This window comes from Periplaneta americana, chromosome 13 (genome assembly GCF_040183065.1).
Source record: "Periplaneta americana isolate PAMFEO1 chromosome 13, P.americana_PAMFEO1_priV1, whole genome shotgun sequence".
Taxonomy (NCBI): Eukaryota; Metazoa; Arthropoda; class Insecta; order Blattodea; family Blattidae; genus Periplaneta; species Periplaneta americana.
This window is the reverse complement of record NC_091129.1, coordinates 59,407,020-59,528,915: the sequence shown is the minus strand read 5'-3', so window position 1 is coordinate 59,528,915 and position 121,896 is coordinate 59,407,020. Positions and strand designations below refer to the sequence as shown.

Sequence of the window (121,896 nt, the reverse complement as noted above, 5' to 3'; positions counted from 1 at the left end):
TCAACTCAAGTAGGCCTACAACAGACTTTGAAAAGCAAAAAGAAAAGAACTTGTCTACTGAGGAGTATGAGCTCATACAATTCTTCAATGGCAATGCACTCTAGAGAATTACCCAACAGTGAAACAAGCTTTTATAAAGTATAATATAAGTTTGTATTTCTCTGCGCCTGTAGAAAGACTGTTCTGTTTTGCAGGATTTATTCATTCACCAGCAAGGGGATCCGTATCTGATGAACTTTTTGAGAAACTGTTTTATTTTTTAAAGGGAGCAGTAATTATTCAGATGTAGCATAATTTCAGGAAGAATGTTCAGTTACAGTGTTTATATAAAACTTCGAGATAAAAATACTTTTAATGTTAATATAATATTTTAAATTTTCAATATTATTCTTATTTCTTTATATATTGTATCGAGTATTTGAAATACAAATGTATTTTGAGTATTTGAAATACTATTCTTTCAAGTACTGTATTTTGAATTTGTATTTGAAACATTTGGATGTCAGTATTTTTCCCAGCCCTGCACAAAGATATTGTTTTCTAAAAGTCTCAAGTCTGCAAATCGATTCTCTGTAAATTCGACTTTCAGATTTTTCAGAATTTCACTGTAGCTATTGAGTTTGTGTGGAGGAACACATGAGAAAGAGTTCAAACAGGAAAAGTAGTGAAATTGGGATTCCTGGAAATGTTCAATCCAAACTTCAAGTTTCTTAACAAATGTATTAATCGAGCAGTACATATTGACAACATTTTGTTTTCGGCTTGCAAAGAAATATTGAGTGTGTTTAAGTGTTCACAAATGTCACACAAAAGCGCTAAATCACATATCCACTCGTCATTACTCAATTCTGCTATTGCTCTTCCTTGCTGCTTCATATATTCATCAATAACGTTCTGAAGATAAAAAAATCTACGAAGCATCTGACCTCTACTCAGCCACCTTACGTCACAAAAGTATTAGATCTTCAAATTTATGTTTGGAAGATTCGATTAAACATCTGAATTGGCAGTGCTTCAATGCACTGTTCTTTATTATATAAAAATTTGAATCACAACTTTCATAACAGAAAAGGCTTCTTGGTGTAGAATGCAATGCAAAGTACAAATATTTTCTACACCCTTTTCCTTAAGAAAGGCTTTGAGCCTGACAATTAACCCTTTTGTATCTCCAATCATCGAGCGAGCTCCATCTGTTGCAATTGACGCTATCTTGGACCAATCTAAAATTGTGTTTATTTACACACATATAAACGGCATTAAATATTTTTTTTCTCCTCTAGTAGTGTCTTCCAAAGGAATCAATTCTAGCACATACTCTCCCACATTTAACTCGTCATCAACTCATCTTACAAATATTGTCAATAAAATCTGTACTTTCATCAAGAGGTAGAGAAAAGTACACAAATTTACGGGTTTTTCGCCTCCATATGCCTACTTGTATCAGTGGACAACAACTCAATTCTTCGGGAGATACTTTGTCGTGAAAGATGCAAGTTTATAAAATTAGTCAATTCCTGGGGGCACAAAATTTTTACTAGGTTCACCATACATGATTTAACAAACTCCCTCTCTTGAAAAGATTTAAGTGCTTTACCTATTTTTCATTCCACAACGTAACTAGCTTGTACCGGTAGTCGTTTTTCTCTCATATTGTGTGTTTTAGTAGCAGGAACAGTGTGCTTCTCCTTCAGCTCGTTAATTTCTTGGCTCATTTCTATTCTGAAATAATGAATCAGTAAATGCCATGCAAGTAATCTACAGTTCTACGGTAATAATAATAATAATAATAATAATAATAATAATAATAATAATAATAATAATAATAATAATAATAATAATACAGTACCTTTCAGTTCTGAAAATTCAGCATGGCATGTAAAATAGTGCTGCTGTATATTACTCGGCTGTGTATGTTCAAGTAAATGGCTTGGTCGTGCACAAAGGGAAGAAAGACACTGGTGATTACCAGCGATTATGGAGATGTGATTGTGAAGCACGATGTAACCAAGAATCCTACTTTGGACGCCTTTGATCTACATCATGGGATACCCCACTTTATTTTTGTTCTAAAGTGAGCCAAAGTACGGCATTTATAGCTCTTAAAACTTCTCCTTCGCCGATTAAAATTTTACCTTTTATTATTCCATATTTTCACAGGAGTCCATGCAGTGGGAAGGCATCGATGCCGAGAATGACATGCAGCCCACGGAGTGGGACCCTACAACTAACCCAGCCGAAAATCTGGCTACATCAGGATACCAGACAATGGAATGGAATACCCAACGGAATTAATTATGGTGGACTGAACAAGGTAAGAATTTGTGGCTTTCATATTCTTTATAAGGTCAAGTAATTGAATTAACATGAATTATTACTCCAGCAGTATTCCTGGTCCTCATTGCAGTAGCAGGAAACTGAGGGTTTAAGATTATTTACCTCTAGAAATATAAGGCTTTTGCTTTGAGAAATATTCATGTTAATTATTTCATTTTCATAACGTCTTGAATGGGAAATTCTCCTTAATTCTTGAAATTAGTTTGTACAGATTTTTTGATAGCTTGCACGTTCAAAAGTGTGGAAATAAATGGATTTTAACTACGATAAAACAGTATGTTCTTCCAAATAGGATTTTGTGTCTTTTGGTGTTTAGACAACACATCTGTTACAAACCGCGTACAAAAGTATCAACCATAGATCTATGAGTAAGTACCTACTGATACGAAAACAATTTGGAGCTCCCTAACTGTATGTTTCGCTTATAACACACTGCTCATGTGCAGTAAACAAGAGTCCCTATATATATATATATATATATATATATATATATATATATATATATATATATGTTGTTGTTGTTTTCTAATGCCAGGCGTTTGACAATAAAGTCATTTAACCTCTTGCACTCCAATATTTTTCAAAGATATTATCATGGCCAGCCACTGAAGAACTGATTTTGAGGTGTTCCGAATCCATTTCTTGGTTTGAGTTGCACAATGGGCAGTTAGGGGACTGATATATTCCAATTTTATGCAGGTGTTTGGCCAAACAATCATGGCCTGTTGCCAATCTAAATGCAGCTACAGACGATTTTCGTGGTAAATCGGGAATTAACTGTGGATTTTGATGCAGAGAGTTCCATTTTTTCCCTTGGGATTGTGTTATCAAATTTTGTTTGTTGAAGTCTAAGTATGTAGATTTAATAAATCTTTTCACAGAGTAATACGTAGATTTAGTAACAGGTCTGTAAGTAGCAGTGCTGCCCTTCTTTGCTAAAGCATCCGCATTCTCGTTTCCCAGGATTCCACAATGGGATGGTATCCATTGGAATACAATTCTTTTATTGAGTGATATTAATTGAGAGAGCATTTTAGTTATTTCTGCTGTTTGAGATGAAAGTGTGTGTTTAGAGACTATTGATAGAATAGCTGCTTTGGAGTCTGACAATATAACTGGATTTTTAAATTTATTGATGTGGCATAGAAGATTCCTGAGACTTTCACTTATTGCAATGATTTCTCCATCAAAACTTGATGATATATATGCTACTTGTGAACAGTCATGCGAAATTGTTGCATACATATAAGTAAACTCCCATCAAAACTCGCTCCATGAAAGAATTTTGAGAAGAATAAGTACTCCGTATGTATGAGAATGCGTAGTGTTACTTTTTATTACGATATTGTCAAGACGGACTGTTCGCTCTTTGTAGCACCTGTTCAGCCTGCTTAGCATTTTCGTGTAACTGTAATGGATCAGTCCTGGAAATGAAAAGTGCTGTAATTTTAACTATGCTTTTTCTGGTCTGCACAATACATACAGAAATACGAGAGTAAGATTATTCCAGTATTCATGTTAAATCCATGCATTGTGGGCCCCTATCACCATGGCATGACACGTCCTCAGGTTGCGGATAGAGCAGATGGCCTCCAGATATGGAGGGTAGCTGCGAATATATTGAATAAGCAGTCGTGGACAGCCAATAAGGGGTAGTCCTCCAGCTTGGGGGTTAGGCGAAGGGCTAACAACCCATCATCGTAAAAAAACAGCCTCGGAATGGGACTGATTCTCTGGCACGACCACAGCAAAAGAATAAAGTTATGAGATTTGGTACTTGGAACGTAACTAGTCTTTATAGAACAGGAGGGGTAACATTAGTACCAGAAGAACTAGCTAGATATAGAATAGACTTTGTGGGAATACAAGAGGTTAGGTTAGATAGGAATGGGATATTACAAATAGGATTTTACTTGTATTATGGGGAAGGAATTAGTAATCACCAATTAGGAACAGAATTTTTGTTCATAAAGGAACAAAATCAGCAGTAAAAAAAGTCGAATTTATCAGTGACAAGTTATTGTATTTAGTACTTAAGGGTAGATGGTGCGATATAATAGTTATAAATGCTCACGGCCCTACAGAAGAGAAATACGACCATATAAAAGATAACTTCTATGAGGAACTGGAACACATTTTCGATCAGTTATTTAGATATCACATGAAAATTTTATTGGAAGATTTCAATGCTAAGGTAGGACGGGAGGATATTTTTAAACCGACTACTGGAAAAGAGAGCCTACACATAACTAGTCATGACAATGGAGTTAGGTTAGTCAACTTTGCCACATGAATATTCATTGATTCAAAAAATTTTGTTGTCAAAAGTAAAACATTTTCCCATAAGGATTATATACATAAATATACTTGAACTTCTCCAGATGGATTGACACACAACGAAATAGATCACATCTTGATAGATAAACGAAGACATACTAGTACAGTAGACATTTGAACCTTCAGGGGGCAGACTGTAATTCTGACCATTATTTGGTAATTGCAGAATTAAGAGAAAGGCTGATAAGTACCCAAGCTAGTAGAGCAGCAAGTTAATATTAGTAGATTCAATATTCAGAAATTAAAAGACGAGAAAACTAAGCAACATTATCAAGTCGAAATTTCAAATAGGTTTGCTGCTTTAGAAAGTTCCGACGAAGTTGAGAAAGAGTTAGATGTTAATAGTATATGGGAAAATATCAGAGCTAGTATCAAAATTGCAGCTGAGCAGAGCATAGGTTATTATGAAAGTAAGAAAAAGATGGGAAATACCTGTTATTATTAGGTTGAGAAGCTTTTGTCATCAAGTTTGCTGTCAAAAAATCTGAAAGTTAGAATTTATGAAACAGCTATATTATCAGTTTTTCTGTATGGTTGTGAAACTTGAACTCTCACCTTGAGAGAGGAACAGAGATTAAGGGTGTTTGAGAATAAGGTTCTTAGGAAAATATTTGGGACTAAGAGGGATGAAGTTACAGGAAAATGGAGAAAGTTACACAATGCAGACATTGTATTCTTCACCTGGCATAGGCCCTAATTAGGAACATTAAATCAGACATTAGAGATGGGCAGGGCACATATGGGCGAATCCAGAAATGCATATAGTGTGTTGGTTGAGAGGCCGGAGGGAAAAAGACATTTGTGGAGGCCGATATGTAGATGAGAGAATAATATTAAAATGAATTTAAGGCAGGTGGGATATGATGATAGGGGCTGGATTAATCTTGCACAGTCTAGGGAGCGATGACAGGCTTATGTGTGGCAATTAAAAGCCATAAGTAAGTAAGTATTCATGTTAAATAGTGTAACATACACAAATTTACAATATGAGTAATAATTAATACCATACCAACATTGGGCAATTTTGCAAAGCATAGTCTATGGAAAGTGTTGTCTGAGCGGTAGTTGTGTGTTGTGCTGACCATCATGGAGACTTGCAATGTGTAGGTCTATCTGTCTTTAGTGTCAGTCCAAAGATAAGTGCACAGCACATAAAATAATCTTCGCACATAATTTCTCGTCCACGTCAAATGTGAGCTCTGCTAGATATATTTTCACTCAGGGACACCAAGACTCAAGGGACTTTCGTAGCACAATAGAAATTATCCCATATCTACATGTGTGTCCCCCCATTCACACGAATATAAAAATTGAAGTTAAAACTTTTTTTTTTTTTTCAGAATTCTATTAATCCTATAATTATTACTTTAATAATTTATATTCAGTTAACGATTTCTCCTTAGCATTTGTTTCATAACCTCTCTTATTACTACAAAAATTAATAAAGTGTTAGTTTGCTTAATCTTCATAGAAGTTTAACTTCATCTTGTTCCTGTTTCACATCTAGGTATTGCACAAAATGAAAATTAATTAATGGTATTTGTGAAAAAAAAAAAATAGTGTCGTTCTAATAATCTTATTCTTAATGTATACAGAACATCATGTTTATTTCTTAGTAATAATGTTAATTTTACATATCTAATATTTCAATGACATAACTTTAATCTTAAATCTTGGAAGGCTAACTTTCTTGATGTCATGTTCGATAAGTATCTTACGGTAGTTATCTTTTCACATTGATGACCTTTATAATGCTTTAAACTCAATAAGGGGGGCAAAGGCTAATTGGGATTTCCCAGTCTCTGATTGGGTCAAAAACACTGATGGAACTGATATTTAACCCTTGTGGTGAATTTCGGTGAAGTCTGGAGGGCCTAATTAGTCAAATCCACTCTCCTCACCTCCACGCTGGGGCCCCCTGGGATCTTTTAAGATGCGAAAGAGAGAGTGGTGTGCGGACAGCAATGGGAAGCTACCGCATTTATTTATCCCAAGAAGAATATTTGATAAATTGCATGATGAGTCTTTCCCTGGTAAAAAATTCCGGACGTAAACTATCCCCCCAATCGGATGTCCGGGTGGGGGATACTGGGGAAAGACATATCATGACAGAATTCAATGGACAGCAGAAAAGAAGATCGACGACTACAACGTGGGATATGAAGACTCCAATTCTAACAGGTTAGTTGGAAAACTTGAAGGAATTAATGAGAGGAATCAGAATGGATGTGATGGGAATATCAAAAGTGAGGTAGGAAAATAGTGATGAGTTGATGTGTGATGAATAGGGCTCGCATCAGCTGTGTTTCGATGGCTGGCCGGCTGTCATGGGGTCAGTTAGCAGACAACATGTTAGGATTACTGCTCGGAAAATAAGTTTTATTTCAATTAGAATCGTAAATAAATATTTCAGTTTCACTCTCAAAATGTTGCGATAGATTATGATTTGAGTTCATAATCGGTAAAAATGGGCCTAGGGACTTTAATAAATGTTGTTACATAACCTCATGTAAACCCTTATATCCAACCTTGGGTATTTAATCAATAAAGCTATATATTATAGACCGTTTAGTCTTCGTACACAATACGTCTGCATAGATATTATATACATACCATACGAGGTCTAAATATCTCAATTTAGATTGAATTCAAGGCGATACTAATTAAGTTATAGCTACTGTATGTATCATGGTTCTACAGTTGATAAGAAATTGACAGAAAATTTTGAAGCATTTGAGGCCTTCAAGCCAAGAATGTAAATTTGACTGATGAAGCATCCTTTTAACTCCATGAAGTTTTAAATATATTGATATTATTATGTGCCTATCCTCATTTAGTAACAGTCCGATTTATTAAAAATATACTACTACTAGCATGTAGTCTATCGCTGTAGAGTAACAGTTGGCATGCTTGATCGTTAGATCGGGCCCGGGTTCAAAACCTGGTTGGGACAAATTACTTGGTTGAGGTTTTCTCTTCGGTTTGCCCTCAACCCATATAGAGCAAATGTTATCTTCCTTTCTTGCTTGTTCCTGGACATTATCACCTACATTTCATTCAGATGCTAGATAATAATAGCAGTTGATAAAGTAACGTAAATTAGCCCATGAGAAAAGATTACTAGCATATAGATTCAAAAGTGAAAAATTACTTCATTATTATTGATTTACTGCATTTGTTAAAAGATTTCAGTATTCTATTAATGTATAAAATTGACAGTTTCTAATAACACTATAGGAGGAAGATGACTGTTTGTACAACAAAAATGCACATCACAATGCACAAAAAATACATCACATAAGTATTTTGACATTTTACTCAATGTGTTTGAAATTTGTTCCAATAAACATAACAAGCGTCTTTTGAATACTTCCTCCAATAAAGCATTACACTTAAGTAAACACACAAACGTGACTAACATGCTTTCAATGTTAGCAATAAACATCATTACACTGTAAAAATTATTATGGAATAGTTTATATACTTCAGAAGAATGCTCTCCAATTGGGACACATTTCTAATTTCATGTTTGCACTTTCCAACTCCGTGATGCAGTGAATATCATTTTGATTACTTACACACAATTGCACTGATAAATTCTCATATATTTTAATATCTACTCACATCAATTTGTGACACACCCTCAAAATTAACTAGCAAAAAGTACACAAACATTGCATTGACATTAATGATCCACCTGCCATCTTTTTTAAAGTATCTATGTTACACAGTTCTCAAACGAATTAATTTTGTCCATTTGCAAGCACTTAATTTCTTGCTGCTCAAATCTCTGAATGTATTTCTGCCACCTATTAGCAGAGTCCATTCTTATTGAGGAATAAAATTATCTAATCATTCTGGTAAACCTGGAAATATCCTTGTTTTAAGAGACATCTATTTCGCGGGGCTATTCTTGCACATTTCCTTCTTTGTCTCTAGAAACATGTACCGGCACTAGTTACAAATCGTTTACTTCAAAGTGTTTAATACACAAAACTGAATGCTTTGTTGGCGTGAAGACATTTCGTGGTATAAAAGTAGCTTCTAGCCACATAACTTATCCTTTTCAATTGGAAATTTGAGAACTGTAACATAATACTCTCACTTAAAGCACTCTGGTAATTGTTGGTACACACAGGCACACAACATTTAGGAGTCATCTGTAAATAAAAGAAAATGGATAATTAATTTCATTTTTTAATAAAAGTCTAAACTTCTTTATTTCAGTTCCCTGAATTCATTTTTCTTCGAGATTATACCTATATATTAGAAGTAACTGTTACTACATGCTTCATCTTTTGATTCCTTTTCAGACTTTACTTTTAGGATTCATTTATTGTTAATAGTCTGGTGACGTACATGTTGTCATGCTACTGTCTGTCCGAGTGGTTATGTCACACTGCAGTTAAAGGGGGGAAAACAACATGACAGTTATTTAATTAACGGTGCTCTTTTCTTTAAATTATTTTAAACAGTTGTATAATATTACGTAAACTTCCAATTCCGTACAGCAAATATTTGCAGAGAAGAGCCTAACAGCTGAGTAACTAGTCCTTACAGAGAGGACAGGAGAAACAAGTGGGGCAAACCAGGATGCGACATAACTATTCGGCCAGACAGTACCTATTTATCCTCTTCACAGTTAGCAATCAGTGTATTACGAAGATTTCAACTCAGAATTACCACTACTTTTTAGCTCCACATGATACAACTGGCAGGCTGGCAAAGCCGATGATGGTAAACCCTGCCACCCAGACCTCGAGCAGCGACCACTTGGTGGAATCCAGCAGCCAGTATGCCGAGTGGGAGGAGAACGTCAGGCGAGAGGGGCTGCGGAAGCTGTTGATGCTGGAGAAGGAACTCCTTTTCTTCAAATCAACTTGCTACGAAGGTGTAGTAACTGTTTACCATCCTGAAGTAGAGGCACTTTCAGCTATGCACAAGTAGAATCCCAGAGTAGCACAATCAGCTAGTCGGCCACTATTGTTGTTCCATTTCAACATGCTTGGGATGATAATAATAATAATAATAATAATAATAATAATAATAATAATAATAATTTATTTATTTAATCTGGCAGAGCTAAGGCCAGTAGGCCTTCTCTTCCGCCCAGCCAGCCAGACTGGGATAGGAACATGTAAAGTAAAACTCAATTTAGGCCAGTGTCTGTGACCCTTAAAATTAAAAATATTTAATTCTGATTTAGGCTACATTCATGTATAAAAACAAGCGCAAAAAAATTTACTAAAAATATTACCATTTACAGGTCGCTTCAGAGCTGAGAGGTTTATAATTTGTAATACAGTAAAAGAAAAAAAAGTCACAGCAGGTTTTGAAGAAGTAGGGAACTCTTGTCGGTGTTTGGGTAAAAGTTGAAGAAGATGCTGTTTCTATTCATCTTCGTCAATGTCTCATTGTACTTTTGGATCAGGTTGATAGTGCGTTCTGCCTGTATTTACTGCTTTTGTCTAAGAGAAGCGATCACAAAGTTCCTTGAAACCCACTCTATAGGAGGTCTCTGCAGGGAAGATTGAGATTTGACTCTTCCTCTTTGAATTTGTCACAGGATTCTCCAATTTCAGCTCTTCTGATTTATCCATAATCTGTAGTCATACAAGATTTCTGTGGACGCTGCAAGTTTGTCAACATACTTTCCTTTTTTTACCAGCTAAACGATGAATTGAGTCCGCAAGAGACCACATTATCTAAAGCCTGTTTAGTAAATAATGATGATGTTGATCATGATGATTTTTCTTTTTCTCTATGGTCGCTTGGTCGTCAAAAACGGGCACAACACAACATGTCTTAGTAGTCTACTGTAGTGTAATGTTTATTGTTATAATTTGTTAGTGTAACGTTTATTGTTATAATTGCAACTAACAAACAATAAAATTACAAGAAATGGATACACAATAAAGAAAACCAAGCGACTTGGCTCAAACGATAGTGTTTGAGACTCGTATTCGAAAGGTCCCGGGTTCAAATCCCATGTCAGTCAATTGGATTGAGGTTTCTCATGGTTGTTCCCTCAATCACAAATGCATATGCCGGACTAGAAATTTGCATACCATGATTCACCAATATCATAAACATTAAAACAAAATCTAAATCAGTTACATGAACATAAGCCATCTATAACACACGACAATAAAAACAGAGTCAGAACAAAAGTCCACGACCTACTGATATACCCAAAGATCCTACACACGTGATATGACCACAGATGTTAAAGTGTGTATAAATAAACTTCCCAAAAAATTGCCAACTGAGAATAAGTCATCATCATCATCATCTGCATTACGGTATGGACCATAAGATCCGTTCCACTCCAATCAAATCAAAACTGGTCCCGCCATCTTTTTGTGGGTCTTCCTGGGTTTCTTCTCCCACGGGGGTCGTGACTGTATATTGTTCTGGTAATTGACGTTTCTGGCATGCGCTGTATATGCTCCCTCCAATTGTTTTGATGTCTTCTTATTATATCTATAATATTGTGCATTTTTAATTCGGATCTAATGTCTTCACTTCTCTTTTTATCAAATAGTGTATAGCCAGCCACAAACCTCAAAAATTTCATTTCAACAGCCTCAATTCTTCTCTCGTCTTTCTTCCTTAAAACCCAGTTCTCACATCCATACAGTAAAGCTGGTAAAGCCATCACTTTGTAAAACTTTAGTAATGTTTCTTTCCGAACTTTCCTACCTAAAGTTCGACGTATTGTTCCACAAAAATAATTAAAAGCATTTAGCTTATCATCTATTTCTCGGCTCTTGTTATAAGTGACGTTGCAGCCTAGATATTTGAACGTGTTCACTTGTTCTATGGTTTTATTGTTTAGTACAATTTTTGTTCTGATTGGATAAGATCCTAAGAATGCCATTACTTTTGTTTTATCTGTGGAGATAATCATATTATATTTACTGGCAACTTCATTCAATTTAATAATTGCTATTTGCAGATCATTTTCGTTACGGCTGACAATTACTTGATCGTCTGCAAATAAAAGTGCTGTAAAATTTACATTGTCAATATTAAAATGTTTAATCTTCTCAAACCAAAGTCTTGTTATTTCATCTATATATATATATTAAAAAGAGTGGGTGAGAGAGGGCACCCTTGTCGAACTCCTTGGTTTATTTCGGCCATTTTTTTTGTGCTATCTTGTATTTTAATCTGTATGACATTATTTCTGTATAAACTTTGTATCGTTTTGATAAGGTGTGGAGGTACTCCTCTATTAAATAGTATGTCCCATAATAATTCTCGGTCTACTCTGTCGAAAGCCTTCTCGTAGTCTATAAAAGCGAAATATGTTGGCAAATTAAATTCGCGACGTTTTTCTATGAGTTGGGTGATAATAAATAAACAGTCTACACATGACTTGCCTTTTCTAAAACCATGTTGTGCATCCAGTATCATGCTATCAGTTATTGGATAGAGTCGTTTTTCTATTATTCGTGCATATAATTTGTAACAAGTATTTAAAAGACTGATGCCACGATAGTTTTCGCATTTATTTCTATCTCCTTTTTTATACAAAGGACATATTTGGCCTACGTGCCATTCATCTGGTATATAATAACTCTGCCAGCATACATTAATGAAATCCAAAATTCTTCTTTTCATTGTATCAGGTGCATACTTAATTAATTCTATATTAATTCCGTCGCTTCCTGGAGATTTCTTATTTTTGCTTGAAGCGATTGCTTCTTGTAGTTCTTCTAAAGTGATAGGATCTACATTATCATCCGTTTCTTGTACTATTATGCATCTATCTTCTACACTGGTCCAGAGATGTTTGTAGTATTGTAGCCATTCGTCTTCAGTTACTGAGTTCAGTTTTAACGTATCTTTATCTATAAGTAAAACAGCAAAAAGGTGGTTATGGGATTTTTAAGTCAGGTGGGATAAATTTGATCTAAATGAGGGGTTGGAAAGCAATGGTGGATTGTTAATGTTTAGGTGAGGGGTTTGGACTTTTTCCATTGCTGGTTGTCACAATCAAAAATTAAGACACAACGTTTCGAAGGGTGGTTCTCCCTTCGTCTTCAGGTGGAAGGAAGGATGTCATCAGTCATACAGAATAGCTGTACGTAACGATCCCAACAGTAGGTTTTTTCTCTTCTCTCCTTCCTTCCACCTGAAGATGAAGGGAGAACCACCCTTCGAAACGTTGTGTCTTAATTTTTGATTGTGACAACCAGCAATGGAAAAAATCCAAACCCCTCACCTAAACATTAGGATAAATTTAATTTCAGTTAAAATTAATAATAGGATCTCAGAATGGCTCGAAATTAACACAGGAGTAAAACAAGATTATGATCTCTCCCTCCTTTTGTTTATAATGCACGTGAATAAAATTCTTCAGAATGGAGACAAATGCGACATGATCAGTTACAGATAAACAGAAATAAAAAAATATGTTCATTGATATTTGTAGATGACTTAGTTTTAATAGCACCTATAGAAAATTATTTACAATACTCAGTACATAATTTAAATATCGTTGCAAAAAAATATAACATGAAAAAAAAAGACAAATTTATGGCCTTCTGGGGAAAATATCCTGTCCCTAGTAAAATATATTTAGATGCAAAATTTTAGAATGAGTTAATGATTTTACATATCTTGGCTACAAATTAATATTTGATAATGATTTGGATATAATGAGCAAAATCGTAAAATACTCCAAAACTGTGGGAATAATCAACAGGGTAATGAAATCTTCCCTGGTACAGAAAAGCACTAGAATACACCTTTAACAAACCTTGTACCCTGTTATGGTAGTGAGGCATGGACATTAAAGCAGAATAACAGCTAACAAAATGAGGTTTATGTGAAGAACAGCATGATATACAAAATGGGACCATAACCACGACGAAATAATGGAAGAACTAGGTCTGGAATCAGTATTCCACTTCATACAGAAATATCAGAACAACTGAATGATCCATTTGCGATGTATGAGATCTCACAGAATCCCAAAAGCTATACTTTACTATCAACCCCATGAGAAAAGATCTCTGGGACGTCCCAAAAAAGAGTTGAGGGAGAAAATTCCTCTTTATTATGAGATCGTAATAGGCCACATGGCCTATACTTGTATGGATGATGATGATGATGATGATGATGATGATGATGAAGAAGAAGAAGAAGAAATCAGGTAGGTAGAGGTGTTTGGGAATGCTTCTTGTTGTGCAGTAGCAAAATAGAACGAAAGCATAGTGTAGTTGTTTTGGTTTTTCCACACCCACACTGCAGATGCAAGGAATTTCCCACTATCAAGTACAGTTAAGAGAAAAATATTATGTGCTGACAAACAATTCAGAATATTACTGTTTTTATAAAATATGCTAATTTGGGGCTCTGTGCCATAAAATACTAAAAATATCTTACATTGCATGCTCAGTAGTCTATTATATACAGGAATGCCTGAAATATGCAAAAATTATGTACAATTAATTTTGAATATTCGTCATTACAGTTGTTCAAAACATATATAAAACGATTTTGTATGACTTGCAAATGGACAGTAAAAATGTGCAGTTCCACACGAATCCTCACCCTATTAATATGCCATTCATTGAAAGCCAATGAATGCAATGACACATGCTTAACAATCAAGTTTATTTTGTTTCTTGCAGACCTCGCGGAAATCATGGCTGACGCCTCTGATTATCTCATGTCAGCTGACTTGCCAGATACCATGCCAGATCCCATGCTAACTGCATCATTAGAGGACCTACCAGCAGAAGAAGAAAATGAGGAAAGAAGAACGAGGAGTGGCTGCTTGTCCCGTTTAAGGTATGTATTTTGTAGGCTTTGTCGTTTTTTTAGGCGTAAGTAGTTACAAATTTTATATCTAAGAGCCATTTTCAGATAGATCGCCCTCGGCGTGTTCCTATGTTTCCCTCACCACTTGTTCACAGTTAAGCAATTCTGTTACAGTCAATGGCACACCCAGGAATTTCTCTTAGGGAGGGTCCAATAAAATGTTCGTGCATGCACGTACGCATGCACACATATAGGCAACTAGTCCAATCTTCTTGGCTTTTTCTTTAGTTTGTTAACAACATCTCAACGTCTTGTGAAGAAACCGTGATGTATGATGGATGTCAAATCAAAAGTGTTATATACTGTACATGTACGTGAATCATTTCGATGAAATTATAGATCACAGAATTATATGCTACCAATGCTTAAAAACTCAGTAAAAATGTTACAACTTATCACTTTGGGGAGGGGAGTCCGGACCCGATGGACCTCCCCCATTGGTGCACCCTTGGTTGGAGTAATAGTATATTATGTGCATTCCTTAATTTACCAACCATTAAAACTTTCATTTTGTTTGGCGGCCTTTTTCTTTATGTGCTGAAAATATGTCTGAATCTCACGCTCCTTCCCTTGGTTCCACTCAATGTGGCGATAATTAAGTATGTGTGGACGTTTCCCGATAGATACATCATGCTTAGAAATATTTGGAGCCGTATATTATGAATTAATCATATTTTTATGGCCAAGCAACAGGAAAGGGATGTACATTTTTTCTTGGTTCTTATTTCTTTCACACTTCCATCCCAAGAAATCTCTTTTTCTTTTGCTGCCACTAGAATGCACTGAAATTAATGTGTGAATGGCAACAGACTTACTGCAAGCTAACTCATACATTTGCTTTATTTTCTTGAATGTAGTTAGTAATTACGGTTGTTCTAGAATTTTTAAGATTATGTGGTACTTTGTCTGAAAAACTACATTAACAATTCCATTCTAGCTTGCCATTTAATAAGGAAACATGATAAAAAATTTGAAATATTTTTTTCTAAACTCAATGTTTGGCGGTAAAATCATGACCACTTAACCAAGCCGAACAATCGATAAGAATTAGGATTAGTTTTATGCGGGATAGAGGACCGTGGTCTGTTGGTAATGCAACCAAACATTTCGTCCACTACTCTGGTGAACATCTTCAGTGGCATGGTACAGTATACGTGAGCAGAAAGATCTGCTGTATGTATCAAGGACGACTGGTACTGGAACTGAATGAATGAATGGATGAATGAAGAGGGAAATGGAAGGAGAAACTTTAAATGTATGTGAAAACACGTCCTTGCAAGAGAGTTGGGAATGTGAAAAATTTAACATGTGAGCTCCAAACCTGTTGGCCACTACTCTCACTTCGGGTTTTGCTGCTCCACTGAAGGAGCTATAGAAAATTTCGAGGGGGGAAAAGCCGAAAAATGGACGTAACTCGTTAGCTCCAATATACGGGGAGAAAAGGGGGAGGGGAGAAGCATAGCGAGCTGACCAAGAGGGTTAGAAATGCAATGAACTGAGTAAGAGGTGAAGTGATCGAAATCTAGGGAACGAAACAGTAATAGCCAATTTGGCTGTTTGGTGATTCGAATGCGTAGGATTTAATTATCGGAACAGTAATAGCTAATTGGCTCTTTGATGATTTTTCTCAGATCAGGAGACCAGCCAATTGGCTCTTTGATGACTCTATCTATCTGTAAAAGGGGACGATTAGATTCTATTATAGTTTGCATTAGATGAATAATTATTAATTTTGAGCCATTACCAGGGACTGGGGAAGTGAATGCAGCTCTGTGGCCCATTTCTTTTAGGGCTCTCCCGACATTTGTCTTAGCGCCTTAGGAAAACCACGGAAAAACCTTAGGCAGGATGCGTTGTGTCAATTTCAGAGACTAGCCAATTGGCTCCATGATTAGATGGATGTAGACTAGCCAATTGGCTCTATTACAGTTCCATCGATCAGCAAAATTGTACTATTGGGGACAATGATATTTTAGCCCAAGTTATTTAATCATCGAAGTGATAATAGTCAGTTGGCTCTTTGATGATTTCTGTCAGATCAGGAGACTAACCAACTGGCTCTTTACTCTGCTGATCTGTAAGTGGGAAAGATCTATAGCCCGAGTTAAAGCAAGATCATTTCACAGCGGTTGCTTATTCGAGTAAATATATTAAGGCATGCGTGATTCATCTACCTAAATTTGGAAGTGACACCTGCCTCCCTATTTTCCTGTCTTAAGAAAATAGCTAGTGGATCTGTCTGATGTCTTCGCCGTAACCTAGGATTGTACCGGCCGAGGTCAGATATGAGCGGGTTGGGGCTGGCACGGGTAAGGTAGCATGTCAATATTTAAGGTGTGGGAGTGTTGTATTGCTGCGGTCCACACCAGTGGCTTCGGTGTTCTGATTTGCTATCGTACTGTTCAATTGTCAGAGAAAGGTTTTGGTGTGTGTGTTTCTCAGGGCCAAGTACCAAGCTTTGTTGACCTTGAGCCCTTCTTCCTTACGATTAAAGTTGTTTTTGTGTTGGTGTATTTCAATAGCCTCCTGATGTAACCTGGCATAGAAGTATGGCGTACCGCTTGAGATGTCGGTGTCTCCAAACCTGATGTTGTGATCCCTCTCTTTAAAAGCATGCTGGGCTACGGCTGACTTGTCCACGTGACCTAGATGACAGTTCCTTCTATGCCTGGTGATTCAGGTCTTAAAGCTACGCTGTGTTGTACCTAAGTACAAAACAAAAATTGGACTTAAATAAAAAACTAAAGATTATATACAATGAAAAAAAAAGTAAAAGCCACAGACCCACAGGAACACGAATCACCGAGCATAGAAGGAGCTGCCATCTAGTCACGTGGACAAGTCAGCCATAGCCGAGCATGCTTTTAAAGAGGGGGATCACAACATCAGGTTCGAGGACACCGACATTCTAAGGGGTATGCCACACTTCTATGCCAGGTTACATAGGGAGGCTATTGAAATACACAAACACAAAAACAACTTTAATCGTAAGGAAGGCCTCAAGGTCAACAAAGCTTGGTACTTGGCCCTGAGAAATACACACACCAAACTCTTTCTCCGACAATTGAACACTATGATAGCCAATCAAAACACCGAAGCCACTGGTGTGGACCACGGTGACGATAAGCCACAACACTCCCACACCTTAAATATTGTCGTACTACTTTTGTTCGAACAACAAACGAACGAGTCTTCCTGACTCTATCTGCACTGCGAAATGACATGTTTCTTTCAATGTGCAGGGTTACACCATCTGCCATTTCTTCTTCGTCTTGTCCTGTGATCAGTTTGATCACATTCCCCTCCCCCCGCGTATGTGGTACCTAAGAGGTTATGTCCATTTTCGACTTTCCCCTTAAAAATTTTCTAGAGCTCCTTCAGTGGAGCAGTGTAATCCGGAGTGAGACAAGTGGCCAACAGGCTTGGAGCTCACATATTCAGTTTCTTTCAGCCCCGAACCCTTTGCGAAGACACGTTTTGCGTACCTTTTAAATTTCCCCTCCTTCAATTCAATTCAATTCAATTCAATTCAATTCAAAAGTCCCAGTACCAGTCGTCCTTGATACACACAGCAGATCTAAAATTTTACAGGAGAGCATTTTTAAAGTTTGTTCAGAAATAAAATGAGTATGGAAAACATTTTTAATGACCACGCTGATCTGTTAGCTTCGTAAATGAGTTGTTTATCATTTCGTGAACATAAAATGTTCGGAATATTGTTTTATGTTATACTGAGTTGAAATAAAATTGTTGTACTCAAATAGAACCTTGTGTTTCCAAATTGTTGTGTTTGCAGTTTCAATCTTATTTTTATTAACACATGAAACAAAAGGAATCAGTTTCTTTTTTTTTTTTTTTTTTTTGAAGACATGATAAAATTCCTCATTTATATCTTTTAACCTGAAATTTTTATAAATGTACGAAAGGGGTAAGGTAATAAAATATAAGAAATCATAATTTCTCACTTGGTTTCTATAAAGATTAACAAAACTCATCTTTGCAAATAATTTTGTTGGTCTGATTAAGATATCACTTGTACATATACAGTATTGTTCGAAAAATATACAGAATTGAGTAACGTGCTCACTTCTAAATATTATTTCTAAGGAGTTGACCTCTTTCAGTGAATTATTAGCCTGCATCCATGATAAACAGCTCATTTACGAAGCTGCTGATTTGAACATTAAGATGATGTATGATTTGCATCAAGAAGAATGTCATGCAGAAGGGAGGCTAGCAGAGAAATTATGGTTGTACCGACAAATATTCAAAACAAAATTTAATCTGAAATTTCATAGAACTCGAAAGGATATGTGTGATAAGTGTTCAAAATTTGCAAATCTCTCTCCAGAAGGGGGGGGGGGGAAAACCCCGAAGTTTTGGAAAGGGAACGGGGAAATCACATTAAAAGAAAAGAACTGGCAAGGGACTTCAAAAAATGTTCAAAAGGAAAAAGCAAAAAAAGTGAAAGTGTGTTAGCCGAATTCGACTTGGAAGTTTGCTTTCCTGTCCAAATATAAATTCAAAAGGAGACTATCTGTTTATAATCTTACTGTTCTTAATGTAGGGGTAAACAAAACATATTGCTACAAGTGGTACGAAACGACAGAAAAAAGAGGGTCTATGATGTGGCTTCATGTGTATGGAATTTCCTAAAAAAAAAAATCAAGATGATAAAGAAGTAACCTTGTTTTCCGACATATATAGGGGCCAGAATAGGAATGTCAACTTCAGTACTACGGTATATGTTTATATGCAGTGAATGTATTGGATATTTCTATAGTTAACCAGTGTTTCTTCGAGCCCGGACATTCACATATGGAGGTGGACTCTGTCCATGCTAACACAGAAAGAAGAAGCAAGCATGTGGATGTATTCGATTCTATTGGATGTTATACTGATGTGAGAATGACATCAGGCAAGCATATTGTAATAGAAATGGATAAAACTCAATTTTTAGATTTCAACCAATTCCAGAAGAAGATGATAAACAACAAGAAAACTGCAGAATAGTGCTGCTTATGATTAGGGTTTCTCTGGAGCGGTTGTTTGCGCGCTTTCAATCGGAGACCTCCGGTTATCTCCGACTGATGCCGCGCAGGTTTTATATGTGCTGTGGCACAGACATACACTTTCTGCTGAGCATTCCTTTAATCAGATCAGGTAGTGATTCGAGTCCACTGACGTTCGCGTATCTTTTAAAATAAGTTCTAATTTATTGTTGTTTAATCTCTCTTTTATGTTAATCTCTCTCTTTTTCTTCGGCTCTTTTTTTTTTTTTTTGTTGCTTAAAGTGCTACGTTAGCTGACAGATTTTTTTTTATAGTTTTGAAATTCATAGTATAATATGTGGAAAGCCATATTAGTTTTATGTCATTGATCAAATTAATAACATTCAATCTAATTGCAAAACTAACGCAGAAGTAAAGCTTTTCAGTGTAAACATTTAGGGCAGTATTCATAGACATTCTTAGCGCTGGCTTTCGGTGGATGATCAGCGAACTAACGTTTTTCGTATTCATAAAACAGTGTTAGCTATATGATATGAATCCTGTTTAGCACGCTCGTAGCGTGGGCTAGCGAAATGTCTATGAATACCACCCCTAATACTTTAATTCTCCTAGAAACTCTGGTTTAATCGCAAACAGGGTTTGTCAATTATTATTCTAATCGGTTTAGTTAACGTAAAATATATTAAGGGAGCTTCAGAATGAAACAAAAGAAACGTGGGCTATCAATGGGATAAAGTTTACTGTCCAACATAATTTATTCAGATTCTTCACCGGACAGGATTGTGATTATTGTGTTAAAGGGTGTCAGTATTTGAACTGCCTCTTCTAAAACGCACCACTCTTGCTCTGTAATAAAAATATAAGTGGGTATCAACTTAAGGATAATTGTAATTATAGGCTATTATTACCAGATGTTTCTTTATTTTCATTCAGAAATATTTTAAACAAAACAGTAAAATATAACTCAAGTTGTCTAAACAGTAAAATATAACTCAAGTCGTCTTGCAAATATTTCATTTGTTTTTTTATTGCCTCGAAAGTTACGTTTTAGAGAAATTTCAAGACTTTTTCGTAGACTGTGAGCCTTTGGGAACAATAGCACTAAAACAATTTAAAAAGAAATCGTACCAAATGTTTTGCGTAATTGATTTCATCAAGTTCGTGATTGTGCGATCGCTTCAAATGGTCTAACAAATTCGAAGTTCCACCACTCTTAGAGTAAATTCGCACACAAAGTTTACAGTGTGCGACTTTATTATTACCTTCAACTAAATTAAAGAATTTCCATGCGACGGACATCCGATTTGGTGCCATTTTATTCCACTCACAACTACAGTCAGTCCGTACGCGCCGGTCATCCTTGAGCTAACTGTCGCTTCTCTCCGAACCCCCGCATCCCTCCGTATGTCCCCTGTTCCACCTACGGTAGTATCGGAGATCACCGGTGGAAAGCTTTATTCGTAATCTCCGATTCCTCCGCAGTTGTATTCACTCCGATGAGCAGCACTGCTGCAGAAAATGGTGATACTGTAAGCTGGTTGAAGATGGTTTGGATATAATACAGGAGAACAAGATGTTCTATAAATATTCCTACGATGATGCATTCCAGGTTCTATAACCAAGAAAAAAACTGGTCTACAAAAGTCATCAGAGATTGAAGACAATATTATTATTTGCCCTACTTATGATGGCCCCCCTCTGCATAAGCAGAGAAAAAAAAAAGATCTAGATTTGTGTCATAAGGGTATGTTACCCCTTAGGTGCCATGCATTTTACCAGGGTCATAATACTTCTGACCACGTGGGAGATGAGGCTGAGGAAGAAAACTAGGAGTAAAATACACAACCAGTTTTATTTAAGTTTTATTACAGATTTAGAATATTAATTAACTGGAAGTATTATTATTCTGATATTAATTTATTAGTTTTTCAGTAAAGTGTGTAGTGTTCATTTAACTATATTCTGTACTTTATTAATGCTTATTTTTTTTAAGTTTAAAAGTGGTAGGGCTATCAATGAATGAACAATGTATGAATGTATATACGAGGGGGATCCAGGAAATAACGACCGTTTTGTTGTAATAATTAAAAAAATATATATTTATTTGAAAAAACAAAGTCTGTTACATAATTGAAGCTTCCTTTACTTCTCTACATAATCACCACCTACATTTAAACATTTGTCGTATCTGTTCACTAGCTTTAGAATTCCCGTGTTATACTCCTCTGCCACCAGTTCATTAAGCCAGGTGTTCACTGTCTTCTTCAACTCTTCATCACTTCCAAAACGCGTACCACCCAGAAAGTCTTTCAACTTAGTGAAAAGGTGAAAATCGCTAGGAGCAAGGTCTGGACTATAGGGCGGATGATCAAAGATTTCCCAACCGAATTGATCCAGCAATTCTCGAGTTGAAGCAGCAATGTGCGGGCGGGCGTTGTCGTGAAGAAGCACAACTCCTCTCGAAAGCATTCCTCGCCTCTTGTTTTGGATGGCTCGCTGTAGTTTTCGTAAAGTCTCACAATAATGATTTGCATTGATCGTAGTGCCTTTTGGCATGGAATCCAGCAAAAGAACACCTTTGCGATCCCAAAAGACAGTAGCCATGACTTTTTGTGTTGAGAGAGTCTGTTTGAATTTTCTCTGTTTCTTGGGTGATGAGGGATGATGCCACTGACGTGATTGGCGCTTGGTCTCTGGGGTGTTGTGAGACACCCAGGTCTCATCACAAGTCACAATTTGATCAAGAAAGGCGTCTCTATCTGTGTGATATCGCATCAAGGATGTCAATGCTGAGGCCATTCTCTGAGTTTTGTGTTGGTCACTCAGTTGCCGTGGAACCCATCGTGCACAGATTTTGTGGTAGCCAAGATATTGCGACACAATTTCACCAAACAAAGAACGAGAAATGTCAGGAAAGGCAATATGCAATTCGTCGAGTGATGTGCGCCTGTCTTGCAAGATTCTGTCGTTCACTTTAGTCTTCAGGTCTTCTGTGATGAGTGATGGGCATCCGGGTCGAGTTTCATTGTGGACATTTGTTCGCTCATTGTTGAACATTTCACACCATTTTCTCACATTTCTTTCATTCATTACAGTATCACCATACACTTCTTTCAATTGCCGGTAAATTTCTGCAGGTTTCAAATGTCGGGCATTCAAAAATCGAATCACACTCCTCACCTCACAGTCGGTGGGATTATCAATCACGTCGTTCATTTTGAAGTAACACAAAATGCACAATGGCGACTTGTTGCAACCAGTACTCACAACATTATGAGAACACATGTTAAGGAAGCCAGTTGACCTTCAAACAAGGAAGGGGAATCAGCTGCACGGCGGGTATGCGCGAACGGTCATTATTTCCTGGATCCCCCTCGTATTTGTCTTCAAGCAATATACCTTTTGGTGAGGCGGCACTTCACATTATTAGTATACAGTGCCATCTCCCCATTTTACAATGCCTCTCGTACAAGTCATTTAGGTAATTACTTATTTTTAATTTATTATTGCAATTATTCCACTAGTCTTTTCTTGTCTGTCATCAATTCTTCCACTACTTTATTCCTCACCCATTATTATACCAAAAATACTATCCTTCTAATTCTTGACCCACCTCCTGTATGACACATTTCCCCTCACTTCACATCTCTAACTATTTGCACTTTTCACTGCTAGCTTTTCCACATTGCTACTTTATTTAAGTCTTAGTTTTCTTTTTTCCCGATTTATTTCCCCTCCACACCATTTCCTTAAGTTATACTGCTTTTTCACCTTGTTTTCCCCTCTTCCTTCATCACTGTTCCCTGAACTATCACCTACTTGCATTGCGAATGAACAATGTAGTAAATAATATTAACAAATAATTTTGTATAGCTGAACATTCTGTACTATGTTTGATAGCTAAGGAACCTGTAATGTGATTTAATTCACAATTTATTATCTCAAGTTCAAGGTCAAAAGTAGATCATTAATGTTTAGGAAAACAATTCAAGGACTTTCGTTATTGTATTGTACTGGTCTATGTGAAAATAAATTGTACTGGTACTGGAAATCATTATTTCAGTCTATGAATCCCACCGACTCATTTTATACAATTCATGACTAGCAGCTACAGTGAAATTAGATCTCTATGTTACGTAATACTGTAATGTCCTTGTTTGATTGCCGTAAGTTGAACTGCAATTTTGAATTCATTTCATTCATTAAGAATCAGACAAATGTATCTACATACATACATTAAAAGAATAGTTTATTAAAACTTGTTAAGTGACATATGAATAAGGGCCGGTTTGTCCAAGTATTGTTAGAACACTTAACGACTGTTAAACCTTCAACAGTTTGTTAAATACAGTTTTTCCATTTGTTCAACACCAGTTTGGCTTAACAGATTCTTAACCGTTTGTTAACTTTAAATGTAGGATTTCAGGCCGTTAACTCATTTAACAAACAGTTAAACATGGCGGATAACACCACAGCTGTTCAGGCAAAAGTTGTGAAAATAACATTTTATGTTTCTCTTTGAGGAATGTTTAGAGTAAGGGCCGGTTTCACCAAGCTTCAGTAAATCAGTCCAAATGAAACATTAACTAGTAATGAACATTAAAATATTTACACGAGTACGTTTATATGTGCGCTGTCTCCGTAGTCTTCAAGCTGAGCGGCTATATGTGCCTCGTCGTGCTAGTTACGTCATGACTCTTCGATGGAGTAGTCTGTAGCGAGTTGGATTGCCATCCCAGGGACCCGTGTTCGATTCTCGGCGATAACTTTTTTTTTTATTAACGTAACTAATTTTTATACATGTTACTTTTCTTCACTTTTTTAATTTTGTGTACTGGAATGAATTATTTTTCAACTCTGGCTCCACTACGAGAATTTAAAAAACTCTTGGGAGATCAATTTTCTTCCCGAAATAAAACAAAGATAAACAAACAAATTAAAGAAGAATAAAATAAATACACATGCGGATCTAATACTTCATCCACATGCCACCGGCGTCTATCACTGCCTGGCATTTTCGGGGCATTGAATCCACCAGATCGCGGAAATAGTTCTGGTCCTTAGCGAAATCTTTCCAGGTAGCCAGAACTTGATCCCAGAACTGATCTGGATTTTGAGGTGGGATGTCTCGATATTTGTCAATCCTCCTCTTTTTCATGCTTTTCCGGGAACCATCTTTGAACGTTTATGGCGGTGTGCGCGGGGTGATTATCCTGCTGGAAAATTAAATTTCTATCGAAAAGAAAATGATTATAAATTCCAAGAATCCAGCTCATTCGCTTCTGTTTTAAAGCCAGTGCTATCTTACCGCTAGCTATAATATAATTCTAATAAATGAAAGTTAATATACCAATTAAGTTTTGTTATGTTTGAATGCATATTATATATTAATTTACTAATATTTCTTTGGTACCGGTATGTAGTTATAATAATCACTTTCATGTCTTAAAATAAAACTCAGTTGTATGCTACTTAGTTGACTAGTTTCAGCTTTGTCTCAGCCGTTTTTATGATATTCTAACCTATGATCAGTTTCTTTTAAAATTTTGAGTACCGGTACCACGATCTTCGTGACGCGGTATCTTTTGTGAATTTTTGTGTCATTCAAATTTTCAAAATGATCGGTTTTTAAATGGTTAACATTATCTCCATTGGACTCTTAATTTTCGAGCAGTTCCAGATATAACAATTCTGCGTCGAAACGTTCCGCCATTTTATATTGCAACTAATGAATAATTAAAAATTTAAAGACGGAAATTTCTATCACTAAAATTAATGATAGTTTTACTGGTTTGTTAGGCTAAAGATGCTTGGTGAGATATAAAAATGATTTAATGAACCAGTAAATACATTAATGAATCATTAAAACCTTAATGAAGCTTTGTGAAACCGGCCATAAGACTGGTAATATATAATTTCAAAAATATTTTGGAATATTAATATAGGGAAGATAATCTTTATAAGTCAACTGATTATCATACTGACACTTATTTCGATGCTGAGCTATTATCCATTTAATATTGAGGAAATGTGCGATCTCAACGTGGCAAGAAATTGAAGTCAGATTTGAATATCCTATAAACAGAAATAGGCCACTTGTTCCAATTCACCAGCTACTATTAACTCTAGATTCTATGTTACTGGCTCTTCAACTATAGCCGATGTCAATAGTGCTTCAAAATACGCAGTGAGTAAATAATAAAATGTTTCAGCAGCAATTGCTTCTTTAGGACTAAATTACATATAATTTATACATGGACCTGAATTAGAGAATTTTATATGATACGGAATTCTCCTCGGGGTTTTGTGTACAGTTGACTACACACACATTCGTGTAATTATTGTCACCTGGTGGTAATAATGCTGAGTTTTTCTAAACAGAAATTCATATTTAGCATTATAAAATATAACCATACTTATAATAATTATTATTATTCAATAGTAGTCAATGCAGCTTTCATTTATCAACTCTCTGTACTGTATGAATCATGGCTACTGTAACAGTTTACGATTTTACACATGTTTCATGACATACTCTACAGTACAGAATTTAAATAATAATATCAGCCAATAAGAAGTTGTCTTATATATGCAAAATCATTACCAACTGCTGTTGAGTAGTTAGAATAGTATTAACGACAGTTAAAGTTAAGTGTTGGTTATTTTAAACAAAATTATGTTGGAAAAATGAAAAAAAATCTTAACAAAACGTTAAAAATAAACCAGCTGTTAATTTAACATTTGTTAAGCCAAATTAAACATTACTTGGACAAACCGGCCATAAGACTATTAAGTTATAACATCGTAACATTAAGTATAATTAAGATTTATAGCAGAATACTCTATGGAAAAGTATTACAAAGTGTCCAATTTCTAAAAGCAATTCTTTAAGTCCGTTTATCTCAAAACAATGATTTTGTAGATAGCCTATGTCTCTCTGATCCTAAGTAGGCGATATTTTCTTGTGATTTTGTTAAGCCATTCACTAGATCTACTTCATTCTCATGGTTAAATGCAAAAACTAATAAAGGATGGTAACAGAGTATATGTTATAAGTGCGTAGAATGGTCTTAATGGTTACCCAAAACAGTTACATAAATTAAAAATAGGGCACACAGTGTATAATATAAATATTCTGAGTATTTTCATCAATATGCAATCATTTGAGATGTAATCTGGTTGTACATGCTGTGTTACATAACTTGATAGTGTTATTGCATGTTGGATGATAAATTTGTGGAGAAATCCTGCAACCACCATAAGAGAAGATATTAGAAAAATATAAGTATGAATAGATGAACCGTGAAAGGTGATATATGAATAATACTGTTTGATGGAATACTTACATGGAAGTTGTTGTGGGGGAGGGGGGTGGTCACCAACCTTAAAGTAACATTGCAGCAACACGACTGAGCTTTACGAAAAGTGATTGGTATGAAGAAAACTATGTACCTGGCAGAAGTACTGGATCAATCTGAGAATTTACGATTTTGTGTAGGGGATTATTTAAGTTGGGTACTGGTAACTGTTCGTTAATTAAATACATATGTATTATTATTGAAATGTTTTGCAATGCAGTACCAGTACTCTTCTGCTATGTTTATGTATTTATTATTATGAATTGTTCTAAGGACTTGGTAAGGTATTTGTTTTGTTCGTGAGTTCGTGATTGTTATTAATTAATTGTGTCGCAAACTTGGATTTATTCCTGTTATGTTTGAAATCTGCTTTATGCTTACTGTAATACGTTCTGAAATTCCTTTTGGTTAGACCTATGTATTTGCCACAACAGTTTTTACAATTTAATAAATATATTCCACTATTGTCTAGATTGTTTCGACTTTGTATTTTATTAGGAATAATATTGTTATGTATGACTTGAGGCTTTCCCGGCGTTTGATGTAGAATAACTCTTCTCGGGTTCTCAGCCAGGTGAGTTGGAGATTAGCTTCCAAGCTTTCGACGACTAGTTCTGCCATCTTCTTCAGGGACGAAGTTGGCTAGACGTGGTCCCACATCACTTCGTCCCTGAAGAAGATGGCAGAGCTAGCCGTCGAAAGCTTGGAAGCTAATCTCCAACTCACCTGGCTGAGAATATTGTTATGTTTATTATTTGTCTTGAAAGCAATATTGATTTTTTTCTTTTTCAAAGAAATTACGTAGCTTGTATGAGATATTGCCGAAAAAAGGTAATTGGTTTCCAGTTTTTCTTTTCGTTTTTTTGTTCAATTTGGGTTAATGTGATATGTATGTTGGTTTCTTTTCCGTTTGCGAATCATGTTAACAATAGTTATTTTGTCGAAGCCATTATCTTGTGCTAATCTTAAAATATGATTGTATTTTATTTTGTAATCCCGGTTATTTAATGGTGTATTAAGTAGGCGGTCAATTACATAGCGAAAATTACTCATTCAAATTATACAACCACCTCCCCTTAAAATAAGATTTACATCTATCACAAATAGTCTATGCAGGTCACTGAAAGCCTGTGCCTGCAGTGTGTATGGGTGGAGGAGAGTGTGTATCACTTTATGTGGAGATTATAAAGAAATTCCGTTCCATAAGTGAATTAAAATATTAAATATTTAGGCCATTGTAACTGATTCCGTGAGAATATCAATTCCATTCCGGAGGGAGATAAAGATGAGAGTCATTACTCAAAAGTGGAAATTAAAAAAAATATATTATTAAATACACAGTCGTGAATACCTGTGTAAATTTTTTCGGAAATCACAGCGCACTTAAACTTTAAGATGAGTATAGAAAAATGTATTATTTTAATAAAAATTATTTTGTTTTTATTTTGGGAAATTGAAAAGGGTGAACTATCTGATTATGGCTTCTAAGTCGTTTCATTGCAAAAACCAATAGAAAGCAACAAGAATTTATAGTAGTGGTAATAGTGGCAGCAGCAACAGCAGTAGTAGTAGTAGTAGTGGTAGTGGTAGTGGTAGTTTGTCTTCCCTTTATCCTATTCCTAATAACTATGCAATATTTGTCTACATTACTCTTGTTTAGAAACACTCTCGGCTACAATCTTAACTAATCCTCCTTTTCTATCATTGCTATCTTTCATATCTGTTATCCCTAATTTTCTGTTTATCTTCAATTATTTTTATATCTGATTAATGTTCACTAATTATTATCTATATTCCACTCTTTAATCTACATTACAATATTATACATTATATCTGGGCGTCACTCTTGATAATAAGCTCACATGGAAAGATCATTGCTCCGAGATAGCTTCAAGAACCCGTGGTAGACTCTCCATACTAAAGTGGCTTGCTGGAACCAAATGGGGATGTGCTACATCTATGCTAAACTGTACTTACAAGATATATGTGAAACCAATCATGATATATAGCTATGGTGCCCTTATAACTGCATCTGATCAGACAATCAGTAAGCTAGACTGTGTCCAAAATCAAGCCATGAGACTGATTACTGGTGCTGTCAAATCAACATCAATAAACTCACTATTGCTACATACCATTAAAATGGACATCTAATCAGAAATAAGACAATCAGCGTTGAAACTTCATAAAAAACTCACTGGTTGTCTGATATTGAATACTCCCTTGCTCCTCACACACCAACCGCAGATTAAAAACCCAAGAGGGTTTTCTGCAAAAAGTAATCACTGAAAGGCATAATCTGGATCTCTCCTGAAAACCCCAGCAATTGATACTACCAATCAACCCACTTGCGTTATATCATATTGACTATGCACTAGATCTTATTGCAATAGAAAATAAACAGGACGAATGTAGTGAAGTACTCCGTCTTTCTGCCTTAGAAACATTACAGATCCGCTACCCACAAGACAAATGGCTGCCTGTGTACACTGACGGCTCACAAATAGAAAAACACGGGCCCACTGGAGCCGGAATTCATTGCCAACTGTTCTCTACGTATCTCACTCTAGGCAACAACCATACACCTTTTGATGGAGCAGTAAGAGCCATATATACTGCTGTGAAACAACTGTTGTGCAGGTCCTTTCCATTTTCAAACATTGTCCTACTCAGTGACTCCAAAGCAGCGATATCTGCAATTGGAAACTACTTATTACAACCAGCTAATGATGACATTCAATAATGTAGAGAAGACATCAAGAAACTAAATAAAATTGTACATCTGCAATGGATACCTTCTCACTGTGGTATTGCCGGGAATGAAGCAGCAGACTTTCTGGCAAAGAAAGGAACAACTGTCCCCCTTTCATATCCTAACATGTTGCCATTCCATAGAGCATCTACAAATATAAGAAGTCGAGTGAGACAATGTTTTCATAAGAGTTTGGAGGAACAAATTAAGGATAAACACTGAAAGGACGCACTAAACTCCACTCTCCCCGAATGGTTCAGAAGAGAAGCTGTTGCGACATTCCGCACCGCAATAGGTTATGACTATCTGGCTAATCATCTCTACCACCTGGGTGTATCCAGCCCCATTGTATGCTCTGTGGATGTTCAGACAACATGGACTCAAGCCACATTAAGACTTGTTCAGCACTTCCATCTGTCAGCTTTGTGGATAGAAACTTGGAGGCCAGGGAAAGAATGCAACAGTGCTGACATCCTTTCCTTTGTAGTTTCGCTTGCACATTGTTCACTTTATTTTGCTTTTTATCTTTCATTTTAATTTTAATCGCCATTGTACGGCCAATGACTCCAGTCAAGTGCCACTGCATTGAATAAAAAAAAGATATATATATATATATATATATATATATATATATATATATAATACATTATTTGCCCTATTTTTCACTGACTTTTTCTCAGAATTTTACTCTTGCATTCATTCATTGTTCCAATATTCGAATGTTTGTAGTACTTCCTTACCATCACTTCTTCAATTTTCTTACCACTTTTTCTCTTTCATTGGTATAGTTTTTATGGTTCACTCTCTCTACTTGCACTCACTTTCACTTTTCTTTACTGCACTTCCCATATTCTTTCTCTCCCTAATACATAAATCACTCAATATTCTTTACTTACTATTTCTAACTTTTTGAACTCTCTTTACTACTTTCCTTTTTAATGGTTTATTCTATTCATCTTCCCCTTAACACATGACTAATTACTACTCGATCTTTTCCTCAGTTCCACTTTAGTTACGCTTAACGATCAAATCCTCACATTTTTTGTTTAGATTAGGTCGCTCAAATTACAGAACTGAAATTTACAATAGAGCAAAGGATTTTCATGGAAGACTTATCTAAAAAAGAGGGATTTTGGAAAGGTAAAAGAAAATTTCTTAATGTTACTGTTCCACATAGCAACAGATAATAAATACCTTCGAAATTCGTGATACCAAGGCAAAACACAATTTAGGCTCTTTTCCAACTTCGCACTATCTGTATCGATGTATTTAGAACCAACTAAAATTAATAATAATAATAATAATAATAATAATAATAATAATAATAATAATAATAATAATAATAATAATAATAATAATATTTTATTGCCAGAACAAAGATACATATTTATTTTTTATATAAAACACTCTAGTTGTACAATTCTGTCCCATGCTATAACAAAACGCCTTTCAAAATAAAAGTTGAGTAACTGTATCAGGTGTAGTAAAACCGTCGAAAGCATATAGTTTTGTACAGTTTACTTTTACAAATTAAATTAATTATGAAGAATAAAGAAAAGAAAATCCATTGATTAAAGTTCACGTTAACACTTTGTTTGTTAAAAACATAAAATTACTTAGTCACACTTTAAAAAGTGTTAACATTAAAAAAAAAAAAAAAAAAGGTATATACCTTCGACAGACCGTTTCGACATGATGTTACGTCTTCATCAGTGTCTCTTGAATTCTGCGATGTGCATTTGTCGATTGTAGGAGTGGGAGTATGTTGCTCTTATGGTGGGGGCTCGTTGTTTGTGTGTTAAGACATAATGACGTCGAATAATGTGTGGGTATTGAACTGTAATTGTGTATTAAATATATGTTGTGGGTATGTTATTGTATGTTTATATATTTCGTATTGTTCTAAGATGTTTAACTGTGAACTTTTTAGTGTGATGTGTAAAATTTCCATATCTCTTTCTATATTATTGTAGTCATGATTATTGTTAATAATGTGGTCTGCATAATTTGATGTGATGTAGGGTTTTGTTATAGCTTTAATATGTTCATTATATCTTGTGTGAAAGGATCTTCCTGTCTGTCCTATGTAAAAATGTGGGCAACTATTGCATTTTAGTTTGTAAACTCCAGTTGAATTATATTTATTTGAATGTTTAATGTGATTATTTAGATATTTCTGTGTTGTGTTATTTGTTTTGTATGCTATCTTGTATTTTAGTTTTCTGAATGAAGTTGCAATTTTGTGAATATTGGTATTGTGATATGTTAATGTTATGTATTTATTCTCACGTGGTGTTTGTGTTGGTTTGTTCTGTTTTTGTTTTGCCTTTTTTTATTAGTGTGTCTATTATGTTAGGGTTACCGGTATATCCACGAAAATAACATCACAGAAATAAAAACAGATCCAACAACAAAATATCAAACTATAGTCAAAAATACAATAAATCGAAACACTCACATCATACCTCACAACAAAAAACAACAATTGAAACAAATTAAACCTCACGCACCTAAATTAAATGCATTACCAAAAATTCACAAACAAAATATACCAATCAGGCCTCTTATTAACTACAAGAATGCATTAGCATACAAATCAGCGAAATAGATAGACAACATTATAAGAAATAGTATACAATTTGAAAACCAAACAACAATAATCAACACCATAGACCTAGTTAACAAAATAAAACACAAACACATTCCACACAACACAACATTAGCATCATTTGACATCGAAAACCTATATACAAACATACCAGTAACAGAAACACTTGAAATACTTCGAAAAATGCTTATCAAAAATAACATGCCACAGACTCACATTGAAGATATTATACACATTACAGAGATTATTACAAAACAAAATTATTTCACACATAACAATAAATATTATACACAAACTGAAGGATTACCAATGGGTTCACCTATATCAAGTATATTAGCTGAAAACTTTATTCACAACATAGAACAAACACACATACTAAACACCGACAACAAACACGCAGAGAAAATAATGTACTGGCATCAATATGTAGATGACATAATAGTCGTATATAATGGAAACAAAAGACAAATAGAAAACCTATATCAACTCAACAAAATACATCCCAAATTAAAGTATACAATAGAAACAGAACATAACCAAGCTATAAACTTCTTAGACATCACCATAACCAAAAAAAAATAACAGATAACGAATTTTAAATATACAGGAAACCCACTACAACCACAACACACATACACAATTCATCAAATCATCCCATACAACATAAACATGCAGCTTTCCGTACAATGACACACAGATTAATTAATATACCAATGAACAATGACAACTACACTGAAGAATTAAATACAATAAAATATATAGCACAAGACAATGGATATAACCCTAACATAATAGACACACTAATAAAAAAGGCAAAACAAAAACAGAACAAACTAACACAAACACCACGTGAGAATAAATACATAACATTAACATATCACAATACCAATACTCACAAAATTGCAACTTCATTCAGAAAACTAAAATACAAGATAGCATACAAAACAAATAACACAACACAGAAATATCTAAATAATCACATTAAACATTCAAATAAATATAATTCAACTGGAGTTTACAAACTAAAATGCAATAGTTGCCCACATTTTTACATAGGACAGACAGGAAGATCCTTTCACACAAGATATAATGAACATATTAAAGCTATAACAAAACCCTACATCACATCAAATTATGCAGACCACATTATTAACAATAATCATGACTACAATAATATAGAAAGAGATATGGAAATTTTACACATCACACTAAAAAGTTCACAGTTAAACATCTTAGAACAATACGAAATATATAAACATACAATAACATACCCACAACATATACTTAATACACAATACCCACACATTATTAGACGTCATGATACGTCTTAACACACAAACAACGAGCCCCCACCATAAGAGCAACATACTCCCACCCCTACAATCGACAAATGCACATCGCAGAATTCAAGATCAAGAGGCCTATATATATTATAAGTCCTCTTGTTCAAGTTCACCAGTAGTTCAAGAGACACTGATGAAGACGTAACATCATGTCGAAACGGGCCATCTGTCGAAGGTATATAACTTTTTTTTTTATTTTAACACTTTTTAACGTGTGACTAAGTAATTTTATGGTTTTAAAAGAAAGTCTGTCAACTTTCCCATTACTTTCATAATTAGTTTCATAAAACGTACAAATCATTTATTCAACATGAGGTCCGTATAGTAGCCTATTTTATAATTTACGACATATCATGCAATACCTGCAAATCAATGCAGTGGTTAAAAAAAATATTATCCATCCATGGAGTACTGCAGCGAACTCACTGGGAAGCCATTACGAAAACAATTATATAGTTAAAAATAAATTATTTACATAATTATGAGAAGAAAACAGAGTCCAGAGTTTTCTTTGAATTAATAGATCCTTACTTGAAATTAAAACACATAATGGCTATCCATTGTGAGACACTTCAGACCATTTTGTCATGCAAAACCATCATGACATTTCATGTTATTCTTATGCATCTACCACTTTTTGCGGGTTAAAAGGAGTTTCTTGCAGTGTAAGTAACTTAACTACTGGTACTACTACTTCACTTAACTTCAAATTCGGCTATTTTCGTATGTACAGCATTGTTCACTGCAACATTAGTGTGGCATAGTTACCTGGTGGCCCATCTGTGCCGTCTTTTGTTTCACTAGACTTCCCTTTGTGCACAAAATGCTAAACAGTTGCCTAGTCCAGAGGCTTAGGGAATGGATACCAATACAAATGCAAGCATTTGATTCGAGTGTCCTATGGTTGCAACGTCAAATACAACTAGTAACAGGATTATGAATCCGCTCCATTCATGGTTTGTTACTAATTATGATAACAGTGGTGTTTCTGGTGCGTTTACGAATTCGGAGCAGGCTACAGAGTTTTTTAAGCGATTTTTATTACTACACAAATCAGCACCAAAAATACCGGAATGAAATTATTAGACGCAGTCGTCTTATTCATATTGGGAAATGGTGAGAACTGTGTGGAATGACATCTTCATCGCCTCAATATAACAGACTCTGAAAATAACTTCTGATATTATTATGGATGAGCACCATCTTGTGCAGTACAACGACCTGGATCAGTAATAACAACGGTGGTGTGAAAAGGGACAATAGAATGTATTACGACAATGCCAGAGAACATTAAATACCGGTAATGTAAAGCTTACTTTAAAGGAAACGAGGATATCATGTTTGAAATGTAACAAAAATGATTAGTAAAAATGTATATCTCTAGGGCAGACAGAAAAACCTGTAAAGTGATTTATTGTATAAATGTAATAACTGCCAGCATATTAAGGGAAGAATAATTTTGGAAAATCTCCGAAATTCAGATGGTCAAGAATCATACTGAGAAAAGAATTGGCACAAAAAGTAGCAGAAAATATGGAATTGGAAGTGGTTTGTGCAATAACTGAACGGAATATAATCTTCTTCTAAATGGCCCCTTGTGCACCCCAAAAACGGAGATCAACCCACAAGACCGCAATGCATTACCAACTTTACTGTGCTACTGAGATTAATATCCTCAGAAGATACAAGGTTTATTTCCCAAGATTATGATACCTGATTGGCTTAGATCTGGGTAATCCAGCAAAATGTGAATTGATAACTCGGTCTCTATCCCGCATTTCCTACAAGTTGAGCTATCATTAAGGCCCAACATATGTAGGTGCTTATTCAGATGAGAGTGTCCGGTCAAAATTCCAGTTAACCATCTTAAAAATTCTTCTTTTCAATGCCAGAAATTGTTCAGTTGAGTCAGGTTTTGATTCTCAGCAGGAGTTTAGCCTGTTATATGGCTGGTGTAGATCTCCAGGCTCGTAGTAAACCTTTCATCAGGTTCTCCTTTAGGACGTATTTGATTACACACTTAGAGATGCCAATACAGGTTTCCGGGCAATAGCATTGGATGAAAGTTTCTTCCTTGGCCAATAGGCCGGCTTGTTATTGTCATATATTCCACTGTGTCCTGGGACATTTGGATAGGGTTTCCAGGCTAGTTCTGCATTCTTCAACCAGCCTGCAGTCGACTCTGTGCGCACTTAACACACCCTGTGTAGCCTGGCTATCAGAACAAATAAAGATATTCAGGCCTCGACATGATCTATTTAGATTTTCTTGAGCGCAAGCTAACATCATAAACACTTCAGCTAACAAAACCGTAGTATATTGATCAACGAGGATAGATATTCTAACCCTGGGTCTTACACCATAAATTTTTTTTTTTATTTTATTGGGTTATTTTACGACGCTGTATCAACATCTCAGGTTATTTAGCGTCTGAATGAAATGAAGGTGATAATGCCGGTGGAATGAGTCCGGGGTCCAGCACCGAAAGTTACCGAGCATTTGCTCGTATTAGGTTGAGGGAAAACCCCGGAAAAAACCTCAACCAGGTAACTTGCCCCGACCGGGATTCGAACCCGGGCCACCTGGTTTCGCGGCCAGACGTGCTGACCGTTACTCCACAGGTGTGGACTACACCATAAATCCCTGCTCCAGTACCGCTGTCAGTTCTGGAGCCATCCGTGAACTACATGAGACTATGACGTGGAAATTGGTTAAGGTGATCTCCCTTCCATTCTCCCCTATCAGGACTAATAAAAAAATGGATTTACATGTTGAACAGGAGTCATACTGTCCTGACTCATAACAATAACGAGATTGATATCCGTTGCCAATTTCCAAATACGTGTATAGCTAAGTGCTCCATTCCTCCTATCCATTGCCAAGGCCATGGAGTTGAGATGCAGCTTGTATGACTGCATTTTAGATTGCGAGATCCAGAGGAGGCAAACCAGCAGGGCCTCGAGACCTAATATCAGTCAAGTCCTCATGGCTCCTGCAATATTTAAACATGCAAGCCATTGTACGGATACAACAAGGTCGTTGCCTGGGAAATCAAAGTCAGGAACCACCATACCATTTCTGCGTACATAACCATGGATTCGATAAACGATTTTCGATCTTCCTGTAGTCCCCAAGTACATACAAAGATTTGTCTGCAGCCCTAAAAGGCAGCAGTCGCCTTTTTTGTATGATATCCGACGGGAGTTTTCCAAATCAGCTGTGCATCAAGGATAATTATGAATGAATGAAATGAAATGCGCACAATGTGCATAGGATTTGTAGGTTAGTCTTTGCAGAAGTTTGTGAACGAGGTTTTCCTTTCTCGGCAGTTTTCAACGTGATATCGTCCACACAGCTTCTGACACAGTTCACACACACATTCGTCGTTGGGTTCGTGGTATCTCTTGGTGGTACAGATCTTATGGTGAAAACCATGTACTGCGTAACGGGTCACTATGTGTCTCAGTTCGTAGTTTGTGTTTGCCCAGTCTCTGGTTGTCATGGCGTCTGTTATGTAGAACTCGCTCCAGATGGCGTTCTTCTTTCCTCTGAGTACTTCCAGGGCTTGCTCGTATGCTGGGGTGTTCGGCATGCAGAGTTGTGTTCTAATATCTTCGATGAAGAAGCGTTCCTTCATTAGTTCGTATGTTAGTCTCGAGAGAGTTGTTCTTCCTACTCCTAGTACTCTTTTCATGAATATGATTTGACTCGTTCAATTTTTCCCATGTCGCTGACTGTTAAGTTTCCCCATATGATATTTAGGCCGTAGGTTGCTATTAGTGCTATAGCTGACCTAAATAAGGTCATTGCCGTTTTTGTTTCTAGTTGTTGCAGATTCTTAATATTGTACATAGCTTTTATTGCAGCGGCTGCTCTTTCTTGAATGTGGATTCTGTATGATTTTAGTGTTGTTTGAAGTGTTACTCCTAAATATTTAAATTTTTGCACTACCTCAAATGGCTCGTTCTGCAGTGTCAGGGTGTCTTTTTTTCTTTGTTTGCCGCCGTTTCTGAAGTTCATTTGTTTTGTTTTCTGGTGGTTTATCTGTAGGCTGTTTTCCTCGGCCCATCTCACGAGTTTATTTAGGACCTGTTGTAGTTCTTCTATGTTGGACGAGCCTATCGCCATGTCGTCTGCGTACATAATCATCGATACTGTGGTGTCCTCTGTGATTTTTGTTATGTCTGTGGTCATGATATTGAAGAGGACCGGGCTGATAGGATCTCCTTGTAGTACCCCATTTGTCTGTATTATTTTGTTAGATAGTGTAATTTCGTCTGATATTTGAATGCAGTTGCAGCTTAGAATGCCTGCAATTATTGTTGTTAAGGCATGTGATTCGCCGATCATGTTGCTTAGTTTTCTAATTAGTGTTTCCCTGTTTATTAGGTCGAAAGCTTTGCAATAGTCGACGAACACTACATGGTATTTCTTCCTAGGGTGTCTTAGGGTATTCTCTATTTGTTCTATAAGGTAGCTTATGGCATGAAGGGTGCTTCTGCCTTTCCTGAATCCGAACTGGCATTCCGGGATATGGTTGTCTACTTCCACTACTAGTCTGTTAGTTAGTATTTTTGTGAGTACTTTGAAAGTGACATTCTCGAGGACAATACCTCGGAAGGAGTGAGGATTGTTGGTTTCTCCTTTTCCTTTGCAGAGAATTTTCATTGTCGATGTTCTCCATGCTTCTGGGATTGTTCCTAGGTGTAGGCATTTGTTGAGTAGCTCCAACCAGAAGTCACCCGTCAGATGTAAGGAGTCCTTTATGTGTTCCATGTATATGCCATCAGGTCCTGCTGCTTTCTTGTTCTTGGCTGCTGTAATTGTTTCTTCTATTTCTTTCCTGGTTATAGGAAATGGTTGTTGCGTCGTTTCTCTCTTGGGTGGCTGATGTGACTTTTCTTTATGCTGGTAATTCAGGATTTCTTTGAAGTGGAGTTCCCATGTGTCCATGGTGATTTCCTTTCCTACTGTTGGTCTTGAATTTCTGAGTGCGATGAAGGGGTTTTGGTTGGCTTCCACGGCTAGTTTTCTTGCTTCTTCCTCTATGTATTGTGCTTTTTTCGTTTTTATTAGTTGTTTGTACTGTTTTCTCTGTGTAGCATATTGTGATAGGATATCTTTTTGATTTGCGGTTCTTGCTTGGTGGAGTGCTGTTAAAGTTTCCTGCCGCTTATCGAAACACTATTTGTCAAACCAGGGTTGGGCTCTTCTTTCCTTTGTTGGGATGCTGCACTCTTGGAGGATTGATGTGTGTAGTTTAGCGGCTTTCCCGAGTTCGTTCTGCTTTGCTAGTTGTGATGCTGTTCTGATTTTGGCCTGCATTTCCTTTAGTTTTCTGGTGTCTATCTTTCTGGAGGCTCTGTGTACTTTTATATTCGAGATTTGTTGAGACTGTTGAATTCTGATTGTAGTTTCAATCGGTATGTGCTTTCTTATAGGAGCCATTCCTGTTGCCCAAAGTCCATCTTGTTTAATTGCTTGCATTCCTTCTCCTTTGAGGAGTACAAGGTCTATAGCACTGGTTCCGTTAGGAGCTATGTAAGTCTTTAGTTCTGGCTTGTTTATGAGGGTAAACCTTTCTTCTGTTAACGTGTCCAGAACCACTTCGGACTTGGTGTTTTGCTTATCTATTCTACAGTTCAAGTCTCCTGCAAGGATGATCCTCTCTTCTTCGGTTGTTTGTGTGATGACCTCTGCTATCCTTTCTACTGCATCTTCTGCTGTTGATTGTGGGTTGATGTACATGCCTATTATGGTCACATCTTCGGTTTTTACCAAGACTGTATTTTCGGTTTTTAAGCTTTCTCTGATTTTTCCTAGTTTTGGCTTGAGGAAGATCGATACTCCACCAGCTGGCCTTCCTGCTGTGGGTTGGGCAAAAGTATGTATTCCATAGTGTCCTTGAATGTTGTATTCTTCTGTTAAGAAGGTTTCTGTAAGGATGATTGCATCATATGCTGCTATTGATTCTATTGGTGTGAGTGACATTGCGTTGCGTAGGCCTTCGATGTTCCACGATCTTTGTGTCTAGATGAGTTCAACTCCTTCGTCTTGATTGTTTTTTGGAAATCGAAATCGTCTATCACTCCCTGTAGCCAGAAGTCTGACCGTTCTGTCTCCTCGATGTGGTTAAAAGGGAAGCCTACTTTGAAGGCTTTCTTGCCTCCTAAATTATCCAATTCTTCACATATGATGTTTCCTTGGATACCATTTCTTTCCAAGTATTTAGCCACCGTTTCTGGGGTCGTACTTTTCTTCAGTCTCCCAATGTATAGCCACGCCATCTTCTCGGCTGCTTGGAGGTCGTCACTATCATTTCTTCAAGGATATATTATATATATATATATATATATATATATATATATATATATATATATATATATATACTGTTCTGCTAGATGGCACGTCTTTCACTGGAAACCCAGCATTCTTCAGTCTTTCCTATTTTATGTCTTTCTCTTAGTCTCCGTATATGATCCATATATCTTCATCTGATGTCTTCTTCTGCCCTCGAAATCTTCTCTTATTTACCATTCCTTCACGTGCATCCTTCAGTAGGCAGTTTCTTCTCAGCCAGTGACCCAACCAATTCCTTTTCCTCTTCCTGATCAGTTTCAATATCATTCTTTCTTTACCCACTCTTTCCAACACAGCTTCATTTCTTATTCTGCCTGTCCATTTCACATGCTCCATCCTTCTCCATATCCACATTTCAAATGCTTCTATTCGCGTCTCTTCACTTCGTCGTAATGTCATGTTTCTGCTCGATAAAATTCCATACTTCACACAAAGTATTTCACTGATCTCTTAGTTCTTCATCCCAAGGTCCGCATGAGAAAAAAAAAAAATGTTATGTTTTATTTAACGACGCTCGCAACTGCAGAGGTTATATCAGCGTCGCCGGATGTGCCGGAATTTTGTCCCGCAGTAGTTCTTTTACATGCCAGTAAATCTACTGACATGAGCCTGTCGCATTTAAGCACACTTAAATGCCATCGATCTGGCCCGGAATCGAACCCGCAACCTTGGGCATAGAAGGCCAGCGCTATACCAACTCGCCAACCAGGTCGACTCCGCATGAGATGCTCCTTTTTCTATTAAGAGCTTCCTTTGCCATAGCTATCGTTTTGGTTTCCTGCAGCAGCTCATGTTACTGCATTTATGTACACCCCAAATATTTGCGGCTGTTCACCTGCTATACTGTCTCATTTAGTATTCACATTTCGCACATTTACCTTCTTTATTTTTCTTCTTCCTCTTGTTTGCTTTTATTTTCATCCCATACTCCTTACAGCTGTCATTTAGGTCCACTAGCATTTCCCTTAGTATTGTCTCTTCTTCTGCTAACAACACCATATCATCAGCAAATCTTATACACTTTATTCTTCTTCCGCCTACTATCACCCCTCCTATGTTCTTCACTAAATCCTTCAAGCAGATCTTGAACAGGATAGGTAATAAAGGGCATCCTTTCGTACTTCTTTCCCTATTGCACTTCCTTCAGACATTTCTTCTTCTATCCCAACTTTGACTCATTGTTTCATATAAAGACTACTTAACTGCCTCCTCTCTTTCCAATCCACATCTACTTTCTTCAGGATTCCCATCAGTTTGCATCAAGGATTGTTGCTCCTAAATATTTAAACGATTTAATACTAGATTCTTATAAAATATGGAAACTCGTGGTCATTTCCTAGTTTTCTTTTCTTCGTATAGAAAATCATTTCGGATTTATTAGGATTTACACCTAATTTTCCCCTCATGCACTAAGCCTGCATCTGCTCAAAGCCTCCATTTGAAGCTCAAACAGCATGCTGACATGACACCCAAATCATCAGCATAGGCCTGAGTGTAAAACTCCGCCCTATTAAGATTATCTATAAGGTCGTCTATCACTAGACACCACAGTAAGGATGATAATATTCCCCCTTGTGACAGATATAGTTATTATGCTGTCATTAAGACATGCTTTAACAATTTCCTGAGAGTAAGCTGTATTCGATACCTCTTCTCTCTATAGCCTGACATACGGAGTGAAAGGATATATTATCAAATTCTACTTCGATATTCAGGGAAACCACCAAAGCAATGTGACCCTGTTTACTGCTCCTTCATTCCTTGAAGCAAGGTGATGAAGGGCAGTGTCAGTGGATTTCACAGGCTGAAAGGCATATTGTCTATCATGGAGTGGATGCACTTTCAAGGCACTTCTTCTTTTGTATCTGTCGACCAATTTTTTACACTGACTTTAACATAAAATACTATAGATTAGTTGGTCGATAAGTTTTATCTTAGGTAAAGTCGCTTTTCCCTGCCTTTTATATGAATATGATCCTCACATTCCTTCAGGATTTTGGAATGTATTCAGTTACAGTGCAGGATTTAAATATTCTTAAAATCGGTTTGATGATAATATCCAGCCCTTATTGTAGAAGGGCCGGATATATACCATTCTCCCCTAGCCATTTGAAGGGTGAAATCTACGAATACCCCATTTAATCCTTCATAGGATACAACTTTAGAAGCTGTTTTGAAATTCACATGACGTATTCCTCTTCTGTTCTCTGTTTCTGATACATTTTGCTGTATATCATGACCAGAGAAATGCTCTTTCATCAGGTGCTTCAACGTCTCTTCAGGTGTGGTGGCAAATTCACCATTTCGAAATTATACTTTACTTTACTTTTAACAGCGTTCCACTTTCATCAGTTGCCTTTGATGGAAAAGCTGTAGGTCCTAGTCTAATAGATGGATTCTTGGAAAGAAATTTGAGAGTCTTACTGCTGGACCCAATGCATTAATCTCCTCTGTCTTTGTTGAACAGTCTTCTTAATGAGCCTCGGTGATTCTCCAAATTCTTGGTTCACTAGGGAATTTTACAGTTGCAATTTCTCTGATGACGAAGGCAGTTTTTCTCATAAGCTAGAATGATATTAGTAGTCAGAATCTGTGCAGGTGCTTCTAACTCCAATTTATTCCATCTTGAATCTTGCGTACACTACTTTTAACACTTAAATATAAATGACTGGTTGATTGGCAAACTTACTCGTGTTAAATTACATGAGCAACTGTGGCTTACAGCTGTTTCGGTGCATCTTCACACCATCCTCAGAGCCTACTAGATCTCGGCGCCATCTCGAACTTCGCTGCCTATTGTGAGGGTGCGTTTGCGTGTTGAAAAGTGGAGTCAACACTAGTCTAGTAGGCTCTGAGGATGGTGTGAAGAAGCACCGAAACAGCTCTAAGCACACAGTTGCTTATGTAATTTAACACGAGTAAGTTTGCCAATTAACCAACCATCCAACTTATTAGTGTAGTTGAAAGCTGGAAAAATTACCATACTGCTACTCAGTTTCTTTCGAAAGAGGTTCCAATTCGCATATCTGGAGCTTGGAGCCTGCATTAAAGCTAGCAGCAAATTTTAGTTCAAGTAGTATGTGTTGATGATCACACAATGAATCAATACGGACACATACCATTCATGAATTTTATCTCTAAAATCCTGAGAGTAGAGGATAAGATCAATAACTTTTTGTCTTCTGTTTGTATTGAAAGTTAGTACTGAGTCTCTATTAACAATTTCGAGTCCAGTTGATCCAAGGAATTCAAGTAAAGTCATCCTCCAGGGATTAGTGTCCCCATTCTCCCACATGGTGTGGTGGGAGTTGGCATCACAACCCACTAGTAATGGCAGCCCTCCTTCAAAATATCACACCAGACTTGCAAATAGCTCTGGTGATAGTTTTTCTGTGTGGAAAGTATGCACAACAAACTGCCGGTTTCCTGACAGAACCTTCATACAGAAGATCAGTGCTAACAGCCACCATATCTTTTCTACAAAAGTTGGCTAGCAACATTGCATTGATTCTCCTTATATATAGCCTACCACACTACGAGAAACGGGATCAATTACACAACTATATACTGTGCCACCCGAATTTTCCATATATTTAACTTGTCCCCTATACACCCAGGGTTCCTATATGAGGGCCACTTTAATATCTAACTCTTGGAGTCTTTTACACAATAATCCTGTAAATAGAGCGGTGCTAGAGAATGGACTGTGAAAATTCTTTTCCCCTGGTGACATCCTTGGCCCCTTCCCTCCTATACGATCGCTGGGCATCCCCCTCTACATTTGCATTTTCATCTCTTGTGCCAGGAAGGAGAGTTACCCAGCATCACCCACGGTCCTGGTTGTGATGCTACACAGGTCCCACCTGGTGCTACACCTGTTTGAATGCAACTATTGATCTTCTCCTTCCCAGATAGACATTGAATGCAACTATTGATCCTCTCCTTTCCGGATAGACACTTGACATTCTATCGGAATATAATCATTATTGAAATGGAAAAAATGGGTAGAAATACTAACAGTGGATACTGACATGTTTATTTCCATATTTTCTTCACAATTTCCAATTCAAATATTGTTTATTAGAGTATTTCAAGAGTATAAAGAGAGAAACTTCAATACATATAAAAAAGATACAGACAAAATGGAAGAAGAGAGAAAACCATAACATAGAAAAACAAGGAAAAAAGTTACTAAATTCATGTCAAAAATATTATCTATCGTACTGAAAGTTATCTTACACTTTAGCTATCATATTTACATTTATATGCACAGTTCTACAAAAAAGACACGAAAAGAATGACATCAAGCATTTATTCATATATTTCGTCACTGACATGCAGTGATTGATTATATTGTACTGCAGTATCTTAATAATGTGACGTTTATAAATTGAGACAAAAAGATATGAAATGGAAACTTAAATATTGATTCAAGTCGAAGATTATGAACATTAACTGAAAATGATGAAGAATGAACATTGGAATGCACTTGCCCACATGGTAGGGAGGTTGGGATGGGCAGGGCGGAACTCGACATGCAGCCACCTCCACGTGGTGAGTTCTGGGTTGTTTCAGTTCAAGAGAATGAAACAAGCAAAGAGCTGCATCTCTTCTGTGAATGGTGATACGAAAATTCATACAGGGTAGAAAGTGTTCAATAACAGTGACTTCACACATTAAATCAGTGGTCGTCAGCACTCGCTGAAATGTGCAAAGGGTACGCGGTGCTGTCCCATGTGCACTGTCATGCAACAGGGAGAGATAGAGAGCATACCCACTAGCAGCTACGGAGTGCACCCTAGTGCACTGCGTTTTCCGCGGGTAAGAGAGACTAGCTCCAGCGTGCTCTGTGCTGACGACCCCTGCACTAAATCCTTAAGATAAAAGGAATAGAATCCTCCTTCGCCATTATGTGTCCTTTTTTTTATTTTGTGAGGAATCGATTTTGTTTCTAGAAAAAATTGCTACATGGCAGTGAATTCAGTAGCACTTGCCAACATACGAAAACATACTTCCCTGCAGTACTGACGGCAGTCACGAGAAGATTGCCATTACACCTGTCCCCGCGGTGCTTAGGCTTAGGGTGAAACAGAGTATTGCAGAATAATCCACAGTACAGCACTACCAGTACTCATGCTTCAGCTGCCCAGCTCATTCAAGATCAACACTGCCTGATGCGGCTGCTTTCTAGCCCATCACACTAGGCTTCAAAGCCCACTGCACTGAATTCAACCCACCAGTTCATTGCATTCTACTGCTTTTCCACTTGCGCGCATTGATTGTGCTTTCGCTTGGTGTATGGCCAGTGGATCAGAGATCAACTAAACGTACCTACCTTCGTGTTGTATTTTCTGTAGCCTTCACTGATTCATTCACATCTATTGTACGTGGGCCGTCCAGAAAGTAAGTTTCCCTCGGGCCGTTTACAGAAAGATAACACAATTTCATGGAAGGATTTATTGGAACAGATACAGCAATTGTTGAGTTATTTTTCAATATATTTCCCACCAGAACTGAGAACTTTGCCATACTATAGGATCAACTTTTGTATCACTGTGTCGTAGAACCTGGGATCAGAACCAGTGTGTGACAGCCGTCTGCACCTCTTTGTTGTTCCCATAGTACGAAAATTTAATGTCTCATTTCGGTGGGGAATATGTTGAAAAATAGCTCAACAATTGCTGTATCTGTTCCTATAAATCTTTTCATGAAATTTTCTTTCTGTAAACGACCCCAGGGAAACTTATTTTCTGGACGGCCCTCATAATATCCATTGAAAACCCCTGCTAGGGCTGAGTAGTAAGACCTTCAGCCTGTCACGCAGGGTGTCCAGATTCGAGTTTCAGACAGACGTAGGATTTTTCGTTGAAAAATGACACTTGTGGCGGACAAAGTCGCAGTTGGGGTTTTTCCCGGAGTTCTCTCGTTTTCCCATATGTGTATCTACATTCCATCAACTTTTCTTCATTCTGTCAACATTCCATAACATTCCCCGAATGCCAGCTGGCGATGCACGGTGGAAGTTGGCCTAGGGATAAGTGAGGTTGTCTGTTCGAAATTTGGGTACGCAGTGAAACTGAGTGCAGTCAGCCGGTGGGTTTGGAATGCTCCTAGCTTTAGGGTTAGTGCAATAGATCTTGAAAGGTCGCAGTGCTGGGTCATAGTGCCTCCCTCCCGAAAGTTCATTTCATTCCAATATTTATTGGAAATGTGGCAACAAGAGTTAAATCAAATTTGAACACTATTTGAGTTCTCCAATAAAAATTTGACAAATAACTTTTATTTCCAGAAAGTATAAATAATTAAATCGACATCTTGCGCCATGTGTCGGGACACTGTTTTCGAATAGAGGATGGCATGTTTGGCACTCACTTTTCCATATGTAGCACCACTTTTTTAATGTCTGTGTGCAGAACCAGGAAGCATTTGCTGTTAACTAACCCAAATGACCTCAAATCTTCCACACATGGGCACAAATTTCTCGGTTATCAACTCCTGCTACAGTATGGATATAAATTTCCCATAGTCACTTCGAGTTTAGTGATTTGCAATGCATAGATGACGGGAAAATACGAGGTACCAGTCAAACCCATTGCATGAGCATACAGTTCGCCGCAAACCTGACAACATAGAAAAAAAAATTATTATTTTCCACTGCTGTCGAACACAGATTTATAAACTCTCCCAATGATACTTTTTAAATTTCCATCCGACTCTGTTGTTTTAAGCTCTCTAGAAGCAATTTTCTCCTTCACTAGTTTTTCTCTAGAGAGACTGTATTTTAGCATGCAAGCCTTCACAGCCGATGTCTGTGATCGTTTCCTGAGCTGAGATGTCATGATCTACCAGTCTAGCAGCAGACCAGCATCTCAGCCCAAAAACCTTCATCACAGAGACTTCATTTTCTTTATGATGCACCATTATTTGGAAATAATGTTTCAATCAGTGGTGGTCCATGTCAGTGCCTTCATTCTCCTACTCCTCCTCCTTCCGGTCTTCACTTTTGTTACCAGATCTTCCAGATGGGGGGAGTGTGAATGACAAAACAAATTGTAGGTGCAGCTTGCATTCATGCAATCTTTGTGTAAAAAATACTGTCTCTTCTCTTTGAAAAACAGAAATAAAAAACTGGAATAAAAATGTTTGAAACAGTAGCTGATCACTGATCGAACTGCACACGCAAGCACAAACCCACACAACCTATGGGCTGGGCCGTTGTGCAGGTCTCTGAAGTGAAGTACACGTCTTGTAACAGCACTGTAAAATATCAGTTACTTAAACTGATTTATTATTAATTAAAGTATTAACTACTTACTCTGAAACCATAAATGTAACAAAAACTTCGGAATATGCAGTTTACTGTTTTCGCATGTTAATGTTGTTGACTAGTTTCAGCCTGTTGTGGGCTATCCTCAGAACTGGTGGGAACATGCTCAAACTAGTCAACAAGGTAACTGTATCTAATATTTACAGTAACACGCGAAAGCAATAAACTGCATATTCTGAAGTGATATAGTGTTAAAAGTTGTGTAATCAAGATGTGTAACAAAAACATTATGCAAAATTATTTGTTGCAATTGAAAAGTGTAATGTAGACATGTTTACAAAATCTGTGTTTGTAAATGTTTAAAAGATGAAGGGATCAAAAATAATCATAATTACAATAGCTATTTATGCAACAAGTTGCGAAATGATAGTTCTTTTCAGGTCGGTGGATAACACGGCGAGTGCTAAAAATGCTAGTTTTGAACATGTTTAATACAAGATATTTTAGACAGTCACTCGAGAATCCTAAATGTATTATTTTAAAGAGAATAAAATTGTTGATTTGTTCTCTCACAATGGCGAACTTCTGATGTTAAAGACGAAAGAGTATTCCATTCGTATGAAAAGAGATATATTTCATGACCTTCGGATATGTAATAGACTATGGTGATTGTTTTTTGTTTTGCTGGTTGTTATGAAGTTCTTTTCTGCTTGTTATGTAATTTGGAATATACAATTATTACAACGAAAGTCATGAATATAATTAGAAAAATGAGTGATTCGAAGTTAATAATTTATGTATCAAACCTCCAAATGAGTAATTACTAGGGGGCGGATGTTGATGACCTAAAAATCTACTTAAAATGATCATTAAAATACCTTTAAACTAATAGAAAAATGACATGAAATTACAAGAAAATGACATTTAAATATTATTCAAAGTACTCGCACCACAACTTCTTAAAACTTAGTCACCTTGTTTCAATGAGTGCCCTGCAAATCTCGGAGAGAGGAGGCAACTTCCTGGAATTTGGCTAAGATAAAGAAAAAGAGCATGCAAAAAAATTAGGGTTTTAAGGAAAAACTATAGATTTTAATGAGGGTTTACAATATGTTTCAATCAGTGGTGGTCCATGTCAGTGCCTTCATTCTCCTACTCCTCCTCCTTCCGGTCTTCACTTTTGTTACCAGATCTTCCAGATGGGGGGAGTGTGAATGACAAAACAAATTGTAGGTGCAGCTTGCATTCATGCAATCTTTGTGTAAAAAATACTGTCTCTTCTCTTCGATGGGGACACAACATCCTGTTCAGGACATGGTAAAAGTTTCTCCCTTTCCAAACATAAATTCTAAAGACACTCTTGTACCGACAAACAAAAGAACAGCAGCAGTCAAAGCCTTCACTTAAACTAAACTGTTACACATTTTATATTACTTCCGTTGTGTGAGGCGAAGCCTTCAGTGGAATGAGGGATGGTATTTACAGTTTGTTTCTAACTATAAAACTCAAACTTCACTGTTATTCACTTATTCAGTAGGTAATTACTACTGACCTATTTGATTAAAAAAAGATCTAACAGACCTATCGTTAAAGAAGAAAGTAAAATGCATTCCAAATGATCTAAAAGTTCTTCAAAGTATTAAAAATGACCAAAAAATGCCGAAAAAATATATAAATGACCTATTAGTTCAAAAACGTCAAAAAATGCAATATAAGACATACATTTTTAAGCTGATATTAACGTAGAAAGAATTTCTATATTAATAGGCATCGTTCTAATGCGAAAAATAAGAAGATGACTTTTCATTAACATCCGTCCCCCTAGTAATTACCAACTTAAATAATTTTGTTGTGAATATTTATAATAGACCAATAGTTGGAATTTATGTTTGCTTAAAAGTACTCTTAGCCACGGAAATTTACTTTTAAGCACGCTAATTTATGGGTGCAGAATTCAATGACTTTTTTATATTAAAATGAGAATCAAAAAGTCATCATGAAACGACTGTCCAAAAAATAATTATTTCTGAAAAATGTAAGCCCAAAGGAATGATATGGTCAAGAACATTTCCAGTTACATTACACTCAGGATTCGTCTCTCAAAGGACTATCACCGAAATCCTTCCACTCTGTATAACCTTACTCATTTTTACATTCAGATAAAATCTCAGTAATAATTTTAGTGTTTAAACTTTACAAAATTTAACAAGGATAAAAGAAGCAGAAACGCACACTAATTAACAGACTCCATTAAAACAAGGGAATAAAAAATATTACAGTTTCTCCAGAAAAAATTACATTGAAGTATGATTAGGGTGACCCAACAAGATAAAAAAAACCTTCAAAATTGCTCCTTGGCTCCTCAGCATAACAAGTCAGCATATATACTTTACATATTTAAAAGAATTCGGACTTCCAATCATGTAATCAGAATTAATTTATTAATATTGTTTAAGAACTAATTGCTGTATATTTTACATTTATAGGGTCCCTTCAGATGAGGCCACTTTTAGTGGTGCGTTAGTGGTGCTGCTAAATCTTTGTAGAGAATTTTTCAGTCTTCCAGTGAATAAGGACGTAGAAGGAGATACACTTTTGGCAAATTTGCTCATATGGAGAAAGAATAGACGTGAAAATAGAAGAGTCTGAGTTCATCCATTAGTTTGGAAAGACTGAATCGAGGACTATTCCATACCTTGTTTGATGATTTACACCAGGACAATAAAAAATATTACTTCGGAATATGTATTATATGACTTTCTTGTGTTAAATTCTATCATACCTGGTTTACATGTTTCGACCTATTATGGTTCATCCTCAGAACTGGTCGTTGTCGGTCGTGGCGCCTCTTGTTTTGTTTCCTGTGAGGGTGTGTTCGTGTGGTGTAATGTGAATTCAAAGAGTGTGTGTGTTCTGAAATTGAGTTGTGTGTTGAGAATTCCATTGACTCTTTGACTCCACATTACACCACACGAACACACCCTCACAGGAAACAAAACAAGAGGCGCCAAGACCAACAACGACCAGTTTTGAGGATGACCCATAAATAGGTCGAAACATGTAAATCAGGTACGATAGAATTTTACACAAGAAAGTCATATAATACATATTCCGAAGTGACAGTGTTAAAAGTTGTGCAATCAAGATGTATAAAAAATATTAATTTAAAATTACGCAAATGAGGAACAATATGGCATAAAACATATTTTTGTTTACTTTTTAAGAATTCAAAATTAAATATAACAGGCACCAAACATGAAATCAATCATAGCATGTACGAGTAATTCAACTAGTATACCAGAAATAGGTGTCTGTAGGGTAATGGCAAAGTCAAAGGCCATGGTGTAATTGAACCCAGGTTCTAAACTGAGATCAGCTAATTTTTCATCTCTTTGTTAATATTTTATATAGACCTTTTTTAAACGTGAGAACCAAAATCGTCTTCTAAACATCACACATTGGATTTCCCTCTACATCTGGGACATTAGAAACAGGTACATTAATCAAGAGCTTTCAGACTGCAGATCTGCTTCATTGTGGCAATTCTCTCGAAAAAGTTTGACTAGAATTTTCCTCACATCTTCTATCTTCTCAACATCTATGTTCAACCGGTGCACCATACTGTACTTCCTTATTTTATTAGCTTCTCTTCCATTCAAACACTCACCCTTCTTTCTGGTCTCTTGATTAGCATCCCTTACCTCCCCAGAATAAAGTTTTAAACAACAAAACTATAATTAATGTTTTAAGAGAAAATAAAATAATTTCAGGGGCATTTTTCATTAGACCTATAATAATCACTAGCACTATAATAATCACTTGACTAATCAAGGACACAAGTTTATTCAGGTACTGAATACAATAATTTTTGTTATACATGAATGCTTCAATATTATTTTTCCCACCAAAGTCTCTCATTTTAATAATTTGATATTACATCCTATTTCCGGGGAGGTTTTATTACAATTTACTTGAATATTGCAAATATCACCTCACCATAATGCATGACTCAGGTCTAATGGAGTTCATGCAATGCAATGCATTCTGGAATGTTGGTTTCCATGGTAACCCGACTATGATTCAATGGAAGTGATAGAGTCGTGTTTGATTGTATTTGGTTTGTGAACATAGTTGTTTTTTAAAAATACGTCAATTTTTACATTGTGTTATACACGGAACATACATCTTTTTTTTATCGATATGATTGTACTGACCATGTATTGTGGGTCCCTATCACCACAGCATGGCGCGTCCTCAGGTTGCGGATAGAGGAGACGGCCTCCAGATATGGAGGGTAGCTGCGAATATATTGAATAAGCAGTCGTGGACAGCCGATAAGGGGTGGTCCTCCAGCTTGGGGGCTGGGCGAAGGGCTAACAACCCATCACCGTAAAAAACAGCTTGTTACGTATCCCTATAATAAGCCTCGGAATAGGATTGATTCTCTGGCACGACCACAGCAAAGGAATAAGGATTTGAGATTTGGCACTTGGAACGTAACTAGTCTTTATAGAACAGGAGGGGTAACATTAGTAGCAAAATAACTAGCTAGATATAGAATAGACTTCGTAGGAGTACAAGAGGTTAGGTTAGATGGGAATGGCATATCACAAATAGGAGATTACTTGTTGTATTATGGGGAAGGAAACAATAATCACCAATTAGGAACAGGATTCTTTGTTCATAAAAGAATAAAATCAGCAGTAAAAAAGGTCGAATTTATCAGTGACAGGTTATCATATTTAGTACTTAAGGGTAGATGGTGCGACATCATAGTTATAAATGCTCACGCCCCTACAGAAGAGAAAGACGACCATATAAAGAATAGCTTCTATGAGGAATTGGAACATGCTTTTGATCAGTTCCCTAGATATCACATGAAAATTTTATTGGGGGATTTCAATGCTAAAGTAGGACGGGAGGATATTTTTAGACCAACTATTGGAAAAGAGAGCCTAAACGCAATTAGTAGTGACAATGGAGTTAGATTAGTCAACTTTGCCACATCGAAACACTTAATTGTCAAAAGTACAACATTCCCCCATAAGGATATACATAAATATACTTGGACTTCTCCAGATGGATTGACACACAACCAAATAGATCACATCTTGATAGATAAACGGAGACATACTAGTATAGTAGATATTCGAACTTTCAGGGGTGCAGACTGTAATTCTGACCATTATTTGGTGATTGGAGAATTAAGAGAAAGATTATCAGTAGCCAAGCGAGTAGAGCAACAAGTTAATATTACTAAATTCAATATTTTGAAATTAAAGGACGAGGAAGCTAAGCAAAATTATCAGGTCGAAATTTCGAATAGGTTTGCCACTTTAGAAAGTTCCGACGAACTTGAGAAAGAATTAGATGTTAATAGCGTGTGGGAAAATATCAGAGATAGTATCAAAATTGCAGCTGAGCAGAGCATAGGTTATTATGAAACTAAGAAAAAGAAACCGTGGTTTGATGAAGATTGTTGCATGGTAGTAGAAAGAAGGAAACAGGCAAAATTGAAATTCTTACAGGATCCAGTTGAGGAGAAGAGAGATAATTATTTCAATGAAAGACGGGAAGCAAGTCGTACACTTAGGACTAAAAAGAGAGGTTACTTGAAGGAAAAGCTGAATGAGGTAGAAACAAATAGTAAGAATAAAAACATTCGAGATTTATATAAGGGTATAAAGGAATTTAAGAACGGATATCAGCCAAGGGTAAACGTGATCAAGGATGAGAATGGTGACTTGCTTGCAGACTCTCCATCAATCCTAAACAGATGGAAAAACTATTTTGCGCAACTACTAAATGTACATAGGCCAAATAGAAATGATCGGGACGAAATTGAAATACAAACTGCTGAGCCATTTATACCCGAACCCACGCTTTCAGAAGTCGAAATTGCGATAGAAAATCTGAAAAAGTACAAGTCTCCAGGTATCGATCAAATTCCAGCAGAATTAATACAAGAGGGTGGGAGTGCATTATATAGCGAAATTTATAAACTTGTACTTGCTATTTGGGAAAAGGAAATTGTACCAGAACAATGGAAGGAATCCATAATTGTACCTATTTTTAAAAAGGGGGACAAAACCAACTGTGGTAACTTTCGAGGAATATCACTTTTGTTGACGTCGTACAAAATTTTGTCCAATATTCTTTTGAGAAGATTAACTCCGTACGTAGATGAAATTATTGGGGATCATCAGTGCGGTTTTCGGCGTAATAGATCGACTATTGATCAGATTTTTTGTATTCGACAGATAATGGAGAAAAAATGGGAGTATAAGGGTACAGTACATCAGTTATTCATAGATTTCAAAAAGGCTTATGACTCGGTTAAGAGGGAAGTATTATATGATATTCTTATTGAATTTGGTATTCCCAAGAAACTAGTTCGATTAATTAAAATGTGTCTCAGTGAAACATACAGCAGAGTCCGTATAGGTCATTTTCTATCTGATGCTTTTCCAATTCACTGCGGGCTAAAGCAGGGAGATGCACTATCACCTTTACTTTTTAACTTTGCGCTAGAATATGCCATTAGGAAAGTTCAGGATAACAGGCAGGGTTTGGAATTGAACGGGTTACATCAGCTTCTTGTCTATGCAGATGACGTGAATATGTTAGGAGAAAATACACAAATGATTAGGGAAAACACGGAAATTTTACTTGAAGCAAGTAGAGCGATCGGTTTGGAAGTAAATCCCGAAAAGACAAAGTATATGATTATGTCTCGTGACCAGAATATTGTACGAAATGGAAATATAAAAATTGGAGATTTATCCTTCGAAGAGGTGGAAAAATTCAAATATCTTGGAGCAACAGTAACAAATATAAATGACACTCGGGAGGAAATTAAACGCAGAATAAATATGTGAAATGCATGTTATTATTCGGTTGAGAAGCTCTTATCATCCAGTCTGCTGTCGAAAAATCTGAAAGTTAGAATTTATAAAACAGTTATATTACCGGTTCTTCTGTAAGGTTGTGAAACTTGGACTCTCACTCTGAGAGAGGAACATAGGTTCAGGGTGTTTGAGAATAAGGTGCTAAGGAAAATATTTGGGGCTAAGCGGGATGAAGTTACAGGAGAATGGAGAAAGTTACACAACACAGAACTGCACGCATTGTATTCTTCACCTGACATAATTAGGAACATTAAATCCAGACGTTTGAGATGGGCAGGGCATGTAGCACGTATGGGCGAATCCAGAAATGCATATAGAGTGTTAGTTGGGAGACCGGAGGGAAAAAGACCTTTAGGGAGGCCGAGACGTAGATGGGAGGATAATATTAAAATGGATTTGAGGGAGGTGGGATATGATGATAGAGACTGGATTAATCTTGCACAGGATAGGGACCGCTGGCGGGCTTATGTGAGGGCGGCAATGAACCTTCGGGTTCCCTAAAAGCCATTTGTAAGTAAGTAAGTAAGTATGATTGTACTGAACTGTGCAGATGATCCTTCTAATGGGAAAACAAAGTTATATTAATTTTTTTTGTTTTGTGGACAAAGTCTCTTTTGAAAGTTTGCTCCTCATAATTATGTTCTTTACCTCTGATGACGTTCTGGCTGATATGTGCATCTATTATCAGGTAGTACATCTCACTTGACTATATGTGTCAGAGGAAGAACAATTGAATTGGTCGGAGCTAAAAGGAATTAAGTCACTTTTGACAACCTTTCAGGAGAAGCAAAAAATATTCCTCTAATAACACAAATATTATATTTTTATGTTATAGAAAACAAAAGAATATTTAAAAGTCTTAGTTCCTTCTTCCACCATTCGATGCGCATGACATCAGTTGTTCAAATTGTTGCATAACCCTAAACTTCATATTTTGACTTAATTCCCTTTAGCTCCGATCAATTCAATTGTTTATATACATCTCAAGTCTGATTAGTGTCATATGTATCTAGTCAGTGATGTATGTAATGGAGGGAGAAAGGAACTGGTCATTCTACCCCATTATCTCCTGGTCTAGTTGCCTCATGAGTGATGCCTTGTTGGTGTCATTTTTGGGGTTCAGACTTGTCTTCGGACAGTTTACTAAATAACAACAACATAATAATATGTTCTTATTGAATAAGGTAGCTTAGACTGTATGAAAATATATTTTCAACATTAATTTCAAATTTTACCCCTCGGTGTGGAATTTTTGTGAAATTACTCATTTATTATTATGGATATCAACATGTTTAGTATTGGAAACATTTATGGTCAATTTGAGCTGACTAGAATATGAATTTTATTTTGCAAAAATATACCTTCTCATATGGTCACGTCACTAATAAAGCAACGTAATACACAGAGTGTTCAGCTGCGCCCCTGGCTGGAAACAAGCACATCAGACATGCTTGCATCGTCAACATAGATTGCATCATTATCGATCTATAACTTCCCATGTATTTTTACTCATATAATTTTGATTAGGTAATAATAATGTGCACAAATTATATTCTTATTTCACCCTATGTTATATGAGTTCTTCACAGTGGTTTCCATGTGCAATCACATATTCGCAACATGATTTGATGAAATTGTCATTCACACGCGAAAGTTCTATGTATTTCTGTAATGCTCACAACGTTTCTCCTTATAATGTCTCTTTAAGTTCGTCTACATTGCGGGGGTTATTCCTGTATAGGTTTACTCTCATTTGTTGTGTAAGATTTTATGGTATGAATAACAATTTCATTAAAAGGTGTCAGGAATGTGTGAATGCCAATAAACACTTTGAACAACTCTTATAACATAAGTTAGTAAGCCATATAACATAGGTTAGTAAACATTATGAAAAAACATAAATAGAAAGTTACAACTCGATAATGACACAGTCTAGGCCAGCCATGCAATCATGTCTCATGCGTGTGTTCCTGGCTTAAGAGCTGAGCTGAACATGCTGAACTGTCCAGAATAAGGTTCCAACATTTAGATATTAAAAATAATGAATGCAGAATTAAACAAGAAAGAAATTGCAAAAGATCATTTCTTGAGTGATATTTTTGCAACAAATAGTCTTAATGAATCTGGTTGGAATTCACTTCAATAAAGTCTCACTGGATAGGGATGGGAAAATAGAAAAAGTAAAAATATGTCTGAAACATGGTAGTATTCTGGTAGTCCACAAAAATATTTACTCTCAATATTATTCAGTAAGTATAAAAATTAAATCTCTGTGCATCTTCCGAAACCATTCAACATTATATTAAGGAGACGATGATGGAAAATGTCTCTTTCTTTTGCAGTTTCAGCAATTTCGGTTATGCACACAGTAAAATAAATTAACAAATGATCACACTAAAGCAGTCAGTAAAAAATCTCAGTACCAATAAAATTACATTCTTAAGTACTAAAAAAAACTGACAACACTGTAAAATATAATAATACTTACTTATTGGCTTTTAAGGAACCTGGAGGTTCATTGCCGCCCTCACATAACCCTGCCATTGGTCCCTATCCTGAGCAAGATTAATCCATTCTCTATCATCATATCCCACCTCCCTCAAATCCATTTTAATATTATCTTCCCATCTACGTCTCGGCCTCCCTAAAGGTCTTTTTCCCTCCAGCCTCACAACTTACACTCTATATGCATTTCTGGATTCGTTCAAATGTCCTACATGCCCTGCCCATCTCAAACGTCTGGATTTAATGTTCCTAATTATGTCAGGTGAAGAATACAATGCATGCAGTTCTGTGTTGTGTAACTTTCTCCATTCTCCTGTAACTTCATCCCTCTTAGCCCCAAATATTTTCCTAAGCACCTTATTCTCAAACACCCTTAATCTATGTTCCTCTCTCAAAGTGAGAGTCGAAGTTTCACAACCATAAAGAACAACAGGTTATTTAACTGTTTTATAAATTCTAACTTCAGATTTTTTGACAGCAGACTGGATGATAAAAGTTTCTCAACCAAATAATAACAGGCATTTCCCATATTTATTCTGTGTTTAATTTCCTCCCGAGTATCATTTATATTTGTTACTGTTGCTCCAAGATATTTGAACTTCTCCACCTCTTCAAAAGATAAATTTCCAATTTTTATATTTCCATTTCGTACAATATTCTCGTCACGACACATAATCATATACTGTTCGCGCAACTTATCTGGGCAGCTATAAGAGCGAGGCGTGGGGTGTAGCAGGGTCGCTTCTAGCGTAGCGGGGCAGGAGAGGGGAGGATGTTCTACGAGGCGGGTAAAATACATTTCCTTGCTTAGTGTGATCTGTACTTACAGTAATTTTGCGTTTTGTGAAGACATATTTATGCAATGGCCGGTAGTAATACGAGATGCAACAAGATTATATGCGCCTTCTATACTCCAGATTGCCGGTTCGATCCCAGCCGAGGTCGATGGCATTTAAGTGTGTATAAATGCGACAAGTTCATGTTGTAGATTTACTGGCATGTAAAAGGACTCCTGTGGGACAAAATTCCGGCACACCGGCGATGCTGATATAACCTCTGCAGTTGCGAGCGTCGTTAAATAAATCATAATTTAATTTTAATACAGCGTACACAGTAAGGAGAGCCCACGTGCCTAGATAAGTTGCGCGGACAATACTTTGTCTTTTCGAGATTTACTTCCAAACCTATCTCTTTACTTGCTTCAAGTAAAATTCCCGTCATCCGCATAGACAAGCAGCTGATGTAACCCGTTCAATTCCAAACCCTCTCTGTTATCCTGGACTTTCCTAATGGCATACTCTAGAGCAAAGTTAAAAAGTAAAGGTGATAGTGCATCTCCTTGCTTTAGCCCTCAGTGAATTGGAAACGCATCTGACAGATACTGATTTATACGAACTCTGCTGTACGTTTCACTGGGACACATTTTAATAATAATAATAATAATAATAATAATAATAATAATAATAATAATAATAATAATAATAATAATAATGTTAAGACAATATGAAGATGTCACCTCAGTAAATAAAAGAATTCCAAATTATTAATAATAATCTCTCATATTATGTACTTCCTACCAAAATATATTGCTTTAATACAAAAGCACGGTATTTCTGCATTATAGCATTACCACAACAATTTCACATCCAAAATAACGGTCGAAAGTTGTTGTGAAAGTAGTGGCCGACAGAGAGTTGTGGGCAGGCAGGATCGCTTGTGTGAGGCAGAAGGGATAGGCAGCAGATAGGGAAGTGGAGGTCAAGGTAGCACGGAGGAAGGAGCGAAACTTATATCTCGTTATACACAGCACATATATCTCAATTCTGAGAGTTTCCTTACTGCTCATCAACCTAAGGCGAGTTTCCATATGATCGAGTTAATAACAGTTTAAGTCAGGCTAGTGTAGGCTTTTGGTAATATGCCTTGCATATACGAATCAGTGACAGATTAGGTTAGTTTAGGCTTTTGGTTTTTATTTTTATTTTAGTAGGTTATTTTACAACACTCTATCAACATCTTAGGTTATTTAGCGTCTGAATGAGATGAAGGTGATAAAGCTGGTGAAATGAGTCCAGTACCGAAAGTAGGCTTTTAGTATGCCTTGCATTTACGCAATTTAAGTTTCACATTTTTCTTCTGTTTGTCATGCATAATGGGATACCACACTCACCTCAATACTGACTTCACTGCAGCTCTGTTCAGTTTGTGTATGTACTTTCCACACTGAAATCTCACTGAATCCCTATTCCATATCAGCGGACACTCATACCTGCCACACAGAGTTGAGTCCATCATCACCTTGTGTGCTATGAGAAAATCCACCACTTCCACCTTCTTTATACCATTGCACAAACTGACAATGCATGATGTATACGCCACATTGTTGTTGTTACCTTATTTTGAGATGTTGCATCTAGAATGACTAGATTTAAATGTCTATGTTCACCACAACCGTATTTAGTTTCCATATACCTGTGAATGTGAGACCAGAAATGAGTATCAAAATTTCATTTTACATTTTCTCAGATGTCTATTTTATGTTCCTATTGCGCGACTTATGATTTAGCTGACCAAGGTCCTTATCCTTTAATAGAACACGAAGGTAATAAAGTATGAGATGTTCTGGCGTTGGTATATACAGCCAAATAGGACATGATTAATGTCGCCAAATTCACACATTCATGAAGAGGTCTGCCTCGGTAGCGTAGTTGGTATAGCGCTGACCTTCTATGTTCGAGGTTGCGGGTTCAATCCTGGCCCAGGTCGATGACATTTAAGTGTATTTAAATGCGACAGGTTCATGTTAGTAGATTTACTGGCATGTAAAAGAACTCCAGCGGGACAAAATTCCAACACACCGGCGACGCTGATATAACCTCTGCAGTTGCGAGTGTTAAATAAACCATAATTTGATTTTTTTCATAAAGAGCAGTCTTTTATGCCTATTTTGTAACAATAAGGAGTTAAAGCAACACTGAGTTTTAATTTCATAATACAGGATATTTCCATTCTAGAAAAAGGATATTTAATAAACCAAAGGATCTTCTTTCAATTATCTAATCTAAGTGTCTGTAATATATTGTTTTGAATTAATCTTCTAGACAAATATCAGTAGCTTGGGAATTAGTAGCTTGTAATCGTTTTTTTTTTTAGCCATTTCATCAACCACTTCCTTTTCCTTAATTCCTTGATGGTTAGGTATCCAAACAAGACAGATATCATTGTGATTTTGTTGTAAGTTATGTATGATTTGTTTACAGTGGACAAAGTCCAATGGTAATTTAGTCGTGACCTCAGTCAATTTAAGCCTTTCTAGTGCACTTAATGAATCCATAAATATATAAATTTTAATATGTTGAGTTTCTGTTGGATTTCAAAGCAGATTTAACTGCAAGAATTTCATGTGAAAAAACTGAGCTAATCCTTGTAGAGTGAAATCTTTTCCGAAGTTGTCACTGTGTTGTAAATACGCTGCTCCTGTACTAGCTGTCATTTCTGATCCATCTGTATAATTTTCAATATTATCTTGAGACTGTCGAATGGAGTGGATGAATTCAGTAAATATTTTCGTGGGTACATCCTGATTGCTGAAGGTCACAATATCAAATCCAATCTAATATGATTTTTAATGATGTTATAGTCAGTACAATAGCACGAATATCTTCGAATCAAGAGAATGGAGGTGTCTACACAATATGATCCAAATAGTTAAAAAAAAAAAACTCAGCCGTGAAGAATTTGGCCTATAGACTTTCTTCTTGCTCAGTTTATGTAATAACTTTAGTTTTCGGAAAATGGAATTTTATGTATTAGAGAAGATGGGATATCAAAAGAATAGATGATATTGCACTGAAAGAAGACGCTGCGCAACTTCCATGGCACATGATCTGGACATTACGAACTGTAGACGAGAAAGTAGACTTATTCAATACGTTAATACTTCAACTTTATGACAAACACGCACCATTAAAGACCAAACGTACCAGAAAGACCCCAGCCCCTTGGATGACGACTGAAATACGTAGCCTGATGTCCGAACGCGACTTAGCCTATAGGAAATACACCCGCAATAAAAACGACGAATATTTTAACTCATATAAACACCTAAGAAACAGAACGACTCAACTAATAAGAAACGCTAAACTCAAATACTCCTACAAACTTATAGAGCCCAACACAACCCCTTCCGAGTTATGGAAAAATCTGAAGGTCATTGGACTTGGAAGGGCTAGTGAACAAGCAGACATACCCATCCCACTTGACCGATTGAACGAACACTTTGTAAAGGACCCGACCTTAAACAACACAACGAAACAAGACACAGTTTTGCCTGACTCAGCTCCCCCAACTCGAGACAAATTCTATTTTACTGACGTCACTCCTATTGACGTAATGAAAGCCATCCGACGCATCAAGACGAAAGCTCAAGGGCCAGACAACATTAGCATATTACTCATACAGAAAATACAAGACATAGTAATACCTACAATTGCACACATATTCAATAGTTCCTTAATCACTTCAACTTTCCCTAAAATATGGAAGCAAGCTTTCGTTCTTCCTCTTCCAAAAGTCAAAGTTCCCACCGACCCGAACGACTATAGACCAATCAGTATCCTGCCAGCCATATCAAAAGCACTGGAAAGAATCGTACACAGACAAATTACTAACTACATGAACGAACACAAACTATTCGACAAGTATCAGTCAGGTTTCAGAGCTGGACACAACACAAGCACTGCTCTACTTAAAGTGACAGAAGACATTCGTGAAGCAATCGACTCTAATAAAGTAACAATACTAACACTTCTTGACCTTAGCAAAGCTTTCAACTCTGTAAATTTCGACCTGCTCACCCATAAATTGAGAAATCTGCATTTGTCAGAGACTGCTGTGAGTTGGTTCGAATCCTACTTACGGGAAAGACAACAATGTGTTGTATCCGGGAATCGAAGCTCTTCCTGGTTTAACATAACATCAGGTATACCACAGGGTTCGGTACTCGGACCATTGTTGTTCACGATATATGTCAGTGATATTACATCTCATGTAAGGCATTGTAACTATCACTTGTATGCTGACGACCTTCAATGCTACATCTCTTCCCGCTTAGATCGAATAAATGACGCTATAGATAAATTGAACAAAGACATTGACTCGATTGTGACATGGACAAAGAAATTCCATCTTAATATCAATTCTGGAAAGACACAAGCAATCATATTAGGACACAAACGGCAAACCGACGCTGTAAAGCACCTCGACATTTCCCCCGTTAAAGTAAGTACAGTGCATATCCCTTTCAGTTCTTCGGTAAAAAATCTTGGCATTCACATGGATAATAATCTCAACTGGGACATGCAAATCACAGAAACCTGCAGAAAAGTATATTCTATTATTCATGTGCTAAAAAGGATAAATGTTCATCTTCCCTCTTGCTTAAAAAAGTCCCTTGTGCAGACCCTTGTATTTCCCCATTTTGACTATGCTGACATTTTACTGACTGACCTTTCCAACGACAACAAAATGAAACTTCAACGTGCTCATAATTTGTGTGTACGTTTTGTAAGCAATGTTCGTAAATATGATCATATTACCCCATCCCTGGAAGCAATAGGTTGGCTTAAACTAGATAAGAAAAGAAATTTACATTCACTTCTCTTTCTCTTCGAAATCTTGAACTCTTCTATTCCTTCGTACCTGTCGTCTCGCTTCACTTACCTTTCTTCCCACCACAATCTGAACACACGCTCTCGCCATGAAACAATACTAACAATACCATCCCATCGCACCTCCTCATACTCATCCTCTTTCACAATAGCCCTGCCAAGACTCTGGAATTCGTTACCTGCTAGCATCAGGGACTGTCGAAATAAAATTCAATTCAAACGCAAACTTACTAGGCACTTGGTCAGTAATTGAGACTCGTTCAGACATGGTTTCTTGTAAATAGTTCTTTTAATCTACCACAAAATATCTCAATATCCGGTAATTTCATCACTATAGAATTTTGTTATTGTAGGTTTAATTTGTAATTTAATAAATACAAAAATATTCTTTGTTCTTAACTTCTATGATAAAATGTCTAGCTTTCATTAATCAGGTATTCTTGTCGTACTTTAATTTTTATTGTAATTGTAATTGTAAATTTAATATTAATTGTAATCTTATTGTTCATGTTATAGTTGTAATCCCCTGGTAGAGGGGCAGAGAAGGCCTGACGGCCTTATCTCTACCAGGTTAAATAAATAAATCTAATCTAAAAAAAAAAAAAAAAAAAAGATGCTCATCAATTTGTGACAAACAACATATTGTCTTGTGAGGAAATTATGTAATTACTAACTGAATTATTCAAATATATTGCCTCGTTACCGCTTTAAAGCACTGTCAACATTTGACATATATAAGACGGTTGTCAGGATAATAGTTCCAGAACGTTTCATGCTTTTCTTCCATTACCTCTTTCGTTCTTTCTAACATATTTCACTCAAAATTTCGTCCTGGACCTTTAAAACATTCTTATAATTCCCGTGCACTTTTCCTCTTTACAAAACACGTTAGCAACACTGTTCATTGCTCTTGAGAAACATTACAAGTAGGTTTTGCAAAGCAACGTAGCTCAGGTAGTTGGCACAAATGAATTCCGTTCATCAAAGACTGTTGTCGCAGGTTCAGATCTCCAGAAATCAATAATACATAAAATTGTATGCAATATGGAGTGGATACAGAGGTAAAACAAAATAGGAGTAGAAGCAAGAGAAGACATAGAATATAGAAAGAAGAGATGGAGAAAAGTAGAAAGAGGGAGAGGGAGTAAGGAGGAGACAGTAATGCCATCTGTGAGCTATTATCTTTTCTCTTCCATTACCTCTCCTAGATCTCATTACCTCACCCTTATCCCCTCTGCCCCACATTATCCCATAGTGTTTTTCGTGGGAGGGTCATTGCCAGGGGGCGATTTCTCAGGGCATGCTATGCTTGCTGCGCAAGCCCAATATTTTCGTAGAATGTGTATTTCTCAAAATGGCATTACGCACATTAAAATTTATTTTGATTTTTGGAATACTGTATAACCGTAATACCATCCGCAGGTTGCACATCGCAAGTATTGTAACGCTTGCTCATTTATCGGAGCTACAGGAAAGACGTAGAAATAGCAAGAATATGATGCGCGCGCAAGTGCCTTCCTCCTTAGTCCGTCCTAGGCGCACTATAATATGTGTTGTTTGAAGCTCTCGTCCGAGAGCTACACCAACGAATATTTAACATAACACCTAGAGCAGTATTGACAGCGGGAATGTGCTGTGATTTGCGAGTACAATGTAATTGTATGAGCGGAATGCATAATATGTTAGCTGCTGCATGTATTATTAATTCTTAAACATTAATTTGAAGTATTGCAATGAGTTCGGAATTGTGTGTCATTGAAACCTTATTATGAAATCCATTTTCCCGAAGGACTATTCAAGAGAAAACAGACATTATAGAGAATATGTGCGCTCGTTCAGTGCAGCTCAATACAACAATGTGCATTGGTTGGCAGGGTCGAAAAAATTAAATAAACTATTTTGTTAGCCATGTTTGTTATATTATAGCGAACTTCTACATCTGATAAGCGAATATGATCCATGACTCATAATGATTTCATAATTATAAAATAAATTATTTATGTGGGTCTGATTATTTTTATTAATTATGAATTATTATATCCTCCCATCTTCCCCTATGAATAAAAGAGCAAGCCTAACTTTCGTGACTAGCATTCGCCCCTGGTCATTGCTATTGGCCATTTTTTGTAACACTACTGTAAAGATTTAATGAAACCATTATTAAATCACAGTGCTGATTTAAATATATGCAAATATTGTACACAATATGCCAGATATCTTACCAAAGCATTCAAATAATTCACTTTATTTCGAGTCTACTTGTCTATTCACGTATAACTTAGAAAAACTGATACTTCATACTGTTGCATGTAGTGGCTAATGGCGATGTTTAAAACTGGAAAGAACATGCTAAATTTATAGTAACTCTAGGAAGACAGGAGAAACTAGCACACAGGTGGTTCTGGTGATTTTGGAGGTGGAAATTGTAAGGGATATTTTGTGGATTGATTTGAATACAGTATTACATATTTTATAGCGATATGATTTCAAAAATAGAACTGTTCCAAAATGTAGTAAATTACGTTTGAAATCACAAGTACGTCATAATGGAGATAAATAAGTAGTGGCTTCTATTTAAAAAAAAAAAAAAAAAGGAAACGTAGGAATATAAAACATACTATATGTTATGTGAAATATGCATAATATGTATCAATGAAATAAGCGCTTGTAACTTCGTTTGTATATCCGCCATTACAGTAGCATGTGACGGACCAGCACTGACACTACTATACAAAAAAAAAATCACCAGCCTTTCCCAGCGCTTGAAAATCCTCCAATCTTCTTCTAGACCACCAAAATAGAGGGCCTCGACATCTTCTATGCTAAGTTCAGCTAATGTAACCTAACGTACCCACACCTGTACAGTAACGGCTAGCGCATCTGGCTGCAAAACCAGGTGGCCAGGGTTCGATTCCCAGTCGAGGCAAGTTACCTGGCTGAGGTTTTTTCCGGGATTTTCCCTCAACCCAATATGAGCAAATGCTGGGTAACTTTCGGTGCTCGACCCCAGACTCATTTCACCGGCATTATTACCTTCATCTCATTCAGATGCTAAATAACCTAAGATGCTGATAAAGCGTCGTGGAATAACCTACTAAAAAAATAACCTAACGTAAGCTTTTAATAAAGGTTTACAATAGCGCTGCAAAAGGAGGATGGACAGCAAAATAGGGACTATTCTTAAAACAATTTTGAATATGTGCAAGACATACCAAAAACAAAAAATAAACTAAACTAACCTAACCTGTCTCTGACTCGTATAAGCAAGACATAACAAAAGTCTCTCTGCTGACCTCCACTTTCAGAACAACTTTCAAACCTTATTTTCTGTGTGAAATTGTCGTCAACACTTGTTTTTATGTTTATGATACGTATCACTCGACAAGAAGCCAAGGACTTATATATAGGGGGAAGTCTTCCAGCGCCGGTCAGCATACAGTACCGGTCAGTGTGTGTTTTTAAATACCGACAACAATTAGCAGGACGCGAAATGTAGTGGACGTTACTTCTAACAGTCAGTAATCACTGGTAAATAATTCAAACTTAAATCTACATTCATTTTTTAACAAAGTCCGTTGAAAGACTTTTCTGTTTGCTGTGGCGCGAATCGACTAAATCTAAATTGACTGACACCAAGGCAATTCGGTACGTATCGTTATAAATCTTGTTTCATTCGATTCAGTCATGATTTATGAATTACTTTTGTGCATGATCCATGTTACATATCATAATGATGCTATAGAAAAAAATATTATATGTTTCGCTGCGTGTCAGCCAGTACCGGTCACTTCTTGATCTTGCAGTACCGGTCATATTCTTCCATGTTAGTTATGTTCGTTTAATATTTTTATAGGACGTTTGTGATTCCTCCAGTGATAAGTAGACCTTCCAAAGGAAAATGGCATCCAGATTCTATGAAACAGGCTGTAGAGAAAGTGTTAACAGGCCAACTTGCTAACCGCAAAGCTGCTGAAATATACAATATCCCCCAAAGTACGTTGATTGATCATATTTCTGCCGTAAAACGAGGTAAGGAAATTACATTCACTCATGCACTTGGCCGTTTTAAACCCACGTTCAATGCCGAATTCGAAGATGTTCTATTGGTTCATGTGAAAGATCTATCTGATAGATTATTACCACTCACAAGGAAAGAGTTTTTGAATCTAGCTTTTCAACTTGCTGAGGCCTTAAAAATTCCTCATAAATTCAACCGTGACAAAAAGACTGCTTGTAAGCAATTTTATTATGATTTCATGAAACGGCACCCGAATTTGTCTCTCCGTACTCCTGAATGACAAGCCTTAATAGATCAATTGGGTTTAACACGCCACAAGTCAATCGATTCTTTAAGAGTCTTACAAATCTAATGGAAAAACATGTATTCACCCCTATAAAATTTATAACTGTGACGAAACTAGTGCCACTACTGTACAAAGACATATCTAGAAGAAAAAATAATGAAAAGTTGAAGAGAGAAGTCAAGAGCCCAGTGCGTGGGAAACACCCCCTATCAGGAAAATTCTTCCCAAAAAGCTCAAGAAAGAAACTAAGAAAAATGACGAAAAGGAGGAAACTACATGTATTTTTTGCGGGGAATCTCATGACAAAGATTGATCCAATGTTCTTTCATGCCAAATGTGGGCTCATGAAGCCTGTGCCAGCATTCCTGAGACATCTGACACGTATGAATGTGATTCTTGTCAAAAGTAATATGTGACCGGTACTGCCTGCCAATTTTCTGATTGTATCGATTTTATGGACATTTAATTTGTTTATGTTTTGTATTAATATTAATTTCTGAATTTTTTTTGTAATTACCATTGAGTTCAATAATATATGTACTTACATTATATCAAAAAAGTGTGTCAAAAAGTTGAATGGTTTCTTATTTATAACCCAAAAACCTTAAGGGGTCGGTACTGCAAGACTTCCCCCTATTTGTACTTTAACGGGGTAACGCAATAGTAGAGGAATATTTTAAGCTAACTAGCACGAAACTTTGCTAATGTCACGCTAAGTTATGTTGGTAATACTGAAGAAATAGTTGAAGGTGTATCAACGAAGTACGAAGGGAACTACCTCTGCGTTAATTTTGGTGGGAGACAATTACAGGTGTTACAGTAAACATAATATTAACAAATCTTACTACATGACACATCCTTTCGTGTGTATTTCATACACATTATGTGTGAAGACTACGGTGCTTCTTCAGATACCCACTGCTTGAGAAAGATTTCAGGCATATATCGCAATTAAATTTTTCTCCTGTGTGGATAATTTGATGTTTTCTAAGACTTTCTCTATTAATAAAACGTTTCTGGCACACATCACAGCTGAACGGCTTTTCCCCATTGTGAAGAAGGATATGTTCCTTAAGTTTTGAACTGCTTTGATATCTTTTTGAGCACATATGACAACTGTATGGTTTATCCCCTGAGTGAACAAGGCCATGCCTCTTCAGAACAGCTCTGCTTCTGAACTTCTTCTCACATACTTCACAGGAATATGGTTTATCCCCTGTATGAGTACGAATATGAATTTTTAGATTAGCTTTACTTCTAAAACTTTGTGCACACACTTCACAAGCAAAGGGTTTCTCATTCCTGTGAATAAGATAATGCCTATCCAATACAGATTTGTTATAAAAACTCTTATCGCACACGAGGCAAGTGTGTGGGTTTCTTTCTCCAGGATTAGAGGTATCATTTTCTGTGTGACTGTACGAATGTGCTTTCAAACTCCAGCTATTAGCAAATTTTTTGCTACATATTTCGCAAGAGAAAGGTTTCTCCCCAGTGTGTGTACGCATGTGTCTTTTAAGATCTGAACTATTCCCCAACTTCTTATTACATATATGACAACTGTACGGTGTATCTCCAGTGTGGCCGCGATAATGTTGCGTAAGATTTGAACTATATGCAAATTTTTTATTACACACGTCACAAGAGTATGGCTTCTCGCCAGTGTGTACTCTGTTATGGGACTTCAGCGAAACACTAGTTGCAAACTGGTGTCCACACACATCACAACAATATGGTTTTTCTCCAGTATGAACACGTATGTGTTTCTTAAGATCAGAACTTCTAAAAAACTTTAAACTACAAGTCTCACACGAATACGGTTTCACTCCTTCGTGAAATCTAACATGTTCCCGAAGATTACTACTTCTAGAAAACGTCTTTTCACATATATCACAACTGTAAGGTCTCTCGCCAGAATGGATACGGAAATGCGAAGTTAAACTGCTTTTACACAAAAACTCTTCATTGCACACATAACATACAAACTGCTTCCCTTCTGTATGTTTACGCATATGGAATTTGAATTTGTTGTTTTCTGTGAACTCTTTAGTACACACCTCACACTTGAATTTTTTTTTCTGCTCTAGTTTACATAGTTCTTTAGCAGATTCATCAGTTTTAAGAACTCTACCACTCTCGCGTTCATTATATTGACCTTCATTGAGAAATGTATCACTTGCCAAGCCTAGCACCATTTCTTCTTGTTTCGAACTGGAATGAGAGAACATTTTTGCTAACTGCGTAAATTAACTCTGAAAGATTAGATAAAAGTGAACTAATGGTACTTATCCAAAATGCTTTTCTGTTTGTGTGTGTGTCTACAAAATAACTAGTGATTTACACGCTATTATTTTTCTACAAAAGTGCCACAATTAAACAGATCTGAAAAAAATTATATGTCTATGGCTTTAGTTGGACCGGTACACAGTACCTATTGCTATTGAATTATCCATATGTGAGTACTGAAAATTTCAAAACATGCAAATCTATGGCAGTACATGTTGGCTCATAAAAGACCAATGCTGTTCCACTTCTTTGGATAAAATTCTACAAATTTACTGAATAGAAAATAATCCCATATACCTAATGACAGGGAGACGATAATATTGAATAAAGAGATTTATTTTTGCCGCACACTACAAAAGAAGAGAAAGAAAAATGTGTTTCAACCATGAGTTGGTAGTTGGTTTGACCTGTCTGACTAACGACTGTAGACTAATTGCACCAAACCAAGTTAAATGTTATGTTGGTAATAGTCAGTACAATATCTTACTGTTTAGCATTGAAATAAAACAAGATTTAATTTCCGTTTTATAGCTAACTAAATTCCTTATATCTAAGAGTTAGGAAACTATGAATTACCAAAGCATATTTCAACATATTTCTGACTACTTCACTACAAGTCACACGACGCAAGAATGTTTAATTCTGTTCACATTTAGAACAAAATCCCGATCGCAGTTGGTGTTATGATTTGTTAGAAATTAGTTCATACGAATGTGGTTGTGAGATAACAAGTAAAGTGAGGTTACTGAAGTGGCTAGGCTAAAACAAAAAAAAAAAGTGTGGTGAAGGTGAAAGTAATAGCACAGTTTGGTATATACAGTTTCGGAGCTCAATACTTAATAAATATGCATACATAGATAGTTGCTGACCACCAGGATGGTTACTATCGCCTCAGCACAGACCCTTTCTTGAGCAGATGATAATGTATGTTCGGGTTTTCTATTTCAGTGTATGGAGCTTAGTGAAATATTATAACTTTATTGCGTATCATTGCTAAGTTTTATTTAGTGTAATGTGTCCATAAGTTCCGTTTACTTTTTAATGTATAATTTGTTGCAGAAATAATTACAAAACTGTGTTATTTTAATGTGAAGAGAATTTTACATGTTAACATAATCTATTCGCATCAACATTTTAAGTTTAGAATGGAAGCTATTTTGAGTTTAATAAAAAGGAATTTATAATGTGATTTTATTATAACACATCTACCTTCCTTAATTGTAGATAGAAAATTTACCATACCACTCCTATGAAGTGAGTGTACGTACGTGTTACTTCGTCTCTTAGGAAGTAGATAAATACAATAATTCAGTACGTACTCAATTGTAGTATTAAAATACAAAGTGAATGTGCGGCGTATCATAAATGATATTATGCTTGATTACAATGTATAATTGCGAATATAGGAATATAAATAATAACCTATAATTTCCATATGACATAACATAGGCCTACATATGTAATGGCAGGGGATTGGAGACTTTGTAAATCTAGTTCCTCTAGTAATAGCGCTGTGAGGTTACCGTATTTCAATATAGTCAAGTGTCCGAAGGCTAATAAGGCAGCACTCATAAAGTGGTAGAACTAGCGCTGAGGTAGTTCCTGCGAGTTCGGAAGTAAAAATCGTTCAATTTATAAGAGATTTTTTGTGAAGGTGCAGATGATCGTATAAGCAATGCATAATAAAAGCCAAAACTAATCAAACCTAACTGTCACAGATCCGTATATGCAAGGAGTATGAGTACAAAGGAACTACCTCTGTGCTAGTTTAGCCTACTAACATAGTACATTAATCAGACTTCAGATTGGAGTACCGTAAGAAACGAATAAATACAACTGAAATAGAGACAAATTGCATTACAAGTTATGACACGTAACTTTATGCTTAATTATAATGTATAAATGCGAATACTGAAGTATTGGTACAGTAAACATAACCTATAATTTCAACATATCAAAATATCCGTGCGGTGCAAATGAAATTATTGAATCGTGCATAAATGAATGTACAATAATTTCGCAATATTTAATCCAAATAAAGTCAGGTATTACACATACGAACATAATTTTCACACCAAAAATAATATTACACCTTAACTCGCAAGAGAATTATGTTTGAAGTGTCTCATAATCATTGTTTTAAATTTATTAATGCAATTAAACTACATTTTAGAGAAATATATGTTACTCTTTATGCACTGCAACTAATTTATATGGTTGAAACGCCACCTTCCATAATCAGGTTAAGCGAGTCACATGGTCTGCCTATATTAAATCACAATGGCAGTGACACAGTCTATTGTTCCTAGCACTCACAGCACTCCAAGTGGCTAGCAACTATCGCGAGAAATGCAAAAAATCATCCCAAGCTTCGCAACTGTATATACTAAACTGTGGTAATAGTGTACAAGTTTCATATAAAGATAGTGATAAAGCCAAAGGTGAAGTGAAAAGACCCGAATGTGAAGAAGAAATTACCGTAGTGGAAAGTGCAATAGATACCTCTGAAAGCTCTGCAATAAATTGAGTACCGGTAATACTTTCATCCAATGACATCCCTTTTTTTGCCTCTTTGTTACACCTTACATCAGTGGAATTATTTTAGTGCTGAGAATCCATGGATCATCATTAATGAAGGTAGCTTAGGATGTAAGATATGTTCAGAAAGAAATTTTATTCTTAACAAGCCTTATGGACTTCACATTTCGCAGGAATGGTGCGAAGAAAAATAAACTGCTATGGAAATTGTAAGAAAGTTCAATAACGAAGTCTGAGGAAAATATTAATGAAAATAAATTAAATGAATCACACACAGCTGTATCAGAAATAGTAGAATTCAGCAAAAAGCAACATTTAGAACATGGGCTTATAATAATGCAACAAGGAGCTGAAACCACTGCTCGTATTTTTAGAACAGCTTATAAAATTGCTAAATATCAGAGACCTTACACCAATATGCCAGTTGATATAGATCTCCAGTCTCTTAACAAGCTCAATAAAGGATGAATCCTTCACACAAATTACTCTTGCACTAACATTATATCTCATATCACTAAAAGTATGCGTGAAAGGATCGTGAAACACACTATAGAAAACAAATGGAAAATGAGTATATTAATAGATGAATGTACCACACTAACCAAAATGCAGACACTAGTTGTGTGTTTAAAATTTTCAATTCAGGACACTGACAGGTGCCAAACTATGTTTTAGATCTGATTGAACTCGACAGTGGAACAGCTTCCAGTATTACTACTACACTTCTTGAAAAACATAGTTTGTTCAGAATGAGTGAAGAATATTTAAAAGGATGTCTCATATGTGGTGCCTCAAGAATGATAGGTAGAAAAAGTGGTGTCGGGGACGGAACTTGAAAAATATTCAATCATGATCTGGCATTATAGTAACCATAGAGAAGAGTTAGCTGTTCATCAGATAAGTCCATGGAGTAAATTACGTTCAGATATATTTAGAAAAATTATTTATCTATATAATCAATCTTCTAAGAACCAAAGAGAACTAAACACCTATGCAAAATGTTTGGGGTAACGAATTTTGCATATTGGTAACATTTTCACAATTCAGTGGGTTTTATCAACTAAAAGAACTCCTCAGGCTGTGAGGGAAAACTTTAAGAGTTTATATTTCCATTTTGAAAAGGCTCAGAATGATGTCACAAGAGATCAGAAAGAAAGAACTCAATATTCTGGTTTACGGAAATACAGAGGATGCCAAAAAAATGTATACACAATTCAAGCAAAGAAAAAACTATGTTAACATACTGGTAACAAAGCTGAATTCACACAAACAGAAAATGATGAGCACTAATCATCTTAGACGTTTACAGTTACAACAGGTGCTCAAAATGCCCACCATGGGCGTCGAAAAAGTATGTTAACATAACAAAGCTGAATTCACACAAACACAAAATGATGAGCACTAATCATCTTAGACTTTTACAGTTGCAACAGTTGCTCAAAATGCCCACCATGGGCGTCGACACACTTCTGAGTATGTTGAACTACTGTTCGAGCAACGTTTGTGAAAGTGTCCTCAGTGATTGCAGCACATGCCATTTCAATTTCTTCCCAAAGTGCTGCCAGTGTAGCTGGTTTTCTACGGTATATAACATTCTTAAGAGTCCCCCATAGGGAAAAGTCCAACGGAGTTAGATCCTCAGAACACAGTAGAAAATCATAGATCCGGAGAACACAGTGGAAAATCAATCGGACCTCTTCATCCTATCCAGTGCCCTGGAAGATTATCATCAAGGTGCGCACGTACATCTCGGTGGTAATATAGTAGTGCACCATTCTGTTGGAAGTAAAATTCCTCATTTCCATAGTGTACAGTACGAATGGCAGATAAGACGGATGTTCAGGTACACTTGGCCAGTTACTGTTCAATCAAAAAAGAATGGTCCAATTAGACTGCTAGATGACAACCCACACCAAACATTAATTCCAGATAAATTAACAGCCTTTTCCACAAAAACATGTGGATATTTTGCACACCAGTAGACACAGTTATGCCGGTTAACAGTTCCATTCAACTTAAATTGTGCCTCATCGGACCAAACAACTTTCCCTATGAAGGCCTCATCCTCTTGCACCATGTTCCAAAACCACAAACAGTACTTACATTCTCCAATCAGGGTCATCTTCATTTAAAGCATGCAAAAGTCTTGGGATGAAAACTTTCAATTTTGCTGTTTTAATAATACGACATATGCTGGTTCTGCTAATCCCAGTCTCACGTGCACATTGCTTTGTAGATTTCTGCGGTGAGTGCTCAAAACGTTCCAAAACCATAGCTGAGGACGCAGGGCTTGTTGATGTACATAGTCTTCCAGATCTGCCCTTGTAAACATCTCATACGGTACCATGAGTCTCAAATTTGTCACGAATGCATGCAATTGTTAATCGTGTTGGTGGTTCTGTCCTGTACTCACGTCTCCATTGCCACTGAACTTCAACAACATTCTCGGTTCTTCAATACCACTTCAAAATTGCTTTCCGCTGTTCAAACGATAATCTTGGCTCCATTTTGTTGTTCTTTCTGTTGTTGACCTGTCGCGCAGCAACGCTACCATAACGTGAGTCTCATCTCTTTACAGGACATCATACTACACATTACTGTTGTTTTTCGGTCCAACTTTGAAATATATTAAATAAATATCTCACCCTCTGTATTTGGTAAGTGTAGAGTTTGTAGAAAATTTAGGAATATGCTCGATGCACTCACAGAATTAGCTTAAATTTCATGAGATCTTCAAAAGAGGAAAATGACCTGTCAACAGCAGACAGACCGATAAAAAGAACTATTGGAGTATTCGAGTCATTGCAGCAAAATCCAGGCTATTACACCAACGAAGCTAATAGTATGACTAAATTAAGTAAATTCAAATCTGTGCATCTGTCAAGATGCAATAAAAAACAAAGCATAAAAAAATGTGGGACAGTTATATAGAAGTCTTACTGCCAATTTAGAATAAAGATTATTAATTACTCAGTCATCTCACAGAGGAATGAATGAAGATTTGTGAAATAGTAGTAACTAGGCCTATGATAATCTTCTCTGTCACTTAACTGTATTACATCCTTCCAAATGGTCTAAGGAGCTAGATGTAATGTAAAGAGAAGAAAGTATAGTGCACCTCTGTAATCAATTTAGAATCTCAGATAACATGAAAATTAATAGAGCTTTCAGAAAGTACAAAGAATATAGAAATTACTAAATAAAACCAGATGATCTGCTGTCACTTCCTTGCACTTCGGACACTACTGCTATATGAACAGCTGAGTGTGAATGGTCATTTAGCTCCATGAGTGAGACTGTAACGCCAATATGAAATGCTCTTTGGTGGAACATAAAGTATAGCTGATTTGATGTACATCAATTTAACTGGACCTCCTTTCTCTGAATTGGACCCACTAACATATGTGAAATCCTAGCGGTCAACTGGAAGGTGATCAGGAGAAGAACTCTCCTGTCATAAAAGAAAAATAACTGCAGAACATCATACCTTCGAGTCAGTCCGGAAAATTTTAAAGGGTTGGGTGAGTACCGGTAATTCTAATTTTCCAACTAAAGCCCTGTACATGTCAAAATGTCAGTCTTCATATTTTAGCAAGAAATGTGTATAAGATACGTTTCCATAAGACGGTGATCTAGAGGCAACAATATGTATGTATTGTTGATAAACAGCTGTTTTTTTAAATAGGAAATTTAATTCTGTAGTCATAGTTTGAATAATTTGCGTCAATAATAATGGATTCTGGTGATGAAAATGAAACCAACGAATTTACAATTAATATTAATCACCTATAACAATTTTAACATTATAGAAATATTTAATAAAGAAGTAATTATAAAAAAAAAGTTCGTGTGTAGATGTATTTATTAAAAAGCGTGCAGAAAATATTTTCCACACTCAATGCAGGAAACCAGTTCTCTCATCGACACACTCATAGAAAAACTTTTTTCTCTGTTGACAGCAGTATATTCTTCTCTCCTGTAAGGAATTTCCCTTGTCAACAGGGTTTACGAATCCATTAACTACTATGCACTCCAGACAGTTCTCTGCAATAAATGTTGACTCCATACCAATAATGTTTACGAGTGCTGCAGAAGTACAATGAGAGTGAGACTGGGGGAGGTAGATCTTATCCCTGAAAGACCCGTCAAGAATCCTTTGCTGACATATCAACATTACCAGCGTGCCTTCAATCACTATCAAATCTTATCAAAATGTCTAAATAGAGGAACAGTGGCAGCCTGTTATCTTCACACAGGAAGAATACCTGCCTCCACTTCTCTTTTATACCTTTTGCTATTAAGTGATATTACACTGAATCTTAACTCGTCTGTGAAGAGAATAGTCCAAAAATGCTCCTCTGTCCTGACCTGACGTTAATGAGGAAAACAAGGGTATGCTATCTAATGTTGCTGTATCAGCAATAGATCCTTCACCGAATTTTTAGAATTGAGATCTGCCTCTTCTAGTTTCCTTATTGTTCTTTTACTAATATAAACCTTCTGTCACATTTCGAAAGGATTTTGTGTTCCTGCAGTAGTCATATAGCAGTCTTGTTGTGGAGATCTCTCTTCTGATGTCCATTCCAGACCTTCTAAAGAAAGTGTTAAATTCCTTGTACCTTTCGAATATTCTTTGGATAGCAATAACATGCACCCAACCAGCACAAAGCATATTTCGCCCAATTTCACCAAAGAAATCACTTTTACAGTTCCTTCTGGACTGAAAAGAATTTTACATAACAAAATTCAGTTTAAATTGATTGCAAAGCTTAAAGAACTGCAATTCTGCCAAATAATAACATACGATATAACCAAGGCCGAACGAAATCATTAAAAAGCCATAGACATTACTAATGGAAGGACAACAGAAAAATCTGAAATACACACTGAGACTGTAGGAGGACCATAAACCACTCACTGACAAGGGAAATTCTTCAATAGGAAGAAGGAAATACTGCACTCCACAGGCGAATGTGTAGGCAAAATTGCAAAATGTTTCAATGAAGTGATATATTAATATTTTATAGTGTTGTTTCCCCTCTCCCTTCTCTCACAATCAGTGTATCACATGAAATTCTTTGTCTCACTTTGTACACTAATATCACAAACGCAAATCTGATTGTTAACTGTTTTCAAAGCAAATGTATATTTTGTACATTATCCTTTATTGAGTAACTGAACAGTGAATTGAACAGTGTGTGTATGTCATGTAACTAAGAAGCTGTGAATATCTATTGTTGGCACAAATTTTCCTTTTACATATAATTAACGCTTTTTTAGTTTAACTTTCAAAGATGAAACAAAATTATACAGTAGAACTTGGTTATAGCGACCTCATTTTGTGTGAGACCTTTAACGTCAAAAATTCTGTGGTTCCAACTAATTCACCATAAGACATGTGCTTTACTATCTTGGTTAACACGTCATCTCGTACCTAACGTCAATGCTGATTTTGCTTTTAGGTACTTTTTTTTTTTGTTGCAAGAATCAGATTATTCTAGCATTTCAAAAAAAAAAAAAAAAAAGCCTGAATGCTATACTTGTCCTTGAACAGTTGTATCAGTGAACCTAGTAACTTACCTATCCCCTCCCTCTTTGTGCACGTACTTTTCGTTTCATCAACAAATGACACTACCATCACACCTCACACCACTCTCACACAGCGACAGATTCATTGGCTGGGAGGGTCTTCACTTGTCATGCCCCTTCAGGAGCTTCAATTATTCATTGACCTCAGAGCAGTACAGAATGACAACAAAAATTAAAGTTTTAAGCAGTGGAGAAAAAGTTAAAGTGTTAACAGTAAAAGAAAATGGGAGAAAAAAAATCTGATTTGTGTTGTGAATTTTGACTAATTAATTCTATGTTTCAAACGATTTTGAAAAACAGAACCAACATTATTAATGGATTTGAATTTAATGGATCGAATACAAAGCAACTATGGAAGCCTTGAATTGTGAGCTTTCTTTCGAACATGTATGTCGAACATGAGGTAAGGCCACAAAGGGAAAATACCAAAGGAGAAAGATTGGATTGAGCTTTGGCGTAGCTCAATAGTTAGAGCACTCAGCAAGTAGAACTGAGGACCCAGTTTCGATCCCCGGCACCGGAGCGAATTTTTCTCCATTAATATCTAATAGTAACCATAACAGATAATTTTGTAGGACCAAAAAATTAATTTTACGTAGATTTCTTTCCAAAACTCACTATCTCCAAAATTTGAAGTTTTCAAGTGTGGATTCATATAATGTTTGAGGTTAGGTATCCACTGGTGACATTATTTTATGCAAAATAATACAAAATCCCTGTCAATTCTCAATGAAAAGAATGCAATTTTTTCCATAACTAATTAAATCCAAAGCAAAAATGAGTTACTTTCTTTCCATAAAATGCTATATCCACAGGACAGCAACAGAAATTCTCCATAAATTACATAAAAAATTATGTAAGTATAAATTCCTATTTGATTTTTGCTTGTAGCGATGGCAGCAGAAATTCGCGTTTCCTCTAAAAACAGGTTTTTGGAGATAGTGGGTTTTGGAAAGAAAGCTCACAATTGTGACGTAGATGAAGCACTGTGTAAGTGGTTTAAACAACAAAGAAGTGACAATGTGCCAGTAAGTTGCCCTCTTCTTGTGGTGAAAGCTGAGGAATTTGCAAAGTTAAAAGATAAAGAATTTGTTTTCAGATGTGTCACATTACATCCAGTAAAATGGGTGGCGAAGCCAAAGGTATAAGCAGTGAAACAACAATTGAATGGCTTATTACTGTATGCAAAGGATATGATATTTTTAATGCCAATGAAACTGGTATTTTCTTTAGAGTGACATCTGATAAAACTCTGAAATTTAAAGGTGAGAAATGTGATGGTGGAAAGTCATCCAGGATTTCAATCACAATTCTTGTTTGTGCAAATGCAGATGGAACGAGAAAATAAATTGCTTGTTACTGGAAAGGCAAAGAATCCCACATGTCTTAAACTATAGCACTAAGCTATAGTGCAAACAAAAAAACCTGAATGACTTCCAATTTGTTTGAAATGAACTGGGATATTAGGACAGGAGCTTCGAACTGAAAAACGGAAGATCCTGCTGCTTGTGGACAACTGTCCAGCACATCCTGTGCTTTAAGATCACGAACGCATTAAGCTAGTGTTTTTCCCTTCCTACAAACACTACAAGCATACAGCCCATGGATCAGGGAGTAATAAGGAGTCTCAAATGCTACTACCACAAATCCATATTGTTGAGACTGAAGGAATGAATTGAGAAGAAGCAGGACCATACTGCAACATTGTTGGAAGCAATCCAATGCTTTGAAAAAACATGGACATGAGTAACTTTCAAAACCATCCAGAACTGTTTTCGCGACACTCGAATTCTTTCAACTCAGAGACTAAATGCCACTGAGATGCAGATGATAATAAAGATGAAGATGAAGATGAAGATAATCTGACTTTGTATGAATGGCTACGAAAAGTAGATGGCGAAATTTTGAATCAGTATGATTACAAGGAGTATGCATCGACAGACGATGACACTGTTACAACAGAGGCTCAAACAGATTATGATATTGTGAGAGAAGTGAAAAACCCGAAGAAGAGGAGGAGAAAGATGAAGAAAATCCAAAGTGTCAATTCCTACTTTAGGTGAGACTCTTGATGCCATTAGAGATGTGAATCAATTGTATAAAGCCAGGGAAGGGAGCAGCAAAATTGTGAACATAGAACATAATTTACAGAGTGTGTCTTGGGCAAGAGGCAGAGCGCAGAAAAACATGGCTGATTATTTTACTTGACAATGACTGAGTCCATACAGCATGTTATTGTATATAATTTGCAATGTATAACAGATTCTGTTACCCTAATTAGTACTTTAAAATATTTTCTGTAATCTAAAACAACTACTTTGTCTTTAAGTATAATACTATATGCCTCAGTTACTACCTATGTTACTCATTTATAACAATACAATTATTCAGGTCTCTTGGATGTCACTATAAGTTCTCCTGAAATGAGTACTTAACAAAACAAAATATACCTCCAAAATTAACCAGATTTTCTTGTACAGATAAGAAAATAAAATTTGAAGCTCCCTTATTGCATAAGTTTTGCTTACAACACACTGAGCATGTGTAGTAAACATATGCTACTTGTGGACAGTTGTGTGTAATTGTTGACTACATACAGGTGGACTCCCATCAAGACTTGCTCCAAATTTTAATTCCGTATCTGTACATGTGTTATGTGTGCACAATATGCACTGTACACTAATATGTAACAAAATATGCGTCTAATTAGGGGTATATAAAATTAAATAACTATTCCAGTATTATTGGAGTGTGATGTAAAGTGTACAAATTACAATTTTGCATTTAAATTTCTCTGAAATGCATATGCACTGCTAAAAACAACAATAATAATAATAATAATAATAATAATAATAATTTGCCTGCATTATACACAACATAATAAAACCTACTTCTTAGATACCATAATTAAAAAAAAAAAACAAACAAAAATTGTAAAGTGTGTTATTATAATTCACACTTTAGTTCGGTTACAAACTACATGATACATTGCAAGTGTGGACACAAATTCAGTTATCTTAAGGGGACACTCAACTTAAAAATTGGAGAAAAAGTGTCATAGAAATGAAAAATTAAATTTCTACACTAATTTACGTGACAGAACTAAATCAATACGCAGAATTCTTCCCCTATTCATTGAAAAGTCACAGTCAAATGCACAAAGCCAAAAAATAAAAAATTATATTAAAAGTGATATTTCAATTAATGACATAAAATTTACTCTGTCACACGTTAAAAGTGTTAAAATTGTTGAAAAGATATTTACCTTCGACAGACAGCCCATTTCGACGCTATTTGTCGTCGTCTTCAGTGTCTCTTGAACCACTGCTGATTTTGGCTCTGCGATGTGCAGTTGTCGATGGTAGGGGTGGGGGTGTGTTGCTCCTATGCTGGGGGTTGGTTGTCTGTATGCTCTGACGTACTATGACGTCAAACAATGTGTGCGTATTGAACTGTAGTTGCGTATTAAGTATATATTGTGGGTGTGCTATTGTATTCTTATATATTTCGTATTGTTCTAGGATGTTTAACTGTGAACTTTTTGGTGTGATGTGTAAAATTTCCATATCTGTTTCTATATTATTGTAGTCATGATTATTGTCGATAATGTGATCTGCATAATTTGATGTAATGTAAGGTTTGGTTATAGCTTTAATATGTTCGTTGTATCTTGTATGAAAGGATCTTCCTGTCTGTCCTATGTAAAAATGTGGGCAACTATTGCATTTTAATTTGTAAACTCCAGTTGAATTATATATATATATTTGAATGTTTAGTGTGGTTATTTAAATATTTCTGTGTTGTATTATTTGTTTTGTATGCAATTTTGTACTTTAGTTTTCTGAATGAAGTTGCAATTTTGTGGGTATTGATATTGTGATATGTTAATGTTATGTATTTATTCTCGCGTGCTGTTTGTGTTGGTTTGGTCTGTTTTTGTTTTGCCTTGTTTATTAGTGTGTCTATTATGTTAGGGTTGTATCCATTGTCTTGTGCTATATATTTTATTGTGTTTAATTCTTCAGTGTAGTTGTCATTGTTCATTGGTATATTAATTAATCTGTGTGTCATTGTACGGAAAGCTGCATGTTTATGTTGTATGGGATGATTTGATGAATTGTGTATATGTGTTGTGGTTGTAGTAGGTTTCCTGTATATTTTGAATTCGTGTCTGTTATTTGTTTTGGTTATGGTGATGTCTAAGAAGTTTATAGCTTGCTTATGTTCCATTTCTACTGTATACTTTAATTTGGGGTGTATTTTGTTGAGCTGTTGATGTAGGTTTTCTATTTGTCTTTTGTTTCCATTATATAAGACTATTATGTCATCTACATATCGATGCCAGTACATTATTTTCTCTGCGTGTTTGTTGTTGTCGGTATTTAGTATGTGTGTTTGTTCTATGTTGTGAATAAAGATTTCAGCTAATATACTTGATATAGTGAACCCAATGGTAATCCTTCAGTTTGTGTATAGTATTTATTGTTATGTGTGAAATAATTTTGTTTAGTAATAATTCCTGTGATGTGTATAATTTCGTTAATGTGAGTCTGTGGTATGTTATTTTTGATAAGCATTTTCCGAAGTATTTCTAGTGTTTCTGTTACTGGTATGTTTGTATATAGATTTACGATGTCAAATGATGCTAATGTTGTATTGTGTGGAATGTGTTTGTGTTTTATTTTGTTAACTAAGTCTATGGTGTTGATTATTGTTGTTGGGTTTTCAAATTGTATACTATTTCTTATAATGTAACGCGAGTGAAAGTGATCAAGACATCCCACAACATTAAATTTAATCAAGAATGCCTCAAACGAGACGTAATACCCAATTACATACACATAAACATAAAAAACAATTCATACCCAGCACAGAAAACAAAAGCTACAGCAGAGAAAATCTACATACAAAACAATATAAAACATTTACATCACATGAAAAACAAACACAATACAAATGCATATAAGACATATTTACAGTTAACAAAAATAGTACATCATATACAATTAGAGGGAATTATTTTACATACGAACAAAGTAATAGCACAAATAAGTGATAAGATAAAGAAACGACATAGAAACAAACTGGCAACATTAACACATAAACAAAAAACCAAATACAACACCACACACAAATTCCATCCTAGGATATTCAACAATACCAACGTAACATTTAACCAAAATGAAACGAAATTACTTGAAAAAGGACTAAAACATAACCTACAATATAACAAGACACCAAGAACACAACAAATGCAAATGATCATCAATGCAGAAACGGCAATTCAAAACACACAACCACAACACCAAGAATACATTCGACAAGATTTATTAAGAAACACAGATAAAATAAACAAACCTTTAACCGATAAGCATGAAATTAAAACAATAAAGACATTAAGAGAGAAACAACAAGCACACAATTTGATATTTGTAAAAGCTGATAAGGGTAATTGCACTGCAATAATGAATGCTCAAGACATGAATGATAAAATTAACACATTTTTTCACGAAAATAACATCACAGAAATAAAAACAGATCCAACAACAAAATATCAAACAATTGTCAAAAATACAATAAATCAAAACACTCACATCATACCTAACAACAAAAAACAACAATTGAAACAAATTAAACCTCACGCACCTAAACTAAATGCATTACCAAAAATTCACAAACAAAATATACCAATCAGGCCTCTTATTAACTACAAGAATGCACCAGCATACAAATTAGCGAAATATATAGACAACATTATAAGAAATAGTATACAATTTGAAAACCCAACAACAATAATCAACACCATAGACTTAGTTAACAAAATAAAACACAAACACATTCCACACAATACAACATTAGCATCATTTGACATCGTAAATCTATATACAAACATACCAGTAACAGAAACACTTGAAATACTTCGGAAAATGCTTATCAAAAATAACATACCACAGACTCACATTAACGAAATTATACACATCACAGGAATTATTACTAAACAAAATTATTTCACACGTAACAATAAATACTATACACAAACTGAAGGATTACCATTGGGTTCACCTATATCAAGTATATTAGCTGAAATCTTTATTCACAACATAGAACAAACACACATACTAAATACCGACAACAACAAACACGCAGAGAAAATAATGTACTGGCATCGATATGTAGATGACATAATAGTCTTATATAATGGAAACAAAAGACAAATAGAAAACCTACATCAACAACTCAACAAAATACACCCCAAATTAAAGTATACAGTAGAAATGGAACATAAGCAAGCTGTAAACTTCTTAGACATCACCATAACCAAAACAAATAACAGACACGAATTCAAAATATACAGGAAACCTACTACAACCACAACACATATACACAATTCATCAAATCATCCCATACAACATAAACATGCAGCTTTCCGTACAATGACACATAGATTAATTAATATACCAATGAACAATGACAACTACACTGAAGAATTAAACACAATAAAATATATAGCACAAGACAATGGATACAACCCTAACATAATAGACATACTAATAAAAAAGGCAAAACAAAAACAACACAAACAGCACGCGAGAATAAATACATATATATATAATTTATTTCAAGAAATAGTCTGCCCAGGCATCCTGGGTTGCCAAAAACACAGAATAACACACATATAAGAATAGTAATGATTACAGTAAGATAGATGAGCCAAATTTAAATGTGAACTAGGAGCTTAAGTTTAAGAAATAATAAATTTGTACATATATTTGTAACAATCACACACTAACGAATAGAAAGTGGGGGGGGGGGTATTATGATATTCCGTATAAATGATTTTTCAGAATTGCCACAGACCCTTTAATGGTTGAAGTAATTATTTTTGGAATGATGTCATGGATTCCAAATGTTTTGATAGTGTTTACAGTTGATCGTGGGATGGTGCCCCTCGCTCCGATCATTAAACCATGTACTTCCCAGGTGCCTTCCATCTGATATTTTTCTCGAAAATACGGAATAGTAGGCTCATAAATTTGTTGTTTTTCTTTGCTGACCTCGGATGGTTGGGTCTGGCTCATCTCAAATCTAACAGTTGGGTCCAGTATAAAGCCTTTACTATTAGTCTTGTCTAGAGCCACGATGTCCGCTCTTCTAATTCCGCCGCCTTCAGACGCAACGCAGTGCACCTCTTCATGGACCTCGAAGGATTTGTTTCTAAGGGCTTGTGCTATTAGTTTTCGGATGTTATGATGGCGTGAATTTCTAGGAGTTCTCCATGCTGACAGGATCCTAGGACGTGTGCTAAGGTTTCAATCTCGTTGCAGTATCTGCAACGGAAACCGTCCAAGGATCTCCCATGAAGACTTCTCACTGGTGCTACGTTAGCATTCATCTTAATTGCGTCCCGCCATTCAGAGGAAGATAGACCCTCCTTAGAAAAAATCCATTTATTTCCGGGAGTATATTCTTGAAATAAAATAACACCTTTTCCTTTATGTGGAAGCGCACACCATTTGCCGTACTCTTGTTTCCTAAGATTTTGTCGTAGTTTATGGACATTGATGTTACTTATATCCAGATCTTCAGGTGGAATTTTTAACTTCCTGGAACATACTTTCTTTTCTGCTGCTATGTTCCTTGTAGAAACGACAAGAGGATTCGAGGTTCTCAATAATGAGTTGCAAATATTGAGATGCTGTAAATATGCTTCCCATTGAGCTTTGAAAAGGCTGAGACCCTTATATTTACGTTCGGTGTACAACATCGCGTCGGGCGTGTCTCCTGGCAAACATAAAATTTCCTTCATCGAACTTTTAATTAACTTATCCACATCTTCGAGAAACCGGTCAGAAAGCTGGTGAAGGGGAGCATTTTGAAGAGGATAAACAAGTATAGGCCAAATATACATATTTAAAACATTGAGTTTTTGTTCTGGTTTCAGAAGATAAGTAGATGTTAAAGCTTGGATCTTATTATTTAAATTATTGATTACTTTGGCAATGTCAAACTTAATTTCATCAGAAAAATTAATCCCAAGGTATTTGATTCGTTCATCTCCATCAATACTATTAACAATTGATCCTCCAAGATTCAATGTCGTACTACTTAATTTTCCTTTCTCGATAACGATGGTTTGAGTTTTAGATTCATTTAGACTTAATCCGATCTGCTGTAATGACCGTTTTGTCATGGTAAATATTTCAGATGCAGCAATTGTACTTTTAGCAACAAGTGCAATATCATCCGCAAATCCTAATGTTACTACATTATTTAGATCCGATACAAGGTCATATCCAAATTCTTCAGCCACACTAGGCTCGGATAATTCATCAAAAATGTGGTCTATGCTGAGATTAAAAAGCATTGGAAAAAGCATTGGGAGCGCCTTGCATAACCCCTTGTTTAAACGGTATGGGTTTTGTTTTATGGATTCCAACCTCTATCTGGGTTTCATTTCCACACTGTAAATTTATAATTAAATCCTGTAATTTTTGGGGAAGGGCAGAATTGTGAATGACAGATTCCAAATGCCGATGTCCAACAGTATCATAAGCTTTATGCACATCAAGAAACAAGATGGTGACATCTTCTTTTTCGATTTTGGCCTTACGAAGAACTGAATTTAATATAGAGGCATTAATCTGTGCACCAGCAGTAGATACAAATCCTCGTTGGTTTTCATTAAATTCTACGTATTGTTGCATTCTTGAACAAAGACACCTCTCCAAAACTCTTCGAATTACTGAACAAATGGTTATAGGTCGATAATTATTTGGGTCCTTTTTTTCTCCACCTTTATATATAAGAACAGTTCTAGCTTTCCGAAAAAAATTAGGTACCCAATTGTGTGATAACATTTTAGTTCCTATTAATGCTAAAATTACTGCAACTTTTTCACATTTAATAGTTCGCATCAATATTTTATCTGGTCCTGCAGAAGTGTCAATCGAAATACCTTGCATAGCTTTAAGAATTTCTTCCTTACTAACAGTATCCAGTACCAATACCCACAAAATTGCAACTTCATTCAGAAAACTAAAGTACAAAATTGCATACAAAACAAATAATACAACACAGAAATATTTAAATAACCACACTAAACATTCAAATATATATATAATTCAACTGGAGTTTACAAATTAAAATGCAATAGTTGCCCACATTTTTACATAGGACAGACAGGAAGATCCTTTCATACAAGATACAACGAACATATTAAAGCTATAACCAAACATTACATTACATCAAATTATGCAGATCACATTATCGACAATAATCATGACTACAATAATATAGAAACAGATATGGAAATTTTACACATCACACCAAAAAGTTCACAGTTAAACATCCTAGAACAATACGAAATATATAAGAATACAATAGCACACCCACAATATATACTTAATACGCAACTACAGTTCAATACGCACACATTGTTTGACGTCATAGTACGTCAGAGCATACAGACAACCAACCCCCACCATAGGAGCAACACACCCCCACCCCTACCATCGACAACTGCACATCGCAGAGCCAAAATCAGCAGTGGTTCAAGAGACACTGAAGACGACGACAAATAGCGTCGAAATGGGCCGTCTGTCGAAGGTAAATACCTTTTTAACAATTTTAACACTTTTAACGTGTGACAGAGTAAATTTTATGTTTTTAACAAAGTGTTAACGAGAACTTTAATCAATTCAATTAATGATTGATTAAAAATTGAAATATTTTTCATTTTGAAAAGTATTGGATCTAATGAGCTGAGATTTTGCATGTTACTTTCCATGTGTATATTAAACATTTTCTCCAAATTTGAAAAAGATTGGTCAAATAGGAAAAAAGTTCCAAAATATAGTTGAGTGTCCCCTTAAGTTTAATTTCACACACAAAAATACTATGTGAGCATTCTTCGTATTTTGCCACCCTTCAAGTATATGACTGAGTGAAAAATCCAGTAGTAATGCACTATGAATTCGATGAGATGATGTGATATGTAATAAAGAAGTATAGAATCATACAGAGATAAGCAAAGTGAGATTAAGAGACACTAAAACAATAAGCAAACTCTCTATATGTGTTTTCAGGTTTCTGAAGATTTTTGGGTATTCCATTGTTCTAGAACTTAGCATTTCCAATGTTTCGAACTACATACAGGTGCCATCATCAAGGCAAATAGATATGACCAGAAGTGTCACCTGCTCTATTGAGCTTGTTATGCCTAGCCTAATTATGAACAATTGAGCTTCTTTTTATTGCTTATTTAAGATAACTAATTGTAGGATTCAAATGACACACATGAATGACATGGATATAATTATACAGTTGAAATTTGTTATAGTATCATTGAAGAGACTAAAGAAATAATGTCGCAATAAACGAATGTCATTATAAGAGAAAATGAGAATATAAGAACAATTATTTGTATACACCTGAAGTCTGATTAGTGTAATATGTAGCTAATCAGCGATGTATGCAATGGAGGGAGAAAGAAACTAGTCAACCTACCCCATTATCTCCTTGTCTAACTGCCTCATAAGTGGTGCCATGTTAACATCACTTGTGAGGTTCAGACCTGTTTTCGAACAGTTGACTAAACAACAACTGGATTGTAGAAAATAGTTGAATACTCAGTAAAGTACTATAATGTATAGTAATTAACCCCAATATGCCTGAATTATTTTTTGTTTCTTTTTTAATATTTTTGTACTTATCTGTTCATAATAACTGCCAAAACACAATAATTATGATAAAAAATTTAATGGGAGGCACATTTGCCTACATATAGGATGCTTGGAGAATATGGGACATATATTCATCAAAAAAGGGAAAAGTAAAAAAACTGAATTTATTAAAAAAATATTGACATTGAGCATGAAATGAAAACATGTGGTTTCTACTATAACTTTATTCACAATCAAAGTGCAAAAGGTGGTAGGTCACTTCTACTGAAATTGTTATAATGACAGTACAATATTCCCAATCACTGATGTACTGTTTTTGAGTACTAGAGCACTTACATGGTACAAACGGGACCTAACAGATATGGACATAATACATGAAATAACATAATACACTACAAGTACGACATGAAAACACGTATTTTTACTATAATAAGTTTTACATTGTAAAATTTGGACCAGACAAATATGATGATATGAACATTAAAAAAATAATATAAAGAAAACAATAACATAAGTCATGCTAAAACATGTGAAACATTTAAAAAATCAGAACAGTTGCTTGCACCACGTATGATAATGAATGCTCATACCCACAACAATAAAGTGCAAGCAACAACAATAGCCACTTTTCATTTATTGAGTCTCAATGTTGAAAACAGTTGTGCTAATTTTTTTTTCGGGGTCTTCAATTGTCAAGATTTACGATTTTGTATGAAATGCAATGAAACACTTTGTGTGAAGTCCTACATCACATTTCATACATCGTGTTGTGCATTTCATATGACATTGTCTGCATCTGATTTGTTTCTCTTGGGGAGCAACAAAATGATCTAGATGATCATATCTTGAATCTTTTTTCAGCTTCTTTTGTGATCTTCCAGATCGCGAACTGTATCCTTTTCCATACGTTTCAAGCAAGTTACACACAAGTCTTCTTCTGAAAGTCAAATGGTCTAACTTACCACCATTTATGCAGTGCAAGTGCCAAGCATTTTGTTCTGCAGATTCAATGCAGTCAAATATAAGTGGAAAATACCATTTCTTTCCTCTGATGGCAACACGATATAAGCTTATGTTTTGGTCGGACCTGTCAACGCCACCCATATGTTTGTTACATTCATGTATGAGATGGGGCTGAGGAATTTTAATATGTTTCTTTTCCTTTTGGGAGAAACGAGTTACTTGATGAAGTGGATAAATCCCAATAGCATTAGATGCTGCTGTGACTATATTGTTGTCATTCCACTTCATGACAATGATGTTCCTTTCTCGATCTGTTTTGTAATCAAATGTGCCTCGGTCTGTTTTCTTCATGACAGTGCTATCCTTCAAGGGGCATGTCGCAATGCGATTTTCGCGCATAGTACATGATGCCTTGATATTTCTGTTTTTCAGTTCCTCCAATAAAGGAAGACCCCCAAAAAAGTTGTTGAAGTATAAGTGGTAGGGAAATATACCAGCTGAGGTCAAAATATCACAATATTGCAGAACAATAGCTGCCCCCAAACCAAAATCTTTATAGGTAGGGTTTACAGTGGTAGACTTTCCTTGGCAAGGATCCTTCCAAATTGTATAGCCTTTCGAGGTTGCACCAACCCATATTTTGTAGCCATATCTTATGGGCTTTCCCCTAATAAATTGTTTCAGGCCATGGCGGCCATAGTAAGGCACCATTGACTCATCAATCACGTGGTTTTCCTCATGTGGGGCATATTGTAAGAACTTATCGTTCAGTGCATCATACAGAGGGCGGACTTTAGCAAACCTGTCTTCTTTATTCAGTTTGTCATTTTCACAAACATGAATATTTGTCATGATAAATTCAAAGCGATCCCTGGAAATAGATGACAACACAAGTTCATTACGAGTATCAAGTGCAGTTTCCCAATACATTCGTCTGCGTGGTACTGTGACATATCCACTCAATAAAAGTATGCCAATGAAACAATACAGTTCATTAGTGGTAACATCGCCTACTCTATTCCGCAAGGCAGCATACAGATTGGTTTTATCCAATATGAGAGAAATTACATCTTCATCAAAGAATAGGAAAAATAACTCCATTGGACTCAATTCATTATGAACATTCTGCTTTTCCGGCCAGTTAGTCATATTGATATCTAAGGGACGCTTACACCACTTGTAGGTCTTCTTGTTACCTTCCTTTCGTACCTTCTTTGGAGGTTGGTCTGTACATTTGTTAGTGATGCATATGACCTCCTCTATGTTAACATCATTATTTTCAAACAACTGTGGTAATTCAGCGGGTGCTAAGAGCTGGGATCCAGGTAGGTTGCTTAGAGTGACAGCATCCTCGTCACCAGAGTCATCATCTGTTAAATTTTCATTGGCATTATTTGGAGGTTGGATGTATACTTCTATCTCTTTATCGGCCTGCACATGTATCCCCCCTTCTTCCAATAGAGTCAAAATTTCATTGAGTGAGTATGTGCTAAAATAAAAACAAATAGGCCTGTATTATATTGATACATTGTTATTAATTTCAGAAATTTGAAATATTTCAAATATATAGGCAATCATAAAAGAACAATTCGACAAAATGAACAAATTCCGTACCTATTCATACTTTCCCTAAATACAGGTGCTACATTTGCCTAGAGCCCTACATATAGGACACCATGTTTCAAGCCATAATCACAAAATGTTACATATCCATATCTACCAGATACCGACATTTCTTGCACCAATCACGTCCATGCTCAAATACAAGGGTAGCGAGAGTCACTGCACAGGAAGGCAGTTGGGGGCAGAGCGCAGCGAGTTCCTTTTATAGTTGTTTACTATAGAGCGGTTCTAGAATGACCAGAGCTGTAGCCAAGCAAGACCAGACTCGATCATCCGTTCAGTTGTTTATAGCATTAGTATTCAATCTTTATTGCTAGCATACCCCAAAAATATATTTGTACTCCCAAACTGCATTGCAATTATATAAAAATTAACAAAAGACTTTGATAGATGTACTAAAAATAAATTATTATTATTATTATTATTATTATTATTATTATTATTATTATTTTGCCTTTCATTGGAAGGCAAACATTTCTGAAATCTGTTGGACCTTGCTGTCTTCGTTATCACCTCGATTGCTTGGATATTGGAGAAGCTGTGTATGACATCTTCATGTAAAGTGATAGTTCATTAAGTGCCAGAAGTGTGTAAGTGCTCTTAAATCAACGCAGAGGGACAACATACCAGTGCGTGCTATTCATCCAGGAGAGAAGGTGATCTTACCTACATGTGAGCTGGTATATAATAATTTAGCTCCTTTATCGAATGATGCTCTTGCGGTTCAAATTGAAACAGTCAGACTAAATAGTGTACCTCTAATCAACATGGTTAGTGACATTTTGATCTATGTCAAGAATTTACAGAAAGACTTTAATGAACTGAAAAATGAAAATTTTTCTCTAAAAGAACAAATGTCACAATTGTAATCAAAGGGCTGCCGCTCCCCCCACCCCCCAAATCTTTTCAAAATATTTCTTCTAATGGTCAACAGTCTGTACAAGCTAATGGTCCCAAGAAGTCTTACAGCAAGATTGTCTCGGAAAATTTAGCTGCTTACAATGCAAATACTTCGCATTTTGTTGCCTCAGCAACTGGTAAACCAGTATGTCTGACTCCTATTACAGTCAAACTTAATGTGAATCAGGAAATGAATGAGGCCAATGCTACTAATCTTCCCATTGGCAACAAAAGCTTTCAATTAGTTTCTCGTAAGAAATTTAAAAAAGGAGAACCCAAAGTTGGAACTTCTAATAGTAACATTGAAATGGCCTATTAGCGAATCAGAACTAAATCTCTGTTTGTTTCGAGATTCGGTCCCAAAGTTAGCTCTAATATAGTGGACTCTCTTAAAAATCATTAGTACTTAGGTCTCTCTTGGTAATTAAACTAAAAACCAAATTTCAAACCTATTCTTCCTTCCATGTAGCTGTGGATGAGAAGGATTTTGATTTGATACATAATCCTGAAGTTTGGTCTGCTGGTTGCCTAATTGCACCATTTTTTTGGGAAACTCAAACCTGAACAGCATTTCTCACATTCTACGAATTTAGATTCAGTTGATTCTCAGGGAAATGCCTCTTAGTCTTACCTGCTATCACTGAACTATTAATGTGCCATTTCAATAATCATCTTGAGATTTTTATCAAAATGTTCGTGGACTTAATATGAAATGTGATGAAATTTTTCAAAACATAGTGAGTAATAATGATATTATTATCTGTCTCACTGAAACATGGTTATCCGAATTCGTTGTTAATACAAATTTGTTTCTTAATAATTATACTGTGTTTCGTGCTGTTAGGTTGTTTGAAGATACCAACAAAGTAAAAGGTGGGATTGTCTTAATGGCTATTAGCAGCCAGATACCTTTTACATGTCGGAGATATGATTTAGAATTCATTAATGAATGCATTTGGATTGAAATTAAAATGCCTGATGGTTGTAACCTGCTAATTGGAAATCATTATTTCCTACCCGATACAGATCATAAACATTTAAAGTCTTATCTAAAATTTATTGAAAACAATCTTGATACCCACAACTTTAGAATTGTTATCCTCAGGGATTTCAATGCTCCTGGCATGAATTGGTCATCTGGTTGCATTCTTAATGATATTCATTATTATGCTAAAATTAAGTCTCAGGATTTATATTTCTCTTCTTGTCTTCTAGGACTAAATTAAATTAATCTTACGAGAAATGGTAAAACTCTTCTCAATCTTGTTTTTACAAATGTCCATAACTGAACAGTTAATCTTGCTAATCATTCACTAGTTTTGGAAGATGTTCATCACCCATCTATTTGTATTGATGTGGGAATTAATTCACCATCACCATTACAGAAACAAAATCAATCATATTTAAATTATTCTCACGGTGATTATCACTGTCTTTATTCCACTCTCCACAATTTTTATTGGAATTGTATATGTCTTACTACTGATGTCAATGTTGCTACTAATTCTCTGTCTAAAATTGTAAATGATGCTATATCTGAAGCTGTCCCTGTCACCTTTGTGAAAAAGTCGCAGTATCCTAAATAGTTTTCAAACAGCCTACATCAACTCATGAAGAAAAAGAATAAAGCACATAGAAATTTGAAAAATATATAAATCTGATCACCACTATCAAATTCTCTTACTAAAACAAGTCAATGCTTCGATTGAGTCTGATAAGTTTAAATGGTTACACTCCATTGATGATAATTTAAAAAAGGAGCCTAATAAATTTTGAAAATATGTAAATCTTTTCGGAAATCGAAAAACATTCCTAATGAATTTATTATTAATGGGGTTCACATGGCTGAACAAAGAGTCATTGCAAATGCATTTGCTAGTCAATTTAAATAAATTCAGATCAACCATAACTCTAATTTTCTCAGTTGTTATTCTAACATTAATGACTGCTTATCCCTACCTGTAATCTCTTGGCAGGATGTCATGAAGGCCATAAAAATGTCAATAGGTACTGATGGCATCCCTAATTTCATTATTAAAGGATGCTCTGAAATTCTTATACCTGGTTTAACCTACATTTTCAATTTGAGTTTGAAAACAGGGATATATCCTTCTCTTTGAGAAGAAGCATCTATTATTCCCATATTTAAGAGTGGTACTAAAGCTATTATAAGTAATTATAGACCTATTTCCATACTTAATAACTTCTCAAAAATTTTTGAAAAAAAAAAAAAATTCATAAATGTATTTCTTTTTAAGTGAAAAACAAAATCAATTTGGCCCAACATGGTTTTAAAAAGGGAAATCTACAACTACTAATTTAGTATCACATCTCAATTTTGCTATCCCTATAGTTCAGTGGTTCCCAAACTTTTTGAAGTTGCGACCCACTTTTGGCTGAGACACTTGTTTGCAATCCCCTCTCCCCCATTACCATACCAGTAATTAACCCCATTCGAAAAATACAAATGCCTGTAAGATCATGAACAACGATAATTTTACTCAAAACCAGTAGATACCACCCAACTTCTAATGTGTCAATACCTGCAAAACGAGAAATTGCAATATGCAAACACGATTGTGTTCTTTACTGTATTTACAGCTATTGTTGTTAGACCTTGAAAGTTACAATTCTCACATAGAAACTTGTTGCTAGGAAACCATTCTTCATAACATAAAACTATACTGAAATAGACCCATTACAGAGCACAGCTTGTTGTTACTTAGTTACCATTACAGTGCAGTTTTGCGAAGGCTTTGGAATAATGTTGCTCAAAATTTTCAATGCAAAATATATTGTATTTGCAACTTTAAAAATATGAACATGCAAAAAATGTTGTACGTTTGTGAAGTGCATTACAAAATCTCGGAAATTGAAAAATTCGCTCTGCTTGTTTTTCAAACTTTTCCTCGGTTTTGTAAAAAATCACTTCCAAACCTTGTATTGTAATATACTATTTCAATTCTTTTTGGCTTCTTAGGCTGGCTTTCCTTTCTGATATATTTTTTCAAGCACTTAGAACACTTGAAATAGTAGTATGCGAAGCCAAGATGTTAACATAACAGACAGAGATAAAATCGACGGATTTATAAGGAAACTTGTTTTCCATTAGATGTTACTGGACAAAAAGAAAATTTATTCATTTCAGTGCATTAAAGAACTTACGGAAAATTTAGCTACGTATCATATGACATGACAAATTCTTAATTTGTTTTTGTGGACATAGAATTTCTGGACAGATTCGTGACAGAAGATGAGACTTGGGTACAGTTCGTGAATGCTGAGACCAAAGAACAGTCAAAGCAGTGGATGCACACCCTATCCCCGAACAAGCAAAAAAAATTCAAACAAACATTCTCGAACCAAAAGATGATGGCTACAATTTTTTGGGATCAAAAAGGAATATTGTTGACAGAGTTTATGGTGCCTGGGACCAAATAACAGCAGATGTTTATTGTGAAATGCTAAAGAAGCTTCAGAGAGCAATTCAAAACAAACGCCGTGGTGCTCTCCAAGGGTGTCACTCTTCTCCATGACAATGCGAGACACCATACTGCTGCTAGCACAAAGGCTTTATTGGACAAGTACACATGGGAAACTTTCGAACATCCCCCTACAGTCCAGACTTGGTGCCAAGTGACTACCATCTCTTTTCCAAGATGAAGAACTGGTTAGCCACTCAGCGCTTCAATGACAATGAGGAGCTCATGGACTGAGTGAAAACCTGGTTGAGTATGCAGGCAGCGTTCTTTAATGAAGAAGGAATACACAAGCTAGTCCCAAGCTATGACAAGTGCTTGAATTTATATAGTGACTATGTTGAAAAATAGTGTCACTTTCCAGGTTTTAAAGTATAAAATAAACATTTGTCTCAAGAGGAAATATTACAGAATAAACACAAAAGTTTCAACATTATATATAATGTGTAATGTTTTAAAAAATACGGCATAAAAACGTATTTCTACATGTCTCACAATCCAAGCTGAACATTGTCGCAAGGACTTTAACACCAGTCTGCCACTCTCTAAACTTTAAAATTATATTTCCAGTAACAGACGAAGAAAACTCGAAACTTTGAACCTTGAAAGTCCAATTGTATTAGTATAGTCACCATAAATTTGTTGGCTTCATACAGTTCAGTTCATGCGTACGCTACTGTAAATTCGTAACACATGTGCGATAATATGAGTTACTAATGAATGAAAGGCTTAATGCAAGATGGGATTATCTCTGTTCAGTGTTCTAAGTCAGACCAATAGATTCTCACGCTTAATAAGAACAGAAATAAGGCACTTTTGCATTATTTATGTACAGAGCTTGAAAACTTACAGAGATAATTTCATTTATCATCTAGCAAGCTTGAATGAAGCCATATCAACATCATTATACAACCCACACAAGGGGAATGGGAATAGTTCACATTACATCCTGTGACTTGATCAGATGACTTCTCACCAAGGCTGGCTCGGGTTCAATCTTACGGATACAGAATTTTCGCCAACAGGCCAAATTTGCATGTACACAACAAAATGCTCTGTCAAGAGAGCAAAATGCTTTTTGCTCAAAATCATACCAAATCGCACTACATAAGCATTTTTGCTTTTTGCTCGATAGGTGTATGCTAATCATATCTTAAACTACACATAAGCATGTTCCAACATAAGAGTTTTGCTGCCCGGTCGTCTAATGGTTAGAATGCTGGACTTATAATTCTGTGGACCCGGTACGATCCCCAGTGTACTCCCGATTTACAACTTGGGTAGGACAAGTCCATGTCCAAATAACACAGAGGTTTTCTCTGGGAGCTCCAGTTCCCCTGTGGCAACCCAACAAATCTGTCACCATCTCATCTCGAGTGTGTAGTGTAGGCCAGCCTATGGTGCACCCTGGGCAACGACTCTGTTGGTAAATTGGTCTACATAACTGGCTTTATTTGGGTGAATGACGAATAGTCAAGTACTCACCATTAGTAAAAAAAAAATACATATACGAGTTTTTAGGCTTTCACGGTGACTGTGATCAGAATTAGGCTTCTGGGTATTCCACAGTGTCATAGAACTTGACATTTCCAGCATTTTTGGTCAGTCGTCCAGATTAGCCTGGTGTAATGAGTCCAACAATGTAGGTGACTTCTCTGGTCTTACATATTTGCCCTGATAATGAAATACTTTAAAGCTTAATTCTGATCATGTTCCAACATATCTGAGCAAAAGCACTTCTGACAAAAGCTACTTTGCTATATAGGTCTGTGCAAAGCCATAGATAAATAATACATAAGAAATGATTATGAATGATAAATGATGGATAGCAATTTTTTATCCAATAACTGAACATAGAAAATGGAATTACATGTTGATATTACGTTGGGACAAGTGTATTGCTAGTGAAAGAGACTATTTTCCAGATGAAAGTTACTCTGTTGTTATTATTTGTGCATAGAAAGACATTTGAAATGTTGAAATTAAAACACGATTAAGATCAAGTCTCTACGTAAATGAGTGATATCTGATAAGCAATGATCTTGGTTATGGATTATTACGGTAGTAATGGTGGTGATGTAAAACCTAAATTCAAATATTTTTCTCCATAGGGAAACAAGTCCATGAGGGGGAAAATACATGGATTACAATATAAAATGATTTGATTTAAAATAAACTAAAAGAAAGTACTTTCACCAACATTCTTCCAAGTATGTACAATGACATAATAGTTTAGCAGCTCGAGTATTTTCTAAGTCAAAGAATGCCACACTGTGCATGCTCTGAGCGAAAAGCTCTGGTTTATACGATGATGAGATATTCGCTTTACTTTTCTGCTTATATATTGCGTATCTATGCTGAGGAGAAATTAAAACTGTAGTGTCTTATGAACCTCGCTACAGATCTTGAAATATTTTCGCCCAATCAACAATTATGTCCCTCACTGTACATATTAGTGTATATATGAAATGCAATGTTAAAATAATGAGGAAAAAGAACTGAAGGTAAGTAGCTTCCTTTATCTTCGAACTGTTATAGCTGAGATTTCCTACAGTAAATTCAATATATGATTTAGGTCAAATCTACAATAAATGTAAGCATACAGCACAATACCTCAAATACTACGTACTATATTAAAAATGAAGATTCCTCACTAATATTAACAGTATCAAAATGACAATAGAAGAAAAAGCACTGATTCAATATGAAAAATTTATCAGATTACCAGGAAACAATTGGCATTCATACAGTCCTCTCTGTAGATTGAAAACTCAAAAAAGTTTCATATCCATTGTTCAAGAATTAAAACAGAAAATCAATATCCCGAATTTAAAAGAAAACTTACAAATTAAACCAAACCCTTTAACTCTATTAAATATAGAATATAATCTAAATTTAACAGAAGAAATACTGAAATCAGAAGTAAACACTGAAATACTGAAACAATTGTCTTTAGAGACAATTAATATTAGGTACCCTCCACAAAACTGGCTTCATTTATATACTGACGGATCCTTGATCTCCAGAGAACAAGGTGCCGGTACAGATGTTACGTGCTGTCTCTTCTCACTTTATAGGTCTCTTGGATATGGAACAACAAGTTTTGATGGTGAAATCATTGCAATAAGTGAATGTCTCAGGAATCTTCTATGCCACATCAATAAATTTAGGAATGCAGTTATATTGTCAGACTCAAAAGCAGCTATTCTATCAATCATCTCTAAACACACACCTTCATCTCAAACAGCAGAAATAACTAAAATGCTCTCTCAATTAATATCACTCAATAAAAGAATTGTATTCCAATGGACACCATCCCATTGTGGAATCCTGGGAAACGAGAATGCGGATGGTTTAGCAAAGAAGGGCAGCACTACTACTTACAGACCTGTTACTAAATCTATGTATTACTCTGTGAAGAGATTTATTAATCTACATACTTAGACTTCAACAAACAAAATTTAATAACACAATCTCAAGGGAAAAAATGGAACTCTCTGCATCAAAATCCACAGTTAATTCCCGATTTACCACGAAAATCGTCTGTAGCTGCATTTAGATTGACAACAGGCCATGATTGTTTGGCTAAACACCTGCATAAAATTGGAATATATCAGTCCCCTAACTGCCCATTGTGCAACTCAAACCAAGAAATGGATTCGGAACACCTCAAAATCTGTGCTTCATTGGCTGGTCATGATAATATCTTTGAAAAATATTGGAGTGCAAGAGGTCAAATGACTTTATTGTCAAACGCCTGGCATTAGAAAACAACAACATATTAAAAATGATAATCTGTTGTATTTTCTAGGTGTGGAAAAATTAATATTTGGCCATAGTTCATAGTTATCTATAAGTTAACATGTCCTTGAGGGGGAGGAGTTTCCCCATGGGTGGCCCCTACAATTCACTATTGGTGGTTGTGATGTACGTAGATTGTGATTATGCAAGAGGGAAACAATGAAGAAAGAAAGAGACAGGAAACTGATAACAGAAAAGGAAAATTATGGTAAGAAGGACTAGGAGAGGTGATGATTATGGGAAAACACGTCTTGCAAATGAACAAATTAATGTAGAAGCTGTTTTCAAACAGCTCTCAGAAATGTTTTTCACTAAGCAGGTGGATTATGTCACTATTTCCAGTAAATTAATACTTAATAAGAAGTTCATGCACAAGCTTGGTGCTGATACAAAACACTTACCTATTTAATTGGGCTTCAGGTTCTAATATTTTTGTATCATTCCATTCTTCTTTCACTGTAATTACTTCTTCCTGAAATGAGATTCCTATAATATTAAGACATCCTTCTCAAAAACACAGGAGTTCGTTTTTTATTTAAATGCGTGATCATTTTCTTCTTAAACTTCAACACAACATGAGACTGGCATTACATTATGCACAGAGACAGAGAGGGAAGTGTGTGAAGAAAAAATTTTCTCTCGTTAAAAGATAGTTGTAACTCTGCTCTCAACCAAAATTTTCACTAGTGTATAATGTTTACTTCTGTATAAAGCCCTGTTCACTTTTTTGCATTGACCAACAATCTTAATTTATCCAAAATTAACATTCAAACCATTCAGGCTATATGACAGGTAGCACAAACACTTCATTTCAATATTTTTTTTGTACCAGAAGTGTCCCAAGTCCTTCGTCATAATGCTCAGACTTACCAATTTTAAGCATCATTCCCTTCTCTCACTTCATTAGTGCAAGTCACAAAAGCACGCATATCTTTCTCCAATCAATCTCATTTCTCTGATGCAAGAAAAGTCCCTCAATAAACATAAACATACTTAGCAAATGATTAATATATGAAATACACTATGTATAAGAGAATCACCTGTTTCATTGATTTGACATTAGGCAAATTAATTTTATTTACATTATCGGTACCCAATTGCAGACAGACAATGTTTAGCAATGTTTATTAGGGATTTCCTTTTTCCAGTAACTGCTTCTAATGTTCTTTCCCTTTCACTCAACAAGTTCTGATACATACTTCCCGAACAGACGGTCAGCCTGTTGTGGAAGTTGAGAAAATAACACGAAATTGTTATAAAGGATTGTAAGTTTGGGAAGGAAGTCGGTTGTGGCCCTTGTAATTGGTACTGCATTAGTAGGAAGACTTGAGAAATCACGAAAAACCGATATCAGGATAGCTGGTCACTGGGATCGAACCCCAAACCTCCCAAGTACAAAGCAGACATATTAACCACTACACCACTATGATAGGTAGTATTATACTTTAAAGCAGTTAAATAATATAAAAGGAAAACATACCTGTTTGCTTCACTGAACCAGTCAAAATTCGAAATATTACCTACCTTAATTTCACACTTCATTTCATGACAATTAATTGCTCTTATCTCTTCTTCCTTTTTTGCGTCACTAGCATTAGATGTCTGATGTGTTTCACCATAAGATCCATATCCGTAATCAGGCAAGTTCTGCAAAAGCAGAAGGAGAAAAAAACATTCTCGTGTACTAATGAAAGTGTCCAACCTACATATTTATATACAACTTTAAAAAAGTTAGTGTCCCGAAGATGATACAATATACACATTATACATTGTTCTTTTGTCATGTTTTAATTAATATTAAGAGTTCAACAAATAAATAAACAAAATAGACTTGTGGTAGGGACTAGTATCTCATCCACAAACCATCTGCGTCAACAACTGCCCTCTTTCTGCATAGCATGGAGTCTACAAGATTATGGAGCAGGTCTACATTCGTGGCCACCTCTGTCTGTGCATCTACAGTGCCTTTCACTGTCGAGTCGCCTGTTGCACGGCGGCCGGTGATAGTAACCGATGATAGCCCAGTTCCCAGCAAAACCCCTGCTGCACAGTGGCCAGCGATAGCAACCAATTCAGTACAAATATACAAATGTACAATGAAAATGACCATGTACAATTGAGTGAAATTACAAAGAAAAATAATCACATACCTTATAACACGAGATGTTAGAAATTTAAGTCACACAGACTTTGTGTGCACTCACTGTTGGATGCTTGATGGTTTGTCAGCCCAATTTGAGGTATGTGGAAATAGAGGGAAAAATTGAGTCGTGTCGGGTAGAGTTCCTTGGTAGCTCAGTCGGGAGAGCACTGGTGCATTTAGCCAAAGGTCCCGGTTCGATACCCAACCCCGGAACAATTTTTCCCTTGAAATTACTCAAATCAGCTTCACAGCTGGATTTGCATAAAACACGTCGTTTGTTAACAGAAAATCACAATTTAAATCACATAGAGTTTGTGTGCAATCACTGTTGGATGCTTGATAGTTTGTCAGCCCCACTTTGAGGTATGTGGAGATAAAGGAAAAAATTGAGTCAGTGTTGGGTAGAGTTACTGGATAGCTCTGTCAGGAGAGCATTGGTGCATTTAGCCTTAGCTCCCGGGTTTGATACCCAGCCTCAGAACAATTTTCCCTTGAAATTATTCATTTCAAACACGTTACAAAGAACACATCACAAAACACACCTGCATGAAATCCTCAACACAAAACTCAATTTCAGAAAACACACCCTTTCTGACTCCACATAACACTACAGAAACACATTCTCACAGGAAACGCAAACAGGAAGCACGCAGACCAGGACCACCCAGTTCTGAAGATAGTCCACAACAAGCTGAAACTAGTCAATAAGGTACCGTAACCTAGTATTTATCACGTGAAAGCAATAAACTATATATTCTGAAGTGATATAGTGTTAAAAGTTGTGTAATCAAGATGTAAAATAAATCAATGAAAATGAGTCAAACTGTATTAAGTTAATACAGTATCGAAAAAGTATCAAGTTCACAATCAGGAATATCAAATCAATAGCCTACTGATATATAGGGCCAAGATTCTTATGCAAATAATAGGGGAACAATCTTTTACAAATCAATTCAAATACCAGCACATGTTGATGACATTGGTATTAAATAGCCTAGTTAAGGAAACTTTTTGAAACTGGATAAAGCTGCACAAAACATTTGCCTAAAAATTAACGAAAATAAAACAAAATACAGTATATGGAAATAACGCATAAATCAAATAACAATTAATTTTTTTATGTAGATGAATATAAATTCGAAAAGGTGAAAAAATATAAATACTTGGACACAATAATTACAGAGGAGAATAAAACAGACAAACAAATTAACCACAGGGCAACAGAGAATATTTTGGACTTAAGAAACAATACTCTTCTAAAACCTGTTGTCGACTATAGCTGTGAAAGCTGGGCTTTAACAAGAAGAAAAAAAAAAAACAACACACACACACACACACACACACACACACACAAGAAGATAAGCTTAATATGAAACAAAAATATAAAGAAAAATTTTTGGCCCTGTAGGTGAAAATGGTAACTGGCGCATTACATGTAATGATGGATTATAAGAGGCTTATGGTGACACTGATATAGTTAGAAAATGTCAAGGATTAGGTGGCTGGGAGAACTTCACAGAAAAAAGAAGATGGATTCATGCCATAAAGTTACTTTAACAAAAATATATAGAAAAAGAAGAATTTGACAGTGTAATATTAATATTATAGATTTATTAATTTGTCCTACAGAATAATATCTGTAATATTGACAATTAATATTTGAGGAGAAAAATTCGCTCCGGCGCCGGGGATCGAACCCGGGTCCTTGGTTCTACGTACAAAGCGCTCTGACCACTGAGCTATGCCGAATTCAATCCACAGCACTGGATCGAACTGTCCTTCTTCAATGTTTCCCTTTGTGGCCTGACTCCAAGTTAGGCATATATGTTGACGTATATGTCCAATGTCAACTGCCATTATACTAGGAGTGCACTCAGCTGAGTGACTTGTTTGGCCAGGTTTCCGCAGTTACGTGCACAGTAATCTGTACAAATATATGCACTGCAGCTATGAGAATAATTATAGATTTATTCATTTGTCCTACGTAACTGCAGAATCCCGGCCAAACAAATCACTCAGCTGAGTGCGCTCCTAGTATAATGGCAGTTGACATTGGACATATACATCAACATATATGCCTAACTTGGAGCCAGGCCACAAAGGGAAACATTGAAGGAGGAGAGTTCGGTCCAGTGCTGTGGATTGAATTCGGCGTAGCTCAGTGCTCAGAGCGCTTGGTACATAGAACCAAGGACCCGGGTTCGATCCCCGGCGCCGGAGCGAATTTTTCTCCTCAAATATTAAGTGTAATATTAAGTTAGATAGTTGGATAGTGTTGAACAAGATTTGAAGGTATTGGGAGTACAAGGATAGAAAAGGCCTGCAATAGGCTGTAGCACCAATAAATGATGATGATTCATATACAAATACATATTTTTACTGGCTTGTTGAAAGTCATGTAAAAATATTTTATACGTGTTTTGAACGTATGTGATGATGAATATGCGAAGTTAATCCTGCATATTTTTGCATATTTCAGGCATTTCTGCTATAATGGACTACTATGCATATAATGTAGCACATTTTCAGAATTTTGTTGCATAAACCCCCAAATTTTTACATTTTGTAAAAAAAAAAAAAAAATAATAATAATAATAATAATAATAATAATAAGATTCTCGATTGTTTGGTTGTCAGCACACAATATTATTTTGATTGACTGTAATCCATGGTTGGAAATCCCTTGCATAATGATGGACAACTGTGAAAAATAAAAAACAACCACTCCTTGCTTTTGTGCCACTTACCCTTCAATTGGGAATAGAGGACATTAAAAACTACTGCACAACAAGGAGCATTCCCAAATATCCCTACCTGCCTAACTCCAACGCTCCCTACCCATCTTTTCTCTGATTTATTTATTCTCAGTTGGCACACCAACAGTCCGAGTGTCAAGTGCATGATTTCATTATATTTTGAATATGGCTTATGTGAGTTTTTTTTCTTTCGTGAAGCTACCTGCAAAATTACTGTAAATAGCAGAATCCCTAACAGAACACATTTCCCACGCACAAGTCCCACTGATGAAACTATCAAGATAAAGCTAGATATGTTGCTATCAAAAACCCTGATTACAGCAGTACTCAAAGTAAAAATGGTCTTATGCAAAGAAAGAGTGGCTTAGTGCCATATCATGGTGATACTACTGGAGTTTGTCATTGTGTGAAAATCCGTGATGCTACAGCCCATGAAGGATCAAGACCAGCCAGCCGGCTGCTAGCCTCACGGCCACATGCCGAAGCAGAGGTGGACGATCATCCAACCAAAATCGAGGTATCGTGTGGTTAGCACGATGAGCCCCCCAGCCGTTACAGCTGGTTTGTGTAACCGGATTTCGCTACCTATCGTAGCTCCCCAAGTGCATCATGATGCTGGGTGGGCACCGGTCCCATATACTGGCCGAAATTTCATGAGAAAATTTCTTCCCCCATGAGGACTCGAACCAGCGCGCATTCTGTTACAGGCAGGATGCTTTTAGACCATGATGCCACCATTGTGTGAAAATGTTCCACAAAATCATTGAAGTATAAAAGAAAGGAAGGTATTTGGGATGTGTTCAGTGGGTTTATAGTTTACAGCTTCCGCAGTGATCACATCGTGTCTCTAAAGTGGTTTGCTACAATTTAGAGGTTATTTTCAACTGTTTAATTAACACTTTCCTCCCAATATGGTGAAGTATCAAAGCTTCACCCACACTTCAATTTCAAATAGACCTACCTATTTATGATTATGGGGCCTATTATAAGTACTTGAATTTGTCTTTCCTAGGGCCTAGAGATCCGAGTTCTGATTGTTACTGTCGAAAACTATTGCTATTTAGGACTGTGGTAATTTTCTATAAGTACTGCTTCTGGTTTTTTAAGAATTTAATATTTTAAAACCTTCTGATTATTATTCCTAATGGGGAAATTCTTAGAAAAAATGAGCGGAAAATAATCGTAGTTTAGATTTATTATATTTACGTACGTACGGATATCGGCAGATTGGAAATGGTCCTCAATCATGATGTTGTGTTTGAAGTGTAATAAGAAGGGGAGGCTAGCGACAGAAGAGTTTGGCTGTGGCGATCAAAGACGTTATAATAGTATACTAGACTCACACAGAGCGCTGGTGTGCTGTCCAAAATTGAAACCAGTCTGCGCATGTTTACGCCGCCATGCTACTGGTAGAAATAGAGCGGTAAACACGATTGTCATACTTGTCCTTTGTTTTATCTCGGGTGTTTTTAGTGAATAGTGTGAAAGTAATGGCAATATAATTTTGAAATATGATATATTATCGCCGCGGACTCATGCTTAACATGTCGGCATCATACAATAACGTGCGGTGTGGTTTAAAAAAATAATTTTGCCGACCGATTGTTGCTCTGTAGGTTTCACTCTAAGCCTCACGTTGTCACGTCTGCTTTCTCGATAAGAATAAGCACTAGTTTGTTATATTGTTAAATGGCTATTATTATTATTATTATTATTATTATTATTATTATTTCATATACGAGTACGTTGGCTTTCTTAACTCTTAATAATAACTCTTTAATAATAATTTTTAATCACATACCTTAATGTTCGTCATCAGCACAAGACAATGCAACCTCGGGTTTAGTCTACGTGGATTAGACAAGTAAGTGTCATTTAATAATAATTGAAGCAGCTTATTGGTTGCATTATTGAAATTGAGGCGAGTGATTGGAGCGGCGACACAAGAAATTGAAAACAATAATACAATTAAATTTCAAAGACCTGCCGAACGCATGAGGCCGCTCAAAGACCTGCCGAATGTTAACCCTGAGAGCGCGGCGATAATACCATCCCTGTTTAATTTTCCAAGCTATTTGCAAAAGGTACGATATAATATTATCTCTGTTGTTACAATATCAATATCATTAAAAATCAATCAGTAGTTTACGACAATAAAGAATACTTAATTGTTAGTACAGGTATATCAGACTAGAGAAATCCCACTGAGTGAATTATTTAGACTTACACATCAGATGTTAAAACATTAGTGGAAAGATAATTTTTTGTTTTTATTATGTAAATGAATTTATCTGCAAGATAATAAACTTTCATTCAAGATCCATATATGGATAAATAAATATACAGATAATAAATAAATAAATAGCTATAATAGCTAAGCCTCCTTTGTGAATTTATGATTCAGAGTTCACCTATAAATAACTCTTTTACATTTTGCCGGATATATTTTATTAACAAAAGCAAGGAATGGCATCTTATTGATATTGCATATGTGCATAAAAATTATGTACCATCACTCCGCAAGCAATGATAATATATCTATTTCATTTATTTAAAATAAAAATACAATATGTAAAAAATCCACACATAAAAAGTATGTGTTTTTTTTATCTTGCATAAAGTGATTGTTTAGTTTTTAGGTCTTCACGTTACCTATTGTTTGCAATGTATTAGGTACCGATACTTTTTATAATTGATAGCATTCCCTTTATTAATTGAAGAATGAATTCAATGTAATTTGGCTACCTTAGCATATTATATTTTGCCAGATTACCTATGTCCTGTGGTCTAAAAGTACCGGTAATATAATTTATTTTTGTTTCTCTAAAACTTAACAACAAGTCTATACTGATTATCGCATATTTATTTCACTTAGGAATTTGATTATAACAAGAACTTGTGTAATCAAGGTGCATATATTTATGTCTTGTGATCTAAGAGTTAGTATGGTAATATAATTTTAGATTCTCTGAAACCTAACAATTTGCTGATTATCGTAAAATTATACAATCTATAATGTGTATTGTGTAGGCCTATTTATGGATGTATCAGTATGTTTTCTATAAATTGCTGCATACGTATTTTCTTTTCTTTAATGTTCTAACACATATCAATGAAAGTTTGAATATGTTTATTTCGTCCTAATTTTACGTTAAACGTCGAAAATGGCCATAATATGTCAATTTTAGATCATCACAGCGTTAAATTGCGTGATTTACGTACTGCTATTATTTGTCTGGTCTCCAACAATATGGCGGCAAGCGCAGCGTTCAATTTGCCCCGGTTTCCTCGTTTCGCGCAGCCGAGACTGTAGGGGCTTGGTGGCGATGCGCGAACCTCTCATGCAGTGAATTTATATTATTTTCGCATGTACATTCCAGGTCAAATCAAGAAGTTTCTTTCATGCTCCAGTTACACATCTTGCATATATTGTACAAAGGTTATGTTTGGTTAGTTTAGATTTTTATTAACCAAGTCCGTGCAAGCACAGACAACCAAGATGATCCTGTTGCGAGCCGCCGATGGTTGATGACGTCACATTAATTCGATGTTCGATTGTTTTCATTTTGTCTCTGTCACTTTGACATTAGTTCTGATGATAGAAGGAGCGTGTAGTTCTACGTCTCGTGATAATGTGTATAAGTCGTATTTACGGATATCGGATATGTAGCATAGTTCATGTTTAAGAGGACATATTCAGATCATCGTGAACGCTTGTATTATTTTTTCATGGTAGTGGGAGAAATTATCAACCTCTTCTTTTCAACTTATTCCAAATTTTAAAAGTTTTCCGTTCATTCTTTCTTAGTGTTCACATTTTTAGACAAAAATCAGGGGTTTTTAGAATGTATTTTTCTCGAAAGCAGTTGTTCTGGATATTTACCCTAAAATAATCTGAGCCTATATACCTAAGTTACTCACAATTTATTAAATTTTTACCGGTATACGATATCAAAGTAAAATAATACATTTTTGTACGATGGACAGCTATTAAGCCCGATGACACCTGACAAGCAAAGTGCACTAATAGTACGTAATGTCTTACTCACACTAGCTTCAGTCTTAATGAAAGGTATTATACATTCTTGTTCATCCTTCATGTTGCTGATGGGATCAATCCGAGAACTCTCATAGTCTACATCTTGTTCAAATTTTATCAAATCCATTTTTCACTGGAGGATAAATAAAAAATGAAGTTAGGCTACCTAAGTTTCATGAAGGAAAAACTGTAATATTTCTCCAAAATCTTCAGGTATGGATTTATACTCATTAATTTAAATCGTAACAAAGGTGAAATAATTACCTCAACCAGGACGAATAGAAGAAAATTCGTCGTGCCTCAACTAAGTGGATATATCCAAATAACACTTAGTAAACATAGGCTAAACGAACATGTCTATCCAAATAGAAGGTATCATTGCAGTGACTGTGTGGCTACGAATTTGGTAGAATCAAATCACCTATAGTGGATAAAGTCTCGCACACGCTACACATTCAGCAGCTTTTTATCAATTCCATAAATTGTTTACAATACGTACAAATATTTACACAAGTAATGTATCACGAGATGCTCGAGACGATACCACGAGAGTTTCATGCAGGCTGTGAGAGTGAGATGATTAAAAGCGCATTCCCTCCCGGACATCTCATGCACTGCCAGTGTGGTCCTTACCTGGATTTATTTCATGCGAGCGCTGATCAATCAGGGAATGGGATGCGAGTAAACTGAATATTATTATTCGAATTCTTCTGTTTGTGTATGTACATGTGAATATACGAATATGCCACTCAAATGTTGCGTATCTGCGTCTAAAGGCAGGCAATTATTTAAGTGGTTCGAAAGTCGGTGTATTTTTATTCCCTAAGGAAGAAGATTTACGTCAGAAATATATTCATCGTACAAAATCCACGGATGTTTGTCCTGACATGAATTTTGAAAAATTCTAACCTTACCAGCACCCTTTATTTCGCTTTCGCACGACAAAACAGAATTACAAAGTTTTGAAATGTGTGAAGACGAACTTTGTACATCAGCTGATTTTTGAACGGAATTCAAATCCATTGTATCGGAACAGAATGGTTGTCGATGATTGTTGGGTAGGATTTATCCGCGGTCTTTTGGTTAAAAATTTATATCCATTGTTTTGATTAATAGCACAAGACAATCACATCACAATCACACTAAATAGTTAACCGCACAGCGACGTTCGCGCAAACTAAAATTAAAGTCAACTCTTTCTTTCATTCTTTTATTTACTAAGCACCGCTACTCGACGAAGAAAAATTAAACTGTTCATTGTTGCTTTTCTCTTGAGATGTATTCTGTTTGATTAAAAATTTAACAACATGAGTTGGCGGTTTCGAGTCGTACTGTTGACAATTACTGATAGATAGGCCTACTTTTATCTTAAATGTCCTGTACATCTTGAGACTAGGGTATTTTAGATTTGTGTTCCAAGACGAGATATAAAGCGTTCATTGGAGCCTTATACAAATTTAATTATTTACATGCTGCACTTGAATTAAAGATACGAACCATTCGTTTACATTAGTCAGGGAACGGATTTATATGGACTAAAAATATATGAAATATGTAAATATATATGTAGTTATTTTTACCAAAATATGGAATTAAATATGGATTTTTACCAAAATATGGAATTAAATATGGACTTAAAATTATAAAAAAATGACTATGTACGTTAAATATTGGTACATTTTAATCAAACTAAACAAAAAATATAATGGACGTACCTTATCTTCCAATGTAGTTTCAACAAAACACAATTTTTATTGTCTGTTACCATAACAATAGGTTACAAACATTTCTTTCAAGTGCTGAAAAGTGAATCTTCTTCTATTGTCTCTGAGGATAGATTTATACTGACTAAAAGAGCGTTCGACGTCACAAGAAGTAACTGGTACATAATTCAATTTCACAATGTCTGCTGGGGATAAGTCCAAGTTAATCTTCACTGTTGATTCACCACTCATCACAGCAACAACCTTTTGTAGTTCTTCATATCCAGGGTTTTTTGAAAGTACAGTGTCCACCTTAGCTCTTACTGCATCTGCAACTTTACCTCTACCACGATTCAGTTGTTCCACAGTACTATTTATAATTTCAAAACTTTCAGATAGTGAAAGGTGCCTATTTTGGAGACTTTTGAGCGTTTTTATGATGCATGAAAATGTATGCTGAATGTGAGCTAAGTCATTCTTCACACTTATGTCACAGGTAACTGTTTTCGCAGTATCAATTGAGACTGCATCTTCAGAGTCCAATGCAAGGAGAACATTGTTAATAGAGTCTATATGTTCGGCATAATATTCAACTGCTTCTAGCCATGTACCCCATCTAGTTAAAATTGGCTTTGGTGGCAATGGAATTTCAGGGTACATTTCTTTCAACACGTTAACTCTACTGGGAGCTTTGAGAAATACTTTTTTCACTGATGAAATCAACAAATCTACTTTAGGGAAATTGTCTCTGACCACTTCTGCCACACGATGAAATGCATGCGCCACACAAGTAAAATGAGTCAATTTAGGATATACAACAGATAATGCTTGTCCAGCTTTGACCATATAAGGGGCAGCATCGCTAATAAAGAATAACACATTATCGTACATAATACCCTTTGGCCACAGGATACCCATAGCTTCGTTGAACAGTTTAACTATAGTTTTGTTATTGCACTTTTCTAGAACATCACAATGTAAAAGAATTCGTTCAGAATATTGTTCACTTAACAAACCGATAACTACATTACCAACAAGTCTACCTTCTTTGTCGGGAGTCTCATCAATGGAAACCCAAATTGAACTATCTTTAATTTCATCTCTTATCTTCTGTATTGTCTCATCGTAGATGGATGGAGCATACGTCTTCCTAAGTGTTGACTCATCCGGGATTGTATGTTGAGTATATTTTTCAAGGAATTCCCTGAAGACCTTATTCTTTAGTTTGTAGAGAGGAATATCAGCAGAGATGAGAGAACGGCACAGGTCGATGTTAAACTCAGATCTTACATTCGATGTTGTTGGTTGTGTTAAAAACAATTGTCTCTGCTTGGAATTTAGTTGTTTGTTGGCCTGATGTTTACTAGTTGTAATGTGTTGTTGCACCAGGAACTTTTGTGTAGATGATACTGCACACTGACACAAATTACAAAATAATATTTTATTGTCAGTTGATAAACCATCTTCTTTAAATTCTGAAATGTAACTTGTTAGTTTTGATTTTAAATTGACTGAATGACGTACTTTTGGCATATTTACCGTCTTTATAGTATGATTTACAAAACTGAACCTATGTGTACTCTGACTGGCATTTAACTGTTGAGCTGCACAACTGAAGTCTGTTAAAAATTTTAAATTAAATTAATACAGTTTTGTAACTTACTTTCCCATTGTTGATAGGACTGCTAATTTTCAAATAACTCTGATGTTAAAGGGATTACTGAACATGTGTTTAAATCTCTATTGTTGAAATGTATTTTTAAAAGTTAATGGAATTTTGTTTTGTTTTATTGTTAAACCTAATATAATATGGACTGTTTTATATGAAATATGGAAAATATATGGAAATTAACGAAAATATGTACTAAACTCTAAAATATGGAAAAATATGGAAAATAAAAGTAGGATTTTTCAACCCTACACATTGTGAAACATAAAGATAATGCAAAATATAAATTATATTAGCTTTATAAGTAAATATGTATTTACATATAAATCCTTTCCCTGACATTAGTAAATGATAACAGTCTACCATATACAGTCGCGAAGCTCAATATGTAGTAAAAATGCAAACATGGGTAGTTGCCCACCACTAGGATCGCTACTATCGCCTCATCATCGCAGATCTCTCTCCTAGCAGCCGACAAAATATGTTACACTTTCGTTGTGTTCTTTTGGAAAAATTAACACCTTCCTTCCATTATTGAAATATTAAATGCATAAAGTTAATTTATTATTTTAATGAAGTATATTAAATTCCACCATAAACTCGAAGATACCTGCAAGAAATAAGTTAATATAATTTTTGTTTGTGCAAAACGAACTGACATTTACTATAATAGCTTCACTCATTCAAGATTATAGCGATAATTAACTATGAAACCAATAAATATTAATTTGCATTTCTCTTTACAATAATAATGGAAATATGAATTAATGGAGTAACTTACGTGTACCGGTACTTGTAGTGTAGGCTTACGTAGTTAACAAAGTGGGATGAGGTTAAGCAATAATAATCACACCAGAATTGGAAATAAAACGTGATCAATAAATTTTATTGTAACAGACTTTTTCTACGTCTCTAGTAAAGCAACAAATAAAAATAACAACAATTAAAAACATATCCTTTGAGGAAAAAAGTAGGTCTAAGCAATAATAATCCCACCAGAATTGAAAATTTAACTTAACAAACTTAATTTTTCTACGTCTTTAGTAAAATAACACATAAAAATAATAACAAAATTAATAGCTACAATTAAAAATATATCCTCTGAAAAAAAAAAGTAGACCTAACCTTTATTTCTCTGGAAATTTAGCAGCCTAAGTGACAGAACTTTAACCGGTATCTAATGTCCTTTCGGTTAGACTGAAACATTTCATTGTGAAATTTTAGGATATAATGTATTATAACAGTCACAAAGAACTTCAAATTAACAGTTTTGTTTCTGCACAGCATTGTTATGGAAACCCAGGAACCTTTCTGAATCTTTCGGAAATCGGAAAAAGGATAACTCTGGCCTCTTTCTCTTACTGTTGCTAAAGTTTATAGCACTACAAACGTCTCCTCCTTGTCCCATATTATTATTCCAATTATTATATTTTAGCCATTAACATTTTCATTATAACCAATAACGAACATTTCACAAGCATCAATGTGAAATACGCAACGAGCTAGCACTCGATAGAAATACGACACAGTCCAAAGTCGACCATGGACAGTCTATTGTTTCTAGTTGCTACCCGCTTGGAGCGCTTTATCACGAGATTTGCAAAAACAACACCTCAAGCTTCGCGACTGTATATAGTAGACTGTGATGATAATTTAAACCATGACAAGTAGGTTACTTTATTCATTTGTGCTAATAAAAAAATATATTAGAAGAGCTTTTGAAAGAATTTCAAACAATTATGAAAGTACTCTTGGATGGATGCATAGCACAGTTTAAAAATGAATATACATTGTCTATACTGTGTTTCCTTCAAGGAGATTTTGGTCTGACACATGAGGAATGGTTATTTTTTGCCACCTCACTGGCAAAGTTGCTGGTGATGACATAGGTGGATAGTGCTGATGATTATTTAAAAGTGCAATAAAGGTTTCATCATGATGTGATGTGATGATTCTTCCTGAGATAGAGATACAGCAAAACAAAGTCCTTGAATGAAAGGTGGAAAAATATTCGTTCTATACCTGGTTACAATCAAAACATTACATCTGCTTCTGAAGCAAAGACAGCATTTGTGCTAGTCAAACATTGGCATTGACACTTGAGCAATTCAAATTGTTGAAGTATCAATTTTCAGATGTTTATTCTGACTCAGAATGAGGAAGAACTGCTAATATTAAAAGTAACACCTTCAAGTCAGAAACCTATAGTCATTTTCACGTTACAAATATGCTACAGGCCCTTATGAAGAATATTGCTTGTATGCTTTTCTTATGGATGCAGTTACTACTTCGTTGCCAGCTCTCCAAATCTGTGATGTGCAGGCCAAATAAATAACATCACAAATAATTTCTGCCATTATTTTGTACACTTTTTAACTATGGATCTTGACAAATTTGTTGTTATATTATTGTTCCTTACATTATGACAAATACGTGAATATATGAAATAAAAGTACCTATATAAAGTTGTTTCTTATTACAAATACAAACCTCAAAGTTCTTTTGCAAGTTTTCAGAAACTTCAAGAGAATTATCAACATGCTAGGAATATCTGTATGATTAGTTCCCCGGAGTACTTTCAATGAGAAAATTTTAGCAAAAGTTTGACATTTATTTTGTAAAAAAACAGAACATCGATATATTAATTTATTTAGGAGTTATCAGCTGATAACCATTAATATTTTTTTGAGAATTAGTGGGCATGGAATAGACAAACGCCTGACCATTTCCGTGGGCAGGAAACCTCACTTTCTCCATGGCTAATAACAATGATTAAAATATGCTATTACCACTTTGTCAGCAAATCGGCAGTCCAAAGGTTGTTTTGATTACTGCAAATAAATAATGTAGTTGGAGTAATTACATTGTAAGGTATTTCAGCAGTTGGATCGGAGAAGTGCTGTAAGAGAGTATTTCTTGGCTTGTTCTGTGTTAAATATTTTTATTAATATCGACAGACCAGTTCAAGAGGGAAACAACTCAAAATTTAAAGTTTTGAGAAAACTGCATTTTAAAGCTTCGTGTTGCTGTGAAAAATACAATTAACTTCACTTTAATTCGAAACTGATAGGATATACCTATATATAGTCCACACCTGTGGAGTAACGGTTAGCACGTCTGGCCGCGAAACCAGGTGGCCCGGGTTCGATTCCTGGTCGGGACAAGTTACCTGGTTGAGGTTTTTTCCGGGGTTTTCCCTCAACCCAATAAGAGCAAATGCTGGGTAACTTTCGGTGTTGGACCCCGGATTCATTTCACCGGCATTATCACCTTCATCTCATTCAGACGCTAAATAACCTAAGCTGTTGATAAAGCGTCGTAAAATAAAAAAAAATATACCCATATATAAAACATTAACAGAATTTGAAGTAATTTCAATAATCCTTGGATTCTTCACAGAAACATGAAACTTTACAATGCAAGTTTCTCAAAACTTTAAATTTTGACTTGTTTCCCTTTTGAACTGGCCTGTCGATGCTTATTTTACCTATATTTCGGTGATTTTATCTGACAACTAATACGGATTATTCAAAACAAGGAAGAATTATACATGATGAAAGAAAAACTATTTTAGTTGTTTATAATAATAATATTAAAGCAACACTCAAGGATATAGTGTATCATTCATTGCTAATGAGGTGAGTGAAACTACAGGTATAAGTAGAGAGACATTTTTTTAAGGTTAAAAAAACAAGGTGAAATAGATATATTGTCGAAACCTCGCGAGAAAAGAAAAAGATAATGTGCTTTAAAATCAGTCATGAAGTGAAATACGACGATTTTCTGCACAGAGCCATATGCAGATTTTTTTTTTTTCCCCCCATTCCTTTTTAAAAATATCCCACCAAAAATTAAATTTGTAATGGGTGAAATAAAAAAAGACGAACATTTTCCATACTTCACAATACATTAAATTTTCTATTGTTTAATAAAATAAATTAGATTTCAGTTTGGAAAGAAAGAAACCAAAGCCAATGAGTATATAAATACGAGTATGACTTTGCTCATAATGATGGACTCAATCAAGCCAGGACCTTGCGACTAGGTGAAGTTTACCAGTGACAATAAGAAAAATCCAACTATTATTTGTGCAGCCATTTGCCAGAGCCCAGTAGAGGAGGATGATGAAACGAAAATCATGTGTATGGATGTTGTTGGTAATTTAAATGACAAAATCTTCAAACCTAATGAACTAGACATTTCCTACATCAGTTATGATCAAATATTATATTTGCTGTACTATCTTCTTCTATTTTAAAACATTCTGGCTGTTGTATGAATTTCCTTGCCAATTAAATATTTATGAAAGAAGATAATCATTTTAATAGAAAATACTTGTGTTAAGGTACTAGACAGAAATATTAAAACAGGTATTTTAAGAGCTAATGTATTTGAAACAGTTTTTATATATAAATATACAGGTGGAATCAAAAGTATGGAAGCATATAAATATTTTCCATATGCTTGATTTTCGATTATTATAGGTGATACCAGTATTTGTAAGACCAAATGCTCTACCAGTGACACATTTGATTCTAGCCCTCAGTTATCTCAAAAGCCGCTATTTTGGATACAACTTTGAAATTTTAAACGGAAAGGGGATCATGTAGGAACTCAAAATCATGCGAGATTTTCTGAAAAAATCAGTGGTGCAATCTGTTTTGAGATATCTCTAATCGTTTTCAAGTTATTTAAAGATAATTGTCATAATGACACAAACTTTATACTAGGGGCATAAGAAATCTGCGGGTTTGGCGAACCCTGACTCCTACACCCCTCAGAATCTGCTTGGTGTATGGTCCTGACCCAAATAACTTTCTCCTCCATTCACACGTTTTTCACTGCAGGAAAACTTGGACCATTTCACAAATGTAATAAAGTGTAATGTAAACCTAATATAAATGAAATATTTAGCATTACACAAATATTTTGTATTTATGTATTTTCAGAATGTTGTGTTGAAATAGTAAACACTAAATAATGTTTATACAGCATACTTACCAACTTTATAAATCACGATAAAATTAAAAATTAAAGTACAAAATATTAATGTATGTCTACTGTTTGTGGAATATGTATATTATTATAACATGAACAAGTTTCGTAATGAAAGCACACTTACGAATGGCTTAGCTTAATAAAATAAATGACAATAAGTATGACACAAAAAATCGTTTTATGCACTCAGCACTATTCTGATTTATGCGGTGAGTTTCATTCAGTCTTGTTTATGTGTTTGTATTATTGAAGTCCATCAACAATTCAAGACAAAAAGTGTTGAAATAGCATATATTCAATGAAAAAAAAGTCTATAAAATAGTCGCCAATCACAGTTATATCTACACAAGTTAATGTATTATTGACAAGTTATTAAATAATATTTCATTTCATGTTCCTAATAATATTTTATTCCCAAACGTAATGTATTTTACCTAATTATAACTAACACTGGAGCTCCTAAAAATTTAGCAGTCAAGAATATGTAGTAAACCACAATATAATACTCCATTTGACATAGATATAATTAGCAAACCAATTAAGAAATTTATCTTATTCTGTGAACAATTTCTGAAAAAAGAAAAGTAAATTAACTTAGGCCTAATTATGGTCTCCAACAATCTAAATAATGAAATTATTTTCCATTGTTAATGTCTTAAACAACTTCATAAAGAACAAAATAAAATGTTACAATATTTAAAAATTATATTACTAATTTTTTCTTTGGAGACGAGAAAGATGGCTTCACAGGATCATTGTTTTTCTGCTATTCTTCTTCCTTCTGCACAAATTCTCTAGACCGATCGTAAAGAAGCAGTGACTGTCTTCGTTGATGATAGGGCACTGTTAATGTTCTCACAGTTCTTAAGATCTTTCAAGAAACAGTGAAGTTGATAAATAATACCTTTAGTAAGGCTTCTGATATCAGGGCCCGACTGAGAAATGATAGCAATTACAGTACTTGGATGGTTAGTAGTAGTTTAAAAATACTGTTATGAGATATATTGTATTTACGAACAAACTGTAGCACAGTAGTATCACAGATGAGCACTTGTCAATAACTAACATTCGAACAGAGCGACAAAAAGGTCTCTTTGTTCAGGTCATAAAATGCTAGAGAAAGTGTGGAGTGAATTGTTTCCGTACCAAACCATAAACCCGCCTATTAATTCTGCCTGTACTATAGTTACTGCATCTACAGATATTTTGTAACATGGTACATTACTAAAGAGGCTTTGGAAAAGGTATTTTTATACAATTCTGGTAATTAACTTTTCCTGCTTTACTGTTTGGTTAACCTGTGACAGTTTCAACATGTTGCTGTGATTATTTAAAGCTTTCCTATAACAAATTTCTTGATTTTCGTGATGGCATTATCGAAATAGGAAAGAATTGATATCATTCTTCATTCTGGTAGGTTAAGCCACAGATATGTTGCAGCATACTGGATTAACAGTTCCCTGAACATTGGATTGGTTGGCATGGACCTGTAGAATGGCTGGCAAGGTCTCCGGATTTAACACCACCTTTTTTTTTTTTTTGGAGTTACATAAAGTCATCATCATCATCGTCCTTGCATTACCTGGTTGAGGTTTTTTCCGGGGTTTTCCCTCAACCCAATATGAGCAAATGCTGGGTAACTTTCGGTGCTGGACCCCGGACTCATTTCACCGGCATTATCACCTTCATCTCATCCAGACGCTAAATAACCTAAGATGTTGATAAAGCGTCGTAAAATAACCTACTACTTCAACTTCGTCCTTGCAGGTATTAGACCTAGTGGCCTGTTATGGTCTCCATCCATCTTTTCAGGGGGCGTCCCAAAGATCGCCTTCCATGTGGTATATAGCGGAGAATTTGTCTTGGGAGTCTGTTACGGTCCATTGTACTGACATAGTTAAGCCATTTTTGTCTATAGTGGTTGAGATGTTCATAAATAGGTGTAATTTTCAATTCTTTTGTAATTAGTTCATTCCTTTTGTGGTCAAGCAAGCTGTAGCCGGCAGTCCTCCTTAGAAATCTCATTTCTGCAGTTGTCAGGCGTTGAACAGCAGAGTTTCAGACAGTCCAGGCCTCACTACCATACATGAGGACAGGTCTTGCTAGAACTTTATATGCTTTTAACCTGATATGTTTTTGGGTTTTCGTGGTTGTGAAAACCTGGTTGATGGTTCTTAAGGCACCATTAAAATGTTGAATATTTTCAGATAAATCAGTAACAGGTAAATATGTCAAATTATAACCTAAATATTTAAATGAGTTTACCTGTTATAACGTATGGGTTCCAATGCAAATTTTACTCCTAACTGGCTGTTTACCTTGGAACGCCATCATTTTTGTTTTGTTTGGGGAAATTTTCATATTGAAATTTTGTGCTATTATATTCAGGTGATATATTGAGTATTGCAGCTCGTCTTCATTTGTAGCAAAAAGAACCTGATCGTCTGCATATAATAATGTATCTAGAGTACAATTTCGGAAGAGCGGGATGTTTCCATGAATTGTTAGTCGCCAATGTCTGATGATGGAGTTGATGTATATATTGAATAAAAGTGGTGAGAGGGGGCATCCTTGATGAACTCCACAGTTTATCGGTCTCCATTCGGTATGTTCTGATCCAATAGTAATTTTGATAATATTGTGGTTATATAATTCGTAAATTGTTCTTATAATTGCGTTTGGAACTGAATCATCTGCCAAAATTTGAAAGAGCTTGAATGAATCTAATGTGTGACGCTGGGTTGCTTCAGAATATATATTGGAAAAGAGCAGTTTCAAACCTAAATGTGGCAAATATGAGGAACTTGAAGCTAGAGTTCTTTCCTAAGTGCAAGAAAAGAGGAAAGATGAGATGTCTATCTCACGAGAAATAATCCAACTGAAGGTTTTGGAACATACCACAAAGGGAATTCCGTGTGAGTATTGGTTGGTACCATTAGTTTATGTGGAGAAATGAACTCGCTCTCCAACGAAGTTCTACACTAGCACAGAGAATGCCAGCAGATTTTGAGGAGAAACTGATTAACTTCCAGTGGTACATCATCCAAATGCGACAGTGTCACTTATACCTTTTTCATCATATCAGCAATGCTGATGAGATGCCCATATTTTTCGACATCCCAAGCAATACAACAGTAGACATGAAAGGGGTGAAAGTACCCCATTAAGAGGAACTGGGAATGAAAAGAACAGAATAACAGTGATGTTAGCTGTTACGGTCAATGGGGTAAGTTACTCCCTTATGTGATTTTCAAGTGAAAAACTATGCCAAGGAAAACATAACCTAAGGGCATAGTGATTCGTTGCCAGGAAAAGGGCTGCATGACAACAGAGGTGATAGTTGACTGACTGTTTACTGTTTGGAATCGCAGATCTGGAGCACTGCTTGCTAAGAGAGCCATGCTAGTTTTGGATGCTTTAAGGGGCATCTAACTTCTGAGGTAAAGAATAAACTTGCTCTACAACAGCCAGAGTTTGTCGTATTACCCAGAGGCATGACTTCAAAACTACAGGTGCTAGATGTTACTGTAAACAAGCCGTTCAAAGACTACCTCTAAAAACGGTAACATTCAATTTTCATATGAACTGTAACTATACTCCAAGTGAATATGTACCAGTACATATACATACAAGATTGAAATTGCCTCATATACTGCCCTTTTATAAATTTTACTACCTAGCTTATTTAAACATGTGAAAATCGAATAGGCACACTACTTCGCAGTACGTAACAAAATCTCTGAAATAACATAAAAAAATTAACCCTGAGATTCTAAGAAAGACAACATGATAATTTTGAGTTCTGTATGTCCACCAGTCTGCATGTAGCAAGTTATGGCAGACTGATTGACATGCCATTACCACTAAAACTTCCGAGCTATTACATCACATTTGCAATGCTACCAACCTATGCAGAGGATATTCAACGTGATTATGCAATGCATAATGTTAATATTACACAACAAATCATATCCAAGTTAATTCAAAACAACTTTCTCTGATCTCGTGTCATATGCGAATTCTCCAAGAGGACAGCTCTGCTGTACCCACCTTCACATTAAATTGCTGATTTCCTGCCATCCACTTTAAGAATACTATTATAGGTAAAAGGAATAGCTAATCCCTCTTCTAAACTTCTAACAGTGTTGCCATCTCGTACGATAATTATTATAGTTTTGTACGATAGTTTTTACTCTTACAATGTACAATAATGCTCATAGGACAATCCTTTATTATACGATAATAGGCGACTTTCATAATATTAGTTTTTTTCTTTCTAATGTCTTACAAACGAGTTGGCAACACTGATTTTAGTCCTTTTTTTCTTACAAAGACTGTACTGATGAAACTTCCTAGTATGTGGTGAAGAGATTTCCAGCTTTGTAGCCTATATATATATTTTGATGTTGGTAGTTTGGGCCTACTGATTTTGATGACAATAGTGAGATCAAAGATCTTTTTCAAAGTTTGCTTTGGATGTGCTGGCCCTCCCTCATGCAAGTGCTAGATGTGAACGTGTATTTTCTAAAATTAACTTTATGAAAACAAAAGTTTGCAATCAACTAGTTACTGATACTAAGAATATCCTGTTATTATCCTCACAATTTGTGTCTGCCAGTGGTGATTGAGACAAATTTTAGCCAACAAGTCAGATGAACAGTCTAATTAATTAGAATTCACTTTATCCTGATAAAAGAAAACCTAGAGGCAAACACCAAGGCAGAGAAAGCAGAGGTGATCTTTGAAAAGGAGTTTTAAAAATGTAACACTAATAAGAATAAACTTGAGTTAAAATACTGCATCCAATGAACAAAGACATTAAGTGATATAGTGTTAAAATTTGTGTAATCAAGATGTATAAAGACATTAAATTTTAAGTATTTTATGGTTTTCTGTTGTGTGACATCCACAACTGATAAATAGATATTTTTATATTTATTTGTTTATGAATTAATGTTTGTGGTGATTCAACACTAGCAGTAATAGATTGGTATAAGAGAGTACAGACTCAAAAACAAAATTCAGGTGGCCCAATTTTGTTACCAGCCAGAATGGAATATTTCCACTTCATTCATGAGTCAGTTTATTATTATTTTGTCCTCTCTCTATATGTGTATAATTATCATTACTATTATTAAAGCAATTCATACTTCAATAAACATTTTAGAAAGTATGAAGTAAAGTAGTATTTTAAAGTACCTACTCGAAAATTAACCAAAACTAAATTTTTTAAATATGTACACAATTTGAAATTTCAGGAAAGAGAACAATTAGTACTGTACAATAATTTTGTCCAAAAAACGGTAATTTTTAAGTGTTCACAATAATTTCTTCCAAACAGAGTGGCAACACTACCTCTAATCTTACAACATGGAGCATTCAAAGACCTCAGCCTATCACAGATCTCACCTGTAACTTAGCTATCCTCTCAACAAACCCCCTTTAAGCTTGTCGCAGACAACAGAAGTTGTCACAAGACAATGCTATCTAACACAGGTATCGATTGTATTTGTATTATTCTTTCATTCGTCCTTTACTTTTTCAGACATTGCCACTACTTACTACTACTACTGACATCAGAAAGGGCTCCAGCAACAGATTTCGCAACTCCTATAAATGCGACATGTATATAACTGACGGAATATGTGACACCACTGCCTGCTGGAGCACATCCTGTGGCTGCTTACACTACCTGCCTAATCAATGCTTATGTGCAAGTAGTTAGGTGGTAGGTAATGACTTTGCATATATTTGAACACTGAAATGCTCACTATTTTGTGTGATCTGTGATCTTGGCTATTTTCATTCTGCACCTGCGTACTGAGAGATGGACTTGGTTCTTCTTCTGCAGCTTTCAATATATCATTCACATTTATTTCCACTAAGTTCACATATACATGAGTCATCTGAGTAGTGGAACTTTTTAGTTCTACACAAGGCATGGTGGAAGCCATGCATCGCTAGTCTCGTTATTGTGTCTTTCCTTCCTGTTTGACCATGTTCATTCTCGGTTCGTCATGGCTTCGCTGCAGTAAAAGTTGCTCCATATTTCAGACTTCTTTGCATATAAGTTTCTTAGTTTTTCTACCTCTGCAGTAGATGGCAGGAGGAAGTTGGTCCTCAATTCTTCAATGAG

General features: G+C 35.6%; 2 protein-coding genes across 16 annotated transcripts in view; both read right to left on the bottom strand.

The window, feature by feature from the left end:
- Positions 1–494: 494 nt before the first annotated feature.
- LOC138711991 (piggyBac transposable element-derived protein 3-like) lies at positions 495–108,034 on the bottom strand. Of its 11 annotated transcripts, none has more exons than XR_011335567.1 (7): positions 107,655–108,029; positions 107,401–107,523; positions 99,977–100,099; positions 98,854–98,924; positions 58,789–59,090; positions 9,355–9,675; positions 7,800–8,831 (listed from the first exon to the last, which is right to left on the bottom strand). XR_011335567.1 is itself a non-coding variant. In XM_069843326.1 (5 exons), exons 2-5 carry the CDS (start codon positions 107,515–107,517, stop codon positions 1,602–1,604), a joined length of 429 nt encoding a protein of 142 aa, XP_069699427.1. In that variant the 5' UTR covers positions 107,518–107,523; positions 107,655–108,029; the 3' UTR covers positions 495–1,601. The 11 variants fall into 11 exon arrangements, 7 of the variants coding, with proteins under 7 accessions (XP_069699427.1, XP_069699431.1, XP_069699428.1 ...); XR_011335568.1 differs by having other exon boundaries at positions 7,800–9,675; positions 58,789–58,887; positions 59,012–59,090; XR_011335566.1 differs by having other exon boundaries at positions 7,800–9,675.
- A 7,649-nt stretch (positions 108,035–115,683) lies between these two features.
- Positions 115,684–121,896, bottom strand: part of LOC138711993 (zinc finger protein 345-like) — a 41,910-nt gene continuing 35,697 nt past the window's right edge. For all 5 annotated transcript variants that reach the window (XM_069843333.1, XM_069843332.1, XM_069843335.1 and 2 more), the window contains one exon: positions 115,684–121,896. This exon is cut by the window's right edge and continues 2,501 nt beyond it. The gene's annotated coding sequence lies outside the window, so the exon portion shown is untranslated.

Bases quoted from the DNA above. Each gene is read 5' to 3' on its own strand.
- LOC138711991 (XM_069843322.1), bottom strand. From the start codon at position 107,517: ATGGATTTGATAAAATTTGAACAAGATGTAGACTATGAGAGTTCTCGG. The intron at 98,925-99,976 runs GTAGGTAATATT...ATCTCATTTCAG, and splicing joins AAATGAAGTGTGAAATTAAG to GAAGAAGTAATTACAGTGAA. The intron at 90,139-98,853 runs GTAAGTGTTTTG...TTTTTATTTTAG, and splicing joins CCTGAAGCCCAATTAAATAG to CACATACTCACTCAATGAAA.